This window comes from Macaca mulatta, chromosome 2, assembly GCF_049350105.2.
Source record: "Macaca mulatta isolate MMU2019108-1 chromosome 2, T2T-MMU8v2.0, whole genome shotgun sequence".
NCBI classification, from domain to species: Eukaryota; Metazoa; Chordata; class Mammalia; order Primates; family Cercopithecidae; genus Macaca; species Macaca mulatta.
The window spans coordinates 163,207,257-163,329,152 of record NC_133407.1 but is presented as its reverse complement, the minus strand read 5'-3'; the positions used below and the strand labels follow the sequence as shown (position 1 = coordinate 163,329,152).

The following is a 121,896-nucleotide window of genomic DNA, read 5'->3' as shown; positions in this document are numbered from 1 at the left end:
TGTATAAATTGGGTTATATAAAGAGTGAAGTTTTCTACAAGGCAAAGCATCTCATAAAGTCAAAAGAAGAAAAACAAACTGAGAGAATGTATTTGTCACATTCACGACAAACGGCTAACGATATACTTATGGAGAACTATGACAAACCAATAAGAAAAAGACCAGCAACCATTAGAAAAACAAGCGAAGGAAATGAAAGAAAAGGACAAGAACCAATTTTTCATGGGAAGAGATTTAATCTTACAAAAGGAATAATGAATATAAAAAATAAAACAAGGAGTTACCATTTTTCCTCTATCAGAGGCCAAAAAACTTGAAGGTGTAATGTTTGCAAAAATGTAGGGAAATAGATATGCTCAGTTTATGTACTTTCGGCAGGCATGCATACTGGTGCAACCTCTTTGACTGTATAGGCAATCATAGGCAAATTTATAAATGGACATACCCTCTAAGAGGATGGTTTTATTCACTGTATTTTCCTTGATACAATTTGGATTTTTACCACGTATACATATTATTTCTTCAGTAAAAAAGTTAAATCATTAGAAAAACATTAATTCTCATTGACAGGAAGACCCTCCTTCCTATTCATACAGCAACATTTTACTTCCTATGTCACACCATGAAGCAGCCCCCAGCAGCAGTAGGCCAGAGTTGTTTTCATGTCCCACATCCCGGCTAGGATTATTCCAGGGCTCTGAGGGCATCTGCTTAGATCTATCTACACATTCATATTTTTTCCCTTCCTTCCTTCCCCTTATTTCAGAAATAGTTCAAGAGGACTGATAACTTGATAAAGAAGTTCTAAAATAAAGTGGATCAAAGTAACATACTTCTCTGCACAATTCATAATATTAAATTTTGATGAAAGGAAACTTCTGAATTATGCTTAGTTTAGGTTATTTTAATAATGTTGCACTTCCTGAATACATACATAACAGCAGAAAAAGTTTTCCCAGAACACAGTAGAAGGTTGGGAGTAGTTAGCCAAAATTTAAAAGTGGTTGTGGACAAGGTACCCTTCAAACTGGGTTTAAGATTCCCTTCTGAGAATGAAAATTTGAAGAATCAAACTGTGACAAATGAGATCAGTAATCTGTAGCAATCACGTAACAAAAAAGATTGCCTTTTAATATTTGATTAGTATTTGGGTTATATCCCAAATCCAATCAAAGTGATCCAGCTATAATTTTAGGATAGCAACACTTCCACATGACTGAACTGAAGAAACCTTAAACCTCATCGACTATATGCTCTTTTGGGAGGCAGAATTATTGGGGGTGGAGAGTGCACGATACATATGAAAATGGCAGGTTGGAAAACATTAGTCATGTGTCCCCAAGATGGAGCAGAAGAGGTTTTAACCAGCCAACATTCAGCCCACTTGGAAATGTTTATCCCCATGGAATGTGTGTATCAAGGAAGTGCCATTAAGGTTATTTAGCCTGTCCCTGGCAACGATTCCATGTTCCCTGTACTACCTTCCCATGTTTATTTGCCTTCTCACAGGCCACTGCAGTCAGCCTCACAGGATGCCATTTAGTCTCCTAAATCGTATGGGGGATTTAGAAGTCATTTAATTTAACATCTTCCCAATACAGGAATGCACCCTGCTATGGTTTGAATGTTTATGTCCCCCCAAAATTCATGATAAAATTGAATCCCCCAAAGCAATGGTACTCAGAGGTGAGGCTCTTGGGAGATGATTAGGTCATCAAAAGTTTAACCCTCGTGCCCTTATAAAAGAGGCCTAAGGGAGTTTGTTCACCCTTTCCACCATGTGGGGATGCATCAAGAAGGTGCATTCTTTGAAGCAGACAAGCTTCAATAAGCCCTCATCAGACATTAAATCTGTTGGTACCTTAATCTTAGGCTTCCCAGCCTTCAGAACTATGAGCAATACATTTCTGTTGTCTATAATTACCCAGTCTGAGGCATTTTGTTATAGCAACCTGAAGGGACTAAGACACTCTCTGACTTGTCATCACCTTCTACTCCAGACCCATCATCCATGATCCTTTCAAAGAAACTTGTTCTGCCAGTCCCCGAGTAAACTTCCCATCCAAGCTGCAGTCCCAGGAGAAACTCTTCAGTCCTTTGTAAGGCTCCTGAAACTCCAATCCACTCTTAGGAAGTAAATGGGTAATGTTCTCACAACTTTATTTGGCCTTAATTGGGGGAAAGGAAACCAATAAAACTATCACTTTAATTTCTTTATTCATCAATAGTATCCAAAAAGAAAGAATCAGGAGTTACAAAAACAAGTTAAATGCAATATGGAAGCCTACTAAATACAAATACAAGTTCACAAACACATATGCAACAGAAACTTGTTTAGATTGTTTCTTGAAGTTTGACTATTTAAAAACATAGGTGTAAAGGAAAGACATTCAGACTGGTCCACGTGGGCTTGTTAGCAGGCAGAGGAACCCTGCTTTCAAAAACTGAGAGTCCAGAGTCACGGCATGTGGGAAGGTTTCCATGGACACTGGATCTTAACAGATGCTATAGTGTTTACAAAACTACACACACAGAGAAAGCCCAAGGAAGCCTGCAGGCTAAGCCCTATGCCTTTAGAGGGCTGAAGGAACCAAACCTGATTTAATCCTGTTTGCTTCATGCAAAACTTTATGCAAGACTTCCCAGACTAGGCTATTTAGCAGCTTTCCATGAATGGTCCTCAGATCATGTGATTCTATGGCATAGACAACAGCTGCCCTATTTACACAGAAGCAGAGGAATGTGGATTTGCTCTTGAGAGTTCAATGTTGCAGGATAGAGTAGTCTTGGATGGTAACCACTGTTCTAAATATGACTAGTGAAGAGACACTGTGGCTTTTTTGCTTTTAACAAACTGATACTCTTGCCCTCCTCCCATAGTGTCCAAGGGCTGGCAAAACTTTTGATTAAGGCATGCTGCTGTGAGTTCTCCAAGGCACTTGGACAGGGAGCTGCATTTCAGACTGAACAAGTGGAGTTTGAAGAGAGTTTTTAGATGGGATTGATACACAAAAGCTTAAAATGCTGAACAAAGTGGATTTTCTCCTTTCAAATAAGAACAAGGAAAACTAGAAGGAATTATATTTTTGGCACAACAGTTTCTCACAGTTGCTTGTGCATTACAACCTAAATAATTTCCTTCTGATGGTCTTTAATCTACTTTCTACAAATGAGATCTTATGTCAAGGCTTTAATCTTTGGTATTCCAAATGCATCTTAAACAGGGTAGTGAGTGGGGTTAACTATCACAGAAGTCGAAAGACACAAGACTAACTGTAAATGACTGACCTCCCCAAGTCATAGTTTTAGGATTAAATCTCCATTTTCTTCCCCCTGTTGAATTACAAACTTTCTTTTATCCTCATCGCTAAGGGAATGCTTTCTATTTCCAGCCGGAGGTTAAACATGAAATGCAAATATGAAGACAGAGTGGGGTGGTTCTCTTTCCCACTCTCTTTCTGCTTTACCCATGAGGACTCTGTATCACAGCACAACTTGTAGCGTCATCAGGCTGAGATCAAATTTGGTCATCTTGTTTTTGGCCATCTGACATTTCTTGTTCTAACAACGAGATTTCATTTATTCTACAGAGAAGAAGGAAAAATCACAGGAACCTATTTCCCCTCTGGACCAATGATCAGAACCACAGAATTTATAACTTATCACATCAAAAGGCTAGTGCATTCTTACCAGCTACTGAGGAAACTGAGGTCCAGAAAAAAGAAGAGAGACAGGGCCAACTCACTCTCCTAGTTAGTTGTAGGCCAATGAGCATATTGGTAGGCTGGGATATCCTAAGCCCGCTTGGCTGTACTTATCTCCATCCTTGGGAATACTGATTTGCCTGAACTTCTCAGAATAAATAAAAACAAATTAATGTTTGGATCTCGAAAGTTTTTTATGAAGATGCTTCCTCCCCTGGCTTCGGTCTAAGGCACCCCTTGCTCCTCTGGCAGATAGTGGACTGCTGGAAGCTGGGGGGCCAACTATGGGCTGCATCTAGTATGTGGCAGGGTGGGGGCATCTGGGTTATTTGAGCCCCTGCACCAGGAAGAACCCCAGACTCCTTCCACCTATGAAGTGGTGGGACTATTGAAAAATAATAAAAAAAGCTTAATACCTAGTCAAGAAAATAAAATATTAAAAAACAATAATATAATGATAATAATTGAAGAATAAAGTCAACTTGCCAAAAAAAAAAAAAGTGTTTTACAGAGAAATAGCACCTTTGGTCAAAAGTATTTTTAAAATTTGGTTAGGTTGCCAAGGGCCTCAAAGTATACAAGTATCTGCATCATTTGGGTGTACTCTCCCAGAAACTCCATCTAAGTCTGAGGGACACTGGGTTAACTAGCAGGATGGCTATGTATCTAGAGGCAGTAATTGGGACCAAGAGATGCGTGGATGCTGGAGGTCTGTCATGCTGACGGCAATGGAAAGAGGCTGGAAGCAGAGAGCGTTCCTCTCTGTGGAACTTCCCAAACCTCTCCTCCAGGGACACCCTGCTAAGTTCTCTCTGGCATTGTGTGCACTCTCTGTAACCTGCTGACAGATGCAGTAAACTCAAAAGAGGTTCAGATTTGGGTTTGTTCCTCTTTCAATCGTGATGCAGTTTCCTTACTAAACGGCCCCAGAGCACCGTTTGCAGTGTCTCTTAAAGCACTCCTAGAAATGAAGGCTGTGGCCCTTCCCCTCCTAGCCAGCCACTTTCATCTCCTTTATTGCAAAACAAATAAACAAAATGAAATTCATTGCTATATAAGCAAATACTGGTGATTTGGCGACTGTAGCAGACACTCGTGTATACTGGACTCAGCGCTGAAGTGGAAGAGAAGATGCTGGGCTCCAGACACTATCCTGTGCCGCCTCATTAGATCTCTTTGGTGCTCACTCTCTTGGTCTTTTCAGCTGTTTCCTTTGAGATGTAAGAGAAAATAGGCGTCATGGAAATATTAAACAACTGTTGGCATTTATTCTTCAAGACTATATAGCATTGGCATTTACAAGCTTATGCTGAATTTTAGTTGTTTACTTGTCTGGCTCCTCTGTGGACAATGAACAACTTGAGAACAAGAACTATGGCCTATTCATGATATGGTCATGCAGGGGCTGTCTACTGAATTAAGCTGACACCATTTGGACTCCTATGAAACAAGCAGATCAGACATTATGGTTCCCATTTTAAGAATGAAAAAAAATGATGTTAAATGGAAATGCTACAAGATGTTCTGAATCCAACAAGTCCAAAGAAGTGTTAATTAATTACAACAGGTTCTGGAGGCAGACTGCCTGAGCTTCAACGGGCTGTGCTACTTTTTGGGTGACCTTGGGCATATTGTGAAATCTTCTGTGTCTCAATGTCTTCAACTGCAAAACCACAGTAATAAAGTACCATCTCTTACAACAGTGCCTGGCACAAAATGGCCAATAAGGACATACGAAGATGCTCAACATCATCATTAATCACGCGGGAAATGCAAATCAAAACCACTTCACACCTGCTAGGACAGCTAAAATAAAAAATAACAGTAACAAAACCATTGGCGAGTATGTGAAGAAATTGGAACTCTATGGTGAAGATGTACAATGGTACAGTAGCTTTGGAAACCAGTTTGGCCATTTCTCCAAAGGTTAAACATGGAGTCACCGTATGACCCAGCAATTCCACTCCTAGGTAAATACCCAAGAGAGCTGACAACATGTATCCACACAAAAACTTGTACGAAAATGTTCCTAACAGCTTTATTTATCAGGGCCCCCAAATTGAAACAACCTAAATATTCATTAAATGATGAATGGGTAACACAACATGTGGTATATCCATATAATGGAATGTTACTCAGCCATAAATAGGAAAAAAGTACTGATTCATACTGTAAGAATGAACCTTGAAAACATTATGCTAAGTCAAAGACCGAAAAGGCTATACTGTTGTATGATACTACTGTAATATGTCCACAACAGGAAAATCTATAGTTAGAAAGTAGATTAGTGGTTGCAAAGGGCTGGAGGAAGATGAGAATGGAGGGTTACTTCTAATGGGTATGGGATTTCTTTCTGGGATAATGAAAATGTTCTGGAATTAAGATAGTAGTGAGATGACTGACAATCTTAGGAATATACACTTTAAAGGGGTGAATTTTATGCTATGTGAATCATATTTCAATTAAAGAAATAAATTTTAAAAAACCTGACAACAGTGGCTGATATCTAGCAGACACTGCTGGGGTTCCATCCATAGCCCCTTTGTGTTTAATGTTTCGGTGTACACTGGCACGACTTCCTACCTATGCTAGCACCTGCATCTCTGCCTGATGCCTTTCTCTGGCTGCTGTAGCCTACTCTGTCCACACACACTGGTAGGCCACAAATGCCAGGGAATTATTGTTTCCCAGTAGAAGCCCTCAGCCAGTGGCTGATGGGAGTTCTTGTAGAAACAGCCCAGCTTCATCCCGACTCAGGCACTGTTACTCCATTCCCAGAGATCCCCAAGAGCATTAAGAGCCACTTGTTAACAGTGGTAACATGCCTGAATACACACTCTTTATTACTTCCTTCCCTTCCTGGACTCATTTCCCAAATCTCCCCCTGGTGTTTCCTGGCATTGCTTCCCAAATAAACTATGTGTACTTGCATCCTTGCCTCAGTATCAGATCTGAGGGGACTCACATCAAACACAGAAACTTAAACATATTAGCTATTATAATTCACTCTGTACTGTCTGATAACTACTGTATCCTAGACGAAAGTAATTCCTATGAAGTTTTTTTTCTCCTTCATGGGATTGAACTCATTTGGAGACTCAAGACTGGTGAAATCTGAAAAAGCAAAAGTCTAGAAGCTTTTGTTTCTGCTTAAACAACTGACATGAGATTTCTATACTATCAGTAACAATGATGACAAAATGCACATCGAGAATGATTAATAGATATGAGCAATTACTATTAATAGTAATAGTTCTGTTTGCTCATGTCAAATATTTCTTATCAATAGTTTAGCAGTTCTTATGACCATTACATTCCTTAAAAACTTCTATGTCAGAGAGAAGGCTAATACTACTACATTTGGTCTACAGACAGGTAATGGAAGGTGCAATATCCTATATTAAGACTACATAATAAGCCAGTAGGAGGATGGGCCAGGAGTTCAGCAGTTCCACAGTATGTCAGAGGATCACTATTCTGCTAAGAACTCTTTCCCCAAGGAAGCCTTTAACTTAATGACATAGAACCTGAACAATGTTCTTATTATCTTCTTGAGTATCTGGGAAGGAGACTCTTTGTTAACCCCAGGCTATTTTCTAGCTAGACTGATGTTGAACTTAAATCCTTTCTGCTGTGGCCCCAATCCACTACTTTCATACTCACTGAGTGCTGACTATATACCAGGCCCTGTGAGACTGCGAGGGTACAATGATGAGCAAGTTACAGAGCCTGCTTTCAGGAGCTCACAGTCTTTGGGTCTGGACACTGGTCATGACAGGATACACACTTCCTTAAACCATGCTCATTTGCAAACCACTTCCACCTCATTTGCAAATGACCACCTGCCTGATTTTGCCTTATGTAGCCACTCACTGAGCTGTAACCTATACCTGTTGAGACCTACTGGGCCCTGTGAGGACTTCATCAGGAAACTGTCTGTATCACAGTTTGATAGTACAGGGGATGGGGTATCACTCAAGATCTACTGTATTGAACAGAGCATGCCTCCTTGGTCTCCTGGGGCACTGGGCAGTGTTTGAGTGGTATAGGGCCTGATGGCAACAGCAACACCTGAACCAGCATGGAGGCTACCATTCACCTGATGCTTCTGGAGCTCCTGGACGTATCTGGTCATCTCCTCCTCTGTCTGAGTCTGGGCCCCCTTCTGATTCTTTCCTGCAAGAAGAACCAAAGCTCAGAGCAGTGGCAGCTGTGGTAAGCCAGTGAGGAATTCGCCAAGATCTACCTAGAGGCTCTCAATTCATCTCCCATTTAACTTGCGGAAGGAGAGGTGAATTACCCACATTTTCTAAGTATGAAGGCATGAAGGGGCCCTGTGTAACTGATATCTCCAAGGTAACACACTGTAACAAAGCAATCTATCCCAACTCCTCTCTGGCTTTTGTTCCTTTAACTGCTTAGCACATCCCTGCCAGAAGCTGGCCCTGCAAAAAAAGTTATGGTGAAAACCTGGATCCTGACACAGGAGATTCCTCTGAGACAATGACTCTCAGCCATTCACACACCATCAAAATGTCCTGGAGAACATTTGAAAAGATAGCTGTCTAGTTCCACCTTCAGAGGTTCCGATGTAATTGATGTGAGGTGGGACCTGGACACCAGTACTTTTTTTACAAGTCGTTCTGGTTGGTTCTAATGTGCAGCCAGGGTTGACAACCATTTCATCAGCAATGTTTCTCAAACTTGCAGTGATAAACAAAACAAAAACTACACAGGTTCCCAAGCTGCTCTTTTGCAAATGCTGATTCACTATGTTTAGGATGAAATCTCTATGCTTATCAAGAAGAATGTTGACCATTAGGAAACACTGCTAGGACGTATCTTCCAAACATTGCTATCAACCTTCCCCTCACAGCAGTTTCCCTTGGCTCTGCCTCCACCTGGCTTCACATCTTGATGCCCCTTTTTGCCTGTCCCATTTTGATTTGTGATCTAAGATCAGACTGCTCTCAGGTACTAACCTGAAAATGCCCCAGAATGCTGGCTCCACAAACTCCTCTCAGATCCATGGCCTACACATCCATACGTGCTCAGACCCCTGGGGCACCACCATCTAACATGGATTGCTCCATGTTATACCCACACAGAGTTCTGGACTTGGTCATCCAGGGAGGATGAGCAGCCCACAGCTGAGTGGCTGTGGAAATGGGCAGTGTCCCATGGGGCTGATCATTTGAATTTTGTCTGATGCATGTGATAGAGATTATTATCCAAATGACCACGCTTATTCTGTAAGCCAACTGCATACCAACTGCCTGCACCTTAGAAATGGAGGGCTACCTTTACAAAGCCAGAACAGCAGCAGTTAGAAGCGGAGAGGTACTGAATGGAGTTTAGGGAAGACAAGTATAGGATGCTTCATGGTTGAGGCAGGCTAGGCCACTGACTATTTTGAGATGTTTTTTGTTGGTTTCAGTAGCAACTCTGTGTTTCTTCTGGAGATGCTGGCTTGGTCTTGACTTCCAGGAACTTGTAGGAATTTCTAGTCTCTAAATAGCCTCTTCCTGTTCTTTCACCTGTCCCTGGAGTTACATTGCTTTCCTGTCTTTCCACACCAAAAACAGACTTGGTCCTGGGCAGTGGTAGGCCAGTGATACCTTAGACAGTACTGGACCATTTATACTGTTGGTGTTCTCTAGGATCCTTGTCTAGAAGAGCCTCCTAGTTACCATTTAACCTGATCTTCCTGAACATGATCCTAGGTTCCAGCCAGTTCTTAACACAGTTAACTTTTTTTTTTTTTTTTTTTTTGAGACGGAGTCTCGCTCTGTTGCCCAGGCTGGAGTGTAGTGGCACAATCTCGGCTCACTGCAAGCTCTGCCTCCTGGGTTCACGCCATTCTCCTGCCCCAGCCTCCCGAGTAGCTGGGGACTACAGGCGTCCACCACTACGCCTGACTAATGTTTTGTATTTTTAGTAGAGACGGGGTTTCACTGCGTTAGCCAGGATGGTCTCGATCTCCTGACCTTGTGATCTGCCCATCTTGGCCTCCCAAAGTGCTGGGATTATAGACGTGAGCCACCACGCCCGGCCGACACAGTTAACTTCTTCAACTTTTTTTTTTTTTTTTTTAAGACAGTCTTGCTCCGTTGTCCAGGCTAGAATGCAGTGGTGTGACTATGGCTCATGGCAGCCTCAACCTCCCAGGCTCAGGCAATTCTTGCACTTCAGCCTCCCAAGTAGCTGGACTACAGGCATGTGCCATCACACCTAGCTAATTTTCACATTTTTGTAGAGATATGGTCTCGCTATGTTGGCAAGGCTGGTCTTGAACTCCTGGGCTTCCCACCTTGGCCTCCCAAAGTGTTGGGATTATAGGCATAAGCCACTGCCCCTGGCTGATATAACTTTAGGTTTACCCTAGCTGGTGAAACTTTTGGGCCTGGTTCCAACTGACCTTAAGGCAACTCTCTGTCGCAGACCTAGCTTCGACACCCTTCTCTGTCTTGCCTCCACTCTGAATGTCCCTGGTTCTTTGCTAGGGCTCGGCTTTAAGAGTCCCTCTTGATCTTTGGCATCATTGTAGCCCAGGACCCAGATGGGACTCCAGTGGTTCCAACATAACCTGTAGCCTCACACTGCCCCCCAAACTCTCAGATTTCTCTGTCTCCCCAGACCACCCTGCACACATCTCAACTAGCTCAACTTTCTCTTTTTAAAAAAGATTACCCATCTCTGTTAGTTGAAAGAGGGTCTACAAACATTTTTTCTTTTTCTGCTGGGTATGGCAAGGAGAAGTCATTTTGTCTTTCAACCACCAGAGTCTTTTGCTATTTCCTAAGGTGTTATAAGGATCAATGGGTTAATATGTAAAATGCTTAGAAGAGAGCCTGGCAAATGGTTCTTGCTGAGTAAGTATTTGCTTTCACTGTTACTATTCCATTATTATTTTTAATTATTATTAAATAATTATTTTTATTTTAACATTTTAATTATTAATTATTATTTTAAATTATTATTCCATTATTACTATTTCCATAATGTTACTATTCCATTATCATTTACTTTTGCCCTGGGTCTTGGTCCTCTCTTATTCCAAGCCTCTGGAGTGACTTTCAAACTGAATGCCTATAGGATAAGTGCTTTGCCCTCAAAGCTCCCCACTTGGGGCTCCAACCTTACAGGTGTGGGTCTGCCAGTTGCTCCCTGGGTTCCTTGCTCCCAGCCACCACCCTCTTCTCCATCATCCCCACCCCAACTTCTCTCATGCTGATTTCATGAAGCTCTCTCCTTGCTGTTTTTTCTTTCTTTCTGAAGCACAGCTCACCGTCACAGGTCATGGCTGTACAGACCCAGTTTCCACAGGCACAGACACAGCGGTTACAGTCCACCTCAGTCTCAGCTCCATCTGCATACGTTTCATCCTCCAGGGCACACTCTGTTGGGCCAGAAATGTGGGGCAACAGTTTAGTTGTGAGGGTGGAACAGGGCATCTTTGCTACAGTCTGTGCACCTTACCCTTTTTTCCCAGACAAGACCTGCCTGTCACTCAGAAGCACTATATCTGAGCAAATGCCACAATCAACCTAAAGAATGTGGGGTCCTAACTTCACCATGGGAATAATGGGCTGGGGCCCAGTTTAGAATCATGGGAGGGCATTTCTCAGCTAGCTCTGGAGAGTTCCACCAATCCTCTCTATCTTGGCTCCTACAAAATGCCTCCATTCCCTACAGCTTTCTATTTCTTAGGTTAGGCATACTCTTCTCAGGAGGGTTGAAAGATGGGTTGAGGCACTTGAGAAACTCTTGGAAGCTGAGTTTCCAATCAGCATTTTCATCAGACAGTTCAATGAGAGCATCAACACAGAGTCCCCTGAAACAAAACACAGGATAAATGTGTTAGCAAGACCTTAGCTTCACTCAGAAGAAGGGAAGTAAGCATCAAGACCACATACACCCAGGGCTTCCATAGGAGGCCAAGAAGATGAATGCTAACTGTAACAGCCTCTCTGTACACTGACCCAACACAACTATTATCCATCCTCACCAGTGCAGGCATCTAACCTTTAGTTTGTTATACTGAATGTCAGATCACTCCGGCTGTTCAAATGTTCCCCTTAAGATGACTAAAGTTTCGTGAACGGTTTTGTCTACTTTGATTGACAAATGTTTTCACTGCCTGCACACCTTCCACTAGCAATTGCCTTTCCCCATGGTATACACATGTCAAGTCAACCAAACTAGGAAAATCAAAACAGAAGAGATATGACAGATGATATGAAAAGAATATAGGATGTGAAAGAATATGAAGTTCAAGCAAGAATCACCATTACCATCATTCTAGAAAGAGATTTTCAGAAAAGCTTCTAGAACTCAGCTCCATTAATTCTTCCTTGGGCTGGATTTGAGGCCTGGCTCAATAAATGAACTTGGGCTAGTTATTCAACTTTTCTGAGCCTGTCTTCCCATCCGTAAAAGGAGGTCAAGAAGCCCTCCTTCACTGAGATATCATGAGGCTCAAACGTTGAAATTGTAAAACATTATGTAATTTCAGATTATCAAAATGTGAAGGATTTACAGAACCTATACTTTAAGGTCATAGACTATTATTAAAGAAGAATCCTTCTAGAAACTGTGCAATGTACTTCTTTTGAAAAAAAGAGATGCTTTTCCTATTTTTAATTCTTACTGATGCTGAAACCACATCAAAAGTTTCTTAGCAATTAGTTTTTATTAATATTTATTCTGGAATAATACCATAAAAGTAGATGGGCATATATCTGTAACAGTCAGGGCAATCGACATGAAATAGCACTAATTACCTAAAAATCAGAACAAAGCTACTTTGGACCTACAGTTAAGTAATAGATTAATGTAATTCCTTCAGAAAATTAATCAGTAAAACATCACCCACAACATTCAGAAACAACTTGCCCTGATGTGCCCTTGGCAATTTATTTTAAAATTATATTCTTCTATTCCTTGCAAGTTCTGACCAAAAACAATAACTATTTGATTAGATATCAGTGGTACTCAATATATTAATTCATACTTTCATAGAATAGAACAGGACAGAATTCTCATTTTGCTTTTTACATGACATTCTCTCACTGGTGGCTCTTTTGCAGGTGGGAAAGGGTTTAAGTCCCCTCTCCTAGGCAGTCTTTCCTTGTGGATCATTCTCTGACCCCTTGTTCCTCTCACCTAAGCAACTTGTTGTTCTCCTGGTCTGGATACGTGGTAATATTGATGGCAGTTTCATTCTGTTCCACAAACTTCAGGAATTCGCTGGAGTCCAGGCAAGAGTCACCATTATCAAAGTTCTAGAAAGGGCATGACGAGATCATTCAGTAATGTTTTGCAGAACCCCTGTTCCATCATTGCTCCACTCAGCTGACCCGCCTCTGATTCATCTTATTCTTAATACATTCCAACCCTGCCCTGGCCTCAGAGGGTCATGGCAACAAATGCTCTAATCCGTGGGACATGCAGAGAAGGTACCTGTGCCCAAGATGAAAGAGGAGAAGTGCCTGGGGAGAGGAGGCAACCTGAACAGAGGCCTCTGGGGTCCCTAAGCACACTGTGTGGCCCTATCTCTGACACTGCCCTGTAGACACTTTTGACTGTACCTTTGGGTACAGACCAACCTCCACATCATGTTCTCAAACCCTGACGAACATGTAACAAGAGTTTAAAGTTGCAAGCTGTGAATCAGAATCTCTGTAGCAGGTCCCAGAACATGTTTCTAATGAACTGGTCAGGAACAGCAATGCAGATAACCCTCTGAGCTCACTTCGGACTTATAAGATCATTTCTTGTTGCTTGATTCCAGCCTCCTTGTCCTGTTCTCGGTGCTTAACTTTCACCTTGGTGCCCGTAACTGATCACATCAGTGAGAACTCAGGCAAAGCCCTCAAAGCAATAAGCTACAGACAGGGGTCATCATGCAAAGTTCCTGCTCCTCTGCCCTGTGGGCCCCACTGCAGATGTGTGCACAGGTCCTCAGATCACCCAGCTCAGGCTGTCCTCATGACCCAGCTGGCATCCCACGAGCACAAAGTGAGGGGTGCAGTGAGCTCACACATTGTTCTCTATGGCAAGATGCTAAACTGAGACCTCAGCCATCTGGGACCATTCAAGATACCTAGGCACTAGCTGCAGGAGGGTGTCAAAATCAAGACTGATCAAATTCCAAGTTGCATACTGCTGCTCTCCTAACAAGTTTCGATAGCATTTTCCCCTTCCCTCCCAAATCCTTTCCCTAGGCTGCCTCATGCTGCTGCCCTGGGAAAGGATTAGCTTCCCCATATTACTTTCAAGTTGGCTCCCCAGATGGTGCAAGGGATTCTGGAAGAAACATCTGTCCAAATTTCTAGATAGAAAGGCAAGATGTAGCTAGCAACTCTCTCCTGACTGCCACGCATCACAGGTGTTCCACTCTAATGTTGTATAATGAAGGTGTGCATGAAACAACTATTAGGACTATGCTTAGTACGTACTTACTATTCTTGTCCTAATTCCCAAGAACAGGTCTCTGATGTCCTTTATTCACTATACGATTTTCCCTGAGAAACTTCCCTAAGTGTTTACCTTGTGAGGTCTTGATTAAGTAATCGAAAATAATTAAGTAAGTTTGGCTGGGGGCCACTGTTAGTAGCACAGGACTTTCTTGAGTTCAAATGCTGCATGTACTGGGCAAATGGGAGCAACCCTCAAAGACCCCAGTGTCGTCAGGGCCTGATGATGGAATGAGCGTAGGGAGGGGAACCATCCAGCACTAGCTGCAGACCCAGTGCCACATGGCCCAAGTGGGCACCATGAACCTGGCAACCACAGTCCAGCTCTCAAAAGGCAGTGCTGTGTACACACACTTCAGTAGGACTAGAATCAGGCCTGCAGCTGGGGGAAGGTCCAGCCCATGTGCTTTCTCAACTCAGGAGGGCCCAGGGCTCAACTCCCCAGACCAGAGCTGTATATAGAATCCACAGAACACAGAATTCTGGTGCCTGCCCCAGAAACAGCCTGGAATTCCTGGGGGGTCTGCCTGTGAGGTCCTCCTAATCATGGACCATGAACCAACCTAATTCATTCAGCCTCTCTTCAGTCAGTCAGTTACAAAGACCTAGTATCTCTCTGTGCCTGTAAGACCTCTCACCAACAGGCAGCTGCTGACCTAGGAGGAGGCAGTCTTCCTTTGAAGACAGCAGCACATAAGACTCTGATAATTGTCAAAAAGTAGAAAATGAAACCTGTTTTCTCCTGGAAGACACTGCCAGAGTGTCTGGGAAGAGGGGATTTTATGTCTGTCAGTCATGATCAAGCTTTCTTAGATGCTCGGGTGTGAGAATGCCCTAGAGAAGAGCTACTTTCTCAAAGGGCCTTACAGCTTTCAGAAGGGAGCCTGTAAAAGTGAGTTGCTGCTGGAGGAGATGGAGATGTGTTGAGGGGAATGTGGTCTAGGTTCTTGGGAATCAAATCTAATAGCAGGTGTCAGTGATGCCCGAGGCGGAGTGCCATCGAAGGGCCACTAAAAAATGCTTACAAGGTCCCAAGTGGCCCTTGGAAAGGAGTGTCCTGGGTCCCATACCTCCTATGCTGTAATTGTAGGGCAAAGTCACTGCTCACAGCAGGCCCTGCAGGTACCTTTGCCATTCACTCAGCTTTTGAACAGTCACTTTCTTTACATTACTTTTTGTTCCTGTCCAACTCTCCTGGCTCAGCACTATGATGTGTTTTTCTGTAGAAGAGGAACCATTCTTGCCCTAAGGGCTCCGTAATGTGGGAGTGGTTAAGACAGAGGACAGAGCAAGAAAGGATGTGCTTTTTCATCTGGGTATGATCTCAAAAACTTGAAATCCAGAGACTTAAAATCTGCCATAGAGGAGAGAAATCTCTATATAAAAATAGTAACACAAGTGAAGTCTTAACCAAATATCCATTTGAAGCCAACACAGTACTTCTTCATCTGTAGGTTCTATAGTGTCAGAAAGAGAAATCCACAGACTAGACTGGCATTGGCCACATTAGGTGGCCTCAGAGCAGCCAAAAAGTCCCTCATGTGTCTGAAGTTGCTCCCAAGTCCCAACTGGGTTGGGCCCTGGAGGTATGTGAGGGAGTAGATGGCTGGGGCATCTACCTAGATGTCTATAAGTGAAGAGGGCTTTGGTGCTTGCATGGAAATGTGGGTATCTGAATATGTCTGCGTGTAGGATGTGTCTCCGTGTGGCATGTGAGTCTCTGTATGTGGTGTGTGCGTGTGCGTGTCTGCATGTTTGAGATTGAGTGTGTCTTTGTGCTTCTGAGTGTGATGCGCCTGTGTGTGTCTGTGTTCTTGTCAATCAGCTGTAAGAATGCCCTTAATTGCTGCTTCTAACTCTCAAGTTCTGTGAAAGATCTGCATGCCATGATAGCCCGAGCCATCACTAAATATTATAACCTCCTTAATTTCTCTTTGTGAAAATAGCATCTCTCCTGCTCCCAAGTGGAACACTCTGTCTCTTCAACTAATTATGATAGGGAACAGCAATATCTTTAAGTTCAGGAAGAATCTCTGGACCCATGAAATGCCAGTCCATTGATTCTTCTCAGATGAAGAATCTCTCCAGGCCATGGGCAGTCAAGTTAATGACTTAGAGAAATGTCAAACTAGGCAGGAAAGAGGCTGAAGTGGTCCCGGTCTGGGTGCAATCAGAGGGTATTTTGTATTAACAGCCAGCTCCATAAGGTGTCATGGGGAGTAGGGGACAGAGCTTGGCCCTAACTGACAGGTTCTCCAAGACCTTTGTGGCTTTAACTGCCTAAAGGCAGCAGCACATGTGTGTTAGATCCCAAAGACTCCACTGCTTACTCCCACTAATAAAGCTGGTGAGAAGGCAACTTTCATGGCTTCATCAATGATCTATGATGAGGAAACTCAGGGAGTCTATACAGGTTTACATTTCCTGTGGTATGGGAAGATGTGATCAGGCAATGGGAGAAGGAAGCTTCCCTTTCTATGGGCCTGAATAGTCTTCCTCCTACCTCTGGATTACCTTAAAATACTTGTCTAGGATTTCACTGTAGTTGCTGCCTTTAGAGAACCAGCCATCTGGAATGATCTCAGCTTCCAGCCACTGGATGATGCGACGTCGGAGCTCATCACGGTTGGACTGATAGCAAACAACTGCAGGAAAGTGGAGGATGTCAGCTGGAGCAGTCAGGGGAGGACCCCAATGATATCTGGTACCCATTGTGTGGGAGGATCGGTGCCCACGGAGACAGGATTAGCACATCCAGGGTACACAACTGGAAAAAGTCTAGCCCAGGATTCAAGCTCCCATCTCTAAAATATTTGTAAAGATTGAGAATATTGAAACAGAGAGATTTTGCTGCTTATGTGAGAAATAACTAGAGCAAAAAAATAAAGGATACTTTCATTAACTTTAGGAAGCTGAAGGGGAAAAAAATCAATAAAGCAGCTCTCTTGACTCAAAGATGAGCTGAAATACATGAATAAATGAGAATATTACAGTTTTTTATGCCACTAGATTTCTGATTTTCTCCAGTTTCTCCCTTTCTCACCAACTAGGTCCATCCAAACTTTCCCCCACTTACAACTGTATACCACCTACATCGTCCTTTATTATGAACAAGAGAATGTGAAGCCCAGCGAGGGCCATGTCGAAGCCATGCTCTGGACAGCTGTTTTCCACTGGAAATAACAGGGGGTGCTGAGAGTTGAGTGGATGGGGAAGCAGAGGAGAAAAAGCTTTGGCAAAAGAGAATTCCTGGAAGACAACACATGTTGCGGGTGAAAAGGGCACTGGGCCAGGGGAATGAAAATCTGGGAGTCCTTCCCTAGTCTGCCAATTACCAGCTGTGTGATACAGAAAACTCACTTAGCCTCTTCGAGCCTCAATTTCCTCATCTATATAGTAATTACAGTACAATCTACTTCACAAAGGCTACTATGAGAATCTAAGGAAAGTATGCGCAAAAAAGTTCTGTAACTATAAATCATGATAAAATTTTAGTGATCACTAATAGAAAACCACAGAAGTCTTACAGGCACCTTCCAGTTATCTATCCCCTTTCAAAAAGAGTTGTGCCTTCTATTTGCTAGTCCCATAACATGAACATGTCTTACAGGATGTTGAAAAACGAACTCAGTGGCTGTCCTGTTCATGCAGTTCAATCACTACTCAGGAAAAATGGGAAAACACAGTCAACATTCTGACCCAACCAGCTGCTTCAATTGGCAAACACACACACACACACACACAAATGTAGTTTTGCAGCTTTTCTGAGCTGTGTTGAGGAGTGGCCAGTTCTGGGACACAATTCTGATGCACAGAAGATCTTATGAGCTTGGCAGGGATTGTGGAACACAGTATTTCTATCATGAAAAGAATGTCCTCCCCGAGATGCACACAGTAGAAAAAATAGGCACTCACCTGGGCTGGCAGATGGACTTACGGATTTCTTCTCTGCAAGACAAAAAAAGAAAATGTGTAATGCAAAGTGAAGAAAAAAAGAAAATTTTTCTGTATTTCTAGGATTACAGCTGCTCCACATGTAGGGGACTATTTGTAACCTTTTCATCATCTTGTATTGAATCCTTTCCTTCTTCTAGGGCCCAGGTATGAGGATCTTCTGTTTCCTGCTTTGTCTGACAATTTAGGGCCACTGAGTTACCCTTCTGGTCTCACACCTCCTCCTGTTGCATTGAGGGGTCACTGGGATTTTGAGAATTCAAATGGAGAATCATTCTGGATAGGGAATGGAGTGGAGACAATCGCCTGGGAAACAGCTTCTTGTTTCTTCAAGGAAGGGCAAGGCTGAGAGCGGCTGGGCAGGGCTATGGCTTGGCAGGGGGCTGGTATCTAATTAGCAACAAGTGTGGGACTTCCTTCTTATTCTAATGGCAATGGTTTCAGCGCAAAATAGAGGAAATAATACTGAGAGGTGCCCAAATTAAAAAGCATGAGGAAAGTGAAACTTACGTGCTTTCTAAAAAGGTACATAATTCATTTAAGGAACTTCATTATTGTTACTGATTACTGATGGAGTCCACCGTATTTACTATCCAGCTGTAGACAGTGCTGAAAACCCCAGCAGGCTCATGAGTGACAAGAGGATGCAACTCCAACCAACTGGGTGCTTTCCACAGCTCTGAGAGGCTGTGGTCACGGTAGAAAGACCATGTGGTCAGCCAGGCCACACTACTCTGTTCCTCAGCTCCCATGGCTGAAGCTGCCTTGCAGTGGTGAGACCACACCTTACCTTTGCAGTGTCCATCGTAATCAACCTGGATTTTGGATCCAGTGAGGCAGGCATCTCGATGCAGTTCACAGTGGTTGAGGTAGGTCTTGCCGTTACTGCCACATACAGGCCTCTTGTGAGGTTTGCATTGCTGAAACAGACCCAAGAGAGAATGTTTGTGCAGTTATGGATATCGACACACAGACACACACACACAGAGCCATTTTGTAAGGGGACTCTCCACCACCAGAGATGGTGCTTCTATCCTACCAGGGCACAGGCAGTGACAGTTCTGGCCAACTGACCCTGTCTCAGTTGCCTATGGCCCTTAGTGCCTATCCTGGTCCAGGGTCATCTCTTCTATTCAGTGAAGAAAGAGACACCCTCTATGGTTTGAATGTTTGTGATCCCTCCAAAATTCATGCTGCTACTTAATCCACAATGCAAAACTATTAAGAGGTGAGGCCTTTAGGGGGTGATTAGGTCATGAGGACTCCTCCCTTGTGGATGAGGTTAAGAAGTGAATATATCAGTCTTCCTACAGCATTTGGCCCTTTGGTCCTTCTGCCTTCTGCCATGTAAGGATGCCACATTCAAGGTGCCATCTTGGAAGTTAGAGACCAGGCCCTCACCAGACATCAAATCTGCCTGCGCCTCAATCTTGGACTTCTCAGCCTCTAGAACTGTGAGAATTAAATTCTTTTTATTTATTATTTACCCAATCTCAGATATTTTATTATAGCCACCGAAACAAAGACAACTGCCTCATCACATCAAATTAGCAGAAAAGGCGTTCTATTAAAAATCAGAAATTTGAATTCTCTGTCACTTTGGAAAAAGTCATTTAATGTCTCAGAAGATCTGAGATCCCTTAATATTCCAACATTCAATGACATAAAACAGCCAGAGCTGAGAGCTGGGAATGTGGAGAGACTGATAGGCAGGCAGGCAAACACACACACACTCCAATTCTTCCACAGCCTAACTATAAGGATCTCTTGCTTTATATACTATTTGGGGGGCCACTTTGTTTTCCTCCTAATCTCAAGCCTTTATTGTGAAGCTAGGAGTAAGGTTGTCTGGGTCTTTGTGAAGTACTACAGAGAATCATTATGGATAGGGAAATGGAACAAAGTTCATTTGGAAACTAGCTTATGCTTTGGCTGCTGAAGGTACCAAGATCACAGGCAAACTCAGTTTCTTTGGACTTCTACGGTTTTTAAGGGGGAGAAGTAGGAAGCAAGTTTAGCTCAGATCCAATAAAGAAAGGAAGTGAAACAAGAAAGAGCAGATGGTAAAAAGAAGCACAGAGCACTGGAAGTGGATGGCAGCCCAACCTCTCCGGTTTTAGTTGAGAATACCAAAAATACAAATTTCAGTGAACCAGTATTTATTATGGAGTGCTCACTATGTGCTGGGAAATGGACAAAACCAAACGTGGTCTCTGTCTTCACAGCATCTCCTGAAACCTTAGGTTTGGTCCCAGCTCACCCACATCTAGTTGTACAATTTTTAGGATAAGGTTTCCAGATCATAAGGCCAGGCTTATGCCACCACACTGTGGCCAGGTACACTGCCAGTGAGAACCTCCCAGAGCTAACGGATCCCCAGCAGGATCTGGCTTTTAGGTTTCTGAGTTAGAAAACTTCCTTTCTGGGGCAACAAATCAGGATCCTTAACCTGGGGACTAAATTGGTTGTATTTAATTTGCAGACAGACGTGTTTCCAGGCTATGAGTTGGTTTGACAGAAAAGAGAATGTCCAGGGTATTTATGTTCATTTTGGTGGCAGAACTTGTCAGAATCTAGCCTACAGAAGAAGTATTTATCAAAGGCTCTCTCTGGTTTTTAAACATCAAAAAAAACCTGCATCTCATCTACTGTTTTTAAAAATTTGCGTATCCTCTGACCTAGCAAGCTCTGGTGTCAATCAATGCTACAGAAATAAAGGCAGTAGCATGTAAGGGTATTTGCACAAGGATGTTATTGGTTATAGTGGTAAACAACCCATAGAACCAACTGAATGTCCATTTATGGGAAAATGATATAATAAATCTAGTTCTTTTGTATTACTATTATGCCACTACAATGAGTTAAATGAGTTAAAACTACATGTGCTGATCTAGAGTGTTATCCCTGATAATGAGTAAAGAATATAAACTGTATATATCTATATCTGTATCATGATCCCATTTTTGCATAAAATAGGGGGAACCATTATGTCTACAGTACTATATAAACCCTAATGCTTATAGTAACATAGAAAAGAAAAACATGTGGAACAACATGTACCAAATTGTTAACACTGGTTACTTCAGACTAAGGGATTGAAGGGTTATGGGAGAAGATTATAATTTTACATCTGTGTAAATGTCTGTACTATTTGACTTATATAAAACAATTCTTATTTTTTAATTAAAAAAATCTTATAAAGCTAAATTAAAAAAAAAGAAAAAATATCCATGCATTAAAAATCAGGAACCTGGAATAAAAATTCCATGTTTCTCAGAGGCATGAGGTATGCTTTTATAAAGAGACTGAAATCATTGGCACTGCCTGCTAATGGGTGGCTCCGCAAGGTAGCCACACTGGCCTTGGCCACTGTCCTCTGGCTCCTGACATTAGGACTTACCTCAATGCAGAGACAGGTGGGTTCCCCTTTCTCTGTGACTGCACATTCCCGGCCAGCTCCACAAAACACATTGGCACAGATCTTGGATTTGCTCCTTAGCTCTTCCTAAAACACACAATCATAAAGGAAACCATGTGACTGAGATGAACCCACTAAGGGATAAGCCCATAATGAGATTATCTTTCAGGCTTGGGCTTTGCTCTGGAATCATGGCTCATGGTCTTAAACAGCTAGATGTTGGGTCTTAAACAGCTAGACGTTGCCTCCAACAGCGAGTGCCCTACTCCCAGACACTGCTTCAGCCCAGGTTCAGGTACTTCTGAGTCCCTAATATGTTTCTCAAAGAGCAAGAGTTCCTTTCTTGCATGCTTCCTTTCTCATAAAAATGCTTATTAAGCACCTATCTTATGCCAACACTACACTAAGGGATGGAGATACAAAGGACAGACCCTGTCCTCAGGAAGCTCCATGACTCTCAGAGGAAACTCACAAAGAAAGAGACATTTGGAAAACAACACAGGAAGTGCAAGAACAGGATCACCAGGGAGCTGGAAGGGAGGGGGAGGGGGAGGGGGAGAATTTTTCAGAGGATACTTTCTGAAGATACTAGGCCTTAACTGATTCTTAAAGGATGAGAGGAGTAAGTCAGGCAGAAATGGAAACATTGTGGAGAACTATGACTATCTGAAGGACCCAAACCTGACTGAATGGTGTTCAAGGCATTATCATCTCAAAGGGCAAAAAGAAGGATGGCTAAACCAGTGGAAACGTGGATTTGCTATATTTGCTATGGTCCCATTTAGCCTCTGCCCATGTCTGCCACTGGCTTCAAGATTAACAGGGCTAAACTGCCTGATAGCAGAACTATTCTCAAATCATTTGCTAGTCAGGCATTTCCCTGTTCAGACATGTGCAGCAGAACTGACAAGGTAGGGAATGGTCTCGGTGTATGCACCTGAGAATGTGGGGGTATTGACAGGCACTGATCTGTTGGTGGCTCATCCCTTCCCTCCCATTCACTGGTGGCAGAAAGCCAGCCCCACCTCATTCACCACTCAACCCAGGGGTAGTGGTGGTTACATGAAGGAGAATGTGATTTCCCCAGCTTCTCATCCTGACTGGCTGGGCAGGCAAAATCATGAAAGACCTCCAGGCCCAAGGCTACTGGGCTAGCATTGGCTGTGACAAAACCAACAAAGACTGCAGGAGGCACAATGGGGTCATCGGGCTGGCTGTGGTGAGGCAGGGATGGAACCCAACAGTCCACCCTCCAGGCCATGTCTACTACATTATGCAGAGAACTCACACCCACAAGTCTTGTAACAGTACAATTCTTATAGTTGGTGAATGTTTTATATCCAAGATTAGGGCAAAAAAGGCAAAAAGAAAGTACAGGCTTTCGAGCTGAGGTGCTGTATCCAATACAGCTAGTCTGCTGCCACCCAGAGGCTGCTCTGCAAACTCCAGGTTATTATTTTCTGTCCCAAGCCTGCTTGTGGGTCATGCAGGGCTCCCATTGGTCTAGAAGCCGTTCTCATGCTCACATTTCATTGGTTCACATGCTGTGGATAAACCAATTCTTTTTTGAATGTTGCTAAGGCGAATTCAAGAAAGCTAGCAGGCGGGGAAGAAAGAGGAAGTAATTCCCAGAAGTCTGCGGGGATTGGAGAGCTGTTGTTTTCCTAAACAGAGAGTGGAGATAAAAATCAAGGATATTCTCCGGGCAGGGCCATCTTGTGGAAACTGCCTGAGAATGTAAGGCAACACGAAAAAGGAAGAGGAAAAGGTTTTTGCTGACGAGTTGTAAAAAACCTCAGATATGTTTACCTTCTCCTCTCCCCAAAAACGACACTCTAGCCAAGGGATACAGACAAATATGCACCCCCCCCTGTGGGTGTGTCCCATGAGTTATGGACACACAAATGCATAAAAAAGCATGCTCAGACACATGCCTGCACTCAAATACACCCGCACACAGCTCCACAGGCAAACACCCACAAACCTCCACTCACTAGTCTCTGTCCTTAACTAGTAATTTTCATTCTTTAAGCCTCACATGTCGTCATCTATAAAGTAGGGGTAAATGCCAGCCCTGCCCTGTGGACATTCAGTGAGATACATTTGGAAGTACCAACTGTAAATCAAGCTGCCTATGAAACCTGTTATTCATGGGAATGCCTTATAGAGCTGTTGCAGAAAAGCCTGTGGCATGTATGGAACCTCCTTTTAACTTATATTGGTGTTTTTAGTAAGTATCAAAAATAGATTGAATTCAATCAAGTCATTTTTCAGGAATAGTTCTCAACAATCCATTTGAAGAAACATAACTTTTGAGTTATAACAACTAATATTTGAAGAGTACAATTAAGATTTACAAAATGTTTTCATACACATGATTTCATCTTACAGGGAAACCCTGCAAGAACAGGTATATTATTATTAACCCTATTCCATAGATGAGGAAATTGAAGACCAGAAAGGTCGGATAACTTGCCCAAGGTTCCAAAGCTAGAAATGAGAGGAGCTAGGATTCCAACTCATATCTTCAACCACTGATAACTAAACTCCCATTTATAAATACCCGGCATCCTACTAAGTTATTTTTATATGTGATTTAAGCTCCTCAATAACTCGCTAAGTTAGACATCACTAGCCCCATTTCACAGGTGAGAGGGCTGAGCCTTAAATAACTAGAAAGTGGCAGAGCTAGAATTCTGCCCAATCTAAGGGAAAGTAGTTTATATTTGATTTATTTTCATATCCAGATGACATAAGGAAATTATGACGGGGGTGTGAGTTGCATAATTAGCAAGTGTTGGGAGAATGTGCGTTAAGAGTGCGTCAGAGATTTAGATTTAAATTACCCACATCCCACCTCTATTCCTTACTTGCTGGTCGTGGGCCAGGTGCTCTCTTTAAACCTCAGCTTCCTCAAGTGAAAACTGGGAGTACTGATTCTTAGAGGGTCGTTGTGAGGATTAAATGGGATGTACTGCAGGCAGCACAGTGCCTGCCACACAACTGAAAGTGGCTATTACTACAATGGGCAATTTATTTTCAGACAACTTTCCCACTGAGATGCTGTCACTACCACCTTGGGCTGTCATGTCCCGTTTTTCCCTGTCCTCCCTTGCACTGCAGTGGTAATAAAGAACAGAAGGACTGACTGAATAGAAAAAACAAAAGGCCCGTTTGAAGAGCACACAGGCAAGAGGGGAGCCACTAGTTACACAATCATGCCTCTTTGCAGGTGATACGTCTGTCAATAGGTGGCAATCTCTCTCTTTGTCTTGCACAGCCCAGTGCCGCAATGCAGAAGCGCAGTGTTGGCTCCTGCAGCTCCACCCAGCTCTGTCCTTGGAGCCAGAAGTGGTGCAGGAGGTAGAAGAATAGGGTGGCTGCCCCACAAATACGGGTAGGGTGATCTACCAACGTGGGAGAGGTCTCACCGGCAGCCTCATAGCCCTCCCCAGTGATCCCCATTCACAGGCATGCTTTAATGCAGAAATGAACAATGAAGAAAATTTTCTCCAGAGAGATAGCTTTTGTGCCATTGAAAACCCTTCTCCAAGCCTCATCTTCTCTGGGAGTGGGAGTGTCAGGTGCATCCCTGAGGTGCCTACAAAGTTGCTTAGGGTGGTGGGTGGTCTTACCCATCTGCTGAGAGACTGATTCGGAGCGGGGGAAAAGAACACCTTGAGAGGGGTTGAACATTCTCATGGGTTGGAGTAATAGCTGCCTGGTGGGGAGGGCTGTGGTGAGGAATAGGGAGATGAACAGGGTGGCAGGTGATGGTGGGGAAAGGGGTGGTGCTCGATGGCTGACCCGGGGGGCTCTCCACAGCAACTATGAGCAGTGAGAACCTTGGAAGGTTTGGGATTGGATAGGTAACATGATGGATATGGTGATTTGGAATGTTAATTTGTGTCGGGTCCTTTCTGAAATTCTGATTCAAAGTGCGGGGCAGCCTGGATGGAGAGAGGCTGCAAGCAGGAAAACCGGCCAGGTTTAAGACTGTAAATCTAGTCGGGGATGACAAGGGCCTAGGACCGAAGGCCAGTGTTAATTTTAGGACCTTCAGCTGAGTGAGGCTCTGCAGATATCTCTGTCCTCACAACCTCTGTGCAGGTCTCTGTATTTTTAGTCCCATGTAACAGATGCAGAGGCACTGGAGAGTCAGAAAAGCTCTGTGATGCATGGAGGCCACATAACTAGTGAGAGCTGAGTCAGGAACAGAACAAAGGCCAGCCGGATTCCAGAGCCTCAAGGTTCCCTCTTGGGGTACAATCAAGGCAGTGAGCTTTGGGGAGGGGGGACAGTTCCAAGGGCTGACACAGGGTGAGGTCACAAGGTACAATGCAGTTCTTGTAAATAGAACTGTTTGCTCTACCACTGTAATGATTTTAGGAATGATGTCCCAAATCAGTATGAGGATTTCGTGTATGCACAGATGACCACATTGGCACATGGATGTTCTCTAGGAGTATGAGGTTGTGGGCAGGTCCAATATTACAAAAGTATTAACCTACAAGTCTAGATGTACCTGTGAGAATGTAATTGATTTGAGTGGGGGTAGAGGGTGTGTTCTGGAAGTGTGGACACTCAGACATATTGATAAAAATCAACAAAATATCTGCCTGCAATGGAGAAACATCAGATTTCTAGCTTTATCCTTCTGCATCGTCTTCCTGACTAGTCTCCATGTTGTTTTCATTTCATGTTTTGCAAGCCAAGCTCTGGCGATTTGGTCTCATTAATTTTCACATTGCAAACTCCCTTTGGTAGAACACAGACTGGGAACATTCCCGACTTTTTACTAGGTAGAAAGTATCTGAGCAACCATTGAAATGGCAATAATGATACTTCATACTTGCACAGCAATTTTGGTTAATCTGTAATTTTTACAGATAGGCAGGCAGGGGTTACCTGTGAGGCCCTTCCAGATTTAAGATCCTATGGTGAAAATAAAACTGAGGCTCACAGCTACATGTGACTGGTCCAAGATCTCACAGTTGTAGAGCTGGGGCCTGGCCCTAGGTCTCCAGACTTTAATCCAAGCCTCTTTCCACTAAACCACTCTACCTCTTTACAAATCAAAGCTAGGAAAGGTGTTGTCTTGAATCCAAGGTCTTAAAAAATGGAATTATTTTTGCAATCAAAAAAGATCCTTTGCAAGCAAATGGAGAAAGAAGTTATTTACAAAACCACCAGTAGAGGTGATCGTGTATCTGAGTCTCTGGGCCAACCAGAATTAAGTCTGAACATAAAACACACATTGAATGTTTAAAAAGAAGTCTTCTGAAGTAAAACAATTTCTGGAAGAACAGTGTGCTTTGGCAGGGGAGGAAGCTTATAAGCAAAGCCATAAAACTGTCAGCTTAATATACCATCATTTCACTAACCTGAAGTGGGTCGGCTCTGTCCCCTCCATACTTTTCCTCTTTCCAACTCTTTTAAAAAAGAACAGCTCTACTTATGCCAAGGTGGAATTTTGGCTCCACTTGCCACTATTCTGTGACAGAGTGGCTTTGTTGACGTGAGAAAAGCTCTCTTTGCTTTGCCAGAATTAGTCATGGAAACTTCACAGGAACACCAGGGCCCCTCAGATATACACAGAGTACCATGGAGCTGGGGACAAAGGAATTCGCAGAACTGGGAAGAGCAGGGGGAGGTCTGCAGTGGGGCATATGGGGTGAGATGCTGGTTGCTCCCAGGCAGCTCTTCTGGAACCCAGTAGCACAGGCCTGAGAAAGCAGAGGGAAAGAGCGAAATTGCTTCAGGACCTTGAAATCTTGCTGGAGTATCTCATGACCTTGCTCAAGTCTCTCTGATTATTTTTTCTGGAAAGTAATGTGTTGGTACATCCTGCATATGCTATGGACAGACAAGAGGGACTGGTGATTTCTAGCAGTGGTTCTGATGTGTGTGGGAGGGGGCACTGCATGTGTGCAGTCCCTGCTATAAGTGTCCCTTCCTTATATGTGTTCACAATCAGTCCCCCATCTCAAGGTTAACGCACCAGGGCCAGACCCAGGTTTTGTGGGGCCTGAAGCTTAAATGGTTTTGGGAGGGCTCTATAAGAAAAAGAATATGCAATTATAAATGCAAATTGGGTACATGGCCTGGCAAGGCCCTTGCAAATAAAAGGTCTGAAATCAAAGCTTAATTAGCTTCATGGTAATCCAAGTCTCCATTTGCCCTATTATTTCTTCATAAACAAGATCTTTCCAATAATGGCTTTTAGGTCCTTAGTCTATTAGAGACAGTCCTAGTCAATATTTGATGCACATATGGCTTATCTCAAATAGACTGTAAGAGCCTTGCACACTTCAGCTTCCCACGGACCCACCAGTGTCCTGCCTGAGAAAATGCTCAACAAATGGTTTGTATATTAAATGTCATTTGGGGGTACAAAGTTTCAGTTATGCAAGATGAGTAATTTTTGGAGATGTAATGTACAGCATGGCAATGGTAGTTAATAATACTGTTTGTATACTTTTAATTTGATAAGAGGATAGATCATAAATTAAATCTTCTCAACATGCACACACACAAAATGGTAACTATGTAGAGGTAGTGAATATGTTAATTAGATTATGGTGAACATTTCACCATGTATACGAATATTAAAACATTAAAACATTTGTACACCTTAAATATATGCAATTTTTATATGTCAGTGATATCTCAATAAAGCTGCTTAAAAATAAAGAAAAATTATTTTAAAATGTCATTTGCAGTCTCTTCAGGTTAGTGCAGCAGCCAACAGTGGCACTTAGGATATTTTTGGGTCAGTACGGCTGGACTCCATGACATCCAAATAAGAGATGTATTGCCCAATGAAGATTAGCTTTAAGATTTTAAAAAATCTACTATGAAGCTGTCAGTCAAGAACTTTTTTTTTTTTTTTTGAGATGGAGTCTGGCTCTGTCGCCCAGGCTAGAGTGCAGTGGCGCAATCTCGGCTCACTGTAAGCTCCGCCTCCCGGGTTCACACCATTCTCCTGCCTCAGCCTCCCCGAGTAGCTGGGACTATAGGCACCCGCCACCACGCCCTGCCAATTTTTGTATTTTTAGTAGAGATGGGGTTTCACTGTGTTAGCCAAGATGGTCTCGATCTCCTGACCTCGTGATCCACCCGCCTCGGCCTCCCAAAGTGCTGGGATTACAGGCATGAACCACTGCGCCCGGCCTTTTTTTTTTTTTTTGAGATGGAGTCTCACTCTGGTGCCAAGGCTGGAGTGCAGTGGTGCGATCTCAGCTCACTGCAACCTCCGCCTCCCGGGTTCAAGCGATTCTCCTGCCTCAGCCTCCCGAGTAGCTGGAATTACAGGCGCACACCCCCATGCCTGGCCAATTTTTGTATGTTTAGTAGAGATGGGGTTTCACCATGTTGGCCAGGCTGGTCTCGAACTCCTGATTGCAAGTGATCCACCTGCCTCGGCCTTCCAAAGTGCTGGGATTACAAGCCTGAGTCACTGTGCCCCGTCAATCAAGAATTATTTAATTACCCTTTGATTAATTTCTATGATTAGCCTCTATCACAGCTTATGGGATATAACACGTTCCTTTTACTACTCATTGCATATTGTGTGCCTGGAAATTACTACATTCAGATTTCAAATGGGACAGTGCTGTTTACCTCAACCATTTTCTTTATTATTTTACAGATTCTGTCACATTCTCTAAGTATTTGTGTTTTCAGACTGAAGTATCTAGGTTGGCTCAGGCCACCTTCACAAGGAAGCCTCTCCCCTTCGCTGCTCCTCACATGTCATCTCTGGAATGCCTCCTGCTGCCTATCCTTAGGGCTTTCTTGAAGTGGCCCAGACATAACATAGCACACTAGATGCTTGGTTTCTAAAGAATGATCAGTTCCTGTGTTCTGCAATGGTCTTTTCTAGTCATAGCAGAAGTATAGCAGTATAGTAAGCACTTACAGAGTTAGAAACATGTTAGGCCTGTTTATATAGGACTGAAAATCATCTCACAAAGATCTATGAGGCTCGGGGATTCATCCCTGTTTGCACTGAGGAGACTGTGACTTCACGAGCTGGGCCATGACTGCGGAAAGAGTCAGACCCAGGTGGCTCCAACTCTGGTACCTGAGAGAGGTGCTTCTGTTCTCACGTCCACAGTGACGAGTTGGAGAGTCTCCCCTGTGACATACCACACCGCCTTCTCAACACAGGAACACTCAGTGACTCCACCGCTACTGACGGGGTCTTTCGGGCTCCCCATTACGAAAGCAACACTCCTCAGAGTGATTCCTGGGAGTTCCCAAGATATCTCGTCACTCTTCCTAAAGAGTGTTTTTGTAAGGCTGCCACTGGTTTCACAATTTCACCCTTCAGTTTCTTAGGAAAGCCCAAGTGGAAGTTTCTAATACAGACCATTTATCTGTCCTGAATTAGCTTGTTAGGTTTGAGTATGGTTCTTATTTTCTCCTCTCCAATTGTCTATCTAAGACTTGTCCACTTTGACGGCCAATATAGAGAGTATAAATCCTCCAGTCTTCTTCAGTAACAGCCAAGGAAAATGACTTAAACCCATCAAAATGCGTATTTGATGAATGCCTGTAACGGCAAAACATAAAAGAGAATGGTCTGTGATAAGCATGGCGCAAGCTCTGTGGCATAAACCCAAAAGGGAGGCCCGGGTGCAGTGGCTCATGCCTGTCATTCCAGCACTTTGGGAGGATTACTTGAGCTCAGGAGTTCCAGACGAGCTTGGGCAACATGGCAAAACCCTGTCACTACAAAAAATAAGATTAGTTGGGTGTGGTGGCATGTGCGTATAGTCCCAGCTACTCAGGAGGCTGAGATGGGAAGATTGCTTCAGTCCACGAGTTTGAGGCTGCAGTGAGCTAGGATCATGTCACTCCACTCCAGCCTGGGTGACAGAGTGAGACCCTGTCTCTAAAAATAACAACAACAAAAAAACCCAAAAAGGAGCAGAGGATGTGGCTGCCCCTACCACAGGAGTGTCTAACCTAGTTGGGCTGATGAAACAAGAATACAGGCCAATGCAGTCTGAAGTAATGGGGCCAACTCCAGGAGATGGGACTTCATAGAAGAAATGGGACTTGAGCCGAGCTCTTTAAGAAAGGTAGGATCTGGATGGAAAATCTATAGGTTTTTGAGCAGGAGAGTGTTAAGAAGAACACTTGAACAGTGGCACATGGCAAGAAATGGGTAAGGCGGAATTGGGGGCAGAAGGAAATCAGTTGGAAAAGGCCTGGGTGATGACAGTTGCATCTACACTAGTGATGGATGGCATGGTTACAGAAGGAAGGGATCCAAGAGAAATCTCTACAGAATAACGAGGTCTGGCAACATGCTGAATAGAGAGAGGAAGGAGACAGTCTGGGGGGCTGCCAGACCTTTGGCTTCAAGGGCCGGGAGGGTTGGCGGTGTGTCTCTGTCAGAGATAAAGCCTGGGAAGAGTGTCCCTTGAGGGTGGGGTGGCCAATGATGAGTCAATTATGGACATGTGTCTCAAGGGACAGTGAAACATCCCACCGACAGCTGCCAATATTGGCTAAAAATGCATATCTGGGCGCCATCTGTGTAAAGGTGAGAAATGGAGGCAGAGGAACAAATGAGCTCAGGAGGAAGGGGTGGTCATGGAAGGCTGAGGGCGGCTAGGGCGTGGAAGGAAAAGGGGGAACACAGAGAGCAGGAAGAACAGCCCACAAGGGGTCTCTGTGTAAATCAGAAAAGGCACCTTCCTCTCCAGGGAGATGCAGCACACCACCAGGGTATGGGGCTTGGCTAGCAGAGCGCAGCTTGGATTTCAGCCCGTCACCTCCTCATGCAATCAACAGCCTGTACAAGGGTATGACAACTCTGACAGCAGAGCAGCCAAGAGAGTAGAGTAGGAGCATTCAGAGAACTGGGAGGAAAACCAGGAAGCCTAGAGAGCTCCCAGAAGTGGATGATGAACGCCATGTACGAGAAATCATTTGGCAAATGTTGAGATAAAACAGTCAAAAAAAAAAAAAAAAAAAGCTTTTAAACTTCTGCTGAAACCTGAACTAGTAACCCAGAGTGTAGGCCTGGCAGAGGCAGTGATGTCATGTGTAAGAAGAATTAATGCAGGAGGACTGAAATGGGCCCTGGACATATCTCTGCCTCTAACATATGGTGTGACATGGGGCAAGGTGCTTGACCTCTCTGGGTCTCAGTTTCCTCAGCTATAAAATGCAGAGGTTATAGGTGATGCCTAAGTCCCTTAAATTGTAAGAATTCTATTAATTAGAAAGCTCAGGAATTTACCACTTCAGATGTCCCTGAATATCAAACTTCCCCCACCCAAGGAAGCTAACCTCTATGGCGAAACTAAAGAAAGTGGTTATGTATACAGTCACATGAGGGTGTTTCAGGGTTTTTGCTGGGTTCTGAAGGGGGGATTAAAGTTGGCTCTCATAGTCAAAGGATTCTCATAAGCAATGCCTTTTCATTCCCTCCCAGATCATGGCAGAGGGAATCAGGGAAGCAGTAATGGGACCCCAATTGAGTGTTCTGATTTTGTTTCTAGTGAACTGGCTGGAACCCTCTATGCCCCTAGAATGCTACTAATAAAGTTTTTATTCTACTTGCATTTGCCTTGCAAGGAGAAAAGGGAAGAAAAGAAAGGAGAGAAAGGCTAAAGGAAATTCACATGAGATTCACAATTCTTCATTCCTGCCAAGAACCTGTCACTGAAGTATGTCTGGGGCTGCCAGGGCTCACATTTACTCAGCATTCATGCTCTAAGTATTTCCACATGTAGTTCAAGGAAAATGGTTGATCAAAAGTTTAAAAAAGAAAATTCCACACACCTAAATCCCAGTACCTTCAACTGAAAGAAGGGAGAAAGCTCTAGGACAGCTGTGGGAAAATTCTCAAGACAGGCAGTTTTAGAAGCATCCCCTGCAGAGCCTGCCACATCTGGGCCAACATCCCTGCACATTCCCATCCCTCCATCCCATGCAAGCCCACCCTCCACCCACCCCAGCTTCCCAAGCCCTGAACCTATTAGGATTTGCATTCTTTGGAGTTCTAAGTGGAATGCAGGATTTACTTCCCTGATACAGTGGAAGGCAGATGAGATGGATATCGCCTAAGAGGTATCTAGTTCTCCTCTCCACCCGTTTTGCCTTGGGTGCCACTGAATTTAAGTAGTCCCTGGGTGGTTCCTGATACCACATACCTGCTGGGAATGGAATCCACTGTGGCAGAGAACTTGTGTGCTTCCCTGAGCTGGAACAGTCCCCCCATCACTTCTGTGGCTGCTGTCCATTACCCTAATTTGCACATGATTCCCCCTAAACCTGCAAGCTGAGCCACTATTCTCCAAGGTGGTCCACATTGCCCTGGCACTGAGTTGCATGCCCGACACTATCACCTACTGCCTTCTACCTGGGCATTGTTAACAAAGTCTTTGGCACATGGCACAGGGTGTTTTTCCTTTCTCCTGGGTGACTTCATTGTTCACATAGCCTCGAGATCCTTGGGCTCCTCACTTCAAGCAACTCTCCACTTCTTAGGGACCCTGGCTACTGAGAGCTTTGGGAAGTGTCTGTGAGCAGAGCAGGTAGCCACAGCAGATTTAAGCTGTAAGTGGACTAAAATTAAAAAAAGGGTCTAGGGCTCCCAAGGCTCTATGTTTTCAAATAAGAACTCATTAGCCTTTGAAAATGTCAGCATGATGAGGAATTGTTAGATGCTTCTTTAACCTTCAGATGGGCAGAGAATGTCCCATAAGACCACCTAAAAAAATCATGTCACCATCTGGGAAGTCTGATTTGTTATCTGGCTTGCCCAAATTCTCCCTATCCTTCAAGGCTTGGCTCAAGTTGCACCACTCCATTCTCAGTGAGCTTTTACTTTCTACTGGTATGAATTCCCCCTTCCTTCTCTGAACTTTGATTCCTTTGTATGAACTCATTTTGATCATTTATTTTTTAAGAAATAGAATTGACTGTGTGGATTTTGTCTTTCTGGCTGACCTATAAGCTCCTAGAGGACAAAGATTCTGTTTGTCCATCCTTTTGTAGGACCTAGCATATACCTTGTGCCACTCCATTAACTTTTGTTGAAAGCAAAACAGGATGGATTGAACCACACTGCCCTGGGGACTTGGGATAGGGACAGAGAGGAACAACATTTGTGCCAAATCTTTTCCTGGGGCTGCTGCCTCCCAGAACTGGTCTTTTTTGAGGAAATACCCTAAAGACCCACCCTCCACCACCAGGTCATACATATTCAGCCTGGATCATTAGAGATTGTCTTAGGCCCACAGAAAGACACTGAAGAGTGTGTGCACACGTGTGTGCATGCATATGTGTGTTAATGAGGTAGACAGAAGAGCAACGGAGGTCTAAAATGGCTTTCAGTCATTTCCTTTGTCCACAGTTAATATATAACCTAACTGAGACATGCTGAGAGAAGTAAGAATTTGGTGAAGAGGAACATAAGGTAATGTGGGAATGTGGGGTACGTCAGAGCAAAGCAAAATTGGGTGAGACTTCCAAGTATAGGGCAGGGGCAGCCAAAGAGCTGCCTGATACCTTGGGGGCCTATACTAGGGGGAAGTAGAGATGAAGAGAAGCAAGTGAGAAGAAGGCAGGAGAAACTGCAGAAATGGGATTATCTGAGGCCACTGCTTTTTGCTTGAACCCTTCTGAGGAACCCCACCCTTACACTGTCCTCTGAGGTAGAGGGAGGCAGGCTGGTCAACATTCCTAGACCAGGAAAAATGCTTCTTGCCTTGCTCTACCCCTCCTCCACTCCCAAAATATTCTGGGGATCTCTAACTGTTCCCTTCTGGTTCATCCACTAGGCTGACCTTGCAGTGGGGTGGAATACACTGAAACACGAGTTGCCAGGGGACAGCAAGGCCTTAACTATGCCCACGTGATTTATCTCCCCTTGGATTGGGCACATTAATAGGAACTGTGATGCCCAACCAAGAGGTGAGATCACCTGATACAATGGTGGAGGCTGGGGGGATAGTAGGGATGTCAGGGTTGACAGAAACAAAATGGAGCTGGGAGATCCAGCGTAGCAGAGTAGCACCAGTCTCCACTTTAAAAACAAGGACAGGCCGGGCACAGTGGCTCACACCTGTAATCCCAGCCCTCTGGGAGGCCTAGGCAGATGGATCACTTGAGGACAGGAGTTTGAGACCAGCCTGGCCAACATGGTGAAACCCCCTCTCCATTAAAAATACAAAAGCTGGGTGTGGTGACTTGCACCTGTAATTCCAGATACTCTAGAGGCTAAGGCACGAAAACTGCTTGAACCTGGAAGGCGGAGGTTGCAATGAGCCTAGATCGCACCACTGTACTCCAGCCTGGGTAACGAAGTGAGACTCTGTCTCAGACAAAAAACAAAACAACAAAATCAACAGGGACAAAGTCCTGGGAATCTCTGGGGGTAGTGTGGCTGCAAAGCAGTTAAGGCTCCAGCACCCTGGCAATTATTCTCTAGCCTAAGGATGCAGACAGGGTTAAAACCCGCAAGAAACTCCAAGCTAAATGAAGTCTCCATATGTGTGGCACAGCAGGGTTCTAGGAGAAGCAGACAGATGTAATTAGAAGTTCTCAGACCTTGTGTTGCCACAGCTACTGCTGGCCAGGAGGAAAGTGGGGGAAACCTGGAGTCCGAGGAATACAGTCTTCCAAGGAAATGCCAGTGGTGTTCATCATGCTTGGGCTTCAGCTTGCCCATGCCCAGGCTCTAGAAGGCCCTCTCCCTCAAATTCCTTCTCATCCCCATCCCCACCCCGGAGCAATTCCAAATGCAAATCAAGGGCTCCCTTCAGAGGGCACCCAAAGGAAGGAATGAGGAACTCTCAGAGGAGAGTTTGTGCAGAAGAGGCTGTTCTTCCGAGTAATCTCTGGTCCCTGGGGCTTTCTGGAGCTGAGTGAGGATCAGTCAGGGAGGCTGCAAGTTTAATTTATGCATCACTCTGGAGCAACCATGAGTGTGGCCTTCAGCCATATATTTTATCATCCAAAAGGGGACATTTGAGAATTAAAGGAAACCTTTTAAACAGACACACTTGGACAACAGGCCTAAACTGTGACACATGGTCGCCTGAATTACTAGGCTGCCTATGGGATGGGAAAATTTGTGGTTTTTATTTTAGAGAGTGAGGATGCTAACCTGGTATCTATGGACCCCCAGAAACCCAGCCATAAATTTTGGGACTGGATTTTCAAGGGGGCATAAATTTTTCCATACTCAAAAGACCCAAACCCAATAACCTACGAAAGACAAACCCTAATTTACTGCTCTGGGCATGAACTGCCTTTTGTAGCCTTAATCTCCCTTGATTCAACAGCCACAAGAAGATTTTTTGGGGGTTCTGCTGCTGGGAAGCTGGGGAGCCTCAGCAGATGGGACTATCTTTGCTTCTAAGTCTTGATCATTACAAATCCTTCCAACTACTCCTCTTAACTCCTCTTCTTTAACATCTGAACTGAAAACAGTAGCACAGGGATCCTGCAGTCATGAAATCAGGGAAAGGTCAGGCTCTCCCAGGGCACCAGCAGAAATGACTATGTTTTAGGCATAAGATAGCCAGCCTAGATATTATGAGCATGTGGTTCAGCCACAGACTCAGTTACAAAATTGTAGGATGTTGAAAGGGTAAGGCCCACCCAGAGTGTGTCTCCTAGAATTTTCTCAAAGACTCTGAGAATCACAGCCATTTGGTAGGAGTTCCTGACAGTTATTTAATGACTGAGGCTGGTGGTGGCCCTCTTCTCAACCCTGGTTTAAGGCTGGGAGTCCCTGGGCCAACATGCCTAATTTATTGCACCTATTACTCAGGTCCTGAAAAGTAGAGCACAAGTTTCTGAGCTGAGTTTGGAATTTCTCCAAGATTTCTAGGGTGGTCAGGAGGGGCTCCTTAAAACCTGTAAGCATCAATTTTAACACCATTGTTCTCTGCTAGGCATGGGTGTCAGGAAGTTCTGGCACCCTCTACAGGTCCCCTGGATTTTAATAGTTTAGAGGAACGTTAATGTTTGTGGAACAAATTAAGAACCACATAAAATCAGTTCCTTTGAAAAGAAAAGCAGCAATCCAAACACAAATTAATCTGCATTTCCTTATCATTATCCAACACGGAAACAGAAGAAACCAATAAGTAATACACAGGACAATCAAACAAAAAAATACCAAACATCATGCCAAGTGCTGGGGGCTCAAGGAAGAGTAAAGCACAGGCTGTGTCTCTAAGGAGCTTGTAGCTTAGGTGAGGAGCTGGAGGAATGAATATATGCAATTTTAAATAACAGAACAACACAATCTAATAAGAGATAAGTCAATGTGTGGTTAAATGCAATGCATGGTTAAGTGACAACTGTCTAGAGCAGTGCTATCCAACAGAAATAGAATAGCCATCTCATATAGAATTTAAAATTTTCTAGTAGGTACTTTTTTTTTGAGACCAATCTATTGCCCATGCTGGAGTGCAGTGGCATGATCTCAGCTCACTGCAAACTCCACCTCCTGGGTTCAAGCAATTCTCCTTCCTCAGTCTGCCGAGTACCTGGGATTACAGGCACCTGCAACCATGCCCAGATAATTTTTGTGTTTTTAGTAGAGACAGGATTTCACCATGTTGGCCAGGCTGGTCTTGAACTCCTGACCACAAGTGATCCGCCACCTCAGTCTCCCAAAGTGCTGGGATTATAGTTGTGAGCCACTGTGCCTGGCCTCTAGTAGGTACATTTTAAAAACTCAAAAGAAATAAAGTGAAATTAAGTGTAATCACTTATTTTAAGAAAATATATCCAAAATATTACCATCTCAACATGTAATCAATAATATGGAGATATGGTACACTCTTTTTTCACACTAAGTCTTTGGAATCTGGTACGTCTTTTACACTTACAGGACATCTAAATTGGACTAGCCACATTTCAAGTGCTCAACAGCCACTGTAGCTGGCAGCTATCGGCATCGAATAGCATGGTTCTAAACAGTTATGGCTGGATGCAGTGGCTCACACCTGTTATCCCAGCACTTTGGGAGGCCAAGGCGAGACAATTCCTTGAAGCCAGGAATTTGAGACCAGCCTGGGCAATATAGCAAGACCCTGTCTCTTAAAAAAAAAGAAAAAAGGAAATAAAAATAGTTCTGAGTTTCTGACCTCACTGCGTCAGAGGAGGAGGGTCTGAGTAGAAAGAGTAAGACCTTCTTTAACTTGGAATACTTTTGAAGTGATTATCTGAACATACAGGCAAGGCAGCATGTCAGGCTGCATCTGGGACCAGGATACTGAGTAATGAGGACCTAGTCCTTCGAGAACGGGCAGGCGTCATGGGCACTCAGGCTGAATTCTGGCTCTGTTTTCAATGCCTGTGGACAAGTCATTTCACCCTTCTGGTCTCCTCTATAAGAAAGGTAAAATGTTTGGTACTTTCTCTCTGTAAGACTTTCTATGGCTTAGCTCAGAAACAATGACAAAAGGGCTAATTAAGTTGTACATATTTGGAGCCTTCTTTTAGCTACATATGCTTTTTTGGGGGCATACAAATCGATGGACAAATTTGGCAATGAGATAGATATTATCTTTTCAAAACCTTTTTAAAAATTTTTCTTGGCTTGACTGCTACACTCTTTTGCTGCCAGCTTTCAATATTACACACACACACACACACACATAGTTTCAGTGCCTTGAGATTAAAGTCAATGAAAACATGCACATTCTATTCTTCTTGAGACATTCCTGCCTTGCATTCTTTCCTTGAAGCAGTTGGGATGTCACAGCTGGGGGGAAGGAGCTGTAAAACCTACTTATCCTGGCCAATCAGGCCTTGGCTGACAGGAGGCCCACCAATGAGGGGCTGCCAGGTATTCTGTTCCACTGCAACAAATTCCCCCCTATTTTTTCAGAAATTAAAACCCTCTGGGACCCTCAAGCTGTACACAATGCACAAAGACCTCCTTTTTTGTTCATTCTGTCTTTCCCCAAGGACTGCATTAGAAACTCTACACAAAAACGTACTAGCTTAGTTGCTATGGATAGATTATCATTTGTGGTAAAAACACTTCCAAGTATCATGTAACAATATTGTTCTCACAGCTCTGGTATCCTTCATTTTAACTGTGTAAACACTGGAGAAATGCCACATATTTAAATGTTTGGGGTTACCCTGAGGAACCCCCAGCTCCACTGAAAAATGAAGCAGTATGCTAAGTCCGGGAACTCTGACTTAAGGAGTTAAGGCCACAGGTAAGTGGGAGGTGGGTGGTTCCCCGGGGCTTCACCCAATGCTGACCACTGTGTTAGTGGTAGAACTTTCCCCAGAATGAGACTTCACCTCTGAGATCTTAATGTGTAAATCCAGTGACACTGAATGCCTTTTTCGTTGTTTTATCCATACTGGAAATATCACAGTTGCTATTCAAATGAAACCAGAGAGAGTAAGAGCAAGAAGGATCCAAAAAAAGTAAAGGTTTCAGCAAAAGTGAGGTCAAAAGACAAGGGTGACTAGTGACTTTGGGCAAAGAATTACCAACAATATAATTTAATGCTTTATTTTATATTCCTTGGGACATTAGCTTCCTCTGGGAATGGTGCCAAGTTATATTAAAATTGCTGATCATGGAAGGAAAGAATAAAAATATTTACTATTCAGCTAGCCTCTGCTTAAATTCCAGCTTCACCTGGGGCTGAGAGAATTAGAATCCAGGTGTCTGATTAAGCAAGCCCAGCACTACTGTCATGTCCAAGATTAAGCGAACTGTTGACAGGCAAGTGCTGTCAACCATCTTCCCAGATGCACAATATTCTTGCAGAATACGGCACAGAGATGACTATCATTAAGATACAAAGATTGTAGGCACCTCTTCATATTACATATGAGACATTTGGCCTTATTAATCCATTTAGCTAGTGGATTAATTCAACAAATATTTACTAAGCATCTACTATACACTAAGCACAGCTGGTTCTAGGTATCAGAGACCCATTGGAGAATGAGAGAGACGAAGCCTCTGTTCTAAAGGAGTACACGCTCTAGAGGGAGGAAGGCGAATAAACAAAAATAACAAGTTCATTTCAGCCTGTGATCAGTATATAGAGGAAAATAGAGTATGTATGACTGGGAGAGAGGGCACAACTTAGATTGAGTGGTCAGGGAATGCTTTCCTGAGCTGGGACCAGAAGGATGAGAGCAATTCAGACAGAGAAGAAAAGTGCAAAGGTTCTGAAGCAGGGTGGAATTTGTTACATTCCTGGAACAGAGAAAAGGCCAGTGTAGCCACATCACTGGGTCCAAACGGCAAAGCAGCAAGAAGTAAGCTGGGAAAAGCTGGCAAGGGGTAGAGCTTGTAGGGTCTTAAAGGTACTGATAATAAGTATGTATTTTATCTTAATGAAATGGATACCACTGGGGGGTTTTGCTCAGGGAGTGACATGATCAGATATGTGTTTTATAAAGATTACTCAGGCTGTCCTGTACAGAAAGAGCAAGGTTGCAGGAGAGAGAAAGGGGAGAGCAGCTAGGTGCTATTGCAATAGTCCAGGCACAATAATGATGGCAGCTTGGCTAGGGTGGGGACAGAGGACAGTCAATGGAGAGGTGATACATTCTGACAGTTCAGAAGATGGGACTTTCTGACAGACTGGGTATGAACAGGGGAAGTGAAAAATCAAAGAGAAAATTCCTGGGTACATAAGTTGATATCCAAAAGCCCAGCCAGTTCTAGGTAGATGTGCACATGGCCATGCTGATGGTCCATTTTAGAGTCACCACCAAGAGGATCTTCTCTGAGACAGGCTCTGGGTCCAGACAAGTCCCATGTCTTCCTGAGGAAAGTTAGTTTATGAAGTGAGTTCAGCAAGGCCACTAAGACCTGGGGTCACATATAAATAGATCCTGTTCATGGGAAGTCTGTCCATGGAACACTAGCCTTGAAATATTTATGGCTTTTTTTGAAATGGTGCTCTGTGGTAAAATGTTTGGGAAACATTACTTATTATACTTCCTTCCTAGAGTCATAAATGCACATGAACTTTGTAAAACTCTGGAATGTCCTCTAACTAAAAAACCATTTAACCTAGCACATATATGGACTTCACTCACTACACACTTTGGGTCTAGACTCTTCATGTCTCTCCCTATGGTGTTACTGTTCCTTGGAATTCAAGCCATAACAAGGAGAACAATAGCAACTACTATTTATTGAGTACTTTCCTTGTGGGAGGCACCTTTGTAGACGTCATCTCCCTTGCCACATACTATGTAGAGGTCCTATTTTAATTTACAGCTTTAATTATCATTTGTAAGTTTTGCTTACAGACCACACATTTAAAATACAAAAATTAGCCAGGTGTGGTTACAGGCACCTGTAATCCCAGCTACTTGGGAGGCTGAGGCACGAGAATTGCTTGAATCCAGGAGGCGGAGGTTGCAGTGAGCCAAGATCCTGCCACTGCACTCCAGTCTGAGCGACAGAGCAAGACTCTGTCTCAAAACAAAAACAAACAAACAAAAAACAGTGATACATCTTTTCTGATCATATATATCTGCAGTGTTCACTCACAGTATTTTCTTATGAAGCACTTAAAGAACAGAAATTCTTCACTCAGTCGCCTCATCTGCATTTGCTTAACCCACTAAAATTAACGGAGTTTCCCACGTGCATCACTACCTCCTTTCTCCCAGTCTTCCTCATCCCTATTTTCCTTCTTCCTATTTGTTCCACCAACTTCTAGGACAAGAACCATTTGGGGACAGTTCATCACATGCTTTGAACACTCTTAGGCTTAGAATTGCTAACTTTTGTCTCTCTCTCAGAGACTGTCATGACTTTCTGAATATGGCTACTGTCACATCTGAGCCCACAGACTGCCAGTCTAGAGCCTCAGCTATCTAAGCGCCAAATACATGCACACACTTCAGCCTAGGCAGAGAACATACTTTTTCCTGGAGTTAAACAACAAATCACTGGAGAATGAGGAAGTCTTTACATTCCAGGCCACTGTTAACATGAGTAATTACGGTCACTACACGACAATGCTATTTAGACTGGGCAAAATAATGATAGTATTACCTGGAAAATAACCCAATCAACCAACGGAAACACAGCCACTGGAGAGGATCCCAACTTGCTCTCTAATCCACACAGCAATTCCATGGAGCAACTTAAAGCAGGAAATGAAGAGACTTCTATTTGATCAAATGTGTATGGGGAATTTGGAGGAAAAACGCAATTACCTAAGCTGTAAAATGACCAATATAGTGGGGTTAGTCATCCTCAAGCGCTGGTTGTTTTTACAGGACTTCATATCCCTTTTTTATTTTTGTCAAAAAAAGTACCTAAAATAGGACATGTAATAAACAAAACAAGCCCAACATGGTTTCTTATTATCTAGCTTATATATGTTCTTTTGGAGAAAATGAAGAAACACAAAGACTCTTCAACTGCATCTGTAAGAGGAAGCGGTTAACGTTGTACCTATCCTTTAAAACAACATGGTCCACAAGTAGCTTGGGGAGTTTTATTAAGAAATAAGCCTGCAGTGAGTACTGAAATTATTTTACCCAACATTTAGCCAAGACTTGAATGTCTGGCCTCTACTCAAAACACTTCCCAGTCCCATTCTCCCTTCTAGTTCCATCTCCCAAGAAAGGAGACTGAGAAACCCAAAGTGGACTCACACCTGAAGTGTGTTCCTACTGGGAACTGGGGTTTTCTTTGATCATTATCAAGCCCTTAGTGCCACACAGAAAATTACCCTTCTGTGGAACAGGAAGCAGACGCCAATTAATGCATAAAGTGAACGTCTTTCTCCTTTAAATAGCTAAACCAGAAAATCTGCATCTCTGCATGTGGCTGTCAGCAAGACCAAGGCCACACAGGATAAGAAAAGAAAGAAAATAGAAAATGTCAAGGAGGGAATACTAGAGGAAGGGGAACAAAGCATAGACAGATACATTCCTGAAAGACTGTTGGGACTCTCGGGAGAAGCCAGGTGAATTTCCTGCTTCTGATGTAGGCCTCGGCCTGTCCCTATAGCATCAGAATTATAGCACACAGTGCAGAACCAAGGATGGTGGTGCCCTGGGAGAAGTGAAGCTGTGTGCTCCGAGTATTTGTGAATGACTGGCAAGCATACATCTGCCTCCATCCCAAAGCAAGTTTTGTGAGCTGGGCTGGGCCGCCAAGAAGCCATGCTGGGCCCTCCTGGTAGGGACCCTGACAATAAAGAGAACTCAGTATGTCTGAGTCTTTGCTCAGGGTGAGCGTCTGCATTTCTGTTTCAATAGTGTTTAGCCTCTCTGATAGAAATTCCACATGTATCAATTTCACACTACAGTTTAGATGAGCCAGGTATCTGTGTAAAAGTGATCAGAAATTTCTTGGACCATCTTTGAGGTCCTGTCCATTTTCTATTTCTCTGTCACAAATGTTATGCCACAAACTACAAACATGGGCCTTCTCAATAGCTAAAAATACATGTAATTAGCCCAACCCTTACAGAAGCTAATAGGATATGTTGGGATTAGGGAGGGAAAACCTCTTATTGTTTGGAATATGGTAGGGAATGAGTGAATAATGACATGCACTTATTAAATTCATTAACAGGCCAACTTCGCACCATAAAAATAAGCACTGTGTCTATGTGTCCAGGCTTAGAAAGAAATCAGGGCAGTATAACAGAAGTCAAACACAAAACTAAATTAAAACAAAACAAATTCCATAGGAATTTTTGTGAGAAAAGTCTCACTATTTGAGCTACAGGGAGATGGCCATGTTCTCCTAGTGGTGAAATTTAAGTAGTGTCTATCTGTGTGTGTGTGCATGTATGTGTATTCTGTATGTACACAGACACACACACACACATATAGTCTACCCTGGGGCACGGCCAATTTTAATTCCTAATCTGTACTATACCTTTACTAGGAAGGCCCCCTCCAATATTGAGCTGGCTGGCTCCCCAGTCAGGATCAATAGCACGATTTAGTACACTGGGATTTTCTAGTGAGATTCGGGAACTGGAGTACAGGCAAGGTACCAAGCATTTCAGTAGGACTAAAACATCTGCATTGGCCTCTGCTTCCTTATGTGTTCACCATAACAAGTCACCTGATTTAACCATTGGGTCAAAGCAAAAGACCAGTGCCCATGGGCTGTAGTAAGAGCCCTGATCTGACCAGAGATCAGGGCCAGGGGAGCAGGGCAGGCAATTCATTAATACTTGTTCAGGAGCCCCTGGATCCTGACCATGGGCCAGGCAACATGATAAAAGGTAATAAGAAGTATTCCAGAAAACAAAATCAGGGTCCATGCAATAGTTTCAGACAACTATTTCTGTAAGCCATTTGCAATACTGCATCATTATTTTTAAAAGAAAATGTGAACATTTACAGAAGTGAGAAGAAAGTTTTGTTTGCTTTTGTTTTTCAAATAAGTTCAATAAATCTCAAATTGCACACTCTGAATTAGGGGTTGTCTTCCCTTTTTTGCCCCCAAAATTTCTTGATCAACTACAAGGAGACCCAGGGTTCTTCATTTCTTCCCCAGTGTTGTTGAGCTTCTGAAGTGGAAAATCAAGGGATTCCTTTCTGTAGAGTAAACAGCATTTGGGATTCCTGGGCATGAAGACTGTTCAGGTGCCATATGCTGTACTGTTTATATTCCACTCACTACATGGCAAGAGGAAGTAAAGGACACAAGATGCCTCCTGTTTTTATTCACCCTGTTTTCTCATTCTTGAGCCAGCCTATCTTTCAAACTGTTCTTCGCTAGGCTGTAAATCACGGTAAGAGTTAATCCCAATTCCATTAAGTAGGATATTTTGATAATCCAGCCTAGAATATCTGCCTCCTTTTATATGAATAGGATTTCAAACCTGCATTTTAGAGCCCACCTACTCTAACCCCCCATATTTGGCAGTTGAGGAGTCAGGTGGCTGCTCATTACCTGGGGTGCCACTATCTGTCCCGAGTTATTCGTCCCAGCCCATCTCTGGCCAGTAAGTGGAGGTTCGTTTGAAGCCAGCTCACACCAGGGATGTCTGTAAACTCAGCCACAGTTTCAGCCAGCACTGCTGCTATCTTCACTCTGAACCTTTCAAGGCAGTTGAATGCTGACAGTCTCATAAATTCACTCACCTGTTTCCTACGTGTGCGGCTCGTTGCCAGTCCCCCGAGACAGTTTAAGGCTGACTAGGAAAACTGGGGAAACGAGTGAGGACAGGCAACCAAAGTAAGAGCTGCAGAACCGTGCGGATTGTGCTAAAAAGGCACAGAGCCAAGCAGACAGTGTCTAGACTTTAACTGGCCTCTCCCAGCGGAGAGGCGTGCAGGGAGGAGGGGAGAGCAAGGCCGGAAAGCCTGCTTGGTTTTTGTTCAGCTAATGCAAACACATGACACAACCTCTGACAGGCTCCAGCCTGGGGGTTCACTCTAAGACATTTCTTCCCAGGGGCTGGAATTCAGCTGGAGGCCGGGGAAATTCTGCTAATCCAGCAATCAGAAGGAAGCTGGGAATACTTGTTTTAATTCCTGGGAATCACAGTTCCCAAACTAGACTGAGTAGTGCAACAGCCCAAAGTAGCACACTGTGGGTACAAGAAACCAGATGTTTAAGATTTTCATGTCTATCATCTCTGCTTATATATGAGGAAAATCTACAAAAACACAGAACTGGCTTTTGATGGAGGCCTAGTACAAAAACTTTGCAGGAGTCTGAACAAAATCAATTTATAAGATGCACAAATGTAGAAATGACCACCACAGTCTAATAAACATCATATGACTCAGAGATAACGTTGGGTTTGGAGAGCTTTGCACATCAGTTAGAAAAAAAGGTGCCCCTTCCTGTGGGTGGGCAGACAAGCCCTGTACCACACACAGGTACATGACACATTTGTGCAGTGAACAGTCTGTACAACCCTACCTAGCAACTCAGCTGGCGTTTTAGAGCTGTCTTGCCATTTGGCCTTATTTAATGCGGAACACTTGTGAATACATCTGGAGAACAAAGAAATTGCCTTAAAACATCTCCCAAGGCTGGGCGCTGTGGCTCACGACTGTAATGCCAGGGCTTTGGGAAGCTGAGGAGGGAGGATCACCTAAGCCCAGGAGTTAGAGACCAGCGTGGGCGACAAGGTGAAACCCTGTCTCCACTAAAAACACAAAAATTAGCTGGGCCTGATGGCACATGCCTGTAGTCCCAGCTACTCTGGAGGCCGAGGTGGAAGGATTGCTTAAGCCAGCATGTAGAGGCTGCAGTGAGCTAAGATTGTGTCACTGCTATCCAGCCTAGGCAACAGAGCAAGATCCTGTGTCAAAAAAACAAAACAACCACCACAAAAAAATCCCCCAGACTCCTAAGTCACTGATCATTAGGCTGCAAATGCTCCATTGTAAAAACTGCATTCCAATGTGACTCAGAAGTAACTGGACCGAATTCCAAATGGAAGTCATGCCTGCCATGTCTGTGTGGCCAGAATGGCCAAGTCTGACCCGTCATTCCAGACACATAGCCATATAACAAGTGATGTAACCCGGAAAGTGAAATGATGGGCCTCTACAATGCTGAGTGCATGTTACCCAGCGCAAGTGTCTTTGGTTTGTTTTCCAACTTCCACAAGTAAGACACAGTGACTATCAGTCATTTTTCAGAGCTCAGCTGGTGGGTCACTTCCTCCTGGAAGCCCTCCTGAGCCTGTTATGCTGGGTTAGGTTTTCAGCCCTGTCCTAATACTCCTCACATTGCATCACTTTGAGCCTGTGTTCCTGTCTGCCTCCCCTCTGGACTGCAAGCTCTTTGGGCACAAGGTCTCTTATCCACCAGCACTAACTCAGTGCCTGAACAGATTTGCAATACCTTTTGCCTTCCTCTTTTGAGTTGACTTTGAAAAATTTTACTTTGTCCCAGATGAGTGATGAAAAATAGTGTACTGAGACTTTGTGCAGTTTTATCTCTGCATCTAATGTGAACATGGTGGCTCGTGAATGTTTGGCAGCTCCTACTGCGGCCCAGACACTTCAGGATGACCTCTCTGTGATGGTGAGAAAAGGAAAATAGAGGAGAAAGATGAAGCAAAGAGCAAAGAGCAACATAAGGAGTGGTAAAGAGAGCTGGCTCTACGGCCAGGAAGGGGTGGCCATGTGAGGCTGGCATCGGACTGGCTGCAGACACAGCAGCCCCTCCCTAGTGGGACTCCAGGTCTGTGTGCAAAGTACCAGAAGCTATGGCCTTGGCTCCCAAAGGGACAAATTCCAGCTTGCTCCAGGAATACTTCTTACCCTGTCTTTGAGAGTAACTGGCACTTATTTTTGAAATAATGAAAGCAAAGGATCCTATTCCTTTGCATTATCACATTTTCCACACCAACAATTTGGAATTTATTGCCTGGTAACAGGTCATGCTATGAAGATCACAGCAAAATGAAAATGACCACCCAAGATATCTGTTTGCTACCTCCATACATACATCTTTTTTTGCCTTTTCTTTCTGTTTTCTTCCCAGTTATTTCCATTCACTCACTCTACCTTTAGGAAAACCTATGCTGGCTTCCTATCCTACTGCCTCTGCACAGGAGATGCTCCATGAGTACTTCAATCTCTTCCTGGAGGAATGATAGAACTGTGGCTTCACAGAAGCAACACTATATAGAAGTTTAAGGGCAAGATTAGCTCAGTAGAAGCAAGGGTTCTGATAAAAATTCTGGGCCTTAAAGCATCCACTGAAATAAATATCCTAGTTTTCTCTTTAAAAAAGAAGGTGATACTTAAATCTCTGGAGAGGGAAAAAGCAGCAAGGAGACTTCTGCATGCCATGAGCACACATATACACATGCGTGAATGTGTGCTCAAACACACGCGTGTACACATACACAGCATACACATATACACATGCGTGAATGTGTGCTCAAACACACGTGTACGCACATACACAACATACACACATACACATGCGTGAATGTGTGCTCAAACACACGCGTGTACACATACACAACATACACATATACACATGCGTGAATGTGTGCTCAAACACACGTGTACGCACATACACAACATACACACATATACACATGCGTGAATGTGTGCTCAAACACGCGTGTACACATACACAACATACACACACATACACATGCGTGAATGTGTGCTCAAACACACGTGTACGCACATACACAACATACACACATATACACATGCGTGAATGTGTGCTCAAACACACGTGTACGCAATACACAACATACACACATGTACACATGCGTGAATGTGTGCTCAAACACACGCGTGTACACATACACAACACACACACATATACACATGTGTGAATGTGTGCTCAAACACACGTGTACGCATACACAACACACACACATATACACATGTGTGAATGTGTGCTCAAACACACGCGTGTACACATACACAACATACACACATTACACATGCGTGAATGTGTGCTCAAACACACGTGTACGCACATACACAACATACACACATGTACACATGCGTGAATGTGTGCTCAAACACACGTGTATGCACATACACAACATACACACATGTACACATGCGTGAATGTGTGCTCAAACACACGTGTACACACATACACAACATACACACATGTACACACACACACACACACCCCATGGCTTTTGGAGTTCATCCCATAGAGATGTCATGAGGATGATAATACCAACTAACACTGCACACTGTGTGCCAAAACACTCTGCTTTACATGTAAGAGCTTATTTCATTCTCACAACTAACCTATGGGGTAGATACTCTGGATTAAGCACATTTTAGAGATGGGGAAACAGGCTCAGAGAGGTTTTAAGTAGTTTTCCCAAGATCACATGGCTACTAAGGGCAGTGCTAGGATTTAATCTAGCTTCCAGGTCTGAGCACTAAGCCATTATGTTATACTTCCTCTCAAGGTTAAATCAGTATCAGAGTAACAACCTGAGCCAGCACAAAGGCTATGCAAATAAAGACAATGCCTAGTGGATGTTTACTTGTATATTGAGAATTCTCTTGGTGAAATCATCAGTCAAAAACATTCTTTGTCCCTGCCTCGTAGGGACTGGTAAGCGGCCCTTCATCTCTTGCAGGTATTTGTTTTTGGTGTTGACTATATACCATGAGTGGAGGAGATCTTTTCCATGATCTAATCGAGTAGACAGGCAGAGACACGGAATGATTCCCATTCTACTGGTAAGGAAAGTGACTTCAGGGAGGTTAAGTAACTTGCACAAGGCCTCACAGCTAGACAAGGCCAGAATTCAAACTCAGTCCACTGCCTCAAAGCCCTCGCTCTTAACTGAAGCTACAAGTTAGAGACATTACATGACTTTAAAAAGGTGCCCAGAAAAGGGCACAGCAGGATTTCTAAGTCAGACTCTTTCATTGTTCTACAGTGTTGCTCTTAATAACAAAATGGGTTTGTTACAGAGTCTGTGAAAAAGACAGATTTAGGCCTGGCATCGTGGCTCACACCTCTAATCCCAGCACTTTCGGAGGCTGAGGCAGGTGGATCACTTGAGGTTGGGAGTTCAAGACCAGCCTGGCCAACAAGGTGAAACTCCATCTCTACTAAAAATACAAAAATTAGCCGGGTGTGGTGGCAGGCGCTTGTAATCCCAGCTACTCAGGAGGCTGAGGCAGGAGAATCACTAGAACCCGGGAGGCGGAGGAGGTTGCAGTGAGCCAAGATGGCACCACTGTGCTCCAGCCTGGGCGACAGAGCGGGACTCCATCTCAAAAAAAAAAAGAAAAAGAAAGAAAAGCAGACTTGGAGACACCCAGAAATGAGAACAAGAAAAGACAAGGAAAACGGGAAGAGAAAAACAGCAGACCCCCGGAATGGTCACAAGGTAAGATAAAGTTCCACACAAAAAGCTGCCATCTACTGGACATACTGATTAGGTGGACAGGCTGAAAAGGGCCCCAGCTGCCCAAGTGGAGTCTTTCAAATTCCGAGAGGGCAGGGGCCATCTATCCCACTGCCATGTTTCAGGATTTTCTGAAGTAGTGGCAAGAGGTGAGGAAGGGGAATTTCTGCTAAAGCCTTACATCTGACCCCTAATGGCCAAGAAGCTATGGTGGTAGCAGCTCCTTCAGAACAGGGATCCATGTGGTAAGGCTTTTTAGTCCGACACTCTTCCTAATAGTAGCATATGTGCAAACTGACTAGCATAATGCCTGACACTTCTGTAGATCAATAAATTACACTTACTAACTGTCATTGAAGGGTAAGAGGAAAGACAGGAGAAAAGACAAATTTTGCCTCAGACATAGGATTTTAAATCTTGAAACAACAAAAAGTATAGAAAGACAGAGAGATGTTTTCCTTACATCAATTCAAGCCAATATCCTGTGACATACACACACACATGCACACATGCATGCACGTGTAAATCTGGGCCTGCAACATGTGATAGCTTTTGTCATGTATCACATGACTTGTTTGGCAACAGCTTGGCTGGTCACAAATAGTGTCCAGGATTATTCAAGGGATATATGGGGGTCATACATTCAGACTTAATCCTGGGAATAGTTTATTGGTGATGGCTTCCAAATGAGCATCTAAAGTCTACGAAAAGATTAAATGGAAATCCTCCAACCAAAGCAGGAAATGAAGATTTATGGGAATTATTTTGTACTCCAAATACCCAAAGAGCATTCTATTAGCAAGTTACTGCCAGGCTGCTGCTAATGCAAAAGCTGTTATCTGTGACAGCAGCAGCTCTTAGAACTTTAGCAGAGCAACTGTTTACTTCATCAGAATAGCCAAGAAAATTCTCGTATTTTGTTGATGGGGCCAATGTTAGAGGGTCTGGCTTATTTTAAGGTGTTCAGATTCATCCAAAGAGCTTAGAAGCTTGGGCCAAAATCTGGTGTAAGTGCTGTTTTCCTGACATTTCATCCATTTGCTAACCCAGTTCTATCACCTATTACCCCATGTTGTTTTTGTCAGTTTCATACAGTCCCAAACTCTGCCTTCTAATTATCTTAATTTTGGCTAAAGATGTGTCAATGTTTGTCAAATTGGACTGATTTTTCCAGCAGGGATGGTAAATAGCTTTCATCTCATATAGACTCTCATTGTTAGTGGCTACCTAGAACATTGTTGAGTAGGATTTTCAAATCTTCTCCAAGTTCAGTAGGAAAGAATTCTATGATTGATTAGAAATGTGTGTCATGGGTAAGGGAGAGGATAGTAGTAATATGTATGTCATGTCTGTGCCATCTCTGAAAGGCCATTTACCACCCCACCTTTTTCTCCTTAAGCAATCCCTGAAGTCCTGCCCCTTGGATATTTCATCCAGTGCCTTGACATCTTGACGATTCTTGTGATCCCCTCCTTTTTTCAAGAGGAATTTTCCCTTCTCCTAATATGTGGTCTTTTATTTAAATAAAAAAGTTAGTATGTTATTTTCTGATAAAATATGAAAATAAAATATGCTAATTAAAAGCTGAGAGAATATAGAAAAGACTAGGACAAAGAATAAAATGACCCATAAATCCACTACCTACAGATAATTTCTAACACATTTGTTTGTTGTACTTTTCTATAAATGTTTACAGTTGTGAGAATAAAGCTGCGGGGGTGTGTGCTTTCTAAATTAAATTATAATCATTTGCCAGAGCTTCAAAATGTTTTTGTAAATGCTTTTGGTGGCACATATAGCTGTTCCATGATTGACTATGGTTGACTATGTAGTCAGTGTTAAGTTTTTTCCTGTCATAAATAACATGACTGACATCTTATGTAGAGTCCTTTCAAAAGTAATAATGACCAGGGCAAAGTGGTCTAACAGAATGATTTGAGTTCTTTGCCGAATTTAATAAAGATTACAGTGAGCCCTGGAATATCTATCCATCCACAAAACAGTCAAGAAAGCTCCCCAAAGCTGATCTAAAGTTTACTAAAACAGATTCATTTCAACAAAGGCTGTATTTCACTGTGTTTGCTGCACATCCTTATAGCTAACAAGGAAAGCCATTTATTGTTAACGAGTTAAAATGTTAAAAATAACATCCAAATAGTAAATCTCATATAGAGGGTTAATTTACCTTTCATCAATTATTGAAGGTTTGCTGTTGTTAAAACATTGATTAAAAACTTGCCAAATGTTACCTGGGCTAGACACCAAGAGAAGAGACAGATTAAAAGATGGTTGTATTTGGGCACAGATAGATCATCCCTATCCCTCATTTTCTTCATGGTAACTTTTCTGTATGTAACTTCATGGTAACACACAGGTTCATAGCCTCCTTTCTGTACCGACTCCCTCCGTCTTATTGGATGGTGCCTACATGGGCCAGATGTAAAAGTTCATGAAGCTATACATGGAAGATTTGTGCATTTGGCTACCATAAAAGGATCTTACAAAGGAAAGCCCTACATTAATGTAAATTTAAAAAACAAACAGCAATAATAAGTATAAAACTGCTAGTTACTATGTAGTTATAATAATATAAACTGTAGCTGCCATGATTTAAAGCACCTGGGCCCACCACTAGATTGTAAATAATTTGAGGGCAGAGACCATGCCCTGTGCTTCACTGTGACTCAGGTCACCTGAGTACCAGGTGCGCTCAGCTGCAGGAGGGAATAGGCTTGATGAGGACAGTGAAGGGAAGGCCACGCCATTCATGGCGTCCTCTTAGAGAAAGTGCCCCTTGCCAAAATAGCAGGAGTCAGAATAGAGCATCCTAGACAAAAAGTATGCATTTGCCTTCTGAGGACATTATTCATCTGGCTTACAACATGAACCTATCTAACTCTACTTTTCCCTATTAACTGGTATCATTAACCTAATAAAATTTATGTCTGTTAGAAACATTCTGCCAGACGTCCAGTTATTTGAAGAGGACTAAGACAAAGAATCCATGACATTTTCAATTCTCATATGTGATCACTGGTATTTACAGCTCATCCTTTACTTCCTGTTCTTGTGGCAGCATGCGTTGCTCTGCCTCACTGACTTTGAAGACTTTCTTTTCATCTTTGGGGCATTTCCTCTGGGATCATTACATCCACCTCAGCCCACAACCAGATTGTCACCTCATGGTTCCTCTCCAACTTGCTTCTGTGAGCCTGGGGATGGAGTCTTGGTTTCTGTCACCCAATCCAGAAAGTTCTAAGAGAACTGTAACGTGTCCACCTTCTAAAGCCACTTGCAATGGCCAGGGCCTCATATACTGGGTGCTTGTCCTTCTGTTCTGGCTAGTCCGCAGAATCCCTGCTATGTTTTACAGCCCAATTTCCAGCAGTGGTCTCTAGAATTGCAACAAGTAGCTTATTTGCCAAAGGATAAACAAGCAAGAGATCATTTTAGTGATCTCTTTAGCTTTGTTAATAATACAAGTTGTGGCTCCAAGAAGATGCAGTCAGAGATACGGGTTAGATGCAAGGCTTACTTGAGTCTACCATCAGAACAATTCTAAAGAACACAGAGGAGCTCCCGAATAAAACCCCTAGTGGTTAACTATATGCTGATAATAGGGTACAAATGAGGTTAAGAAACGTGGCCTCAGAAGGACAAAGCCCTCATAATCTTCTAGTATTGCACGTCTAGAGCTAAGTGAAGTACATCTGTTTGTAGAATTGTTACTGTTCTCTCTTAGGTAAAGCACTCAAAGTTCATGGGTCAAGCATGGATCCCTTACTGGAACGAGGATTCTGAACTACAAATCAGTCAACTGTACATGTGACTTATCATAATGAATTTCTAGACCTGGAATGCTGGGAATCATAGTGACAGCAGAGACATCCACCAAAGGAGAGTTGGGATATGCTTGGGTACTTGCCAGGGCTGTCTTCCTAAAGCAGGCAGTTGGGCTCACAGGGTTCTCTTCAGCCCGCCATGTTAGAGTGACAGATATCCACTGACTGAGCTTCAAGGGCACACACACTACCGCCTGTGTTCTTAACATTTTCCCAGGCTCCGTACCATGCATCCACCATCAACACTTCTCAATGAACTGCAGTAATTCCCAATGCGAAGGGGATGGGAAAGGGTTGAAGAGCAGGCTCACACAGGCCCCTCCCCAGATAATCTAGAAAAGGCGTATCTGTGTAATTGTTAGTGGAGGCATTCCCTCTGCTGCTGCCCTCTCTGCCTAGTCCATTCACATGTTAATCTACACACATCTAGAGACATACGCTGCACCCAGTACCCTCTTTCAAGCAGACCACAGAGTGCATGGGTGTGTGTGCTCAGGTGGATGTGGCAGAATCTGGAGGGAGGCTGGCTGAAGGTATATGCTGCAGACAGAGTAGTAAGAGAGTGAGCAGGTAAGAAAGAGAAGCAGCAATGAGAAAGCAATCACGAGGTGCCAAGGAAGTAGGAGACCATGAAACACATTCAAAACAATATGACACTCTGCTTAATGAGTTTGTTTCTATTTTTTTAAATACAAGGTTTCGTTCTGTTGCTCAGGCTAGAGTGCAGTGGCACCATCATGGCTCACTGCAGCCTCAACCTCCTGGGCTCAAGTGATTTTCCTGCTTCAGCCTCCTGAGTAGCTGGGACCAGAGGCATGTGCTAACATGCCCAACTAATTTTCTTATTTTTTGTAGAGATATGGTCTCACCATGTTGCCAAGGCTGGTCTCAAATTCCTGGACTCAAGTAGTCCTCCCATCTTGGCCTCCCAAAGTGCTGGAACTACAGGCATGAGCCCCTAAGCCCAGGCTCCTTAATGACTTTTGTTAATAATTTTGAGAATCTAACCAAATGGGATTGACATAGACTGGCATTAATACTGATGACAATTACCTTTTCCCAAGTGGTGAGCAACTCTGATTCTGAAGTTTACTACAGAGGCTCTGGCTGCTTCAAATATTAACATGATTTGTAAAGCGATTAAAATTTTTTAAAAATATGCTGAATTAAATATTTACGGTTGCAAAAAAGCAGAAAGCACCAAGACACCTCAATTTATTTTCTAAATTTCATTTCTAAAAAGTTCAACAATATTCGTACAATTTTAGCTGATTTAAAGTTTACAATAGATTCATGTCAATAAAGACTGTAAATATCATGATGTGACCATTTCTGCAGACCGTCCCTAGAGTTAACAAGGAAGACATTTAAACGGCAAGCACCACTAACTACAAGATAAAATGCTTTAAAAAAATCCAAATTTCCATTCCCAGAGGGAGAGGGTTAATGTACCTCCTCCTCAATAGTTAAAGGTATATTATTATTAAATGGATTAAAAACTTGCCAAATGTTACTTGGCCAGGCACCAGGAAGTTGGAATAATTAAAAGATAATAATCCTTAATAACCTGGAGCCATGGAATGTAACCTAGCTCATACCTACCCCTCGCTCTTTTCATTGTGACCATTTCCACACACTGAGTTTACAGCCTCCTTTCTCCACCAACACACTCTGTTTTTACATCTCAGTACTTCTCTATTTTGCCTCCTTCCCTGTAGAGTTCGCCTGGGAATTCTGTGAGAGCACTGGATGCTCTTCTACCTCCAGCAGGAAATTGCTGCTGGGGGAACTTCCTACCAGGGATAAGTTTTCCCTGTGAGGAAGGGGGTTGGGAGGGGTGTGTGTCTTGCAGGCCGCCTAGAATAGATCCCAGACCTTGGGCCACACAGCCTGGTGAGTGAACCAGCAGCCTCCTCACACCTCATATTTGCATTCCAGTTCACTGAATGATTTCACACACTGGCTGGCAATTCTTAAGCCTGCTGGAAAACCAACCAGGGATTCACCTCATCCATCACTGGTCTGCAGCTGCCTTTTGAGGGCCACAGCAGGGGATGGAGGAATGTTTCTTAACCAGGGCTACATCAGCCAGTGAAGGGGAATACTCCCTCAAATGCAAACCCTGGAAACCAAATGGGTAAGAAGCAGACATGGAATTCAAGATGGGCTCCAAAGATAGACAGGTGGGCTCAGATCCTGCTTCAGAGCTAACTAGTTGTATGACCCTGGGCAAGTTACCTAATCTCCTTAAACCTGTTTCCTCCTCTGTAAAATCGGGTTAATAAAACCTACATTATAGGGTTTGGGAGCTTTAAAAGAAATAACTGCAAGTAATGTACATAGCCCAATGTGTGGTATACAAAAATGTACTTGGTAAATGTTAAACCATTGTGCTTGGAAGTGGTGTGGTCTAGTAGTCAAGAGCCTTGGGTCCAGAGCCAGACTGTTTGGGTTCAAATCCCACCCTTAGCATTTAGTAGCTGAGAGCATTGGGTAAGCTTCTCTGACTCAATGTATCTGTCATTAAAGTGGAATTCTATTACAACACAGCAGATATTTAATAAATATTAGCTACTTTTATTTCATTGGGATTAAAAACAGTTGATTGAGTTTCCACCTCAATCAACAATGCAGTAGTGAATTAAATGAGAATTCAGACCAATGCGTATTTTTTAAAAATTGTGAAGACCTTGTATGCATTTATGACTTTTTTGGGCAGAGTCAAGCTGCAATGCTAAGGGTGTGGTTAAACTGTAATATGAAGGAAAAAATTCAAACGGGGAGCATAAACCACCCACCAGAGAGCTATTTCTTTTGTAATGTGCATTCCATTTCTTCTCCCTCATGCTTTTTAATTCCTTCCATATTTCCTGCCATAATTATCAAATGTTTAGTTTCTGACCTCACTTTCCTGGAGACTGGAGCCCGGGGAATTTAGAATTGTTTATTTTCTGTCCATAAACCTTTGAGTTAATGGAGGGGCTTCTGAGCAAAGAGTTTGTTGGTTTGTTTGTAGTGTCTCAGGAAGGTCGTTAGAGTTGAAAAAATTGGTACAAAAAAACAAGCGCTGAAACGCTTTAACTGGAAACTCGAGCCCCCAAAGAGCAGAGCAATGGATTTTCTCTTACACTTGCGCAACGTTACAGGGAACATTTCGGAAAAGGCCGTTACATGGCCCAGATGATAACACGTAACCCGAGGGCACTCCACAAAGAAAAAAATACATTTCAGGGAATCATGATCTCACTTTAAAAGAGAGAAAGGAAAATTAATTTTGCCCCAAAAGAAGAATCCGGAGATTCCTCTGCCCCTGCCCCCCGGAGACAGACTTGGGAGGGAAAAGTCCCCAACTACTCTGTCTCCTCTGAAGTGAAGGAAGGAACTGAGGCGCCTTTTTGAACTCGCTGCTGCTCCAGTCGCCGCCTCGTCCCCGTCGGCCCAGCCCGTCCCCTCTCCTCCTCCCCGCTCTCCCTCCATGTTAGCCGCGTTGGGGCTCCCGCTTACGGCCCGAACTACTTTTCCTGCTTTAGAGATTTAAGTTTCGTGAGTAGCATTTCTGTTCACAGCACTCCCCCAGCTCCACCCCAGCCCACCCCAAGGACGGAAACTCCCAGCGCCACCCCGGGAGAGCATCCCCAGGACGCGCGCCCACCCGCCCAGCGCGCAGACCCAAGCGGCCCCGGGGACCGAGTTCGGACTCCTCGGCCCCTCGCCTACCTCGGCGCGGACCCAGGCGACCGCCACCAGCGCTAGCGCGAGCGCGAGCCAGCGTTTCCACATCTGCGGAAGAGAGAAGAGAGCGGGTCTGAAGGCGCCGGGCCCCGCGCCGACCTGGGAAACTTGCTCGGGTCCCGCAGGCTCGCTCCCTCCGCCCGAGCACCCCCGGCCGCCCGAAGAGTCCGGCCTCCGCGCGTCGCGCCCTGCGCTCACCGTGCTACGGTCCAGGTCTCCGAGGGCACGGGGCAGGACGGCCGCAGCGAGCTCTAAGGGGAGGTTGGAGCTCCGCCGATCGCCAGCCTCGGAGGAAATCCGACCTGGGCTCGCCGCCCCTTAAGACCTCTCCTTCCCCGCCTGCCTGCCCACCAGCTCCTCCCCATTCTCCTCCCCCTTCTGCTGCAGAGGCCCCCGCGGCTCCCGCTCCCCCTCCTCCCGCCCCCTGCTCCGGGGAGCCCGCGGGAGTCCTGGCGCCGCCGAACCCTTCTCTCCGCACGGCCCCTAGTACGGCGCCCCTTCGTCCCACTGGACGTGCAGCGGAGGCAGAGGGGGCGTCCCGTGGGGCCCTGCCACAAAGGGGGAGGGGGAGGGGAAACTCCACCCCGGGAGGGGCTGCTGGCTGGCGGCGGCCCGGGCGGGCTGCGGCTGTGGCCAGGTGGGCGGTGCCGCGGGGGGCCCGGGAAGGGCCGGGACTGGAACCTGGAGGTAAAGACGTCCCGCGGCCTGGGAAGCGGAGCCGCCCCCCAAGGCTGAAGGGGGAGGCCCAGGGAGGCAGAGGAGACCCCGCATCCCGGGGTCGAGGGTGTCACGGCAACAGGGCAGCGGGGCACCGGGAAGTGGGTGCAGGGCCGGGAAGACCGCCCGGCGTGGGGAAGTCTGCTGTGGGTTCTACGGTGCATTGTCCTGGGTGAGGTGGCGGGCGCCCTGCTCTGCTGGGAAGATCCTGAGTCCAGCATTTGCCGGCAGCCTCATCCCCTCGTTCCCTCGGGCCCGGGAGTGGTGTCCCCCTCCTCTTCGCCCACTCACTCATCACCTGTGTCCCTCCTCCCACCCCTGTCATCCCAAGTAGCCTCTGTGTTCAGGCTTGCCATCTTCACCACCTTCGTCCCACCCCTTGGCCTTCGAAAGTGTGCTACCTCTTTCACAGGGTTAACTCCCTAAAATGCTCATAATTAAGGCGCCTTTCCTGCCATAACTGGTGCGGAGAACAGATCCACTTAGCAACTCAGATTTCACATGCCCAAGGCTAAGCCTCACTTCCCTCAGCTTCAGGGCCTGCTCATCTACCTCTTTCAGCGTGGTTGCCTTCAAACCTATCTCCTTTTCTCAGAGCCAGCTTGTACCCTTAGCCTGGCAGTTTACCCGCTGAGATCTCATATGCATCCCCTCGCCTCCGTTCACATGTCCACTTTCCTAGGCCAAACCTTCATCCTCCCTCACTCAGAAATTCTAGAAACCTCCTTTCTTTGTCCTAGGGCTCCAGTCTCTTCCCTGTAGTCTCTACTGCAATCCATTTTCATATTCGTTCGCTACCTTATTTTAAACACTGTCTTCCTAGTGTTCATGTTCTTCCTCCACTCAGAAACTTTCAACGCTCTTCTTCCCACATCAAATCCAAACTCTGCCCTTCTTATAAGCCGTCCATTACTGGGCCCACCCTGTTCATCTAACTTCTCTTCAACTACATCGGCGTGCTTCCTCCACTCAAAGCAGGCCCGTCTTCTCATTGTCCTCTGAACTTCTCATTTTCACTCTGCTGGTTTGTTGAGTGCCCACTGTTGTGGCTTTAGGGGGCTTCAAGATAAACCCATGGTCCCCATGTAAGTTCAGAATCCATTGAGATAGCAGCAGGAGTCAGACTTATGGAGAGCAAAATGTCAGCTTTGTCTCTGCTAAAGGCTGGAATGGCAGCCATGACTTTAGATCTGAAGGGACAGTGGGCCCAGAATTGAACATGTCCACTCAGTCACAAGCAGAGCTGGAAAACCTGCCTGTGTAAAAACTAGACTGACTGCATGGAAGAGCAGAAAACATGTGCCTCCTGGGACATGCCTGCTCCCCAAACTTGAGGGGATAGAGTGACACATGCCCAATTCTTTCAAACTCGCCAGTCAGACAACTTACTCCTGCTCCCCTGTTAGGATAATAAGATTAGGGAATAAATGTTCCGCACCAGATACTCTGTCTTGGTCACTGTGTGAGGATTGAAGGGAAGTATGGTGGATAAAGTTTTGCTTCTGCCCTCGAATAACTCTCAATACATTGCATCCCTTGCAGATCCACTGCACTCTCTCAGAATCTGGCATGATCTTTCCTCCCTTCCTCCTATCTACTAAAATGCTTGGGTTGGTTTGTTTGCTTTGTTTTCAGGAACCACGTCAAGTTTCATTGCTTCCTTAGTATCTTTTCTGACAACAGCTTGGCATAGTAGAAGGCACGGGAGGTTTGAGGTCAAAGCAATCTGGCTTTCCATCCTATCACTGCCATTTACTAGCTGTGTGGCCTGACTTTCATCAAATAATAAGCCCTCTGAACCTAGGTTTCTGCATCTGACAAATGACAGTGATAATGCCTTGCGGGGAGTTGTGAAATTTAAGCAGATACATATAAAAAGTGCCTGGCAGGTAGTAGACCTCCAAACATGATAGCCATTATTATCTCATTGATCTGTTTTGCATCTAAATTGTAGTTGGTACTATACACCAGGTACTATGAGAACCATTCAACATCTCTTATTTTATTTAATTATCACAATAGATGGAAAGGAGCCTGGGCATGATGGCTCGCGCCTTGTAATCCCAGCACTTTGGGAGGCTAAAGCAGGCGGATCACTTGAGGCCAGGAGTTCGAGACCATCCTAGCCAACATGATTAAACCCCATCTCTACTAAAAATACAAAAATTAGCTGGGTATGGTGGTGGGCAACTGTAGTGCCAGCTGCTTAGGAGGCTGAGGCACCAGAATTGCTTGACCGCAGGAGGCAGAAGTTGCAGTGAGCTGAGATTGGGCAACAGGGAGAGACTCCATCTCAAAATAATAATAATAATAATAATAATAATAAATAAAAATTTTAAAAAATACAGTAAATGGAAAGGTCTTTTTTTAAATTGTTTCCGTTTTTCCAAATAAAACTGAAGCTCAGGAAGATTTAGATACTTTCCCAAGTTTATACTGTTGGCTACTCAGCCTTACAACTTAGGGCATCATATTGCAGACTGCTATACAATGTTTAACACTTGTTCTCATAGTTGTTCTTGATTCTCCAGCTACTTTTGAGTTGCTTAGAGCATAAACAATGTTTTTCATATCTTTATCCTCTCTACATTTGGAACACAATGAATGGATTTGAGTATATAAAAATGAAACACAAGATTCCTGTTCAACTAAGGGCACCATAGACAGAATGATAGAAGGAGGTATAAATATCTAAAACTGACATGTAACTCATAACACACACACATACACACACTCTGCAAATCAATAAGAAAAAGACAGGAAACCCAATAAAAAAGGGCAATAGGTATGAACAGGCAATTTCCAAAAAGGGAACCCCAAATGGACAATAAGTAAAGACGCTCAACATCACTACTATCATTTAAATTGTACAACAACTGTTTGAAATCAGTATTATTTTATTATCTCCAATTTACAGATGAAGAAACAGACACAGAGTTTGAGTAGTTTGTCCAAAGTTACACAGTAAATTATAAATGTCACTTTACACTCATCACAATGGCAGCAAAAATCAGACAGTTGGACAATATCAGTGTTAGCATGTGACTAGTGTAATCTTTGTGGTGTACTGTAGCAATTAAAAGCATGGGTTTATGAGACAGACTGCCTTGGTACAAAATTGCTTTGGTAGTAAATCTTGGCTTTACTACTTATTATGTAACCTTGGGCAAGTTACTTAACCTCTCTGCATCTCAGTTGCCTCATCTATAAAATCGTGATAATAATTGTACTGATTTCATAGAGTTATTGTGCAGATTAAATGTATCAATATGTAAAGTACTTAGAATAGTGCCTAGTACACAGTAAGCATGTAATTAAGATGCACTGCTATGGAAATAATTCACTAGAGAGATCTTACAGGTACTGATCATAAAACTGTGCTATGGCGTATGGTTAACTCTGCAATAAATAAAGCAAAAGATGAAAATAAGTAAAAATCAGAAAACAAACTGCATGAGAGGGCTGACAGTTTATATTAATGAGGGATTTTTTTTGTTTCAGGTGACAGAGAAACCAACTTAAATATGGTTTATACAATTAAATGGAATTTATTGACCCCTACAGCTGTGAAGTCCATGGATAGGACTGGATTTAGATAAGCCTTCATCCAGGAGCTCAAATAAGGTCACCAAAGATCCCATTTCTTGCCTTCTCTTGCCCCTACCTTCAGCAGTCTCATTTCATCCCCGGATGTCACAGTGTGGCTCCTGGAAGCTCCAGTCTATGCTATCAGTGTGGTAAACTAGCTGCAGTGCTGGCCAATTCACACCCTTGGACTATACCATGTGGATGAGGGACATAGCTTCTTTTTGGAGCTGCTACAAAAGTCCTAGGAGGCTGGGTGTGGTGGCTCATGCCTATAATCCCAGCACTTTGGGAGGCTAAGGTGGGGGGATTGCTTGAGCCCAGCAGTTTGAGATCAGCATGGGCAACATAGGAAGACCCCATCTCTACCAATTTTTTTTTACATTAGCTGGGCGTGGTGACATGCACCTGTAGTCCCAGTGGCTCAGGAGGCTGAAGTGGGAAGATCACTTGAGCCTGGGAGGTTGAGGCAGCAGTAAGCCATGATCCTACACTACACTCCAGCCTGGGCAACAGAGACCCTACCTCAAAAAAAAAAAAAAAAAAAAAAGAGTCCTAGGATATCCTGTTTTGAAGTCCAAATTGAGTTTCTTGACATCCCCAAACTGATGTCAAGTGGAACCACCCGAAAGAGAATCAGGCTAGTGTTGGCTGGAGAAGCAGGGAATGGATTCTGGGAGTATCCAATGTCACTACAGTAGTGAATCAGCCATCCTACAATGAAATCTGTACTCTCAAAAGTGGGGTACAGAATCCCCAGGAGACAGAGGAAGAATATTAGAACTTCTATTTTTACTTATTTTCTATATGAAAATAGAAATTGACTTTGTGAATATATAAATTGACTATGACACCAGTATTTCGTCCGCATGTCAGACAGTCATGAGTTAAACCCCATTTGCCAAATACTATGAGGGGAGAGTGGACGTTTTCCTACACAAAGGGACTGACAACAGCTAGTTCCCTTTAACACATTGTGATGTACTGCAGTGTGCCCACTTAACTGGATTTACATACTATCTAGTTTTCACTAAACTAGATTAAAAACATTTCAACTACAAAAACTATACTTTGAGAATAAAGCTTTTTCTTATTTATAGGAAAAGGACAAAACTGACAAGTTTCTTACTTGTAAAAAGAGCTCGATGTCTGCCACATTAACACAGTGACAACAATGACTGAGACTGAAGACAAGTCAATCGAAAAATTCAAAAGTAGCCATAAGGCTATTTGAAATACAGATTCACATTCATTATCATTAGTCACATCCTCATCCTAAGTATGCTTTGAGATATTGATTAAAAGTACTTAGGATTTGCAAGACCTTTAGAAACCAGGTGTTTGGAACATAAAGACAAATCCTTTCATTTTTTTTTTTTCAGTGATGTCTGAAGACATGCAATACTCAACTTAGTACTTTAGAAAATTTCACTCAGTTTAATATTAAATGTTTAGAGACTTCCTTTTAGATTTGTTAGTGACAAAAGACATACCTTGGGGAAAATAATTGTCTTATTGCTTAATCAGAAATAGTAGAAATAGTACATGGAAAACAATGTGATAACAAGCTAAAATGCATTCTTTGGTCAGAACACATCCTTGGGACTGACAAAGAAAAAATTATATATAGATATAATTCCTGAGACCAGCTGGGTTGGGGAGACCCTAACCCAGCGGTGCTAGAGGAATTAAGGACACACACACAGAAATATAGAGGTGTGGAGTGGGAAATCAGGGGTCTCACAGCCTTCAGAGCTGCGAGCCTCAAACAGAGATTCGCCCACATATTTATTAACAGCAAGCCAGTGATAAGCATTGTTTTTATAGATTATAGATCAACTGACAAAGAAAAAATTATATATATAATGTGTTATATATATAAAATGTACTCTACATATAATGTATTCTCTATAAAATGTGTTTTTCATATATATGTATTTATATAGCTGAAGATTAGCAGGAAAACAAAAATGTATTAGAGTAAATTATACCATGTGGGAGATTTGCTATGTAGTGAATGAAAATACAAAACTCTCGAATGTTTCTCAGATTATTATATTGACTAGATTCCGTTTCAATAAAGAGATACACAAAGAACTGCTTTTTTTGTGAGCAACTAAAGAAAGGTATGCTGGAAAAGATTTATTCTTCTTTTTTTTTTTTTTTTTTTTTTTGGGACAGAGTCTCGCTGTGTTTCCCAGCCTGGAGTGCAGTGGCACAATCTGGGCTCACTGCAGCATCCGCCTCCCAGGTTCAAGTGATTCTGTCACCACAGCCTCCCGAGTAGCTAGGATTACAGGCGCGTGCCACCACACCAGGCTAATTTTTGTATTTTTAGTAGAGACAGGGTTTCACCACATTGGTCAGGCTGGTCTTGAACTCCCGACCTCAAGTGAGCCACCCATCTTGGCCTCCCGAAGTGCTGGGATTACAAGCGTGAGCCAATGCATCTGGCTAACATTTATTCTTAATAATAAATTATTTAATGAAAACAATATTTTCTGGAAGAACTGTGTAAGTGAAGCCGCAGGGCAATGACAGTTTGGAACGGAGTGGAAGGATTCAGGGTAAAGTTTCACAGCTATGCTCACACATGAAATCCTTCACTGCACGATTTATGGATAAACTACTGCAGCAAAGACACTGAGGTCAGAGCTACATAACACGTTATAGGAAGTCACTGATGTGGTTAATTTTCTAAATTTTATCATTGAAAATATAACAGAGTATAACACAGTAATGGCTTGGGAAGTGACTCTGAATATGTTTTATACCTCACTATGGCTCGTAGTTGTTCTCGGGACAGAGGCCTTAAATGTTGTTGAACTTGATAACACACATTTTTGTTTGACATAAAGACAGCTGTTCCCATTTTGTTGTCTTTTTATGTGATAACAAGTAGAATGTTACCTATCTGATTTAAAAAAAAATCTACACACAATCTATCCCTTCAAGATAAAATGTGATGCTAACAATGAGTGAGAAAATAATTACCTTTTAAAAGAACTATGCAGTGGAGAAAATATTTTGAAATGGGATGTTTGGAAATGTCTTATCATTAGGCTATTTTGTTATCCAAAACAATAAAAGTGTGGCACCATAAAAACTCTCGTGTATGCACATTTTAAAAACTTACACAAAATTTTCTAACCTGTTTAAAAATCTTCAGACAGAATTCCAGTGGTTTATTTACTCATTTGTTGAAAATAACTTGGGCCCGGCATGGTGGCTCACACCTGTAATCCCAGCACTTTTGGAGGCTGAAGTGGGAGGATTACTTGAGCCCAGGGATTTGAGACTAGCCTGGGCAAATATGGCAAAACCTCATCTCTACAAACAATACAAAAATTAGCTGGGCATTGTGGCACTCCCCTGTAGTCCCAGTTACTGGGGGAGTAGGGAGGCCAAGATGAGAAGATCACTTGATCCTGGGAGGTGGAGGCTGCAGTGACCTGTGATGGCACCACTTTACTCCAACCTTGGTGACAGAGAGAGACCCTGTCTCAAAACAAACAAACAGAAACCAACCAACCAGCCAAACAAACAAAAAACCTTTTAATTAATTTTGATTTCCAGAGCAGATGGGAATTTATGATCCAAGTTTCAACAACAACAACAAAAAACACCTTTGCATGAATGGTTTATAGGACTGGAAAATGAGTCATTTGGTGGGTGAGCCAATGGTATCTGTAGAAAGTCAATGTCATGATATTCGGTAGACATTGATTCCTTTCGCATCCAGCATGCTTTCACCACGCTTCAGGTAACAATACCCACCTTCACTCTAGAGTACCATTCTTCTTCCACTCTTCAAACATGTAAATGGCCTAGGATAAGCCATTCACCACATTTCAACCCCTTGACCATAGTGATTAAGAGTAGGAATTTGACCAAAGTCAAGCCAATAGAGCCATATTTGTGGGTGCTCTCATCTTCCAGGGCTGCCATAAAAGTATATCACAGACTGGGTGGCTTAAACAACAAGAACTTATTTTCTCACAGTTCTGGAGGCCAGAATGACAAGACTGAGGTGCCAGCAGCATTGATTTCTTTTGAGATCTCTCTCCTTGGCAGGCAGATGACTGCTTCCTCCCTGTGTCCTCATATGGCTCTTACCTAGTGTCTCTCCCTCTTCTTGTAAAGACATGAGTCCTATCTAATGTGGACTCTGCCTTTATGACCTCATTTAACCTTAATTATATCTTTAAAGGCCGTATCTCTGAACAGTCACATGGAGGTGCGGGCTTCAATGTGAGTTTGGAAGCAGCTCAGTTCAGCTCATAACACTGGGTTAGCTTTTTCAGCTCTGACAGCTATAATACCAAATATCAAAATAAACTGGATTTAGAATCAGACCTTCAGCTCTCTGTCACAAAATGTTAGGCAAATATTTTCCTTTTTTTTTTTTTTTTTTCCTTTTTGAGACAGGGTCTCACTCTGTTGCCAAGGATGGAGTGTAATGGTGTCATCATGGCTCACTGCAACCTCGACATCCTAGGCTCAAGCGATGTTCCTTTCTCAGCCTCCTGGGTAGCTGGAACTACAAGTGTATGCCACCAAGCTGATTAATTTTGTGTCTTTTTTTTTTAGTGACAGGGTGTCCCCATGTTGCCCAGGCTGGTCTCAAACTACTGGGCTCAAGCAATCTGCCTGCCTTGGCATCCCAAAGTGCTGGGATTGCAGATGTGAGCCACCATGCCCGGTCTAGAAAATATATTCTAAATGAAGTAATGACAACATGCTCACTAAATGTACTACTATTTTTTTTCAATGAGATCATAAAGGTATTTTCACCATTGATAAATAAAATAAAGAATGTTAATTATTTTAGGCCAGGCGCGGTGGCTCACGCTTGTAATCCTAGCAATTCCAGAGGCTGAGGCAGGCTGATGACTTGAGGCCAGGAGTTCGAGACCAGCCTGGCCAACACAGTGAAACTGTACCTCTACTAAAAATACAAAAAATTAGCTGGGTATGGTGGCATGCCTCTGTAATCCCAGCTACTTGGGAGGCTGAGGCACGAGGCAAGGGGCAGAGGTTGCAGTGAGCTGAGATTGTGCCACTGCACTCCAGCCTGGGCAACAGAGACTCCATCCTGAAAAAATAAAAAGAAAAAAGAAAAAAGCATGTTAATTATTTTATCTTTAACTCATTTTATATTTTACATGTTTTTAAATGTATATATTAGCCTCATTGGTGGTAGTGTGTAACTACAAAGTTTGAAAACTATGGCTACAGAAAATCGAATCTCACACTGAGGCCAAAAGAACACTTTGAGAGTTGAGTACAATGTTTATTATGGTTAATTGATCATGTTCAGGGTGACATTTATGTAACCATTGAGAGCATCTGTGATAAGATGGTTTCATCAGCAACCTGGGGAAATAAAATATCTATTAAATATTTGTGTTTATTGACATATCCAAAGTAATGCATAATTTGAATGTATGCCTATTTTGCCCTGTCTAAAGGTACTAAACTCACACGATCTCCTTCAAATTAATTTGGAAAATTCTGCAAGTTGGTAGTATACATTTTTGTATTATATTTATAAAAGTATGATTTATGATAATCCATCTATTCATTACAAACTTGGCAGACCTATTCATTTGGATAAATAAATGGATTTTTTTTTTTTTGAGATGGAGTCTCACTCTGTCACTCAGGCTGGAGTGCAGTGATGTGATCTCAGCTCACTGTAAGCTCTGCCTCCTGGGTTCACACCATTCTCCTGCCTCAGCCTCCTGAGTAGCTGGGACTACACGCCCCCGCCACCACACCCGGCTAATTGTTTTGTATTTTTAGTAGAGACAAGGTTTCACCGTGTTAGCCAGGATGGTCTCCATCTCTGACCTTGTGATCCGCCTGCCTCAGCCTCCCAAAGAATAAATGGATTTTATAAAATTTTTTAATGTCATGGTATTCAATACACATTGATTCCTTTCACACCCAGCATGCTTTCCCCACACTTCAGGTAACAACATCCACCTTCCCTCTGGAGTACCATTCTTCTTCCACTCTTCAACCATGCAAATGGCCTAGGATAAGCCAATCACTACATTTCATCCTCTTGACCATAGTGATTACTTTGAATAGGAATTCAACAGAAGTCAGACCAATGGAGTGAATGAAATCCAATTCCAAGACTTGTTTACTCATTAGGGAGGCTGACTCTCTTTTCTGTTAGCCTGGGTACTGATAGTGTGACTCTGAAGCTGCAGGGAGCCACTGCCTGGGCCTGAGATACTGCCAATCCTGAAGAGGCAGCACCAGGAGATGGAGTCCAGTGGCATCATTAGGGCCTCAAATCAAGTTGTACCTGATATAGCCCTAGACATTTTAGGTTTGTTACCTGCTTCTTTTTGCTCAAGCCTCTTAAGTTGGGTTTTTAAAATCACATTTGAAAAAAATCGTTAAATGATCATCAAGCCATAAATATAATTACAGGGTATTTAAAAAATAAGATAGCATAAACAAATGCAATAGTCCTTTAAGCTTAATATTTGCAAAGATTATGAAACAGCAGAGCTGGGAAAGGAAAGTGATTTTCCCAAACACTCATGAAAGAGCAAATGTTCTGTCTGCTGCACCTTGCTACTTCCTCCAATGCCCAGCCTGCTACAGACATGGGGATGTGTGTTATTTAAGACGCCCTTAATACAAGTGACTGAACCCATTCATGCTAGCCTGGGCCAGGAAGGAACTTACTGGCTGATGAGGAGTCTACTGAGGTGGCTCATGGGGCTGAAGGAAGAACTGTGGAATCTAAAGTCTTGGGGACTCAAATGGGACTTGTGATAGGCTAAAAAGCATACCCAAAACAGAGTCACTTCCTGGAACTTGTAAATTTTACCTAATGTGGCAAAGAGCGAATATTATCTTATATGGCAAATATGTGATTAACTTAAGGATCTTGGGAGGAGTGATTTATTCTGGATTATCATTGGGTGGGGTGTAAATGCAATGATATGCATTCTTATAAAAGAGAGGCAGAGCAAGATTGGACACAGACAGGAGAGAAAAGACACACAGAAAAGAAGGTGATACGAGGATGGAGTGATGTGGCCACAAGTCAAGGGATGCCAGGAATTGCTGGCAGCCATTGGAAGCTGGAAGATTCAGGAACAGATTCTCCCCAGACTCTACTGAGGGAGTCCTGCCCTGTTGACCCTTGATTTCAGGCTTCTGGCCTCCAGAGCTGTGAGAAGATAAATTTCTATTGTTTAAATTACCAGAGTTAGCACTAATAAACTAAGGCATAACTCAATGCTGTAAGTTTCTCTCTCTCTCTCTGTCTCTCGGTCACACACACACACACACACCCCCCAGACTCTCAGCTTATTCAGCTGTTTTACTTTTTCCATGTGGCTGAGAAGATAGCTGGTGCAAGCCCTAAAATGCCATCCTTTCAGCCTTGGCAGCCTAGCCAGAAGAGCATCTGTTCTCCTGGGCCATAGATCCAACTCAGGGGAGGGTTCTGGTTGGCCCTGCTTGTGTCAGGTGCCCACCCCTTGGACGAAGCACATTGTCAAGGGGGCAGTCCTGTGGTTGGCTGTGTTTGGGTCATGATACCATCTCTATAGCAGGCTGCACACTCTTACTGATAGCTTCACAAACCACATGGCACGGAGGAAGAGATTTCTCCAAAGAAGGGACCCTGGGCAGACTAAAACAACCACTGTCCAGGTTCCTGGCTCTTTCTCGGCCTGGGACATCATGAAGACATGTAGGATTTGGACAGAAGAACCACAGACTTGTTCCTGAGCACAGGGCATTGGATATTCCAGACAGGGCTAAACAACTGCCTTTAGAATTTATGAGGAGACTGGAGAGGCTGCTTGTTTGATCAGAATGATGGGCCCACCTTCCTGTAAGCTCCAGTTAGAGTAAGCCGGGTGGGACTGATGAGGGGATGGCCTCAGGGCAGCATGAAGTATAACCGGTGGCATTAGGTTATGGGTGGGGTTGAGCACTTTTCAGAGGACCCCTGGGGATGGGAATTTTTCACGGCCAGAGGCTCAAAGCTGAAGCGAGCTTTTGCCTCATTCTCTGACCACTTCTTTTCCTTCTCTTTCCCTCCTTGTAGTCTGTTTCCTTCCTATACCTTCTTTCTCTCTTCTCACCTACTCCCCTGGGAGAAGAGGCAGGATGCTAAAGCACCAGTCATAGGCTTTACAGGAAGCAGTTCATGCTTCCCCCTCCTCCTGAAAAGAAAATGCCTTCCCTTGCATAGTTTTGGTGGACCACTCTATTATCAGCATAATCACTGACATTTATCATAAGACCTCATAGATTGAGATTCTCTCAGGGTCTGGGCTACTCCCCAGGAGTAAATCAGGCACTTTTGAGCAGTGACAGGGCTTCTTTCAGACCCTTAGGTATTATTTTTAATGTGCCAGCAAAACCTAAAAATGGAAGAGAATAAATGCAGCTGTTCAAAGGAGCTGACCTGCACAAAAAGGTCATGCCGTGGAAGAATCTGGCTCATTAGGAATGTCTGAGTGTGACAGAAAATGCTCATTTTAACCAGCTTTTTATGGTAAATAGCATTGCTGCCACTAACCGGCTGAATAACCACTCAGAGTGAGCCTATCAGATGGCAGCCTCCTCCAGCTGGTTCTTCCCCTTGATGTCTTCTCTTTGCCCTCATTAAAGTTTTAGTCTCTTATGGCTACTTCCAAAGAAAGCTGACTCTTTCAAGTTCCCGACTTAAATAGCGGTAATGAATGTATAGCTGTAATTGAAGGCAGAGAGGGGCAATGTAATGTCTCTGCAGGGAAAAGACTTGTGGTTCCTTTTTTAAATGTGAGGAGATAGGTTAGCCCAATACAAATGAGAATCTGTGGATGTGATTGGCTGTGTATTGGGGTCCCCAAGACCACTCCCAGGTTCAACGGTTCACTAGGGGGGACTCCCAGGACTCAGCTTATAGTTGTGCTCATGGCTATGATTTATTGCAGTGACAAGCTAGAAAGCAAAATCAGCAAGGGGAAAAGGCATGTAGGGCAAAGACCAGTGGAAATCAGGCACACACTTCCAAGAGTCCTCTCCCAGTGAAGTCGCACAGGATGCACTAAATTTCTCCAGCAACAAATTGGGACACCACGCGTCAAGTGTTGTCCTCCAGGGAAGCTCATAAGCGAGTCAGTGACCAAGGCTTTTTGTGAGGCTGATCACGTAGGCACCTTCTATTTATCACGTGCCAGAATTTCAGACTCCTTGAAGGAAAGCAAGTGTTCAGCATAAACCATACTGTTTACACAGGCAGTTCTGAGAGTCGTGGGGACTCTCCTTAAATCCAAGTTTTCTGATGCCAGCTGTGGACAAGCCTTGCAATCAGCACTTACTAAGTCCAGTAGTCTCAGCTCTGCCATGTTAACACTTTTCTGCACATGGTGACAGTGAAACTTTTCAATTCTTTAATCTCTGCAATTTACCAGCGGCCATTGCATTTCCTGCACTTAAGGCAACTCTGAAGTTATAAAACAGAACTTACTAAATATAAATTAAAAGACAGGCTATGCAGGCTGAAATTTCTGTCATGCCCCCAGCTGTCTTCCGGATGGTTCTCATATACTATGTGCTTATCTTGCTATCCTGGCCATAAATGATGGAACAACAGATTTTTTCCCTTGAGTCAAAATCTAATAGGTACAAGTTGGACATGATTGAGACCAAGAGTCACAGAGACTGACCGAAAAGGGGCGCTCCATGGTGGGATGGTGACAAGCTGATTCAGTCCGCTGTCTTTGGGAGAATAAATACCAGATGGAGAAAATGAAAGTGGGTGACTAGAACTCAGACTGAGACAATGTGAAGCTATTGTTCTAGGTCTCTGTGAAACGTGTTGTGCTCCCCAATCTTGGAAGTCTATGGTTAGGACAGAGGTGATAGCCTCCCTGTGATACTGGCTCACTGCAACCTCCGCCTCCTGGGTGCAAGTGATTCTCATGCAGATTCAAGTGGCTCACATCCTCATGTGTCCTTGCACTGAACACATTTTCTTCCTTATTAGGAGCGTGTCTTTTCCCAGCAGCCTGAAAGAGCCTAGTAACATAGAGGTAAATAATCCCTGTTCAAAAGATGCCATGACTAAACTGAGAATAGTTATACTAGAGGGCATCCAAGGAAATGTGAGAGTGTAGTTTAGGTCAGTTACAGGAAGTGGTAACTTACACTGCAGAAAGGAAGTTTTGGAACACTCTCAAAAGTAGAAAACAAAAGCAGAAAAGTAGAAAACAGTAGAAAAGTAGAAAAAAAGCTTTAAAAATTGTCTATGTTGTTGAATCATAAGGAGTTATTGATAAAAACTGAATATGTTCGGACTACTTCCTCTCCTATGAGGTACAGGTCAGGAAAGTGAGTGATGTTCCCCTCCCCTATATAGCTCTGCTATCCTTGTCATATGCAACCTCTTGATGAGGCTGCCAGCAGAGGCTATAAAGTTGAGAATATCCCCTGAGACTTGAGCCCCCAAACTGCAAACTGAACTCAAACTGGGCTAACGCATCCTGATGGGCTCGTAAAGTGCCAATATTTGACCCTGACCTCTAACTTAGGTGCTGAGGCAGGAGTATGGTGTATTTATCAATTTGTGGATTAAATGTATCTTAAGAGTCGACATTTTGTGACCCTGTGAGGATGAGGGTAATTAAAAGTGCATTTGATGGACACTGCTTAGCCCAGGATATTGTGGTGAGAGGACCCTCACAGCGTACTGTTGGTGTGTGGGAGCACACTGCCTGCCTTCTGACCAAGCACTGATGGAAACTCCCGCTGACATGTTGGCCGAGGCAGGAATGTAATTAGGATGGTTTCATTCCAGCACCATCATCTTCTTGAGGAAAGGGTAACCCTTCTTTATCTGGCATGTGGCCTTTTAGTTGAACTTGGAGTATTTGGGGATTGTTCAGAGACAGTGCTAACCGCACAGGAATACTCATTCTGTGTTGATTGTTCCCTAGGGAGCTTCCTGTAGTAAAAGCGGTAAGGGTTGTTGCAGGCTATCCAGTTATAGCATTGGAGTCGTGTCCATTCTTTGTTACTAAAAATGGGCTCAAGTTTCTTTCTCTAGAGGCACAGGGGAAGATGAATAGCTCCCTTAAGCACTCAGGGCATGGTTATGCTTTTGGATACAGGGTGGTGGTTAATAATATAGCTTAAGGAGTATTAGAGACCTGCCACTTACTAGCTGGTTGGTTGCCTAAGCTCTTTGCTCCTTAGTTACTTCTTCTATAAAGAATAATATTGCACAGAGTTTTTATGAGGATGGAATGGAATAATGTATGTAAAATACTTAGCGCAGTGCCTAGCACAGAGTAAATGCTCAATTACTATTAGCTATTTAACTATTTTACTTATTCGTAGGTACTGAGAATCTTCTCATGATTATTTTATTCCTAAGCTTTCCAAGATCACAGTTTCATTACTGGAAGTGATCAGCAGTAGAAAGTTGTGCAGTCATTTAGCAGGAATAGATTTGGGCTGTTTGAAAATGTTGTAGACGTTCAGCATTTGTAGATTCAGATTTTGCAGTTTCAGCTATTTATAGACAACCTCAAGGATTCATGACAGCATATTTTATCTGAAACCTTAATCTAAAAGAGATAAAAAGTAATTAGGATGCAGTAGAATCATTTTGAATATCTGCCCAGCCATGTCCTTCTCTGAGAACTGACCCCACCCAGAGAGGTGAACCCAGAGGTGGGATTGTGCCTTATAACCCCTGCACCATAGCTGAGTGGACCAGGCCTGGACACCCAACCGAGGGAGAGCTAAGGTGGTGATTGAGTCAATTCAATTTTGTCTGCTGGATTATTCTTGTTTTTAGGAGACACCGGAAGAAGAAACTGGCAATAACATCTCATGATTCTGCAGTTTATTTTCAAATGGTTTAGAGAAAAAAGTGTATCTGTCTGTATATATTATACAGAGAAAGAGAGAGAAAGAAAGTAGACATCATAGAGGGCTAATAACTGGTAAATCTAACTAAAGGTTACGCAAGTGTTCATTGTACTATTCTTTCCATTTTTCTTTGGTTTAAAATGTTAAAAGTTGAAAACAGCTTTTAATGGAAAATGAAGTGCCCCTTTAAAAAGATTTTCTTTAAAAAAATCCTTGAATTAGAAATGCACTCCAGAACCTATAACCATCTCTCCTGAGCTTTGAGCTGAGAAACCACATGTTAGTCTTGAGTGGCAGGGGCCAGGCACACAGAGAAGAGGAAACTGGATTTCAGAGAGACACAGAGCAGAGAAGCAGAAACAAGCAAGGAGAGAGCCTGAGGGTCTTGGCAAAAGGCGAGTGGAGACTTGATTCTTGAGTTCCTGGTTCTGTCTTTAGAGGCCTGGTGCTGGTGTGAGGCCTAGTTCTTTCTGCCTCCAAGTTCCATGAGATACCCTGATATCCTTCCAATAAATTCTTTTTAAAAATTTTGCTGACAACAGCTTGAGTGGTTCTGGTCCTTATGAACAAGTAGGCTGTGATTAGACCCCTGGCCGGCCTGTGGTAATGGGTGCGCTGAGGCACGTGTGGGACTTACATGTGTAAGCTGTGGATGAGTAGCTTAGCTGAGTGTGTCTCGAAGACTGCCAGCGTCTACATCTCAAGGCAGCGTGTGTGCCATGGAGTATAGGTGTTAACTGAAAGAATTACTCTCAACTGGACTTTATAGCCTTTAAAGGGATAAATATTCTGTATAGGAGGAAAACAGTTTCCTCAGGCCATACACTCAGATGTGCAGGAAAAAAATAACCTTTTTTCCTTTTCTAGGACTAAACTAAAGTCCCATCTGCAGCCTCCCTTCTCCCTGGTAGCAGAATCTGGGTTTGCTCACTGAGTTCACTGTTTTCCTTCTTTTCCGCTGGGAGAATGTGGGGAGGATGGGCATCATCATGGGTGCACGCCCGGCATCTACGAAGACATCCTCTTCACTCTGTGGTCCTCCTCATCCTCACTGTGCGGCTTCTCCTGGCACACCCGCTCCCTGGTTCCTGACCTGCTGTCTGGGTACACAGGGACTTTCAGAGGCAGCCTCTGGCCTCTCTGCCCATACTCAGATCATTCGGTGTCCACAGGGGTGGACACCTCTCCCTGGGCTCAGATTTCCCAAACATGATTCTGAGAGTTCTTCTGTCCATCTTCCTCCCAGGACTGAGTTTATGGGGGAAGGTTACAGGGCCTTCTGCAAGTCATCAAAATGACTTTCTCTTCCCTCTCATGCAGCCCCAGAAGTGGGGACTGGATTGTAGACCCCTGGAATTCTTCTCAGTTATTGTTTCTGGTATAGTTTCATTTAAAACTTGTTTGTGTTTTGACCGCCTCGCTCTGTCGCCCATTCTGGAGTACAGCGGTGAGATCTCGGCTCACTGCAATCTCCGCCTCCCAGGTTCAAGCGACTCTTCTCCTCAGCCTCCGGAGTAGCTGAGACTATAGGCTGTGCCACCACACCGGGCTAATGCTTGTATTTTTAGTAGAGATGGGGTTTTGCCATGTTGGCCAGGCTGGTCTCCAACTCCTAGCCTAAAGTGATCAGCTTCCCTCCGCCTCCCAAAGCGCTGAGATTACAGGTGTGAGCCATTGCACCTGGCCAAAACTTAGGTTTTTATTTTTATTAGAATACCTGCACAGAAATAGCATATTTTATTGTTTACTTTCAAAATATGAATAACTAGAACCAACCAGAGAGACTTTCTATATTGCCCCTTTAGAAACATGGGATTCATAATTTACTGATGTACGGTATAATTTTTTTTTTTTTGAGACGGAGTCTTGCTCTGTGCCCCAGGCTGGAGTGCAGTGGCGTGATCCCGGCTCACTGCAAACTCCGCCCCCTGGGTTCACGCCATTCTCCTGCCTCCTGAGTAGCTGGGACTACAGGTGCCCACCACCACGCCCGGCTAGTTTTTTGTATCTTTTAGTAGAGATGGGGTTTCACGGTGTTAGCCAGGATGGTCTCGATCTCCTGACCTCGTGATCTGCCTGGTATAATTTTATACCACGAGTCTTTTGGGGAATTAGCTTTTGATATCTAAAAGTCAAGTTTTGGGATTTCAAAATGCTTTTCTCTTGCAAAGTCTATTTTAGAACCCAAAATCAAAGGGCTGACTTGATACCCATATTTTGTTGTAACAAACCTACTCTGAGGTAATGACTTAGGCCTAGGTCAAATGGAGACTGGTCAAGGGATACAATGAATTCTGCGAGATAGTGGTGTCCAGGGGGAGAACATGTTGGGTTATATTATCCCACTCTGTATAACAATGTGGTGTTTATGAATCTGGGAATTTAAATATGTCCTAGAGTTTTGCTTGCCAATGTCAAAGTTTTCCTCTATGGAGAGGTAACAGATTTTCCCTTGCCAAGGTTCTACAAGATGACGTTTCATGTACCTGAAACTTGAGGCAGCTGGGTCACCCTAAACAATTCAAATGCAGCTGGGGGTAGAAGGTGGCAAGCAAAGTCTCCAAGTCACTAAAAGAGGTTTCATGGACGCTGTGCAACAGAGTTGACTCATGGGTAAGCCCCTTAAACCTTCAAACAAAGCCTATTGATTTACATAAATTTCTGGGCTACAATGGGGTTGGTAAATGACGGAAGGATCTGGTTGTGTATTGCAAAGATTAAGAAAAGCTCCTGATAGCATGATAGCAGTGGGGGAGTCAGAAGTACAACAAAAATCAGGTATAAACATTTTAAAAATTAATGCTGTCAAAGGACATTAGTATAAATATAATGACTTAAATTTCTAATTTGTTCTTGTACCTAGTACTATAATTAATCATAGTGTTTTAAATCTCAGTAGGAATTTAAAGGAATCTAATCCAATTATAAAATATGTGATTCATAATTTAACAATATGACATAATAATAATAGTATGACATGATTTTATGCCCTGAGTCTTTTGGAATATTAGCTTTTGTAACTAAAAGCCACACTTTGGATCTCAACTCTCCCATTGTTTTTGCACAGACTGTAATGGCCTGAATTGTGTACATCCCACATCATGCTTTCCTCACCCCCTACAGTACCTCAGAGTATGACTGTATTTGGAGATGGGTGCTGTAAAGAGGTGATTAAGTTAAAACAAGGCCATTAGGGTCTGATCCAATTTTACTTGTGTCCTATTTGTAAGAAGAAATTTGGACACATCAAAAGACACCAGGAATGTGTGTCCATAGAGAACAGGCTATGTGAGGACACAGTGAGAAGGCAGCTGCCTGCAAGCCGAGGACAGAGGCCTCAGAAGAAACCAAATCTGCCAACACCTTCGTCTTGGACTTCCAGCCTCCAGAACTTTGAGAAAGTAAATTTCTGTTGTTTAAGTCACAGAGTCTGTGATACTTGGTTAAGGTTGTCCTAGCACGCAAATACAAAGACTACACGGAAGCCCAAATGCTAAGAAACGGCTTCTTTGTTATGTGCATTCTGCAGTAAAAACCTATTTGAGGCTTGTAATTTAGTCCCAGAGCAGACCTGTGGCTTTTCCAAGGTCTCTAGGAAGACAAAGAATTGAACCCAGTGCTCCTCACCCTGGGCAGGCAGCTTGGTGCAGCAGAAAGAACATAACGTTTTAGCTTCAAGTCTAAGCCTTGCTGCGCAGAACATGGGCTGCAGTCTGTAAATAACTTAACTTCTGTGAGCCTCAGTTTGCTCATTTATAAAATGCAGATGAGCTATGGAAACGGCATATGATGATATTCAGGTTACCTATGTAAAACATCTAGATCAGGCCTGGCACATACTGGAGAGGTAACAAATACAGTTCTATTATTGTTTCTGCTACACTGTGTCATAACCTTAAGCCATCAGTAAAAGGTTAAATTTGGTATCCTCTGTCACAGAAGGCAGGGGAGTATATTATCTTTTAAATAGATTTTTAGCTTTCTATGATAAGAGTCAAATATCTTGGTGGTTACAGCGATGAGCATTAGGTGTTCAGAATGCTTGATTATCCAGAACTATTCCCCAAAGATTATCAATAGTTGAGATTATAGTGTCAACATTTTGTGTCCTCTGAACTGTTTTCAATTTATATTCTCCTTTTTTAGTTTTTCATTCCAAGAACTCCAGTTCTCTCATAGATGCCCCATGGCAGTGGAACTCCTCTCAATGACTTTCTTTTTTATTACATATTTTTTCTGTATTTTCCAAAATGTTCATGATTAATAATGAATGTGTATTACTCTTAAACCAAGAAAAACCATCCTAGAATCTACTAAGAGGTCGGTGAAATTGGCTATTCGATCATTGCTGACCTTAATGGAAGGTGTTTGAGTGACAGTGATAGATGGCAGACTGCATGGGTGGAGGAGTGACCGGAAAGGGAGGGAGCGAAGCTTTGTGTGGATGAGAATTTGAAAAGGGAGCTGGGTCTTTGAAAGCTTTTTTTAGGATGGGAGAAGATGTGGGTGTATTTATAGGTGGGGAGGAAGTAGCTCCTGGAGAAGGGCGAGATTCAGAATAAAGACAAGACAGCAAGGCCTGGGAAGAGGCATGAGGGATCAGGTTTGAGGCCCACATGGGGGAAGGTTACCCCAGTACAGGAGGGCTGAAAGTTCTGCCTCTGGGACAGGGAAGAAGGAGGAGTTAGGGCCATGATAGTTAGGTTTAGAGGAGGAGGGGAGATAAGTTAAGGAGTTGCTGTCTGACAGCATATTTTCTTTGGGAAAAATGATCTCAACTGCTGAGATTGAGGCAGACAGCTGAAGAAAGGGCTTATGGAGAGAGTGTGGAGCTGTCAACATGAAGAATAAAAAAAAGTATTAAATAGGGACCAGTGAAATCATTGCTGGTAAGGGATAAGGGTCAAGGTGGAGAGAAAATGGGGATAGAGAGAGAGCCATGAGTTAATAAAGGTTTTTGAAGTGGGGAGTAGTGTCGTGAAAAAGGGATTTTAGGAAATTTTAAAAAGGACTGGCATACCAGAGGGTAGAAATCAGCTTTCTCACATTCTAGGGTGATTGGTAATGGCTTGGAGGAGAGATGTCCAGCAGGCACCTTTTGAAGGAAGACCATCCGTACCTTTATGATAAGGGAGATGCCTGGAAGGCAACAGGAGCTTCTCGGGACTGCTTTGCTTTTTGTTGTTGCCGGTGCTGCCTAGGACAGTTCTTCACCTTGGTGATAACAACTGGTTCTGGTTTCCATTTTTTCCATACTTGTGAGCCGACCTCATAGTGTTCCCTTGGAGACACCAGCACCAGCCAGCTGTCCCCTCTCCTCAGAGATCTGAGTTTCAGCTTCGTGAGTCCCTCCTCTGAGTTCAGAGACACCAGCAGTGACAAAGAGCCCCCAGCCTGGCTTCAGCTCAGCAGGGCCTCTTTCTAAGCTTCTAGATCCAGATCACCCTGCCTCTTCCCTTAGTTCCCCTAGCCCTAGGAATGGTGGCCGCTTCTTGCAATTACATGTTTTCACACTTTACCTGGACAGTCTTCCAATACCTGTTTAACCAGTTTCTTAAGTTAAATTCTTTCTGAAAAACATAACTGGTGTGGCTTTTGTTTTGAGACAGGGTCTTGCTCTTGTTGCCCAGGTTGGAGTGAAGTGGCATGATCTCGGCTCTCTGCAACCTCTGCCTTCTGGACTCAAGCAGTCCTTCCACTTCTGCCTCCCGTGTAGCTGGGACTACAGGTTGCACCATCATGCCAGATTAATTTTTGTATTTTTTGTAGAAACAGGGTTTCGTCGTGTTGCCCAGGCTGGTCTTGAACTCCTGGGCTCAAGCAATCCCCCCGTCTCAGCCTCCCAAAGTGCTGGGATTACAAGCATAAACCACTGTGCCTGACCTGTTTTCTTGATTAAACCCTTATTAGTAGCGTCACTTAGTTTTCTAGGGCTGCTGGACCAAGTACTGGGTTACTTAAACAGTAGAAATTGATTGTGTAGCAGCTAGAAGCTTGAAATTGTCAAGAGACATTAGAACCAGAGTGACTCCATCTTGAATAAGGGTTGAGGAAAAAGAGGATGAGACCTGCTGGGCTGCATTCCCAAGAGGTTAGACATTCTCACAGGATGAGATAGAGGGTCAGCAGGACTGGTCTCACAAGATAAGTCACAAAGACCCTGCTGATAAAATGCGATGTGGTAAAGAAGCCAGCCAAAGCCCACCAAAACCAAGATGGTGACAAAAATGACTTCTGGTTGTCCTCACTGCTCATTATATTATAATTATAATGCATTATCATGCTAAAAGACACTCTTATCAGCACCATGACAGTTGACAAATGCCATGGTAATGTCTGGAAATTACCTTATATGGCCTAAAAAGGGGAGGAACCCTCAGCTCCAGGAACTCTTCACTCCTTTCCTGGAAAACTCATGAATAATCCATCCCTTGTTTAGCATATAATCAAGAAATAACCATAAGTGTACTCAGTCAAGCAGCCCATGCCACTGCTTTGCCTATGGAGTGTCCATCCTTTTATTCCTTTACTTTTTAATAAACTTGCTTTCACTTTACTGTTGGCTCACCCTTGAATTCCTTCCTGCACAAAGCCGAGCACTCATGTGGCCTCCCAGGCCGAACTCCAGTTGTGAGGTCCACCCAGTGACAAAAATCACGATATAGGCAGGGTTGGTTCCTTCTGAGGGCTATGAGGGAGGAATCTGTTTGAGGCCTCCATCCTTGGCTTATAAATGGCTGTCTTCTTCCTGTGTCTCCATCTTTCATTTCTACCTGTCTCCAAATTTCCCCTTTTCATGAGGACTCCAGTCATATTAGATCAGTGCCCAGCCAAAAAACTCATTTCAACTAGATTACCTCTGTAAAGACCCTATGCCCAAGTAAGATTACAGTTTGAGGCACTGAGGTTTAGGACTTTAACATATAAATATTGGGGAGTGAATGGGCTCAACTCAATCCATAACAGCCCCCTTCAGGACATAATGAACAGAAATTAGAGAAAACTGTATTTAAATTAACCACTTCTAGGTCGGTGTACTTGGGCAAGTAGCTTAATCTCTCAAAGCCTTCATTTTAATCCTTTATAATATGGATATGGTAATTCCTATTTCAAAGATTAGATAGTATTTTTTTAAATTCCAAATTATTCTCTTTCTCCTTTTTTATTTTCCAGGAGAAGGTAGAACAGGTTGCTCCTCCTCTTCCTCTGCTCACTCTATTGTTCTTACTCTATTTAGATAAAAAAGAAAAAAAAGCATGTTTGCTCATAATTTACTTTGAGCCTTGACTGCCAAGGGCTGTACTGATCTCTGGAAATCCATACCTCCACTCCCAGCTCTGCAACCTCCCATTCTAATTTAAGTGCTATCATCAGGGCTTCCTCCCTGTCTGCGTTTGCTCTGTAACTCATTCCTCCCTTCCCTTTGGCACAACCCAAGTGTGGGCTCTATTAGAAACACTTCTTTGCCAAGCAAATCCTGGCCAGGTTTCTCATTGCTAACTTCACTCCTGACTCTCCGGGGAGAGTGCTTTTCCACACACCACGTTGTTTAGAAAGCCTTGTTCCTGGAAGCTGGCAAGCTGTGAGTTGCTTAAAATGTAGTGATTTACCTGTGAACAGCACAACTAAATATAGTCATGCAACATGCAGTATTTGGAAACAGAACAGCATTGTTTAAACAAGATTTTGAGTAGTTCCCTACTTAGGAATACAGTAAATGGCCTCAGCAAAATCTATATTTTATATTTTGAAAAGAAATGGGATTTTTTTTTCTCAAATTTTAATGTGAATAGGAATTACCTGGGCATCTTGTTAAATGCAGATTCTGATTCAAAAGTTCTGGGGTAGAGCAAAAGGTTGGTCTGTGCGTCTAAAATTTTCCCAGGTGTTGCTGATATATCTGCCCACCAACCACATTTTGAATAGCAGAGCTTCAGAGATCATAGGACAGAGCTTCTCAATTCTGACTACACATTAGAATCATCTGGAGTTCTTTTAACAAATATCAATGCCTGGTTTCCAACATCCAGAGGTTCTGATTTAATTAATCTGTGAGCTGAGCCTTACACTCAGGTTATTGTCTTTTTTTAAAGCATCCCAGGTGATTCTAATGTGCAGCCCAGGTGGAGAATCATTGCTCTGGTCCATTGCTCTTTAACTTTAATATGTATAGAATAGCCTGGGGACCTTGTTAAAATGCATACCCGGATTCAACAGCTCTGGGCCAGAGCCCAAGATTCTGCATTTTTTAAATGCTTCTAGGTCATGCTCAGGCTGCTGGTTAACGGACCACATTTTTGAGTAGGAATAGTTTAATTCAGTATTTCTCAACCTTGACACTACTGACATTTGGGGCCAGATAATTCTTTGAGGTAGAGGGGCTGTTCTGTGCATGTCCTGGCCTCAACTCACTAGATGCCAGTAGTACCCTCCTACTAGCACCACCACTTGAGATAACCAAATACGTCTCCAGACATTGTCAGATATCCCCAGGGTGAGGGGTGCAAAATCACTACTATCACCACCAGTGTCACCTGCTGTGTTGGCTTGACTCATCCTTCTCATTTTACTGGAAATAAGTCCAAAATGTCCAGGGTTACAATGTCTCCATCTTTAAAGATCTCAGAACCTCTAGGTATTTGAAAGCTGACAGATTACAAGACTGACAGCTGCCTTAACAGGGTGTAGTAGATAGAAGAATGCACCCCTTACCCCCAGAGAGATATCCATATCTATGTTCTAATTTCCCAAACCTGTGAACATGTTATTTTACATGGCAAAAGATGCTTTGCAGATATGACTAAGTAAAGGACCTTGAGACAGGAAAATTATTATGGATTATCCAGATTGGCCCAAGGGTCCTCATAAGAGGGAGACATGGTGTCTGAATTAGAGGAAGAGAAGCGACAAAGCAGAGGTCAGAGAAAACCAGTAATTAGAAGTTTTCTTCTAATCACTTCTTTTTTTTAAAATTTATTTATTATTATTATTATACTTTAAGTTCTAGGGTACATGTGCATAACGTGCAGGTTTGTTACATATGTATACTTGTGCCATGTTGCTGTGCTGCACCCATCAACTCGTCAGCACCCATCAACTCGTCATTTACATCAGGTATAACTCCCAATGCAATCCCTCCCCCCTCCCCCCTCCCCATGATAGGCCCAGGTGTGTGATGTTCCCTTCCCGAGTCCAAGTGATCTCATTTTTCAGTTCCCACCTATGAGTGAGAACATGCGGTGTTTGGTTTTCTGTTCTTGTGATAGTTTGCTAAGAATGATGGTTTCCAGCTGCATCCATGTCCCTACAAAGGACACAAACTCATCCTTTTTTATGGCCGCATAGTATTCCATGGTGTATATGTGCCACATTTTCTTAATCCAGTCTGTCACTGATGCACATTTGGGTTGATTCCAAGTCTTTGCTATTGTGAATAGTGCCGCAGTAAACATACGTGTGCATGTGTCTTTATAGCAGCATGATTTATAATCCTTTGTGTATATACCTAGTAATGGGATGGCTGGTCATCTGACAAAGGGCTAATATCCAGAACCTACAAAGAACTCAAACAAATTTACAAGAAAAAAACAAACAACCCCATCAAAAAGTGGGCAAAGGATATGAACAGACATTTCTCAAAAGAAGACATTCATACAGCCAACAGACACATGAAAAAATGCTCATCATCACTGGCCATCAGAGAAATGCAAATCAAAACCACAATGAGATACCATCTCACACCAGTTAGAATGGCAATCATTAAAAAGTCAGGAGACAACAGGTGCTGGAGAGGATGTGGAGAAATAGGAACACTTTTACACTGTTGGTGGGATTGTAAACTAGTTCAACCATTATGGAAAACAGTATGGCGATTCCTCAAGGATCTTCTAATCACTTCTAATGGCATGCTGTTAGTTTTGAAGATGGTGGCAGGGGCCACAAGCCAAAGAATGCAGGCAGCTTCTAGAAGCTGAGAAGGTCAGGGAATGGATTCTCCCCTAGAGCCTCCAGAAGAAATACAGCCCTGATGACACATTGGTTATAGACCAGTAAAACCTATTTCTGTAAGAGAACTGTAAGATAATAAATTTGTGTGTTGTTTTAAGTCAATAAGTATGTGGTAAATTGCCACAGCAGCAATAAACTTATGCATAGGGGAATGGATAAGCAGATAAATGATTCCATGTTGTGGGGAAGAAGAAGGTTGTACTTGGGCAGAATAGAATAGAGGGAATGGGAAGATGATTAAGGCAACTGAACAGACCCTGAGTTGAAAGGGAGAACTGATAATGCTGTTCAAAGTTAAGAGTAATGAAAGGAGAATTCCATGGGGTCCAAGGCAGAACTAGTGGGAGCAGATGGGCAAGGTGGGAAGATTATGCAGGAGAGCATTGGCTGCATGTGTGGGGCCAGAGAGCATCAGTGTACTGCTTCCGTGTTGGGGCCCAACATACTTGGACAGGGCTTTGTGGTCCTTGGTGTTTGCTGCCTCTTGGAATAATCTGAGAGGAGTGTAAAACTTCTGCTACTCAGGCTGCACCCATACCAACAAAGTCAGAATCTCTGAGGACATAGTCATTTTTAAAACTTTGTGTGATTTTTAACGTGAGGCCACATTTGAGAACCAGTGCTTAAGAAGGTAAAAAGTGAGGAACAGACCAATAAATGCATTGAACTTGAATTAACTTCTTTCTGGAGTAACGGTTCGTTGGCACTTTTGAGGTGGTTACTTTCTTGCAGGAAGTGATGCAGGTGGGAAACCTGGTACCACCTGATGTCTTGTAGCTGCAGGTGCTGGAGTGAGGATGAGCACCAGGTTGTATGTAATGGGGTCCAACCACAAGGCAGGGGGTCCTCAGCAGCAGGGCAGGGGAATGGGGAAGAGAAGCTAGGAATATTGGAGGCCAGGGCTGAGAATGACGCTACTTATCTAAATCTTGTCATCCAGAAAAATGTGAGGAATTCATACATGTGCTGGACTGAGGTCAACATCAAGGAAGAAGGGAAACTCTCCAGAAAGCCATGAACCATCATATCCTTTATCTGATTAACTTTCACTGGTAGTTCAGGGTGTATCTTAGATATACCTCTTCCAGGAAGCCTTTTCTAACCCCCAAGCCTGAGTTAGATCCTCCCTTTTGAAGCCTTTTCAAATAGCCTGAACTCTGTTCACTAGATGCCAGTAGCACTCTCCAATTTGCGACAACCAAAGGTGTCTCCAGACTTTGTCAGGTGTTTCCTGGGGACAAGATCACTCCTGGTTGAGAACCACTGGTCTAGAGTAATATAACGTGTGCACATCAGACACGGTCAGTTCTGTAGAGTCAAGTGAGGGTTCCTCCTTGTTGCCTCAAGACCTTATCTCTCTCACATTCTCTTTCTTCAACCCAGACACTCGCTTGGGGGTTGGAAGTAACGATGTGCCTTCTACAGAAGCGGTGATTATGTCTATGCTGTTTTTTTTTTTTTTTTAAAGTCATATCCTCAGTCTTGTAGAACTGGGACTCTTTCCACGGCTTATTCCATGCAGGAAGAATGCCTCCTTCTTGAGTGGGAGCCCCTCCCTGAGGTGCTCCACAGCCCCTGTAAACTCTTGAGGACCTGGGGAGTAGCTGGGACCCTTCAGAGAGGGTTGGTTGCTTAGTGGTGGGATGGTTCTGAGGAACTATCTCATAGCTGGTACAGGTGCCAAATAAGAGATTCTTCTGAATCTCCACACATTAACCCTTTTATTTTGTGCTTGGAAACTATGTGCTGAGCTAACCACACAACAATAGCTCCAGACAGGCCAATGAGTGATGTTTCTCAAGACAGATGTAATCATCTGAGTGCTGCACATAATTTGAAGTCTCAAAATGAATTCCCTCTGCTTTCCAATCTATGGGAGCATAATAAATAAAGCCACGAGAGGGACTCAGAGCAGGTGAAGGTATGTCATCCCATAACAATGCTGGGAGAATGTTTGGAAATCCTCCCTTCAGGGTTCAAGTTGGGATGCAGGAAAGGTTGGTTTCCCTCCCTGTATCCCTTCCTGAATCTCCCAGAATATCTGCCATGCCTGGAAAAACCTTCTTTAGTTCATTGTAAACAAGAAAGGCAGCTCATCTAAGAAAACATTGCCTCTTCTGTGTTTAGGGTATTCAGCATCTCTCTTTTCACTATGCCTCATGACGAAATAATCATTATAACATGAAGGGGCCACAGTTTGAAAGTAGGAAACATGGAAGGGCCCGGTAGTCCCTAGGAAGGTGGTGAAAGTGGTAAATGTGCACTTGATCCTGTCCTCATTGCACATTTATGGGGATTCCATCATGTTCCAGGCTCTGTACTAAGTACAGGAGATGCAGGTAAAAAAGATAAAGTTTGGAACTACTGGTTGGTGGAAGGAGGCAAAAAAGTAAATAGCTGACTGCCAGCCAGAGTGAGAAGCTTAATGACAAGTAAGGGGTGCCATGGGAACACATAGGGGCAACCTCAGTGAGAGGGGGTCAGGGAGCATGTCCCAAAGGAAGTGTCTTATAAGCAGATGAAAACTATCCAGTTGAAGGACCCGGACAATGGGATGGGTAGGAATGGGAATTTGTGGCTATGGGCAATTTAGAAGTCCAGAGAGAAGAGAGAAGCCATGAACAGGAAGCAATTTAGTCTAGCTGGAGTAGACAAGGTCAAGTGGGAGGTGCATGGCAGAATCCATGTAAGGAAGGTGGCTGTTTCGTTACGTGAAGACCAGGAGCCAGCTTGAGGCCAGGTCTGGGGACACAGATATCCCCACCATTGAAGCCCACCTTAGCCTCTGCAAGAAATCCCCTGGGCTTTCTGCTGGCTCCAAATCCCAGGATCAGGATCAGTAAGAGGCTAAGAGGCCTAGAGTGAGGTTTTGTGTCTTGGCAGGTGGCGGAGTTGAATTTCCTGAACTCTCTGTGTGGGCATAGATGTGTTTAATCACACTGTGGCTTGAGGGCTGATTTGAACCTACCTCAAGCAGGTGCTCTGAGGGAGTAGTTAGGTGGGGTTGGCAGTATAATCCATTTTATTAAAAAAAAAAAAAAGGCCGTGGGGGGCTTCTTCCTATCAAAACAGGGCAAGAAATGAATAAATTATTGATGCTAATTAGAGATAGGCAATGACAAACCTGGAGTTTCTGTCAACCATCAGCATATAAGTGGATAGTGCCAGCCCAAAGGTGCAGACTCAGGATGCCCCTCCTTGGTGCCAGGTGTCACCAACTCTTCTCCAGCGTGGCTGAGCCCATGATCTCACCAGGCCCCTGAAGAGATCCCCACCCGGCACTCTACGGTCAGACTGGGCCACCTTCCTGAGGCGCGCCTGCTCCTGCACAGCAGGGTCTCACACAGGCCTGCTCTCCACTCCTCAGGATCCCCTGTGTCACCCAGTGCACAGGACTCCTAATAGAATTCCATCAAATTTCAGAGCCAGAGGGAGCTTGCGGAGCATATTATTCAAGTTCTTCATTTAACAGCTGAGGAAACACAATTTACAGCTGAGAGCATTGGTAGAAGCCATTACCTGCTATGCGGCTGAGTCACAGAGGAAGCCAGGCAACAGCAAGAGAGGCCATGAAGCAGAGAGATGCTCAGAAAGGAGCAGAGAAGAGCGATTGTGAAAGACGATCCCCAGGTTGCCTGGATCCATTTGCTTTTGTTTTTGTTTTTGTTTTTTGATACAGGGTCTTACCCTGTCACCCGGGCTGGAGTGCAGTGGTGTAATCATAGCTCACTGCAGCCTTGACGTCCCAGGCTCAAGCCATCCTCCTGCCTCAGCCTTCTGAGTAGCTGGGACTACATGTGCATGCCATTGCACTTAGCTAATTTTGTTTATTTTTCATAGAGACAGGGTCTCACTATGTTGCCCAGGCTGGTCATCCTTCCACCTCAGCCTCCCAAAGTGCTGGGATTACAGGGGATTCATTTCTTTTTGAGGTCAAGCTGCATCCTTGACCTCAAGCTCCATCAGACTCCCCTGTACACTAATTACAAATTCCCTTTTTTGCTTATGGTAGGTAAAGTCAGTTGCTGTTACTTGTGTATCCGTTACTTAACAGATACAATGAATCAGAATTCAGGCATATAAAGACACCTGTAAGAGTGTTGCCATATTTCAGCTCTCAGCTGAAACTGTGAGCATTGGTGTATTAGTTTCCATTGGCTGCTGTAAAAAATGACCACAAAAATGGGGTGGTTAAAACAATGGAAGTTTACTCTTTTACAGTTCTGGAGGCCAGAAGTCTGCAATCCGTATCACCGGGCCCGAATCAGGATGTCAGCAGGGCTGTGCTCACTCCAGGCCATTCTCCTTTCAGAAGCTCGAGGGGGACCAGCCTGACCAACATGGAGAAACCCCATCTCTACTAAAAATACAAAATTAGCTGGGCATGGTGGTGCATGCCTGTAGTCCCAGCTACTCAGGAGGATGAGGCAGAATTGCCTGAACCTGGGAGGCGGAGGTTGTGGTGAGCCGAGATCACGCCATTGCACTCCAGCCTGGGCAACAAGAGTGAAACTGTCTCGAGAAAAAAAAAAAAAAAAAAGAAGCTTGAGGGGGCAATTTGTTCCTTTCCCCCTCTAGCCTCTGGTGGCTGCTGCCATCCCATTGCCTGTGACTGTATCACTCTAATCTCTGCCTCCGTGGTCATGCTGCCTTATCTTCTGTCTGTGACTCTAATAATAAGGGTTTGATCAATAAAACAGGCCAGGCACAGTGGCTTACGCTTGTTATCCCAGCACTTTGGGAGGCTGAGACGGGGGAATTGCTTGAGCCCAGGAGTTCAAGACCAGCCTGGGCAACATGGTGAAACCCAGGCATGGTGGTGCAACCTGTAGTCCCAGCTACATGGGAGGCAGAAGTGGAAGGACTGCTTGAGTCCAGAAGGCAGAGGTTGCAGAGAGCCGAGATCATGCCACTTCACTCCAACCTGGGCAACAAGAGCAAGACCCTGTCTCAAAACAAAAGCCACACCAGTTATGTTTTTCAGAAAGAATTTAACTTAAGAAACTGGTTAAACAGGTATTGGAAGACTGTCCAGGTAAAGTGTGAAAACATGTAATTGCAAGAAGCGGCCACCATTCCTAGGGCTAGGGGAACTAAGGGAAGAGGCAGGGTGATCTGGATCTAGAAGCTTAGAAAGAGGCCCTGCTGAGCTGAAGCCAGGCTGGGGGCTCTTTGTCACTGCTGGTGTCTCTGAACTCAGAGGAGGGACTCACGAAGCTGAAACTCAGATCTCTGAGGAGAGGGGACAGCTGGCTGGTGCTGGTGTCTCCAAGGGAACACTATGAGGTCGGCTCACAAGTATGGAAAAAATGGAAACCAGAACCAGTTGTTATCACCAAGGTGAAGAACTTTCCTAGGCAACACTGGCAACAACAAAAAGCAAAGCTGTCCCGAGAAGCTCCTGTTGCCTTCCAGGCATCTCCCTTATCATAAAGGTACGGATGGTCTTCCTTCAAAAGGTGCCTGCTGGACATCTCTCCTCCAAGCCATTACCAATCACCCTGGAATGTGAGAAAGCTGATTTCTACCCTCTGGTATGCCACCACTTTTTAAACTTTCCTCCCCTTCTCTCTTAGAGGGACACTTGTGTTGCATTAGGACCACATGGATAATCCAGGATAATCTTCCCATCCATCTCAAGGTCTTTGATGTAATCATACCTGCAAAGACCTTTTTTTGGTTAAACAAGGTTACATTCGCAGGTTCTAGGATAAGGATGTAGACGTAGTTTGGGGGGCCATTATTCAGCCTACCGCTATTGAGATATTTAAAAAGCAAAGTTTCAATTAAAAAGTGGGTTAGCTGTTAGTGGAAGAATAAAAAAGTTAGAACCAATAAGTGGGTCAAATAAAAGGCATCCAGAACTAAAGAACACAAGGATTTGGCTCTCAAGGTTAGTAGATCCCCTTGGAAGAGGTGGGTTCGTCAGGTTATCATGGTCCACCAGCCACGATCACTCAGCTAGTATCTCTTGTTCTGATTTCAAGACAATTTCTGATGATTTGGCTGCTTATATAGATTCACTTACAGTGACAGAATATGCTGATCTATAAATCAAAGTATCTAAGTATCTAGTTTATTAGATCATTTTATTATTACAAATTTAGAAATCAAAATTCTGGTTGTCTGTTCATTCATTTCTACTAGTTTGGGTAACGCATATTAGGACCTGAGATGAGGACTGTCCATCCTACAAGTTCAGAAATATAATTTTCCGGCACACTAATAGTGAATCCATTCACTGTTGAAGGGGGAAGTCAAACTGAGTTTTATTTTCTTGGTCATGATTCCAAATTCCTAATGAAGATGTCTAATGGGCCAAACTCAAACCAATTTCCCATCCTGGAACAATCAACTCTGGCTAGGGAAGGATAGGGAATGGGCCCCTTTGAATGTATTGCTTTTATTTAAGATTTATTTGGGAGGGATGGGCCAGTTTCCTTACAAGTTGGAGAACAGGGCAAGCAAATCTGCAGTTTGTATTGTAATTGAACTTTCAGAAGGCATTCGACTTCCAAGTGTCACTCATACCATCTACTAAATCTTCTTCATAACCGTGTATTTGTGTGTGTCTTCAGGACTCATAAAACGGTAACTTAAAACTATAGTTGCTCCTCCTTTCAACATGTTCTTCTTGCTTCTACTGAATTAATCTTTTATTTTTTTGAGACTGAGTGAGTCTTGCTCTTGCCGCCCAGGCTCGAGTGCAATGACGTGATCTCGGCTCAGTGTAACCTCCTTGGGGAACTTCCCAGGCTCAAGCAATTCTTCTGCCCCTGCCTCCTGAGTAGCTGGGATTACAGATGTGTGCCACCACCACCACGCCTAGCTAATTTTTGTATTTTTAGTAGAGACAAGGTTTCACCACGTTGGCCAGACTGGTCTGGAACTCCTGACCTCATGATCTGCCCGCCTTGGCCTCCCAAAGTGCTGGGATTATAGGCATGAGCCACTGCGCCTGGCACTAAATAAATCTTTATAAAGTACCTTTGATTTATAATATATGATGACTATGCCTTATATACCACCTCTATGTTTACTTTTATTATTTTGTTGTTGTTGTTGTTTTGAGATGGAGTCTCGCTCTGTCGCCCAGGCTGGAGTGCAGTGGTGCGATCTTGATCTCGGCTCACTGCAAGCTCCGCCTCCCGGGTTCACGCCATTCTCCCACCTCAGCCTCCCAAGTAGCTGGGACTACAGGCGCATGCCACCACACCTGGCTAATTTTGTTTTTGTATTTTTAGTAGAGACAGGGTTTCACTGTGTTAGCCAGAATGGTCTCGATCTCCTGACCTCGTGATCCGCCCTCTCGGCCTCCCAAAGTGCTGGGATTACAGGTGTGAGCCACCACGCCCAGCCTACCATCTCTATGTTTTCTGTCCTATATATGTATCTCCTATATTTCATTATTTAATATTTTTCTTTAAATTGATTCACCATATAAACAAGTATACTAATTAAAAAATAAACTCTCTATCATAAATGGGAAACTGATATTATTTTTCTTTTTTTCTTTTGAGATAGGGTCTCGCTCTGTCGCCCAGGCTGGAGTGTGTGCCACCACACCTGGCTAATCTTTGTATTTTTAGGAGAGATGGGGTTTCATCATGTTGGCCAGGCTGGTCTCGAACTCTTGACCTCAAATGATCCACCTGTCTTGGCCTCCCAAAGTGCTAGGATTACAGGCATGAGCCAAAATGCCTGGCCCACTTTTTAAAAATAGAAGGTAATCAAACAAATAAATATAGCAGGATGTTAGACTGAGGTTTCAATACAGTAGGTAAATTACCAAGGTTCATGTGAGACAGGCTCCTCACATGTGAATTTCCAAAGGAATTTGTGTAGAACTTGTTCTATGATTTTTGGATATCTTAGCTCAATCAACGATATTTAAAATAAGTCAGAATGTGAAGACAGAGGAGGATTTGTGGAAGACCTTTTAGGAGAGACCTGGTGCTATGCTAGAGACCCAAGAGAGGGAGTACTGCCTTCTCCTTAAACATAGTACAATAATAGAAACAAACAAACAAAAAAGAAACCTAGTGCAAGAAGCTTCCTTGGAACTACAAGGAGAGCTATGGAAGGTGCTCTCAGCACTTAGGGGATATAGGGCAATGGCTCCTGACTCCCACCCAAGAAAATGTAGAAGTGACTGTGTTAGTCTTGACCTGCCGTCCTAACTGAGTGACCTGGAGGAATTCTTGCTTTCTTCTAGCAAGAAGAGGAATTCTTGCTATCTTCCAACGAGAAGAGGAATTCTTGCTATCTTCTAGCAAGAAGAAGCCAGAGGGGAATGCTGTTTTTTTTTAAGAGGCTTTGAAAGACATTATCAATGACCACTTGGACTAGACATTATTAGGTATCCTGCACCATGGAATGATGGAAATCTCCATGAAAGTGCCCAGGCAGGGAGCCACGTTTGACTTTCTGCTTGGCCTAGAGAGCTCTCAGCCACTAGCCAGCAAGTACTGTCCTTTGACCTTTACCTCTCGTCCCTCCAGCCTGCCCTTTTCTGTCCCTGAAAGAAGTAAAACTTCAGATAACCAGTGAAGGAGGAAGTGAGTGGGGAAAGCAGAAACCAGCCACATTCCCTTCTGGAAAACAGGCAGCTGTCAAGCAGAAGCCTTAGCTAGGGAACAGGAAGGAAATGGAAGAGTTGACTAATATCTAGGACTTGATATTCAAACTACCAAATTAAGACTGAGTTTGCACATAAAAGTCTGTAAGACTGTCTTTTATCTAAGCATTAGTAAAAAAAATACAGATATATATATGTGTGTGTGTGTGTGTGTGTATAGATATCTATATACATATACATACCAGGCTTGCTGGGATATTTTCCAGTGGTAGAAAGAAAGCTTTCACCGCTGGATAAAGTTTAGAGGTGATACAGGAAACAGAAAACTAAATTGGATTTCGATTGTGTCACAGTCACACTTGTTCAATGTGCTGCTTCTATAAACATCACGAAAACAAAAAAATTATACTTGTAAAAGGTAAAATTTTTAAAACCATGACAAGTAATAAATATTTATAAGATGCATACAAAAAATAGCTGCATGATTTAAACATGTGAAGAACTCTTTGATCTAGGCTTAAGATTGGCCAGTTGGGTGACTGATGTTGGCATTAAACCTAGATGCTTTCTTAGTTCAGGATGAGTGGTGCCCCTGCTTGGTGATGTGATACAGATGGGGCACCTTGGCAGTCCACCGCCATCTGGATGCAATCTTAACATGGGAATGATAGCCCACCTAGACTACCAGGGGTGAGATGATGGGAGCAGTCCTTCTTACCATCCCTACTTCTAAAAAATCATGCTGAGGCCGGGCGCGGTGGCTCACGCCTGTAATCCCAGCACTTTGGGAGGCCGAGGTGGGTGGATCACCTGAGGTCAGGAGTTTGAGACCAGTCTGGCCAACATGATGAAACTCAGTCTCTACTAAAAATACAAATATTAGCCAGGCATGTTGGTGGACACCTGTGGTCCCAGTTACTTGGGAGGCTGAGGCAGGAGAATTGCTTGAACCTGGGAGTTGGAGGTTGCAGTGAGCCGAGATCGTGCCACTGCACTCCAGCTTGGAGTGCACTGCATCTGGCCTCCTTTCAGTTTTATCAATTTTTGCTTTACGTAGTTTGCAGCTCTGTTGTTTGATACAAGCACATTTAGGATTGCTATATGTTATTGGTGGATTGACTCTTTTATTACATAGTGTCCTTCTCTGGTAATTTTCTTTGTTTTGAAGTCTACTTTATTAATATTAAGACAGTTAATATTAAGTCTATGTGATTGATATAACCATTTCTGCTTTCCTTTGATTAATGTTTGCATGATATATCTTTTTCCATCTTTTTACTTTCAACTGGCCTATATCACTATATTTAAAGCAAGTTTTTGCACAGAGCATATAGTTGGATCTTGTTTTTAAAACGTATCTATCAATCTCTTTTAGTTAATGATCTTAGACTATTTGCATTTAATGTAATTGTTCATCTGTTAGGGTCTAATTCCTTATTTTTATTTACTGATTGTTAATGAACATAAACTTTATTACATCAAATAATACATATAAATATGCAAACAGCTTTAGTCATTTTTAAATATGTTTTGATGAACTTACAGCAAACACAGAACTAAAATCTACATACGATCTTAGTAAAAAACAGTTAAGTTTAGTTGGTTACTCTTTATTCTGTATTTATAACTTGTGCATCTTTAATTTCAAAGCATTGATAGTGATGCAATGCTTAAGCAAAAAAGAAGTTATAGAGAATGTATACTGTATGGCAAACCAGGGACTGGCTACTAAGTAAAGAGTGCTGTCAGTATTCATCAAAAATAAAATTCATAGAGGTGTATTACTTTATGGAACAGAACAAAAAACAATTTAGGTTGCATGAGTGTATTCAAAAGAGAAGATTAAAGTGCAACACTGGTATTTTGGAGGCAAGCAACAGTTTGCTGTAAGATGGAAAACTTTTACCTGCATCTTTTAAATCAATGCTTTAAAAAATCTGAGTAGCTCTAACTACTTAAAATGCAAATCCTAATCAACCATAAAATCTTTGCTGGTTTCAGAGTCTACTGAACCACAGGAAAGAAACCAGGAAGAAACACCAAATAATTACCATTTTGAAAACATGTTTCATCTGAACAGGAGAGATGAACTGTAACTTCCTGTCTTGTAAAAAGATGGAATACCTTGCAAAACTAAGAAGGTGGTTAGAATAAGGCATTCCATTCTGTTTTAACCAACCACTCCCAAACTAGTCCTTTAGCATGAATGGTAACTTGTTTTGGTCTCTTCACTGTGCTCTTGCTCCCTGTATAGGTGGGTCTGATCACTCCCCCAGCTCTTGGATGATAGCCAGCAGTTTAGCACATCTGCTTTGGGGTCACTTGGCTGTTTCCAGTTCCCTGGGTATAGCCTAGGGATGGTGGCCTATAGTCACTCAGCAGCTGGTGATACTGTGAGAATAATACCATGTGGTGTACACACACACACACACACACACACACACACACACACACACACACACAGACTGGTGCTGAAAACTGTGGATGTCTTCAAGAAGCCCAGAGAATTTTGGGCTTTGGGATTAGAGACTGAAAACCCTGGATATGATCAAGAGTGATCTGTTCCCTGCTGTGCACACAGCAGATCAGGACACTTTGGCTTGTAGTTTCCTAATACACCTTCTTATCTATCTGTCCTCCAGGAAAGATACAATAGGACAGTCAGACACACAGATGTACACATGCACATGTGCGTGCACGCACGCACACACAAACACACACACACACACGCTCTAACATATTTGAACAAGGCTAATAGGAAAATGAAATGAAATGGATTGAATATAGGAAAGGGTACAAAAATAATTTATTAGAAGGAATGGTGTGGAACAAAGCTAGCATTATTGATCACCAACTATGTGTCAGATATTCCATTATCTCATTTAATTATTTTCTTATTTTTTCATGGACAAATAAAAATTGTGTACATTTATGGTATAAAACATGATATTTTGAAGTATGTACATTGTGAAAGGGCTAAATCAAGCTAATTAACCTACATGTTACCTCACGTACTTCTCTTTTATTAGTGGTGAGAACATTTAAAATCTACTCTATTAGCACTTTTCAAGTATACAATACATTGGTCTTAAATTTAGTCACCACGTTGGAAAACAGATCTCAAATCATTTAATTTTTCAAGTTGGTATTATTATTCTCCTTTTACAAATAAGTAAACTGAGGCTTATTGAGATTAAATAGTTTGTCTAATGTCACATCTAATAACTGGCAGAGCCCAAATTCAAACTCTAATTTGTTGGATTTGAAAATCTTTGGCTTTGCTGTCTGTCTCTCATGGAAGAAGGTGGAGCTTGGGGGAACTGGCATTAGGAGATTAGGTAATAGAGATGGTTGGTTAAGTGCATGAGGTGGCCACAGAGGATGGATGTGGCTGGATTTCACTGTCTTCCTCCACCCTTCCTATTCTCATAGTTGTGATATACATTGCCTCAGAGTTGCAGCTTTCTTTCTTCCCAGGATGAACTTTAAAAAAATTTTAATTAACAAAAAGTACTTTTAATAACCAAATAGTTATAGGGTACAATGTGATATTTTGATCTATGTATTATATACATTTGAGAAAGATTAATCAAGCTAATTAATATATCTATCTCACCAACTTATTTTTTTTGTTGGGAGATTAATAGTGAAGAGACAATAAAATAATAGTTAAAAATCTATTCTTTTAGCAATTTTGAAATACATGATACATTATTATTAACTGTGGTCACCTATCGTACAGTGCAATAGGTCACTAAAACTTATCCCTCCAGTCTAACTGAAACTTGGTACTTTTTGGTGATTAACATTGTTGCTTTCCTTATCCCTTCTCCTGCCCCAGCCTCTGATAACCACCTTCTACACTTTGTTTCTATGAGATTGACTTTTTTCGATTTTACATATAAATGAAATCACAGTATTTTGTCTTTCTGTGCCTGGCTCATTTCACTTAACATAAATTCCTCCAGTTCCAGCTATGTTGCTGTTAATAATAGAATTTCCTTCTTTTTGAAGATTGTATAGTATTCCATTGTGTATATATGCCACCATTTCTGTATCCATTCATCCTTTGATAGACACAGTTTGAATCCATATCTTGGCTATTGTGAATAATGCTGAAATGAATATGGTAGTGCAGGTATCTCTTAGATATACTAATTTCAAATTTCAATTTCTTTGGAAACAGGATGGATGGATCATATGGTCATTCCATTTTTAGGTGGTTTTTTTTTTTTTTGAGATGTAATTTCACTGTTGTCACCCAGGCTGGAATGCAATGGTGTGATCCCAGCTCACTGCAATCTCTGCCTCCTGGGTTCAAGTGATTTTCCTGCCTCAGCCTCCTGAGTAGCTGGGATTACAGGTGGCTGACACCATGCCCGGCTAATTTTTGTATTTTTAGTAGAGACTGGGTTTCACCAGGTTGGCCAGGCTGGTCTCAAACTCCTGACCTCAGGTGTTCTGCCCACCTCAGCCTCCCAAAGTGCTGGAATTACAGGCGTGAGCCACTGCTCCCAGCCTTATTTTTAGTTTTTTTGAGGCACCTCCACACTATTTTCCAAAATGGCTGTACTAATTTCCATTCCCAACAACAGTATACAAGGGTTCCCTTTTCTTCACATCCTTACCAACCTTGTAATCATTTTAATAGCCATTTTAACAGGTGTAAGGCTATATCTCATTGTGGTTTTAATTTGCATCTCCCTGATAATTAGATATGTTTGAACATTATTTTTTTCATGTATACGTTGGCCACTTGTATCTTTGTTTGAGAAATGTCTGTTCAGATCTATTTTTTTTTAATTATTATACTTTAAGTTCTAGGGTACATGTGGATAACGTGCAGGTTTGTTACATATGTATACCTGTGCCATGTTGGTGTGCTGCACCCATCAACTCGTCAGCACCCATCAACTCGTCAGCACCCATCAACTCGTCATTTACATCAGGTATAACTCCCAATGCAATCCCTCCCCCCTCCCCACTCCCCGTGATAGGCCCCAGTGTGTGATGTTCCCCTTCCCGAGTCCAAGTGATCTCATTGTTCAGTTCCCACCTATGAGTGAGAACATGCGGTGTTTGGTTTTCTGTTCTTGTGATAGTTTGCTGAGAATGATGGCTTCCAGCTGCATCCATGTCCCTACAAAGGACACGAACTCATCCTTTTTTATGGCCGCATAGTATTCCATGGTGTATATGTGCCACATTTTCTTAATCCAGTCTGTCACTGATGGACATTTGGGTTGATTCCAAGTCTTTGCTATTGTGAATAGTGCCGCAATAAACATATGTGTGCATGTGTCTTTAGAGCAGCATGATTTATAATCCTTTGGGTATATACCCAGTAATGGGATGGCTGGGTCATATGGTACTTCTAGTTCTAGATCCTTGAGGAATCGCCATACTGTTTTCCATAATGGTTGAACTAGTTTACAATCCCACCAACAGTGTAAAAGTGTTCCTATTTCTCCACATCCTCTCCAGCACCTGTTGTTTCCTGACTTTTTAATGATTGCCATTCTAACTGGTGTGAGATGGTATCTCATTGTGGTTTTGATTTGCATTTCTCTGATGGCCAGTGATGATGAGCATTTTTTCATGTGTCTGTTGGCTGTATGAATGTCTCCTTTTGAGAACTGTCTGTTCACATCCTTTGCCCACTTTTCGATGGGGTTGTTTGTTTTTTTCTTGTAAATTTGTTTGAGTTCTTTGTAGGTTCTGGATATTAGCCCTTTGTCAGATGAGTAGCTTGCAAAAATTTTCTCCCATTCTGTAGGTTGCCTGTTCACTCTGATGGTAGTTTCTTTTGCTGTGCAGAAGCTCTTTAGTTTAATTAGATCCCATTTGTCAATTTTGGCTTTTGCTGCCATTGCTTTTGGTGTTTTAGACATGAAGTCCTTGCCCATGCCTATGACTGCTCAGTGAAATAAAAGAGGACACAAACAAATGGAAGAACATACCATGCTCATGGATAGGAAGAATCAATATCGTGAAAATGGCCATACTGCCCAAGGTAATTTATAGATTCAATGCCATCCCCATCAAGCTACCAATGAGTTTCTTCATAGAATTGGAAACAACTGCTTTAAAGTTCATATGGAACCAAAAAAGAGACCGCATTGCCAAGACAATCCTAAGTCAAAAGAACAAAGCTGGAGGCATCACGCTACCTGACTTCAAACTATACTACAAGGCTACAGTAACCAAAACAGCATGGTACTGGTACCAAAACAGACATATAGACCAATGGAACAGAACAGAGTCCTCAGAAATAATACCACACATCTACAGCCATCTGATCTTTGACAAACCTGAGAAAAAAAAGAAATGGGGAAAGGATTCCCTATTTAATAAATGGTGCTGGGAAAATTGGCTAGCCATAAGTAGAAAGCTGAAACTGGATCCTTTCCTTACTCCTAATATGAAAATTAATTCAAGATGGATTAGAGACTTAAATGTTAGACCTAATACCATAAAAACCCTAGAAGAAAACCTAGGTAATACCATTCAGATCTTTTGCCCATTTAAAAATCAAGTTATTTGTTTTCTTGCAATTGAGTTATTTGAGTTCCTTACGTATTTTAGCTCTGTATCAGATGTATGGTTTGCAAATATTTTCTCCCAGTCCACGGGTTGTCTCTTCACTTAATTGTTGGCTTTGCTGTGCAGAAGCTTTTTAGTTTGGTGCAATCCCATTTGCCTATTTTCACTTTTGTTGCCTGTGCTTTTGGAATCATAAACTTTTATTTCAAGGGAAAATGCTGGACTCAGTTCTGCTCTCATCTTAAATCTGAAGGGAGTTGGCCAGGTCTCCTCTTCTTGAGGGTACATGACTAAGAGGGATGGGAGGGGGCCCACAGCACAGAGACCCGTTGCCAAGAACATCTCAGGGTGGAGAGACCTTTGGAACATTTTTTTCCACTCTGCATCAGACAGAATAAAATTGATTAGCATTTAATTGGTTTCAGCTGTTCTTAACATGTTGCATAGAAAACGTCAATGTACTTTGCTAAATTCAATATTCCTTATGGTTAACAGACTGAAAACCAGAAACGTCCTTGAAGAAAACACCAGAAATCAGTGCTTTAGATCACACTGAGTTGTTTGCTATTGGTCACCCACTTGGAATGTTCTGGGAATGCTAACTACTTTGGATTGGATATATTCAGAAAAGAAACAAATCTTTGTCTGGTAAGACTATTGGGTGGATAGCTGCCTAGGAATCAAGATATCTCTGTTGCAGTTCCAGCTTTTCCTGCACAGCCGTGTGATTTTGGGTAAACCTCTTCACCTCTCTGGATTATATTCAGGTTTCTAATCTAGCAAATGAGGAGATGAGCTCAGTGATCTCCAAAGTTGCTTTCATCTCTTACACGTACAATTGATTTGCTTCATTCTGATGCTTCACTACAATTCTGGAAAAACTATGATACAATCATCTCTCCTTATGCAGTGTGCAGAATAGCAACAGCAAATTGTGTCTTGGAACCCAATGAGGAAGAGGTCTCGAAGAAAATACACTGGTTAAGGCTTAAACAATAAGGCATTTTAGGTCTCAAAAGGCCAGAGGATAAATAAGGGGCTGGGAAAATCTGACTACTACACTGTGTGTTCTTGGGCAAAGATACTTCAGTCCTTACTCTTCGTATCTCCATCTACAAAACACAAATAAAGACATCTCCTGGTAATGCAAAAAGATGTTAAGAGGTTTGGTCAAAAGCTAAGTTTAAATCATGGGTATCAGACACTGACGGCTATAGATGGGCTGCAGCTTCAGTAACTGCTCTTTTTCAATCCTTACTCTTGCCTGTATTCTCTTAAATTGTTCATTCTCCAACTTTTTCTGCCGTTATTTCTCCTGCCTTGCTACTTCTATCTTGCTGAATCATATTCTTTGTGTCTTTCCTTTACCAAAACTCATGAATGACGAAGGTGGCAGCTAGAACAGTGAAAAGCTCCAGAGAATTTCTGTTCTATGGCCCAGCTGCTTAGGAGGCCCTGAGAGGAAGCCATCTGAAGCCCTGCTTGCTACCCACTTGCCTTTCTGGGGTGTCCAACAGCTGTTGGTCCCTTATGACTAGACCTCAAATTAGCATTCAACGGGCTGATTTACAGGCCTAACTCCAAGGCTTGGGGAATTCCTGATCCATTTCCAGCAGCCCTGGGAGCTTTGTCAATGATCCCCAGAGCTATGAGGCTGAATGTGGACTTACTTATGCTTGAGCAGAGAGAAACATCAGGCACTTCCATGGAATGCCTTCTTCATCTCCCAAAGCTAAAGACTTTACTGAGCTTCTACGAATGTTAATGTCACGATAGCTGAGATTGTCGGACCCACAGCTAGTGCTGCTGAAACCATGGTCACAGCGTTTCATAAAAATCACAAGGCCAAAGCTGGCTCAAGGGAATGCTAGAGCCCTGCTATGGATGGTAATATTGAAAGAAGAGCTGTTGGCTTTGACTACGATGGTTCTCTAGGAGTTAATGCTCTTCCTAGATGAAGCAGATTTATGTTAGCAATGCAAAAAGTTATGATATTGAAGCCAAGACCAGATATTGGAAGTTGCAGGCTGTTTGTAAACTTCAGGAGGGGTATTATATCAATATGGAACTCTCTTTCCCAGGGTCAAATCATGCATGGGCAATCTGAAATGAGGGAGAGAGTTCAGTCTTGGTCATTGACTCAGTATCTGGGACTGCCAGCCTTACTAGATTGGAGAATAGGTGAACACTGTTCTGTTCTTCTGAAAATGGCATACGTGCACCTAAGAGGGGAATAAAGACATAGGCAGCTAGGTCTTCCCAGTCCCTTCTAGTGCCTCTTTACCATACTTAGGGTAAGACTTGCCTGCAAATCAGTGATTCTAGAAGGCAACACAGCATTTCTCAAGTTTCCTTCTCAGTAAGTAGTGGGATATTCTATCTCTCTGAATGACCCTAGAGAGCCTATTGAGTGAATCCTCTTGTGCAGCAAAGTCCACAGTGCAACACTGCTCTGTGCTGAATACTCACTTGGAATCTGGTTCTCTTGTGATTTTAATTAAAACCTACTGAATGTTTCCCTGTCAACTTGGGAATGTTAGGACAACTAAATTCCTCTTCAAAGACTTAAATTCCTGCCACCTGTGAATAAACCCTACCTGCTTCTTGCAAATCGCACGTTTACCCTATTTGGAAAGGTTTAAGTCTCAGCCAGTTAGGTCAGCTTAGATTGTGTGGTCCAACCCCAGCCAATAGGGGAAGGACACAGAAACAGGAACTGTATTAGGGTTAAAAACCCCTTCCCTCCTTTGTTCAGCGGGCTCTTGTGATTGTAACAAGCACAATCAGCACCCTTCTGCAGAAGCAAAGGTGCTTGGCTGAGAAATTTTCTGTCTAAGCATGGATTTCTTTTGGCTACCTCAAGCGATTGTTTCCAACAAATTTGGGGGCTCATCTGGGATCCCATTCTCCTTCGGGAGGGGCTAGTGATTATCTTTCATGGGGAGATGCATCCCACTGCCTTGTTGTGGAGGCCCCAGGAGTGGAGGATCGAGTCCTGCCAGAAGCGATGACTAAATCCAGACTCTGAACAATGTGGGCATAGAAGGATCCTTAAGAACTCTACGGCGACCAGGTAACTCTGCACAGACCAAGGTAAGAAACATCGCTATTGGGGTAACAAAGTATTCCTTGGTGGTCAGGATCTCTGGAGGTTGAAAGTGTGTGAGTGAGACTTGCCATTGGGTGCAAAGCGAGTGTGGAGTCCGGACTTGGTTCTGTGGTCACCTCATACGGCTTAGGGCGGTTTTCCAGTTGGGGGATTATATCGACCCGCCAGTGCTAAGAGGGACTTAAAATACCCACAAGGGAAGCAGCCAATAAGGACAAGTCAGTGCTCACGAGAGTGCAAGAAACCTCCAGTGGGAAAAGGAGAGGTTGAACCTCTGTGATACGGAGGTGCAAGAAATCTCTAATATGACAGATTGAGCCTCACCAACCTCCAGGATGGGAAATACCCCAAGTAAGACAGGGACTACAAAAGGCCAAGCAGACAATAAAATTCCCCTTGACAGTCCCCTAAGCCTTATGTTAAAATGCTGGAAGGATAATGAAAAGACCAAACACAGGAATACACAGCAAATGATAAAGTATTGCTGTTTTATTTGGAGTAGGGAACCCATCCTTAGACCTTTGGTCTATTGGCCAAAGTTTGGGTCAGACAAGGACTGGATATGCCAACTCCTGATCCAGTATGTCAATGATAAAAGTCCAGTTTATCAAGAGATTACAGTCTATATTGGAGACAAGGACCTGTCCTCCTTTATCCCCTAGAGAATGAAAAGCAAAACCAAACTCAATACCCTCCAAGGACGACCTAGCTAAGTCAAATTCTATATCTAAAGATGCATGGGATCCTCTAGCCTATCTTCCCCTGCCTACTCCTCTGCCCCAAGTTAAACACTCAGTCCCTCCCCCTTATAACCCTGCCCCATGGGCCTTGCCACCCCACATCCCCACTGGACAGCCACTCAAATATGCCCCTTCCTCAGGAAAGCTCCAGTGAGAAATAGAACAATGCCGAAGGGGTATTCAGAACTTTCCTTTCCCCTCTTCCTAAAGAAGTCTGCCCAAACCCTTTTTCCCTTAAGGGAAGTACCACTAGGAGGAGTGGATATTGGCTTCATAAATGCCCCCTTAACTAGTTCAGAGGTTATAAATCTAAAAAAGGAACTCAAGCCACTGTTAGATGACCCTTTTGGAGTCGCAGATCAAATTGGTCGCAGACCAATTTCTGGGGCCACAACTGTACACTTGTGCTGAATTAATGTCTATTCTAGGTATTCTCTTCTCAAGAGAGGACATAACCATGATCCGCAGGGCTGCTATGATAGTCTGGGAGTGTGAACACTCTCCTGGTCAAAATGTCCTTGCAGCAGAGTATAAATGACCAGACACGGACCCTCAGCGGGATAATAACAATGCGGCCCATCAGGAAAACACGAGAGATCTCAGAGATTTGATAATTAAAGGGATTCAGGAATCACATCCTCTAACTCAAAATATTTCCTGAGCATTTAATGTACAACAAGGGAAAGATGAGGAGCCCATGGAATTCTTAAACCGACTTAAGGAACAGATAAGAAAATAGGGAGGTTGCTGGGCATGGTGGTTCACGCCTATAATCCCAGCACTTTGGGAGGCCGAGGCGGGCGAATCACAAGGTCAAGAGATTGAGACCATCCTGGCTAACACAGTGAAACCCCGTCTCTACTAAAAACACAAAAAATTAGCTGGGTGTGGTGGCGGGCGCCTGTGGTCCCAGCTACTCAGGACTCTGAGGCAGGAGAATGGCGTGAACCCGGGAGTGGAGCTGGCAGTGAGCTGAGACCGTGCCACTGCACTCTAAGCTGGGCGACAGAGTGAGACTCCGTTTCAAAAGAAAAAAAAAGAAAAGAAAATATGGAGGTTTAAACATAGAGGACCCACTGGGATAAGGGATGTTAAAACTCCGCTTTGTCACCAATAGTTGGCCAGGCATTACAAAGACATTACAAAAGATAGAAAATTGGAAAAAGGTACATGTACAGAGGGAAGAGGAAAGGCAGAAGCAAAAGGCAAAAATTATGCTGTCCACCCTACAACACGGAACTCTTCAACAGGGGTCCCAAAGAAATAGAACTTGTAAACCTTCCAAGTACCCGACTGCCAGACGCCATACAGGAAGCAAAGGGATGAAACCCAAGAGTCAAGGAACAGGAAGGGGGAGAGGGGAAAACAGATGTTTCAGGTGTGGAAAGCCAGGACAGTTTAAGAGGGAATGTCCCAAATGGGAGAGAAAAGGAAGTCCTTCCACTTGTGACATTTGAAGAATAGGCGGTCAGGGGCTCTACATCTTCCATCTCGAGTCCCACCAAGAGCCCTTGATAAATTTTACGGTGGGACCCAAATAAGAGATGGTTCACTGACTCAAGAATTTTAAAATATGAAGCCATCTTACTAGAGAGAGATGACCTCACACTAACCACTGACAATTCATTCAACCCCACTGCTTTCCTAAGAGGAAATCCAAACCCAGAAGAACCTGAGCATAAATGCTTAGATCTAATCAGTTATCAAACTAGAGTCAGACTGGATCTAAGCGAAACCCCCTTCCAAACAGGGCATCACCTCCTTATAGATGGTTCCTCCCAGGTCATTGGAGGAAAAGGGCACAACGGGCACTCTGTAGTTGCTGGGGAAACCCTTACCCAAGAGGGTAGAGTCAGGAAGACTGCCAAATAACTGGTCTGCCTAACCATGTAACTGCATTAAACCAAGCATTAAAATACCTACAGAATCAGGAAGGAACTATTTACACTGACTCCAAGTATGCCTTCGGAATAATCCATACCTTTGGAAAGATCTGGACTAAACAAGGCCTCATCAATAGTAAGGGCCAAGATTTGGTCCACAAGGAATGAATCATGCAAGTACTAGAAAATCTTCAGCTGTTGGAAGAAATTGCGATTATCCATGTCCCAGGACACTAAAAGACACCCATCTTTTGAAAGCCGGGGAAATAACCTCACAGATGAAATAGCTAAGCAAGCTGCCTCTTCCCAAGAGGCACCCATTTTCCATCTAACCCCTTGTCCCCCGTGATCCGGCTTCGATCCTCATCTTCTCCCATGCAGACCAAGAGACACTAAAGAAATTAGGAGCTAAGGAGAGCCTAGAGGGAAAGTGGGTACTACCAGATGGAAGGAAAACATTGTAACAGCTTCGTCAAGGAACTCACTGGGGTCCACAAGCTATGTGTGATGCAGCCCTCAGAGTCTATGGGTGTGTAGGGATATATACCCTCACTAGCCAAGTGGCAGATGGTTGCATAGTGCACAGAAAAACTAATAAGGAAACCCTAAAGAAGCAACCCGCTGGGGGAAGAAACCCAGGGTTGAGGCCATTCCAAAGTGTCCAATTTGATTACACTGAAATGCCCCCAACAGGCCGCCTCAAGTATTTACTAGTCATAGTAGACCATCTCACCCACTGGGTAGAAGCCATCCCCTTCCCAAGTGCAACAGCCAGTAACGTAGTCAAAGCCTTGTTGGAACAGGTCATACCCAGGTTTGGACTAATAGAGAACATTGATTCAGACAATGAGACCCACTTCACTGCACACATCATTAAGGGGCTAACCCAAGTACTAGGAATAAAATGGGAATATCATACTCCCTGACATTCACCCTCATCAGGGAGGGTAGAAAGAATGAATCAAACTCTAAAAAACCACCTAACCAAATTAATCTTTGAAACCCGGTAATCATGGACTAGATGCCTTCCCATTGCCTTACTAAGAATCCGAACCGCCCCTCAAAAATATCTTGGCCTGTTCCCTTATGAAATGCTCTACAGGCTGCCTAATCTAAATTCCATTACTGACCTTCCTACATTTAAGACAAAAATAAATTATCTTCTCAAAAGAAAATATGTATTTGGTCTGTCTTCTACCCTTTCCTCCGTCAGAACTCAAGGCCTCCTAGTGCAAACTCCACCCCTCGAATTCCCAGTTCACCAACACCAGCCCAGAGATTATGTCTTTATCAAAAGTTGGAAAGAGGGAAAGCTTGAACCAACCTGGGAAGGACCTTATCTAGTACTCCTAACCACTGAGACAGCAATCCAATGGCCGAGAAATGGTGGACCCACCACACTCGACTAAAGAGGGTCCTACCCCCTGCAAAGTCATGGACCATTACTCCAGGACCAACGTCTCCAAACTAACATTCAAAACGGTTTAATCAGTCTTTTTCTTATTCCTTTAGCTACCTGAGGACATCTTACCATGAATGTAATCTGATCACCCTTTCCCCAAACAATTACATTTGATGCTTGTCTTATCATGCCTTGTGGGGATCTCCAAAATCAGACACCTAGCTTCCTCAGAAAAATACCTTTGTCCTTCCAGAGAAATTGACACCCCCACCTCTTGCAATTGGTGGGGACACACCCAAAGTTGGGGATTATGTTATCAGTGGGGTGATGTTCTCTGGACCACTAAACATCAGGGCTGGACCTCCTCAGTGGGTGGCACTGAACTAAAACCCTACCTCCACTTCACCAAAGGAACCCCTTCCCCAATTGTCAGTCTTATCATTGCAACCCAGTACTTATCTCTATTAATATCCCTACCTCCACCAACCCTACATCCACTTTAAGGTGCTTTTATGGCCTGGGAGTGGATATCACTGGAAAGGATCCTAAGGGCTTCTTTCAAATGTGCTTTGTTTCTTCTCCTCCATCTCCCACCATTGCCTCTTCCCCAAACCCACAAAATTAAACCATGAAGCAATAAATGCTTCATGCCCAACGACAAAGCCAAAGTAGCTGTACTAGAAGTCAAAGACTTAAAGCAAACCCTAGCCTAGAAACCAGGTATCAAGATGTAAACGTCTGGCTGAAAAGGATTAAATATTCTGGTCACACCCTAAATAAAAGTGATTGTTACGCTTGTGCAACGGGCAGGTTAGAGACCCATACTGTTTCCTTCCCACGCAGATGGGCCAACCAACCAGGTATGGACTGTACAATAGCTCTCTTCCAGCACCCCACAGCCTGGGGAAACAAGTCATGTGCTGCTCTTTCACTACTTTTCCCAAAGGTCAGGAACCCTATGGGACAGCCCCCAAGGGCCATTTGACTTCCAGCTTACAATGCCAATTTTACCTTGTGTCTCTCTTGGCAAGGGGAAAATTTGACATTCCTTGGAAACCTGACAGGATGTGGTGGGCCTAAACGTTTTCAAGAGTTAACCAATCAGTCGGCCCTAGTCCATCCCTGAGCGGATGTGTAGTGGTATTGTGGGGGACCAATATGGGGTACACTGCCAAGCAGTTGGAGTGGCACTTGTGCCCTAATCCAACTGGCTATCCCTTTCACCTTGGCATTTCATCAACCGGACAAAAAACAGGTAACCCAGAAAAAAACAAGAAGCCCCTCATGGGTCCTTTGACCCCCACATTTACATAGACAGTATTGGGGTCCTGTGGGGGTACAAAATGATTTCAAAACTCAAAATCAAATAGCCACTGGGTTTGAGTCTATCTTATTCTGGTAGTCCACTATAAACAAAAATGTAGACTGGATAAATTATATATACTACAATCAGCAGCGATTTGTCAATTATACTAGAGATGCCATAAAAGGAATAACTGAACAGTTAGACCCTACCAGCCAGATGGCATGGGAAAATAGAATATCCCTTGACATGATATTGGCCAAAAGAGGTGGCGTCTGTGTGATGATTGGGGTCCAGAGTTGTACCTTTATTTCTAATAATACAGCCCCCAATGGGACAATCACAAAAGCCTTATGAGGCCTTACCACCCTAGCAAATGAATTAGCTGAAAACTCTGGAATAGACAACCCCTTTACGGGCCTGATGGAAAGGTCGTTTGGAAAATGGAAGGGACTCATGACCTCAATCTTTACCTCCCTTCCAATTGTTACAGGTGTACTCATCCTGTGGGCTGCTGTATCATACCTTGTGTTCATGAGTTAACCCTCATAGAAGCAGCTCTCACAAAAATCTTTCTCACCCCTCCTGCTCCGTGCTCAGATAAGCTCTTGCTCCTAGATAATCAAGAAGAACAACAAGGCCGAATCCTGTTGAAGAAATTTGAAGAGGAAGAACTATAAAATAGAAGAGGGGAAATTATTAGGACAACTAAATTCCTCTTCAAAGACTTAACTTCCTGCCACCTGTGAATAAACTCTACTCCCTTCCTGCAAATTGTGCATTAACCCTATTTGGAAAGGTTTAAGTCTTAGTCAGGTCAGCCTAGATTATGCGGTCCAACCCCAGCCAACAGGGGAAGGACATAGAAACAGGAACTGCGTTAGGGTTAAAAACCCCTTCCCTCCTTTTTTCGGTGTCCTCTTGTGATTGTAACAGGTGCAAGCAGCACACTTCTGCAGAAGTAAAGGTGCCTTGTTGAGAAATTCTAAGTGCAGGTTTCTTTTGGCTACACCGAGCACTTGCTTCCGACAGGAATGTTATACTATTTCAGGCATGATTCCTGTTGAGTTTACCCATGGTTAGAAATGTAAGGGAGTCCATGGAATAGAAATGAGGGAAGAATTAAAGTTCTTTGTAAACTCTAAATGCCAGTGTTGTTTATTATCATTATTGGTATCTAAAATGCCATAGACCCTCCCTCAGTGCTTCTCTTTCCTACGCATTGAGTCAGGGAATAGGGCTTTGTCACCTGGTGACTTACATGCTTATATTTCCCCAGGAGAAGCCCAACCCCATCCTCCTAGACTCATTAAGTCCTAATTCTGCTCGTCCTTCCCTTAGTCATATCAGTAGCCATACACACTGCCCCAGGTAATTCCTCTAATTTCCCAGCTCTGAGTCATCTTGAGTTACAAACGGATGATGGAAGGTCACATAATTTTTGTTTTATGATAAAGAGGAAAAATGAGGGGGCATTTATTCTTGCAGTCACTCTGTGCTCCTCAAATGTTGCTCTGGCTCAGGTATGGAAGAGGAGGGTGTGGCTGGAATCATGCCTGAAGTCCCCCCAAGCTCTCAGGGCAGCCTCTGTTTCTCCTCGGCCCTCCTCTCCCAGCCCTTCTAAAGGCTTCTCTTTCTTTCTCTGGCATCCTGTATGAACTCATGTAAGCTATTTAATGAGCCAGGTAGCATTATCTAATTTTTATAAATTGAATGATAGTGGTTTATGAGAAAACAGCCATGATTATGAAAAGTGCCAGGAATATTAAGTTTTGCACTGCTGCTTTTGAATTGGCCTTTATTAAAAACTGATTATAATTCTTCTGGGGTCAGTGCTGCTAAAAATATTAAAAATTGACCTGGAAATTCTGTACTTTCATTATGCCTATTTTCCCCAGTTATTTGTTTCAGCCAGATAATTTGATATATCTTAAGATACGTTGCATTTGCCATAGGCCATAAACTTTATTTTCAGCTGCTGCACCCTGGAAACCCAAGATACTCAGAACATTGTTATTTATATTGAGAAAAAAAGATTTTCTTTTAATCAATCAGATTTACTTTAGCAGTAATTAGGTCAGCTGGAACAAATCTGCATTTTCCCAACATTTTTAGTGGTGGCGAAATGAAGAGAACTACTGTATCCCATAATTATGCATTCAGATATTGTACTATCAAAAAACACCAAATTAAGAAAAAACAATGAAACGAAATGGATAAATCTGAGAAAGCTCTCTTCTTCCCCTGCCACTCACCTTCCCCCTTTTCTGGCCATCTGAGCATAAGCAGTTTCACTATTGTCCAGGAGAGTTTAAATTTTACTTCTTGTTAGGGTGACTATTACGAACTCCTCCCTAATTGAAGATTTTGTGTTCTGAAGTCATTGTGTTCTTAGGCTGTGGTCCACAGTGACTTCATTTTCTGGCTGCTGGGATTTAAGACAGACTTAAGAGAGATTTAATGTAAGGGCTGCAGTTTTGTGAGCCAAAGATGTCTTTTTTTTCTGACTCATATTAAATAGGACTGAACCGTGTGTGAAGATGCCCATCAAATTTCTCCAAAATTTCAATTAAGTATTACAGAACTCTACTTGGCCAACGATGGGGTTAATTAAAATGTACATTATGGATCTGACAAACTTAATGAATTGGCATTGTGAAAGAACAGGAACAGCTACTAAAAATCCAAAAATAACAGTTCTTGGAGAACAAATTAAACACATCAAAATTAATTTCAGCTGCTTCAAGAAGGTGACATGAGTCATTTCATTTTTTTTAAATGGGTTTGAATGGAATGGCAAAAGCATTCCATTCATCTTTGAAATTCTAGAGTTTCAAAAAGGAAATGAAGAGTTCATCAGTTGAGAGCCTGTCCATTAAGAATGGATGCAGCCATCTTAGCAACTAACATCAAGCCATCCAGTAACTGACATCACCGTGAACCAGAAAGTCAGCACTCCTGGGAGAGCCTGTGGTAGAACAAAATTGTCACTTAAAAGTTATCCCTCAGGGTAGTTACTCCTACCTTCAGGATGAAAAAAATAATGTTTCAGAAGTCACTTTAAAAGAGGATCCAAGATATACAAAAAAGATTTTTGTAGAAAGGAGTTCAGTGCAACATTCCTTATTAGGGTGAGAAATCAGAAACAGCCAAATAGACAGAAAGTAGAGGACTGGTTAAACAAATTATGATACATTCACATAATTGAATACTATGCAATCATAAAATAATGTTATGCTGCAGTCATATTAAAGTTCATAAGAAAATGTTATAGTATATTAAGTTAATTATTATATCCAAAGAGAAAAAAGCAGGCTATAAAATAGTAGACTCCAAAATTTAATAGTGGCTATCTCCAAGGCAGGGCCAAAATACCTGATTTTTTTTTTCTCTTCTACCCTTCCTATATTTTTCTTAGTAATTAAAGAAAGAGCAACAAATGTCATAAAAAGACACTTCATTTGCAAGTCTGCTGAGAAATAGCACATATTTTAATTCCTTATATTTTGACTATAACTTAAATTACTTGGCTTTTCAGAAATACATCTACTTCTTACATTTTTCATCAATTAAAAAAAATCTGTCACTTCCTATCATATTTGGAAGCCTTCTGCTTTCTACTTAGGCAATACTTTTGGGAAGTTAAATTTGATTGTGCCAAAGTTGTCAAAATGGCCTTAATTTTGTTTCAGTGAAGTATCTTTAAAAGTTGTTAGATGGTGTTAATAAGCTGTTTAATTGGTCAAGAGGCAACAAGGCCTGCAATAAAACACCTCTTCACTACTGCAAAAATCTTCATGGACAAACTCTATCCTCAAAGCAACATGAAAACCCCAGAAACTGAAAAGAAGACACAAGTGCTGAGCCAGGGAGCTCCTGCATGCAGAACACAGATCAAATTACTTGACTGAAGATGCAGAATAGAGGATTCCACCAGTAAGACTATGTGCTGGGGAAAGATCAGGCCTTAGGTCAATACATTCTTGTGTAGCAGGAGCCCTGTCCACTGCAATTTCACAGCACAAATGAGAATGATTCTTGGTTAGAGGGGAAATTCCATTAAACTCTGTTACGCAAGGATGTCAGGAAACAGTGTTATTGTACTAGCTGCCCCTGATTTCAGACACATGTGTTGAGGGAAACCACATTTCAAAAACTAATCTCAGTGATCTCATCTCATCTCTCTATTACACACGCATGCACCCACACATGATGGGGAAAGAGAGACATTTTAAGATCATAGATTATTATGGCAATAGCTGAATTCTCAGTAATCTCTCTTGTCACATCTTTCTTTCTTCCTTCCTTCCCTTCCTTCCCTCCCTCCCTCCCTCCCTCTCTCTCTCTTTCTTTCTTTCATCAGATGTATTTGGAGAAAACAAAAAACCCACAACCCAAAGGATGAGATTTCACATCTCAAGACATCTCCCAGGTAATAAGTCTACAGATTACAAATCATTTGCATAGAAGATATTTTTGTACAAATTTTACATGTATTCAGGAGCAGGACATTAATCAATCCCCATTTCTATTTTAACAGGGGGCAAGGTAGGGGAGAGGGAAAAACAGTTTTGGATACAACTATTTGGAAGGAGAGTAGATATGAAGGGGGCAAACCCTAGCTTTTCATTATCTACAATCAATGTTTATTTAAAAAAAAAAAAAAAACCAAACCTTTCAATCTTCAATATCTCTTTAAAAGCCCACTCCTTACCTACTAGCCAATCCACCCCAATTATTTAAATTCACTTGGTACATACCTTTGTCCACCGGGTAAATTATATTCATTACGCCCACTGCTGCAGCACGTATAAACCAACACCCTTGCATGGCTGAACAGGGCCTAATCTAGGACTGATGGGAGAAGTGCTTGCAAACCAAGATCAAGGTGTCCTTTCTCTGCTAATACTGTCTACCAAACTGATCCCTACAAAAATGCACATAAATGCAGGCAAGTTTAGCTACTGTCTTGCAAGAAAAACCAGGACCTTGTTAAATAGTTCTCTCCATTACCATTTATTCTCTCAAGGGAAGCTTAAAAAAAAAGAAAAAGAAAAAGAAAAAACAACACATTGGTATGGCCACCTCATAAATCCAACAAGCATTGGTGTGGCATTTCAGTAGAGAAGGAAACTTGGCGGGCAGGGGAAACCATTAAGGTTGTAAGAAAGGCTCCTAATTTAACTGTCCATGTCCCTATTTATCCACCTTTATTCACCACCCAAGACTATCCATTACCCTGGAGCACTCTGATCTATAAAAGGGGTCAAAGCATCAAGTGAGAACCAAAAGACATCAAGAAACTGATTTGCTTGAGAAAAGCAACGATTCTGCCTTTCACAGCTCTCCATGGCTGAGAGAGAAAATGCCCAAGAGATCATCTATGTGACTTAGAGACTGCTTTTTGTGACGTTAAGAGTAGCATGAAGAACTTAAGATAATGACAAGAACCCAAATATTTAAAGTTTCAAGGTTTCAACAGAATGTGGATATATTCAAACTTTCAAAAAGGTCGTGTCACATCTTTCTTCCCATGACCTGGATCTCCTCCTTTTCCCAGGCATTTGTATTTCTTACCTCCTCCCCACCCCCTGCACAAATTTGATTGCATGAAGGATAATGGAGCAGCATTTCTTTTTGCTTCTGGTCCTGGTTGCCCAGGTTTCATGCTATAGGGAAGGAGGCAGCAGAAACTCTAGGCCACAGAGGTGTGACTGGCTGCTCTAGGGTGGTGAGACGCAAGAGATTGCAGGTGCTTGGTGTCCATATCATGGAGTTAAGGAGCCCCAGGTCAGTGGGGGAAGAGTAAAGTGAGGAAGAGTAGGGATGGGAGAGAAAAGGTTAATAATGTGAGCAAGATCAGCTGGATATAACAGTCTAAGTTGAAAGTTTCTTTCCTTCAGCACTTTAAAGACTGCTTTCTCCATTGCTTTGTAGCATTTAGTGTTGCTGCTGAGAAGTCTCATAGTGTTATTCTTTTTGATCATCTGTGTTTTCTTCCTGGCACATGTAAGATTTCCTTTTATTCTTTACGTTCTAAGTCTAATTACAATGCTCTTAGGTGGGAATTTATTTTTATTTATTCTTCTGGTATCAAAAGAGAACTTTCAATCTGAGATTTATGTCTTTTGAACTGGATAATTCTTAGGACAAAAGCTCTCATGTTAAGCACCTTATGTTCCTTCTCTGTCATTCTTTTCATTCTCTTTTTCTGGACCCATATGCATGTAACCATTCATTCATATATTTGAACTCTTTGTCTTTCTGTGTTGAATTTGGTGTGAACTCCTCCTTATGATCTTCCCACTCACGAGAACTTCCCCTACTAGGTCTAGAGTTCATTCCATCTATTAAGTATTTTTTTAAATATCAAGGCCTATATTTCCACTCAAAGAGTTCTATTTGGTTATTTTTGCGTATTTATCTGTTCTTGCTTCATTTTTGCCTATTTTAGTTCCATGACGGCTAACTGTTATTCTCTTATGGGTCTCTTTAAGCTTCCTTGTTTTAACCAATGTGTCACACTGTTCGTTAAAATTAATTTCCTACTGGAGTGAGTTCATATTCTGAATAATTTTGTGTTCTGACTTCATGTTGTGATTTCATATTTTATTGACTATATTTTTTTCAGGATTAGATTCTGTGAATTTTGCAATTTTGATTTGCAGGTTTATTTTAAAATGTTTTTTGTTGTTTTTGGTCTTTTTGTCTCTCCTCTCTCCCTGTGTCTGCTTCTCTAAATCCAGTGGTTTTGTGGGTGTCTTGTCACCCTGCTTTCTGGAATTCCATGTCAGAACCAGGTGCTACAAATGCAGCTCAAGGTTCTAGGTCATGACAATGTCACAGATATCTCAGGTCCAGTCACCAAGGCAACATGTGGCTTGGGTCTTTTTCTGGTTTCAAGACTGCATCTGTATTCTCTCACCTCCCTGGGCCCACAGATTCCCTAAATCATAGCTCGGTCTAAGAGCAATGCTTCAAATTCAGGTCCCTTGTCTCAGGTAGTAGACTCAAGTAGTAGACTTCCTGTCACCCAGCCACTGCCACCTGATTCTGGACCTGGAGCCGGCAAGCCCATGGCTTCAGCCCAACTCACTCTTTTGTATTCTGTTGCTTACCATCATCTTTTTTTTTTTGGTCTTGAACTCTGCAATGTCATTTTTTTTTCTAGTTTATCCATCTTTGCCATGTGTTTGGGGAAGAACGGCAATGCGAAAGTGTGAACTTCTTAGAAGTCCCAGCTGATTAGAAGCCCACAGCTGTTTTTAAAAAAATCTACCTTGCTATCCTTTCCCTTTTCTGTGACACACAAGTGACCGTTAATTAGTATCTAGGCCATGGGCCGTCATGCTTAAAAACCGAATGGAATTTTTGTCTTTAGCAATGTTAGGATGACTGGCAGATTATAAAAATAATAGGAGCTGGGCTCAATGATTCACACCTATAGTCCCAGCACTTTGAGAGGCTGAGGCAGGAGGATTGCTTGAGGCCAGGAATTTGAGATGAGCCTGATCAATATAGTAAGACCCCATCTCTATATTGAACAACAAAAAAGTAATCATAGGTCATGGTTTTCCCTGTCAAGGGTCAAACTGTTCTTACTGAACAAGAGCTCTCTGAATTGAATTGCAGATTCTGTGGTTCCTCGAGATTTATATACAGAAAAAAACAAGTATATTCCCTCAAGATTTTTAAAAGATATGTAATCATAGGATTTTAGAGCTCAAAGGAATACCAAAGGGCTTATATTATAGGCCCCTCATTTCTGGATCTGCAAGAAGAAACAGAAATTAAAGGTCTTGCTCCAAGCTACATGGTATACTGTAGCAAAGCTAGAGCTGGTTGGGTTCTTCTAGATTTGTATTTCTCCAACAAGATCATTCACAGCATATATCAAAAGTGATATAACTAGGAGGCTTGATAAATGATTTCTACTTCATGCTTAATTGTTTACAAAGCAAAGGCATTTCACACCCAGGTTCCTTAAGGTCTCAGTTTCAATCTGCTGTGTTTTTTAAATAAAAATATGTGCATACCAGCATTTTTTTTGCTCCAGATAGAAAGCTGAATTAGCCAGTATGCTCTTTAGTCTATCTGTCACATGGCAGTAACCTATCAAGTGTCTAATTTAGATAAATATCAGAGAATTAAAAAAATAAGAGCAGATACAATAATAGAAGTATTGTGTATTTCAGGGTCCATAGATACAACCATCAAAAACTGACTCCAACTGATTAGTCAAAAAAGTAATTTATTGCAAGGATTTTGTGTAGCTCACAAACTTGTTGGGAAGGCCAGAGAACCAGACCTGAGGACAAGCTTTCAGAAATGGCTCAAAACTTTAGAACTGGCCTGTTGAGAAAAATCAGTACTGCTCCAAGCACTGACCACTAGATGATACATGAACTAGATACTTACAGGAATTTGACTTCAGTGAAACTATGACTGCCCCAGCACCACCGCCATTTCTGCTGTGAAGACACCCTCCGTAGTATGTAGGTGCTGCTTCAGTCCTACCTCTGTTGACCCTAAAAGCCAGTCACCCCTCTCACCATCCTCAGCAGCACAATGAATTCTGCCCAAAACTTTTCTTCAAGCAAGGCTCTGCTGTGCTTGGAAAGCGCTAACTGGGGGACTCAGGTTCACAAGCTAATGAGCTAACTGCTATTGAGGGGCTGGGGAAACAAATTTTCTGTCTTCTATCTGGGAAAAACAGGGCTTTAAATATGGAGATTTACCCAAATGCAGCATCAATGTTCAGGTACCAGGCAACTAGGAATTTTACCAATGTTTACTACCTTTAATACTTTAAAATTGTCAAGCAAATAAAGGAGTTAAGGTGTCCATACACAGTGGTAAGATCATCTACTGTGCTAGACAGTCTCCATTTACCCTTCTAAATCCTTGCTCCACCCTTCTCCACTCTACACCATGCCCTTGAAGGCTGAAGGCTGACTACATGGTCCGTATCAACCAGCATTCTTGCCCTTTGCCTCCAGCTGGGTTTGGCCAGTGGGAGGGGCTGTCAGGAGCTTGAAAGGTGGCAGAAGGATGAGGTTTGGGCATTTAGTTTCTTCTTGGCTGGGTTGCAGGTTGTTTCTCTCCTGACAGCCCCTATTTGCTGGCCCCCTCCTACAGCTGCCCCTCCTCTCTCCTGCCCTTCAGGCCTGGTGGTTCCCACTAGGGAACCCTGGGACACTTACCCCATCCCTTGTGATTTTCCCTTACCCTTCACTACACCTGGTAAATAGTTTATTTTAAATTCTCTCAATAATCCCATTTGCATGTACTATCATTTCCCTGCCAGAATGCTGAAGAATATATTCACCTTCATTGTGACAAATGCTCAGATCTGATTTTCTCCTGTCCTCAATTAAAGTACTGGAACATACTTCCTTTTGTTTTCTTCTCAAATGCAGATCACTGATTAATTGAATTAGAAGACAACAATATTTTAAAATATGATAGTAGGAGAAATCATTTTAAAGTTTTGTAATTTATTTTATATACCTCTAGCCAAGTTATTTTCAGTCCTGGGCATGCATTATAAAAAGCTCTAAAAAAGCATGAATTTGGGACTCTATTTCAGTCCAGGAGAGACTAGAGCATATATATCTTTCCTTTTTTTTTTCTTGAGACAGAGTCTCACTCTGACACTCAGGCTGGAGTGCAGTGGCTTGATCTTGACTCACTGCAACCTCCGCCTCCTGGGTTCGAGCAATTCTCCTGCCTCAGCCTCCCGAGTAGCTGGGATTACAGGTGCATGCAACAGTGCCCAGTTAATTTTTGTATTTTTAGTATAGATGGGGTTTTGCCCTGTTGGCCAGGCTGGTCTCAAATTCCTGTCCTCAAGTGATCTGCCCACACTGGCCTCTCAAAGTGCTGGGATTGCAGATGTGAGCCACTGCACCGAGCTCAATAGATCTTAAAAAAAAAAAAAAAAAAAAAAAAATAGTGCTCCTGCTGGTTCTGGAGTAAACCACAGATAGATGGTAAGGAAAAAGTGTTACAGTAGGTAGCTAGTCAGACATGAGCAGAGCAGAAGAGGGTTCCTCCTGGTTCACCCCCAACCCATGACACCCCCCTTCCACCACACACACACACCAGGAATGTCAGGCGACAGGTGAGGGTCATGCAGTTGTTAACTGTCTCTCTAAAATAATAATTGGTCACAGCCAGTGCCAGGGAAAGGCAGTCCCCCTATAGATAGAAAAAACCTGAAACTGGTCATCAGCAGCTTCCCAGTAAGATCTCAGGAGTTGGGTGAGTGAGTTCAAGCATTAAGCAAAATGGTGGAGTTTAACTGGTATATAACCTTCCTCTAGAAATGCAAGATTGGTAAGGAAAGAATGCCCCAAGTGAGCATGTGTAAAACTCCAGTAAACATACTCCGCATGCTCCCTCCCAGGTGCTACCGGGCCATTGCACATGTGGACAGCCCATCGCAAGGGAAGAATCAGGGGAAAAGGAACGAAAGACCCCAGAAGTATGTCGACTTATAAAACGCCAAAGTCAAATCACCCACTTGTCTTGCAAGTCACTCACTTGGCCCTCTTCAAGTACTTCTCTTGCTTTCATTTCTGCTCTAAAGCTTTTAATATACTTTTACTCCTGCTCTAAAACTTGCCTCAGTCTCTCCTTCTGCCTTATGTCCCTCAGCTGAATTCTGAAGGAGGCAAGAATTGAGGTTGCTGCAGACTTGTACAGATTCACCCCAGTCATTTGGATACCGGCCACTGGTAACATATTTTGGTGCCGTGGGACTCGGATAACTTCTGCCACTAATATACTTTGATGCTGCATGACTCAGATATGTTCCCTAGTGGTAAGAGACCTCTCTGCCACAGCTTCTTTGGCTGGAGGCATTCAATCCCTGTACATGGTCTTCTCCTTTTCTCTCTTCTGCTTACTAACCAACCCCCAGAATAAGTCCTTCAGCCATAAGTGATTCTGCTCCTCTTGGCTGATTTCTCAGTTCACTCTGGTGGATGGCTTGCAGGGGTGGGAAGGACTGTGGCATCTGCACCAAGTAGATCTGAGGCATGAATGGCCCTCCTGGACAGGAGGTTCATGAGAATGGTAGGGCTGAAGCCTAAAACGGTGCAATGTCTGGGGTTTCCTCTGCTTTTTCAACTAAAATTGGCTCCTTCCCAAGAACCTGCACTGCCTATTCTCCTGTTTTCTCTGTGTGTGTTCTGGAAAGGACTTGCGCACCCTCCGGACCATCTGCCACGGTGGCAAGTCTATCTCTTTGCTCTTACTTCGCATGCCACCTGACTTCTTAAACACACACTCCCGCAGCTCTTACCACATTTGAGAGGCAGCAAAGACATGGGCTCCCTTGTGAATATCTCCTAAGGTTTATACTTGTTCTTGTTCTTACCTTACCAGCTTGGATGACCTTCAACCCTTCCCCTGTCTGCTGACAAATTGCCGGGACAAACACTAATTGGAACTTTGGCTCTACCAGCTCCTTATGACTTACTATATGCTTTTCCTTCCTGTTACGCCCCAGGGCTGGGTTTCCTGGTGGCTTTTGAAGCAGTTTGTCTGCCTGCATGGGGCCTTACCCTGGCCCTTTAAGGATCCCACCTATTTGCTTTTTTTGAGTTAGCAAGCATCCATTCGTGGCAAAGGAAGAATTTCCCCTCCTCTGCCAGTTATTAGCCAAAGCTCCAACTCCTCCAGAGGTTACTACTTTACATCAGGAGGGCAAATAAATGTCTTCTTGAATCCAACGGCTGCTATTTTTGCAAGAATATGAAGGCTTTCCATGAGTATTCCTCTCACTTCCTCCCACTTCTTCCTGTAGCCTTCATTTCTCTAATTACTTCCACACTCTTCTCAACATGAATTAGGACCTTCTGGGTCATATTCAAAGGGAGTGGGGAGGGAAGTCTAGCCCCCTTGTGGCAGTTAGCTGAAAGACAGGCTTTTGTCTACTTAACATAGGAAATGGGAATCTGAGAAAAGAGGTCATCGTTTTTATAGAGAGAATGCTCTGAGCAAGAGTCATTATAAAGTCATGGAGACAAGGGTATAGGCCAGCCCAAGGCCATAGGTGCAAGAGACAAAAGTACCCATAGGACAGAGATGAAGGGTACTCCCAGGCTAACAGATTATCATTAGAACAGAGATGAAAAGTTAGGGGTATGAAGTAAGACCAGTTATTCTGGAACCTCAAGGATGAACAGGGAGCCCACTGTTAACTCCAGTATCTCCTCTGTTCTCAAGTGGGTAATTGTGATGAGATGGGACCAAGAGTACACAGTAAGACTGGTTAATTCCGGAACCCAAAGGACAACGGTGGATGTCCCATTCAGGATAATAGGAATGTAGAGGGAATGCCCTCTTTTTTCTTTTTCCGTTTTTTCTCTTCTGTTCTCTTTGCAAATGGGTAATCACATCCCCATAGCACAGGATATGCCCCTGGGATGCATCCCCAAAAACTAGGAAAAGTTTGATTTTCCCAAACGTTAAAACAAAAAAACTAGTTTTCCTTTGTAATACTGTTTGGCTTAAAAATAAACTGGGAGGAAATTACAAAAGTCAGCCTTGGAACCCAGTTCCCCTGTGCAGGAGGTCCTCAGATTAGCCTCCTCAGTCTTTTATAACTGAGAGTAGAATAAGGAGGACAGGGCTAAGAAAAAGGAGAAATGTAGGGACAAGAGGCAGGCTCAACTATTGGCTGCTTTATGAGTTCTCCAACCCCTGCTGGGTTGCCCTAAGAACACTCGTACAGGAAAAAGCCAAGATCACCTCTGAAGGTGGCAAGTAAAATTATAAATTTCCCTTTTGCTTTCAAGAGCTGCCTACTCTGTGCTAATCTCCTTGTCTAAGCAACTCCCCTCCAAATCCCATTGGGTAATGGGGCCAATGGCACCCCCTCCAAGAGATTCACATCCCTTTGGGCAAAAATATACTTTCCAAATGGGTGCCTGCTTAATATTTACCTGAACTCTGAATTCATCTTTCTAATAGCTGTATTTCTCCTGGGAAAGCTACCTGAATCTTTAATGAGCAACTTCAACATGGATGGTCTTACCTCAGGGGTTTAGAAATAGCCTACAATTATTTGGGCAAGTCCTAGCAAAAATATAACTGAGCAATTTCTTGACAGGGAGATAACTTTTATAGTATGTAAATAACCTCATTTTCTTCCCCTTCACAGAACTTGCACAGCAACATTCAGTACAAATCTCAACTTTCTAACAAAAGGAATATGACTTTTGTCTAATTCAAAGGTAAAGAGGTATTTTTCCTAAGGAAGATGATAAACAAAAGAGATTTTACATGAGAAAGGATCTTGCATGGTAAATTATTGTCCTAAAGTAAAATGACTAGTTCTTTAAAAAGAGGGATATTTAGGACAAGTCAGAAAGTCCAAGCATGCCATAGATGATCTGTGTAAATTGTGAAAAGATTCATGAAAGGGAATTTATGAAAGAAATGTTCTGCAATTTTAAAGGTTATTAGACTTACAAAATAAATGCTTCATAAACTGCCACTTTGACTCTTCACTGTACAACTTGCCTATTTTAAAGCTAGGTATGGCCTGGGGACTTAAAGAGTTAGCCATTCCCCCAGCTATGCTGGAAAGAGTCAGACCTTATCTGCACTTCAGTCTAGTGAATTGCTTACTTACCAGGTTTTTCACAAAAAGTAAAAGTTGTGAAGAGTTAGCAGTGTAACATGTTCATGAGACTACTGGAAAAGCTGTCTTACATGTAAGGTATGCAAAGAAAGTAGAATGTGCTTTTGTTAGAAGATTATAAGAAGGCATGGGAATGTAAATTTTACCTAGTTTGGAGGGTTAAAGGATTGTTTTATGTTAGATAGGATAAAGCTGAAGGTATGACCAAGTTGTTGAAGGTTTGTGAAAAAATTAATCCTATAAAAGGAATTCTGTGTGTGAACATTAGCCAAAATTAAAGGACTTTTATTAAGTTTATTCATATATTAAACACTGGAATTAAAACACAACAGAGTTTTATTAAAGCATTAATCTACTTTTTATTAAAATGTTATTGGTACATGTTCCAAAATTATGTGAAACTCCTATAGTTCTAATATAACATAGTATATAATTATAATTGTTATGTTAAATTGTTGTGTGTCTCAGGGGTAACAAATGTCTTTGTCAATTGTCTTTGACTGTGGCTACCCTAAGACTTTTTGTCATTAACAGACAATTATTGTCTTGTTTTAACCCTCCTTAAAAGGTGGTTTTATAATCAGCAATAGAACTCTAAAAGGTGCTCCTAAATACAGGCTTCTGATAACTTTGAAGATTGTGACATTAGAATAGAGAAAAAACTTTCAGGAGAAAGATTTTCTTTCTCCTGAAAGAATGGAGAGCTAAAATGTTCACGAATATCAAGCAGAACAAAAGTTAACTGAATGGACTAAATCAATAGAAGATTGAAATAATCCTTTTATGACCTTTTGCTTAAAATGTTGCTAATCCTTTTTCAAAACCAAGAAAACTTTTCTTTTGAGCTATTTACAGCTTTTAATAATTGAGTACTCCTGTAAACAAAATTTGAAGCATATTTATTTCTCTCTACCTTTCTTCAAAATTTGGAAACTACCAGTGAGATATTCTTTTCTTATAGCAGTATAGTTATTTGCATAAGTACAACAAGAATCTGTTTTCTTTTGCAACAGAACACAACTGGAGAAGCTGGTTATTTTATGAAGTCTTTGACTGGAATGATATGCATTCCTTTAAGGAATCAAATTTGACTTACAGAGCCAATAAAAGCCTCTTGGGGCAACTGGCTTGATACCTTGTCTATACAGTCCCTGTACAGTGTTCCCAACCTGTGGTCTGTAAAGAATGTTACTTTCTAACAGGCCCAGGAGCCCCTATCTTGGGACCTCAAGAAGAGAGGAATTCACCAACTCATACAAGGATTTGATGGTACAAACCTGTGGCTGGGATTAAGCCTTAAAAAAAGTCTTACCTGAGATTCCTTGTGGAATGAAGTTCCATCAAAGCCAATTTAACCAGGAGCCTATATGGCAAATAATTATTCTTGCTGTGCTTTATGCAAACAATCAGGCCAAGTATAATAAGGCTAAAGTTTATTTTTGCAAACAAATCAGTTTTATCATGATTTGTTTTTTATAAAAATGAGGATTGGAGAAACAGTGT

General features: G+C 42.9%; 1 protein-coding gene, 1 non-coding gene and 1 pseudogene across 2 annotated transcripts; all 3 read right to left on the bottom strand.

Moving 5' to 3' along the window:
* Positions 1-214: 214 nt before the first annotated feature.
* FSTL1 (follistatin like 1) lies at positions 215-57,264 on the bottom strand. Its single transcript, NM_001244587.2, is given in 11 exon segments — positions 215-4,915; positions 7,804-7,880; positions 10,993-11,103; positions 11,426-11,538; positions 12,870-12,988; positions 16,697-16,827; positions 18,098-18,130; positions 18,927-19,056; positions 21,537-21,641; positions 56,953-57,015; positions 57,166-57,264. Coding segments are annotated over 10 exon segments (927 nt in total). The 5' UTR covers positions 57,166-57,264; the 3' UTR covers positions 215-4,870.
* On the bottom strand, positions 3,576-3,637 carry MIR198 (microRNA mir-198). The gene has a single exon (NR_032059.1). It is a non-coding gene; the product is annotated as a microRNA mir-198 (primary transcript).
* A 36,640-nt stretch (positions 57,265-93,904) lies between the features above and the next one.
* On the bottom strand, positions 93,905-94,168 carry LOC106996783 (cyclin-dependent kinase 2-associated protein 1 pseudogene; annotated as a pseudogene).
* Positions 94,169-121,896: the final 27,728 nt, after the last annotated feature.